Source organism: Papio anubis, chromosome 7 (genome assembly GCF_008728515.1).
Source record: "Papio anubis isolate 15944 chromosome 7, Panubis1.0, whole genome shotgun sequence".
Classification (NCBI taxonomy): domain Eukaryota; kingdom Metazoa; phylum Chordata; class Mammalia; order Primates; family Cercopithecidae; genus Papio; species Papio anubis.
In genome coordinates this window covers 132,029,054-132,173,232 of record NC_044982.1, presented here as the reverse complement: position 1 = coordinate 132,173,232, position 144,179 = coordinate 132,029,054, and the positions used below count along the sequence as shown (strand labels likewise).

The 144,179-nt window shown below is 37.6% G+C and overlaps 2 protein-coding genes across 7 annotated transcripts; one reads left to right on the top strand and one right to left on the bottom strand.

The window, feature by feature from the left end:
* The first annotated feature begins 38,937 nt into the window (after positions 1-38,937).
* On the top strand, positions 38,938-72,733 carry LOC116275967 (meiosis-specific nuclear structural protein 1). The gene is made up of 10 exons (XM_031669295.1): positions 38,938-39,096; positions 39,817-40,038; positions 47,556-47,683; positions 56,834-56,936; positions 59,100-59,329; positions 59,899-60,115; positions 60,215-60,322; positions 66,953-67,210; positions 69,926-70,051; positions 72,466-72,733. The coding sequence occupies exons 1-10, from the start codon at positions 39,094-39,096 to the stop codon at positions 72,556-72,558; spliced, it is 1,488 nt and encodes a 495-aa protein (XP_031525155.1). The 5' UTR covers positions 38,938-39,093; the 3' UTR covers positions 72,559-72,733.
* Positions 72,734-73,080: 347 nt separating this feature from the next.
* LOC116275966 (testis-expressed protein 9) lies at positions 73,081-140,435 on the bottom strand. 6 transcript variants are annotated; one of them, XM_031669289.1, is made up of 12 exons: positions 140,310-140,435; positions 140,117-140,208; positions 132,083-132,146; positions 122,536-122,615; positions 117,454-117,502; positions 116,579-116,661; positions 114,532-114,707; positions 111,726-111,808; positions 111,138-111,311; positions 93,328-93,462; positions 74,059-74,193; positions 73,081-73,392 (listed from the first exon to the last, which is right to left on the bottom strand). In XM_031669289.1, the coding sequence occupies exons 1-12, from the start codon at positions 140,334-140,336 to the stop codon at positions 73,315-73,317; spliced, it is 1,176 nt and encodes a 391-aa protein (XP_031525149.1). In that variant the 5' UTR covers positions 140,337-140,435; the 3' UTR covers positions 73,081-73,314. The 6 variants fall into 6 exon arrangements, with proteins under 6 accessions (XP_031525149.1, XP_031525152.1, XP_031525151.1 ...); XM_031669292.1 differs by lacking the exon at positions 140,310-140,435 and adding an exon at positions 137,731-137,765 and having other exon boundaries at positions 140,117-140,292; XM_031669291.1 differs by lacking the exons at positions 132,083-132,146; positions 140,310-140,435 and adding an exon at positions 137,731-137,765 and having other exon boundaries at positions 140,117-140,293.
* Between the last annotated feature and the right edge of the window lie 3,744 nt (positions 140,436-144,179).

The window sequence follows — 144,179 nt, the reverse complement described above, 5'->3', positions numbered from 1 at the left end:
AGGTTGTTAACTTGAGATCTTTCTAACTTTCTGATGTGAACATTTACTGCTATAAATTTCCATCTTAACACTGCCTTAGCTATGTCCCAGAGATTCTGGCATATTGTATCTTTGTTCTCATAGTTTCAAAGAACTTCTAGATTTCTGCCTTAATTTTACTTACCCCCAAAATCATTCAGGAGCAGGTTATTCAATTTCCATGTAGTTCTATAGTTTTGAATGAATTTTATAGTCTTGATTTCTAATTTAATTGTGCTGTGGTCTGAGAGACTGTTACGATTTTGGTTCTTTTGCATTTCCTGAGGAGTGTTTTACTTTCAATTATGTGATCAACTTTAGAGTATGTGCTATGTGGCAATGAGAATGTATATTCTGTTGTTTTGTGTGGAGAGTTTTGTAGATATCAGGGCCATTTGATGCAGTACTCAGCTCAGGTCCTGAATATCTTTGTTAATTTTCTGTCTAATATTGTCAGTAGGGTGTTAAAGTCTCCCACTATTATTGTTTGAAACTCTAAGTCTCTTTGAGGTCTCTAAGAACTTGGTTTATGAATCTAGTTGCTCCTGTGTTGGGTGAATATATATTTTGGATAGTTAGATCTTCTTGTTGAATTGAACTCTTTACCATTATGTTATGTCCTCCTTTGTCTTTTTAAAAAATATTTATTGGTTTAAAGTCTGTTTTGTCAGAAATTAGGTTTACAATCCCTGCTCTTTTCTGTTTTCCATGTACTTGGTAGATTTTTTCTTCATCCCTTTGTATTTTAACCTATCTGTGTCTTTGCATGTGAGATGGGTCACCTGAAGACAGCATACCAATCATTGGGTCTTGGTTCTTTATCCAGCTTGCCACTCTGTGTCTTTTAATTGGGATATCTAGCCTATTTATATTTAAGGTTAGTATTGATGTGTGGATTTGTTCTTTTCATCATGATGTTAGCTGGTTATTTTGTAGACATGTTTATGTAGTTGCTTTATAGTGTCACTGGTCTGTGTACCTCAGTGTGTTTTTGTAGTGGCTGGTAACGGTCTCTGTTTTCCATATTTAATGCTTCCTTGAGCACATGTCTTGTAAAGCATGTCTGGTGGTAACAAATTCTCTCAGCATTTGCTTGTCTGAGAAGAATCTTATTTCTTCTTCACTGAGGATGCTTAGTTTAGCCAGATATGAAATTCTGGGTTGGAATTTCTTTTCTTTAAGAATGTTGAATATTGGCCCCCTAATCTCTTCTGGCTTATAGGGTTTCAGCTGAGAGGTCTGCTGTTAGTCTGATGGGCTTCCCTTTGTTGGTGACCTGCCCTTTCTCTCTAGCTGCCTTTAACATTTGTTCTTTCATTTTGGCCTTGAAGAATCTGATGATTATGTGTCTTTAAAAAGATCTTCTTGTGGAGTATCTTACTGGAGTTATCTGCATTTCCTGAATTGAATATTGGCCTCTCTAGTTAGGTTGGAGAAGTTCTCATGGATGATATCTTGAAATATATTTTCCAAGTTGGTTCCATCCTCCCCATCTCTTTCAGGTACACTAATCAGTCATAGATTCAGTCTCTTTACATAATCCCATATTTCTCCAAGGTTTTCTTCATTCCTTTTCATTCTTTTTTGTCTGTTCTTGTCTGCCTGCCTTATTTCAGAAAGGCAGTCTTCATGCTCTGAGATTCTTTCCTCTGCTTGGTCTATTCTGTTATTAATATTTGTGCTTGCATTATGAAATTCTTATAGGGTGTTTTTCAGCTCTCTCAGGTTGGTTACATTCTTTATACTGACTATTTTGTCTGTCAGCTCCTGCAATATTTTATGATTTTTTAGTTTCTTTGCATTGGGTTACAATGTACTCCTGTAGTTCAATGAACTTCATTCCTATCCATATTCTGAATTCTACTTCTGTCATTTCAGCCATCTCGGCCTCAGCTTGGTTCTGAACCCTTGCTGGGGAGGTGATGTGGTCATTTGGAGGAAAGGCACTCCAGCATTTTGGGTTTTCAGCATTCTTGTGCTGATGCTTTCTCATCTTTGTGGGTTTGTCTACCTTCAGTCTTTGAGGTTGCTGTCCTTTGGATGGGTTTTTTCTTTTCTTTTATCCTATTTGATGATTTTCAGGATTTGGTTGTGGTATAAGATGGATTCAGCAAATTAGTTTTGTTTCTGGGAGATTCTAGGCAGCCAATGCTCAGCTCCCAACTCTTGGACTATGTGCTCTATCTCTGGAATCTTATATTGGGCCCCAACTTTGTTCTCTGGCTCCTCAAAGTTTGGAGTTTACTGTACTTGGGGGACCAAGGTGTGGCAGCTGCAGCAGACTGCTAACAGATGTAGGGCTGCCTGCCTCCCTGTGGATGTTCACCACAGTGGTGGAGGCAAGGTAGCTGGTGGACAGCAGGGGGCCTCTGCTGGATAGTGTGTGCACTGTTGTACTGGAGGTAGTGTTGGATTGGGGTGGGGTGTTAGTCAGCAGAGGTCTAGGTGCCTTCTCTGTGCCCTGCTAGCAGGAGTGATTGCTCAAGGTGTGGGAGGATCCCCTGTTCTCTGCATAGCATTAGGGCAAGGACAAGGCACTGGCAGGGGTGGGGATTGCTGGCTCTGTGCCCACCAAGGATCTGTCTGCAATGGTGGTCAGCGGGGTTGGTGGGGCGTACTGCACTCCTCTGTGCTGATGGAACAAGTAAAGCAAAACCTGCCCTTGTAGACATGTGCCAACAATGTGATGTGGGGAGTTTCTGTGGGCTCAGGGGAAGCTGCAGTACGAGGAGGGAACATGTGGGCTGGTGTGCAGCCATAGTGGCTGCCTCACTGGAGCTCTCCAACCAGTCAGGCATGGTCCACCTGCACAGAAGCCATTGTGTGGGCCCCCAGGCCACCAAAGACTGCCCTGTAAGTGTAACCAGGTTGGGGCCCCAGGAGAGGCCAGCAGCCCAAGGAGTACTCAAGTTGGACCAGCCCTATCTGATGTGCAAAACCGCTGATATGGCTTGGCTGTGTCCACACCCAAATCTCATGTTGAATTGTAGCTCCCATAATTCCCATGTGTTGTGGGAGGGACCCTGTGGGAGACAACTGAATCATGGGCTCAGTTTCCCTCATACTGTTCTCATTGTAGTGAATAAGTCTCATGAGATCTGATAGTTCATAAGTTTTATAAGAGGTTTTCCCTTTTGCTTAGCTCTCTTTCTCTCTTACCTGCCGCCATGTAAGATGTACCTTTTGCCTTCCACCATGATTGTGAGGCCTCCCTAGTCCATTAAACCTCTTTTTACCTATGAATTATCCAGTCTTAGGTATGTCTTTATCAGCAGCATGAAAATGGACTAATATAACTGCCCTGCAGAGATCAGGTCTGACAGTTCCCCTAGGGCTAAAGTCTCTTCTGGGAGCAACTTGAGCCTAGAGAGATGGCCTTCCCTGGCCATGCTCTGCTACAGATGTTCCTTCACTAAACCCTCTGAGCTGTATATTAGCTGGATTGCTGCCCCACCACTTTGCTTGTCTCCTGGAGGCTCCACTCCAGAGAGATGTGAGTCAGCAATCACTCAATGCTATCAGCCCAGGATGGAGGATCTATGCTGTGGGCCTAAGCCACAGGTTCCCTGTATGGTGATGAGCAGTGGAAGGTATGTGGGACCTGTGAAAGACAGTCTTGCCTCCTCTCCCTGGGTTGACTGCAGCTCACTGGAGGTGTGGATAAGGTACTTGGGATCTTTGCTCCTTCATTAGTCCAAAGGTGACAAGGACAGCTCTATTGCAGAGACAATGACAGAGAGGCTTTCAGTTGCCCCTGGAGGCCCTGTCCAGGGAGTTGATGAGTTGCTACTGGCTTGAGAGCTCTGGTGTGGGGTGGGTGGAGGCCCAGGCCTGGAGGACTTTGCCAGTGAGGAGATATGGGAATGGGCATCCATGTAACAGACTGACCACTTTTCCATAGGACTGCTGCAGTATGCTGGGAGGTCCACTCCAGTCCCTAGTTGACTCAGATTTTCCAGTACCTGGAGGTATCACTAGTAAAGGCTGCAAACAGAAAAAATGGAAGCCTGCCCCTCTCCCTGGGAGCTCTGTTCCAGGGAGGTATGGATCTACGGCTGGCCCAAACACATCTATAGGATGTGGCTGGAGACGCCCAGTGAGGATGAACAGGATAAGGGACCTGCTTTAAAAAGTAGTCTAGCCACATCTTTGTAGAGCAGCTGTGCTGTGCTAGAGGTCTGCTTCAGCCCCTGGTGATCTTGGACGCTCCAAAGCCTGAAGGCTGAAACAGCTAAGTTGCCCAAACAGCAAGGATAGTGGCCCACCTCTCCCCGCCAATCTCTGGGAGTTCCATCCCAGGGAGGCACAATGCTGCTACTGGTGGCTGGCTGGAATTCCAAGCCAGTGGGTCTTATCCTGTGAGGGACTATGAAAGTGGGGCCCAGAGACCATCACTGCACAGCCCCTAGATTCAGTCCCTTTCCTAGGGATATGTGTGGGGAACTAACCTCCCACTTTTGTGGAGCTGCAGCTACTTTTGCTGGGAAGCCCAAAAGGCTGGAGTAGCTAAGGCTCCCAGGTCTCTGCATGTGCCTGAGTGGCTGCTCTGTCAAGACTCCACATGGCTCTATGTGTCAGACTGAGGGCCCTGGTGGAGTGGGTTCACAAGTATATTTCCTGACCTGGGGATTGCAAAGACCTGTTGGAGAAGCATGGGCTCCTGGGGTTGCACATTCACACACTGTTTCCTTGGTTGAGGGAGGTTCCCTTGGCTCCATGTCACTCCCAGGTGGGCTGTCAACCTGCCTTGCTTTTCTCTGTTCTCCATGGGTCGACTTGTTTTGTTTCCTTAATTAATCCCAATGCGTGTGTTAGGTTGGTGCAAAAGTAATTGCAGTTTTTGCCATTACTTTTAATACCTGGATGTTTCAGTTGAAGATGCTGTATTTACTCACCTCTTCCATTCCTCTCCCTGAGAGTCACACACTAGCTGCTTCTAGTCAGCCATCTTGGCCACTCCCCCTTTATTTGATTTTTGTATATGATGAAAAGTAGGGGGTCTAGTTTCATTCTTCTACATATGGTCATCTAGTTTTCTCAGCACCATTTACTGAAAGACTGTCCCTACCCCACTATATGTTCTTGGTGCCTTTGTCAAAACTGGGTTAGCTGTAAATGCATGGTTTTATATCTGGGTTCTCTTTTTTATTACATTGGTCTATGTATCTGTCTTTGTGCCAGTACCACCCTGATTTGGTTACCATAGCTTTGTAGTGTAGTTTGAGGTCAGGTAGTGTGATGCTTCAGGTTTATTATTTTGGTTAGGATTGCTTTGGCTAATTTGGTATCTTTTGTGGTTCCATACAAATTTTAGGAATGTTTTTTCTACTGTGAAGAATGACATTGGTATTTAATAGCGATTGCATAGAATCTATAGATTGCTTTGGATAGAATTGTCATTTTAACAATATTAATTTTACCATCTCATGAGCATGAAATATCATTCCATATTTTGTGTATCCTCTTCAATTTCTTGCATCAAAGTTTTTTATAGTTTCCCTTGCATAAATCTTTCAATTCTTTGGTTAAATTGCTTTCTAGGTGTTTTATGTTCTTTGTAGCTATTGTAAATGGGATTGCTTTTTAAATTTCCTTTTCCAATTGTACTATTGATTTTTGTATGTTGATTTTGTAACCCGCAAACTTACAGAATTTGTTTTTCAGTTCTAACAGTTTTCTTGGTAGAGTCTTTAGGTTTTTCTAAGTATAAGATTACATTATTTGCTAACAAGGCTAATTTAACTTCTTCCTTTCAAACTAGGATGTCCTTTATTTCTTTAGACTAAATGCTCTTTCCAAGACTTCCAGTATTATGTTGAACAAAAGTGCTGACAGTGGGCATCCTTGTCTTGTTCCCTATCTTAGAGGAAAAACTTTCAGTTTTTCCCCATTCAGTACAATGTTAGCTGTTGGTATGTCATGTATGACTTTTATTATGTTGAAGTATGTTCTTTCTATACTCAATTTGGTGTAGGTTTTTATCATAATTGAATTTTATTGAATGCTTTTTCAGTGTCTATTGAAATGATCATGTGGTTTTTCTTCCTGGTTCTGTTAATGTAATATATCATGTTTATTGATTTGCATATGTTGAACCATCCTTCATCTCTGGGATGAAGTCTCACTTGATCATGGCTAATGATCTTTTAACATGTTCTTGAATTCAGTTTGCTAGTATTTCATTGAGAATTTTTGCATCTATGTTCATCAGTGTAATCGGCCTGTAGTTTTCTTTTTCTATTGTGACTTTGTCCAGTTCATTGATTTTTTTTTAAGAGATAGGTTTCACTGTGTTGCCTAGGATGCACTCAAACTCCTGGGCTCAAGAGATCCTCTCACCTTAGCCTCCTAAATAGTTGAGACCACAGGTGTGTGCTACTGTGCTCAGTTTGTCTGGTTTTGATATCAAGGTGACGATGGCCTTGTAGAATGAGTTTGGGAGTGTTATCCCCTCTTCAATGATTTTTAAGGAGTTTCAGTAGGTCGGTATTAATTCTTCTTTATATGTTTGACAGAATTCAGCACTGAAACCATTAGATTCTGGGCTTCTCTTTAATGGAGAACTTTTTATTATGGCTTTGATCTTGTTACTTGTTATTGGTTTGTTGAAGGTTTATACTTCTTCCTGATTTAATCGTGGTGGTTGTATGTCTCCAAGGATTTATCTATTTCCTCTAGGGTTTCCAATTTGTTGGTGTATAGTTGTTCAGAATAATCTCCAATTATTTGTATTTCTGTGATCTCAGTTATATCTCCTTCACTTCTGATTTTATTGATTTGGGTCTTCTCCCTTTTTTTCTTTGGTAATCTAGGTAAAGATTTATTGAGTTTGTTGGCCTTTGAAAATCCAACTTTTTGTTTCACTGATACTCTGTATTTTTAGTCTTAATCTTATTTAGATTTTGGTATATTATATGTCCATTTTCATTCATTTCAAGAAATTTTTCAATTTCCTTCTTAATTTCTTCATTGACCCAATGGTTGTTCAGCACCATATTGTTTAATTTCCATGTGTTTGTGTATTTTTCAAGGTTCCTCTTGTTATTGATTTCTAGTTTTATTCCATTGTGTTCAGAAAAGATACTTGTTATAATTTCTATGTTTTTGAATTTAAGATTTGTTTTGAACCCTAAGGTATAATCTAGTCTAGCAAACGTTCCATATGCTGATGAAAATATTGTGCATTCTGTAGAAGTTGGGGGAAATGTTCTAAAACTGTCAGTTAGGCCTAACTGATGTTTCTTTGTTCATTTTCTCTCTAGATGATCCGTTCATTACTGAGAGGAGGGTGTTGAAGTCCCCTACTATTATTGTATTGCAGTGTATCTCTCCCTTTAGATCTATTAATGCTTGCTTTATGTACCTGGGAGCTCTGGTGTTGAGTGCCTAGATATTTATAATTGTTATATCCTCTTGCTAAATTGACCCCTTTATCATTTTATAGTGACCTTATTTGTCTCTTTTTCAAGTCTATGATTTGTGGTTTATTTCATCTGATAGATATTATAGCCACACCTGCTCTTTTATAGTTTTCAGTTGCATGGAACATCTTTTTCTACCCCTTTACTTTCAGTCTATGTGTCTCTTTATAGGTGAGTTTTTTGTGGGCAGCATATAGTGGGTCTTGTTTCTTTATCCATTCAACCATTGTATGGCTTTTAATTGGAGAACTGAGTCCATTTATGTTCAATGTTATTATTGATAAATAAGGACATACTACTGCCACCTTGTTGTTTGTTTCTGGTTATTTTGTAGCTCCTATTTTTCTTTTTTTCTTACTGTTTTCCTTTGTGGTTAAGTAATTTTCTATGGTAGTATGTTTTAATTTGTTGCTTTTTATTTTTAGTAAATTGATAATAGGTTCTTGCTTTGTGATTTCCATGAGGCTTACAAAAAACATCTTATAGGTATCACAAGTTATTTGAAAGAGATGCCAACTTATCTTAGATCATGAAGAAAGTAATATAAACAAATAAAGAAATAATGAAAAATGTCCTCTATACTTTATTCTCCCCTGACCATTTTGACTTTACGTTCTATCAATTTACATATTTTTATTTTGTCTGTCTCTTATCAGATTGCTGTAGGTATTATTGTTTTGGATAGACTTGTCTTTTAGACTTTACACTAGAGTTAGGAGTGGATTGTACACCATAATTACAGTATTAGAGTCTTCTGGGTTAGTTCATGTACTTAATTTTACCAGTGGGTTTTATACCGTCAGATAGTTTCTTTTTGCACATTAGTGTTTTTTTTCTTCTTCTTCCAGATTGAAGAACTCCTTTTAGCATTTCTTGTTAGACAGATCTAGTGTTGGTGAATTTTGTCAGCTTTTGTTTGGGCAATACTTTATCACTTCTTCATATTTGAAGGATAGCTTTTCTGGATACAATATTCTTGGATGGCAGATTTTTCTTTCAGCGTTTAAAAAATGTCATCCCTCTTCTCACTGGCCTGTATGGTTTCTATTGAGAAGTCTGTTGGCAGATGAATTGAAGCCCCTTTGTATGTTATTTGGTTAAGTTTTATTTTTTTCTCAATTTTCTTAAGATAGCTATTCTGAATTCTTGGTCAGAGTTCACATATTGTCATCTTGTTAGGGTCAGTCATTCATTCCTTGCTTTGCCTATCTGAGGAGGTTGTGATTCCCATTTTGCCATTGTTTCTTGTGCATGTATATCTATGTCTTATAATTGAAGAATTATTTATTGCCATCTTCTCTGTCTGGCTGTTTTCTTTTTTAATGGATACGTTTGCTTAGAGAGTCTTTGTAATTTACTTGTTGGTTTTGTTTTTAAATTTTTGTTCCTGCTGGGTGGCTGCTTCTTTTTCAGTACTAGATCGAGCCTTAAGCCTCGGTTTGCTTTGGTTCTAGGAAACATTCAGAGTACCACACATCTAAGATAAGGGAGGTCCCAAAGGGGACATCCTAGTAGTGTGGGAAGGCTGACTTTTGCACAGAGGACCTGTGGAATGGAGTTCCTACAGCACGGTACTGCTGAACAGCCTCTCTGACTTGGCATCTCCTTTGGTTGAGTTACAAAGAAGTTTCCAGGGCTGAGAATGGTAGTCCCTCTTCCCCCTTTGTCTCTGGCTGTCCTGGGGGATAGTTCTCCCTTCAGGTACTCAGTGCTTCCTGTGAGTTGAGGCAAGGATTGGTCTCCTGCCTGAGAACCCAAAATGGTGGAGAAGCTGATTGTTCACCTCAATCTGACTTTTTTTTCAGTGAGAAATTTTTGAATCAGGGAGAAATTTTTTTGTGCACTTAGTGCTGCGGGGCGGGGAGCAGCATAAGAGGTGCTATAGATATGGAAGCCTGATTCTCTTACCATCTTCTCATAGATTTTTCATTTCTTTATGGCCCTGGGAACTGTCTCATCCTCATATTTGAGTTCTGGAATTTTGTTGGTGATAATCTTGGCACTGTATATTTGATTTTGGTTTTCTGAGGGGGACAAGGAAATGGAGTGAAACTAGCTTGTTTTGATGCTACATTTGAAACCAGAAGTCCTCTTGGTTTTTTTTTTTTTTTTTTCTCTCCCTGAACAGAAGTTGGCCATTTGGACTTAAAGTATCTTAATCCAGAGTTGAGTAAGTGTCAATGAATCAAGATTGGCCATAAGGCTGGATGAAGGTGGAAGGAGTTCTTTTTGTTGTTGTTTTTAACCTTCTGTATCCAGTTTGAAGTACGCTGAGAACGTATCCTTTATAGAGGCGTGTGTTTTATTTACAGTCGTTGTGAGAAGAGTAGAAGTGGAGAAGGAAGTAAGTGAGGCTTGGCTGAACGCTTCTTCACAATGGATGATGAGTTAAAGAAAGCGGTTTCAATTTAGGTTCTGTGGGTGGTATATAGCTTGGAGAAAGGCAATGTGTATATGTGAATGTGCAAGTGTGTGTGTGTACATGTGTACCTTTCGTGAACTGGAACACTAGGACATCAAACTGCCTTACTTTGGGACATCTTAGACATTGAGAAACACAAAGAGAGGGAATACTTTGTTATCACCTCCAGACTGCTACTGCCTAGATAAAATGAGAAAGCTCTGTGCTTTGGTTGGCAGAAGTGGCTATTTAAATTGGAACCACCTTTTTTTCATAGTTTGTGCTTTGTGTGAACTAATGTAAAATTTACCAGAAATGTAAATAAAGGCTACACATTAATGGGTGGTTGAGCCTGTAACTAATATTTTTTTAATGCATGTGAGCATTCCTGGGGCTCTCAGAAATATTTTGGGATGTGAACTTTTTAAAAAACCAGATAAACAGAAGAGGGACTTAGGGCCATTCTAGTTTGGCTATTAAATGTTAATACGACTTGGGTTGTACTCATGGGATGGTGACATACTTGTTTTTGCTTTGTTAAAAACGGGCCTTTGCTCTGTTGCCCAAGATGTGGTACAGTGGTAATAATAGTTCACTGCAGCCTTGAACTCCTGAGCTAAATTGATCCTCCCATCTCAGCTTCCTGAGTGAGCTGGGACTACAGGCATGCACCACCATGCCAGCCAATTTTTGTATTTTTTTTTTTTTTTTTTTTTGTAGAGACAGTATCTCACTATGTTGTCCAGGCTGATCTTGAACTCCTGGCCTCAAGTAACCCTCCCACCTCGGTCTCCCAAACCTGACATACTGGTTTTTAAGTGTGTGTGCATTACCACATTATATGTATTTGGAAAATAAATATATAACATATATATCACTTTTATTCACAATAGCATACTGCTGTGTTAATCTGCTTCATTTATCAATATGCCATTGATATAGTCTAACAGTCAATGAAAATTTCTAATAATAATCAGAAAGAATTAATACATTCGAAATGTTTAGGTATTCACCCACTACTAGTCTGTCTGATGAGGCCCAATTTCCTTAGCAGGGAAGTTTCCAAACATTTAAATATGCAAATGTATAAAGCCAAATGAGACATCGTTTAATTTGTTTATTGTCTTACAGTGAAAGAGAGCAAATGAGCAAGTTGATGGCTTTATGCCAATTATTTTTAGTATGATTTCTTTTGTGCTAAGGTATAGCTGAAGGCAAACCTCAAATTCTAGCATGAACATGCAGCAGCAATAACATGAATATTTTAGGGGCTATACAATTCTTTTTGTGGGTTATGGTTGGAAATAAAATTTTAAGTTACAACTCCTTTGGCAAATAAGTAATAAACTACTGGGACTAAGTCAGAATGTGTTTAAGGCCTCAGCCTCAGACCTGTTTCTATGAGACCCAAGTCCTAGGTGTCCAACATTTTCCGTGTGATCCTCTTTCCTATTACTCTTTTACCATTCACCCCACTTAATTCAACCCTAACTCCCTCTAGTCATATGAACTTACCTGAACAGGACATGCATTTTCATAGTTAAGGAATGTGACCAACTGACTATCTTAAAATACCAGGGCCAGCAAACCTGCAGTACAACGGCGGCAGCACTGACAAACTCAGCGTGACTGGCTGTGCTCAAGTGCAGTGGCCCACACGACTTGGTCACGGGTTTGATCCATACCATGGAAGCTCCATTTCTTCTGTTCTTTTCTACCAGACTTCACGCTTAACTTCACCTAGTCATCGGTAGAATGGTTCTGTTGGTCAGAACGGGGTTTGCATAAAAGCCCTGCCTTCAGCCAACTTCAAAGCCCTGTTCCAATGACAGCTGGTCTGGAACAGTCATGGAAATTCAAAGGGAGATGTTATTATTCTTGAGGAGAACTAACCAATCATGGTACTAAACCTATTTAATGATGTTTTCACCCTTCAAAAAAAGAAAACAAAGTACAGAATTTCTGTGTTTAAGGCATTTCAAGAATTAATGAGCCTCATTCTCTTTTTCTTACCCAAGGCACATCGCTGCTTAAAACCACAAAGTGCTGACCTAGCCAGTGGTTCCAGAACCCAGGGCCTCAGCACAGCATTTTAAAGCCTCATCCTTATAATAAATTACTATTTTAATGATAGTCCTGGTAACATATGGCAAACAGAAAACACTTTCTGTAGATTACGCAACATAGTTTTCATTAATGGTTTACTATACTTGAGACCTTAAAGAGATTTAACTAATTGTTCATTTGGTACAGTTGCTGCTGAATTATTTAAAACACCTCCTTCCTGCTTTAACTTTGAATTTGCATTAGAAAGCATAATACCAATTAAGACTCCTCCATTGCCTCAAATGATCTAAAAATAATTGCAAATGAAATCCTAATCACAAATACATTTCTTTCCCTGTGACCTCTCGGTTATTGTAAGTTTAAGCGAAATAAACAAACAATACATGGAATTTACAGACGAGACAGCCAGAAGGTTAGGAAATTGCTTATTAAGGTAACCAAAAATTAAAGACTAGCGGATGGCTTTTGGAAGTGCTGGAGACATGCGGTTCAGAGTTCTACATTTAGGTGGAAAACTCAGTGTTTCCATTTGACTAAGAGATGTTGAATTATCTCCAGAATTACATAATGTAAAATATAAATGTAACCACTACACTTCTGTACAACCCCAATGGTGGCTCAGTTGGCTGATTTGAGTTTTCTTTACTATGATAAATAATCAAAAGTGAAAATTGGATGCCAGGCATAACTTTGGCTGACCATGTCTTGTTTGCTTATTTTTGGTAAGCTTGTGTTTCTCTTGCCCCCTCTTCACTTTCTCCTCATGATATGAAGCTTAAATATTGACTTTAAGCCTGTCTCAGATGACTTCCTCAAGGTAGACCCAAACTGTTTCACATTCCTCATACCTGCTTCTCTGGTTACCTTCCTAAAGGCCACTTCTACCTAGAATATCTGCTTCTTGCTGCCACATGTTCCTTCCATTCCATTCCATGAGGTCTACTTAATGAGCCCCTTCAGTAGAGAAGTTCTCAACGAATCCTTTCTGGATCCAGGCATTCTGATTACTGTATTATGCCTGTGTACTCGACCCATGTACATGTCGGCTTTCCTAAAACAATCTGCAAATCTTGTTTTAACTTACTTTTGTGTTACTACACATTTTCACTTGAGTACATGCCGGCAGATTAGTATAGTTTGCTTACCATTACTACCGAACAGACGATACTGCTGGACAACAGGGAGCTTAGAATATCAGTCTGAATCAGAGTGCCATCTACTGGCACAAATGCTACAACACTATCAACAGGATTACATGATGCTCCCTAAGCGTTCAATATGTTCACGCTCACACATACACATGCATTGTTCTCACAGTTTGATTAAATAATAAAGAATATGCTATATACCTATATATAAAATGAATACTTTGCTATCACCTTAGTAATATCTATGTTTTTGAAAAAGATACAACGATGACGTGAGAAAATACTTCCATTTGGATCCTCTAAACAAAACTGTCATCTCCAAAAGATGAGTGTGAATTCTGGATTATTCCCTCTGGTTATTTTGTAACTTAGATTTTTAAATATTTATTGAAAATCATATTTGAAATAAGGAACTGAAACAATGTACAATGAAATTCTAAATGCCATTAAGTTCCTAGACAAGTAGCATTGTGTTGTGAAGAAGACTAGTTTTTGTCTTTATTTAAATCCAGGAACTTAGTTCTTTTATAAGGCGAGCCACCTCTATGGGACTGACTACACCTTCATGTCACGAATGGCTGAGAAAGCACGATTTCTCAGCACAAAGGAATGTGGAAGGACTGTATAAAAGATCAATATTAAAAGCATTTAATCTCTGCTTGTCAGGGTAACATCTTAGCCTGTTAAATATTTTCTCAAACCCTTTAATAAATCCAATATTTTTACTCATTCTAAATACAATTTCCTTGTGGGTAGATTTAAATAAAAGGCACAGAAGTACGTCTGTCAATTAAGAGAAAACTTGTCTGTGCTCACGTAGAGGCTGATTTGGATAGCATGGAATCATTGGCAGCAAAACAGATACCCTCATCTATAGGCCAGAGACAGCTCTCAGCTGTACGGAGAACATTTCATTTCCAACAGAGAGGTGAACTTAGAACTTGTCACTGATTTTTGCACCCTCTTAATCTTCCTGTTTATTCTGTGCTTCATTAAAGTCAATCTCCACAGGGCAGACTGTCATCCGAGCCCGGCCTGTCCTGCTGTCTGCTCTCTCCAGAGAGCATCCTTCATCCTGATAAACAGGCAGCGAGCTGGGCACGTGACTAAGCTCCTTAAGGTAAATAGATTACAGAGAGTTGTTCCTTCCACGCTGGCTCAACAGAATTTGATAAGCGGAATCATTGACGTGGGCATCATCGTGGAGACAATGCTTTTCCAAAAGATGGGGTTTCAAAGTTAACTGTTGTAAAATGAGATAGAGGATATTTATGTTTATCTTTGTGTCACACCATGCCTTTAAAGGCTGTATTAGCTAGTGTCATTCATCTGCCAAGTGGCTCCCTCAGGATTCTGCATCATTTATAGGATGTCTTTGCATGCCAGTTCTGGGCTAGGCACTGAAGATGTAAAGACTTACATGGGGAGGGAAAATGGTGGCCATGGTAGGAAACATAGCAAATCTCTCTTGGGAAGCCATAAAGCATGCCTTATTAACAATGCCAGCCTGTGTGCTGAGTGTAGGGTATGCCTGTTTGTTGGACTCGCAGATCACATTATTCCAGAGCAATTGTTTTAACTGGATGAAAGGGCAAAACTGGGGCCCCAGACTGGTTCACTCTGTCTCATGTTGACAGGGGTAAGCAAAAACTTACCCCTGAGGGTCCATGGCTTTCTGTCTCACCTATTAAACCAGACCTCGACCAGACTCTGGAGAATGAAAGTCTAATCTCTCAGGTAGAGGGGCTTAGAGAAATCTTACATACCTGAACTGAGGACAGTTAAGTTTCCATGGCCACCAGCTGAGTACTGGAATTACTTTTCCAATAGCTGGATGATGGGAACTCTGAACAAGATACCCCAAGTGTCATGGCAAGGGTAAAGCCTCAGATTGTGGGTGGCCCCATAAGAAGTGGGAAGGTTTCATCCTGGTAGATCAGGGCAAGGAAGGTCTGTGTTTGACAAGTGGAAAGCATTGTAGTGAGACTTGTTCCTACTTAACTGAGAAGGAGGGTGAAGTCAAGGAGGACTCTCAGCCAGCCCAGCCCAGTTTTCTCAGTTTATGAGGAACAAAAATCCAAAAAGTGTCCTGATGGTTGTCCCTTCTCAACAACTCCTGCAATTTCTGCTTGGGAGGCATAACCCACAACAAGAAAACCAGGACAGCTCAAGGAGATGGGTCACTCCAGGCTCCAGGCCCGGGGCAGGGCATCAAGGGCAAGGGCTGCAACATCAGTAGGGCTGTCAAACCTGTGCAAATCTGACCCATCTTCAAAGCTTAGTGTAACCAACTACTCTCCCTTTCAGATCTCCCTTCCCTCCCTGGACCACACGCAGCTCTCCTGCTTCTGATCTCCTCTTACAATGTGGTACAATTAAGCTTTTTATTATATTAGTCTCGTAGTCTAATTGTTCCTTCTATGTTGTGTTACCACAATGAGATCACAATTGTGTCTTTCATTTCTTTGAAATCAGAAACACACAAGGTCAGATATGTGGGAGGTATTTAATACTTAATCTAAATTAGAGAATCAGAAAATTGACTTTGGGGAAACATTTATATAGCTTCTGCCTTTAATACAATAGAAAACAGATCCAGAGAATTGCTGCTCTATTTGTTCTACAAGCATCTAGTGAAACTTCCAAGCCACTGTGCTGGGTGCTGTGGGGGAGACAGAGAGCCCAAGAAATGAGCATAGCCTCACAGACCTTTCAGTGAGGTGTGAGAAAGAGTACGTGTGCACCAGTTATCAAAGATGGAAACCCATATGGAAGGTGAAAACAAGGCTGTGGAATCTCAGGTGAGGGAGGTAGCGGGTCAGCTGAGAGACTCAGATGATTTTATTGAGACAGTGGCACCTGAACCCAACCTTGAAGGATTTGATATGTGGGGTTTGGGGAAGAGTACCCAAGTGTGAATGCATTTTGGCTTTTACCAAGCTTTAAGTCCAATTCAAAACCAGACCACAGAGTCATATGTGACAACTGTGATTGTGGCGACAATTCACACTGAGTGCTGTCGTTTGAATGTCCGTCCCCGACCCACCAAGGTTTGTGTGTTGAAAGCTTGATTCCCAAAGCAATGGTGTTGAGTGATGAGGCCTAATGGGAGGTGTTTGGATCATGGGGTCTCTTCTCTCATGAATGAATTAATGCAGTTATGGCAGGAGCATGTTCCTTATAAAAAGAAAAAATGAGTTTGGTCCCCCTCTCTCTGTCCTTCTACCATGTTATGACACAGAAAGAAGGCCCTGGTCAGATGCTAACACCTTGATCTTGGACTTGCCAGCCTCTAGGAACACGAGACATAAATTTCTGTTTTTAGCCACTCTTCTTGGGTATGTTATGTTATAGCAGCACAAAACAGACTAAAACACTGAGCCTCCAGGGGGTTTACTGGAAGAACACTTTGATCTGCCTGAATTGGAGCTCCTCTTGATGTGGCCAACCCCAGCTCCCCCACAGAAAAAAAGTTGTCTCTCTTCTTGTTTCTCAATTCCACTTGTCCCTTCTTACCCACACCCCACAAGCGCAGGGAAGTTTCCAGTCCCACTCTCCTTTGGCAGAGTCAGGCAGAGACGGGGCACTGACCCCACCTGCTCTTGCCCCAGCACATTAGACCGTGTGTTTACTCTACCTGCTGCAGTCCTGGCCCCCGCTCTGTTTTATGTAGGGTTCAAACTGTGCTCCCAGAGTCTGGGCAGGAGTGCTGGCCACTTCTCTCTCAGCTCAGCCCACACTCTGCCTCCAGAATTTGCACTTGATCTGGAGGGAAGCCAGGTGGAGCCTATTTCGGAGAAAAGCCACAGTGGTTGAGCAGCTCAGACAGCACAGACAGAAGCTACCTAGCCCTTTGCAGCTCAGACCTCTCCTCTTAATCCCTCACTCTTCCTTGGGGTTGGCTTTCCACAGTCCTCCAGCCTGCACAGCAGGTTCCAGACAAGTCAGGACACCCTTGTTTCTTCTCCCTGATGCTGCCTGGAACTCTTTCTGTCCTGCCCCACCTCCAGGAGTAGCAGCTCCAGCCTTGTTCTTGATTCTGCTCATCTGGCTCACCCTCACTGGGCATCTCTGGTGGCCAAAGCAAGTCTCTGCACAATATCCTTTTTTTTTTTATTTTCTGCTTGCTTGCTTTTATCTCCCTTTTCTTATTCCCTTAGGATTTAGAGGGAGAGGAAAAGCATGAGGATGCCAGGACAGCAGTATGGGGTCACAGAGGAGTACTGGATAATGCACTGCTTTTTGCAAACTCAACTTAGAAGACTGCGCCCACAATTTGCTCTTCTATCTTTCTTCCAGACAGAAGTCTTCAGTCTCCTGCCCTCAACTTAGCTGGAAGCTGGATGACAGCACATTAAGAGGCTTTCTGGAAGTGGCTTTTTGATGAAAAGGGGGCCTCTTAGGTACTCCACTCTCACCTTGCAGGCCCTGCAGCAGCTGGTCTATCTGGTGGCACTTGGAGTAGGTGGTATGGGAGACCCCTCCATGCCGGGGTCCCCTGGAGTGTCTTCCTCGTAGCATGAGGGTTCTTCTCAGGGATACTCAGGATAATTCACAATGGCTTTATAGTCACAATATCCTTTTTTTATTTCTTAAGTTCCTGTGTCCCAAATTTTAGTACAAATAAACATTTATACATGGCAAGAAAATATCCAGTGCTATATTCTTTAGTAAATATGTGATTTCATGTAATTTCACCTTGTCTAGTGTCACCCTCTTTGAGGCAGGGTAGTCAATCAGGATATTAGCCAATTTACTTTCCCTCACCTTCCAGCTACTCCTTACTCTTATCACCTGACTGTGAATGGGAGCCTCACTCCTTTACCCTGAGCTATCCATCAAGACCCAATACCAGGGCCAGGTCTGGTGATGGTGATCAGACTGAGCTCACACAGCTGCCCCAGAATATCCAGGTACTTTAAAACACTACTTGCTTGGGGCTTTCTGTAGGTTTGGACCGAGTGAAAAGGCTAGAGGTGGGTGGCCATAATTGGTCCCACAGGCTTGGTATTTGAAAATATGGGTAGTAACCTCTAGACCCCGGCCTGATGGTATGAGAGCCTCAAGCTCTGAGAACTGGTGGGTCCAGGACAGCCCAGCTCCCGGCCAGTCTGATTAGGTGGGAGGGGAATAGAACAGGATCCCACCTGATCCTTCTCTACCTCCATCCCTAGAAACCCCATTAGGGGTTGTTAAATATCTTAGATTAGCTCACCAATAAGTCTCAGGATATAGTCACTGGCAAAAATGGCATGAAATGCACAGACATTAAGTTCTTAATATTAATCTTCTCCAAAGAGGTTTAACACTATTAAAAACTGAAAATAAACTCAACATAGCTTGCATTTTAGAAATGGTCCTCTAGATGCATTCAAATGTGTGATAAAGATGATCCTTTTCAATCTGCTAAGCAAATGTTTTAGAATATGTGAACTCAAGGCTAATTCAGCCGAAGCACGTTCTGCAGATTGCAAGCCTTGGCTCCCTCTAGTGGCCCTGACTTAGCCTTTGTTTTAGGCTTATAATGTTCAGGACTTAACTGTATAGGGATTTCAAAGCCCAGTTCAGCTAGCACCTCTTCCTTGTAATGCTCTGGTGACTCTTGACTACATGTATCTCCTCCCACTATAAGCAACTTCGTTATTTTCTGTTGCTAACAACTAGCATTTTAAAATATTCAGTTTATAGGTGAATTGTTTCTTGTGTATTGTCTTTCCCCCAAAAAAATCACAATCGTGTCTTTGAAATGGAAAACACAGTATCAGGCATGCAATACTATCGAATACTTTAAATTTAGGAATTATATTATTAGAGTTAGTAGAAATCTTTGTATGTTAAGAAAGCTGCTCCTTTCACAAAATGAAAAACAGATCCAGAGAATCGCTGCTCTATTCATTCCACAAGTGTCTGTCAAGTGAAACCTCCAAGTCACTATGCTGAGTACCATGGAGGAGACAGAGACATCCAGGAGATAAGCCCAGATCTCATGGACCTTTCAGTGAGGCATGAAAAAAAGGACAGGTGCACCAATCATCAAATGTAGAAACCCCTAAGGAACGTAAAAGTAAAGCCTGAGGGATCTCAGGTGAGGGAGGTAATGAGTCAGCTAAGGGACTCAGCATAGTGTTATGGAGATGGTGGACCTTGACCTTGGCCTTGAAGGGTGTGTAAGATTTGATTATATGGAATAAGGGGAAAGTGTGATGGTGTGAAAGCACATCCCGGAAAGGTAATGTAAAGGGAGATTATCAGAAACTAGGACATGAGTGCCTTAGGGTCAAACTACAGAAGGTCTTTTTATTTTTTATTTTATTTTTATTTAACATAGGATCTCACTCTGTTGCCCAGGCTGGAGTGCAGTGTCGTGATCATGGCTCACTGCAGCCTCAAACTCCCCAGGCTCAGGTGACCCTCCCACCTCAGCCTCCTGAGTAGCTACAGGTGCACACCGCCACGACAGGCTAATTTTTATATCTATTGTAGAGATGAAGTGTCACCATGTTGCCCAGGCTCTTCTCAAACTCCTGGGTTCAAGTGATTCTCCTGCCTCAGCTTCTCATTTACTTTAGTTTTTTAAGAGACAGGATCTTGCTGTGTCACCCAGGCTGCAGTGCAGTAGCATGATCGTGAGTCACTGGAGTCTTGACTCCTGGGCTCAAGCAATCCTCCAACCGCAGCCTCCCAAGTAGCTGGGACCACAGGAGCATGCCACAATGCCCCGCTAATTTTTATTTTATTTTATTTTATTTTATTTTAGAGACAAGATCTCACTGTGTTGTCCAGGTTGGTCTCAAACTCTTGGGCTCAAGCGATCCTCCCACCTTGGCCTCTCAAAATACTGAGATTATGGGCTTGAACCACTATGCCTGGCCTACAGAAGGTCTTGAATGGCAATGAAGAAGCTTGTACTCCGTTGAGCAGGAAGAGGGACTGAAGGAAGAACTTGTAAAAATTCCAGCTTCTAGAATATGTATTTGGCTCCTTTAAAAAAATGGATTCTCCATCCAGCTGTCCATTTATCATTTATAAAGAGATTCATATAGGAGATTCAGGTATGGACTAGATATCTGCTAAGTTTACTTCTTTTTTTTTTTTTTTGAGACGGAGTCTCGCTCTGTCGCCCAGGCTGGAGTGCAGTGGCGTGATCTCAGCTCACTGCAAGCTCCGCCTCCCGGGTTTACCCCATTCTCTTGCCTCAGCCTCCTGAGTAGCTGAGACTACAGGCGCCCGCCACTTCGCCCAGCTAGTTTTTTGTATTTTTAGTAGAGACGGGGTTTCACCGTGTTAACCAGGGTGGTCTCAATCTCCTGACCTCATGATCCGCCCGCCTCGGCCTCACATGCTAAGTTTACTTCTAATCGATATTACGTGATTGAGATTTTTGAACCATAAATTGACCCTAGATTATAGGAGGGAAGACCTTGCATTTCTTTTTGTACTTAGTAGGTGCTCAATGAATGCTTCCTCAATTAACAGATAACATGAACAGGGCTGTGTTTTAGAAAGAGGAATTTGCCAGCAAGGTTTAAACTAGATTGGCAAGAAGGGAGAAACTGGATACAGGAAGGCTGCTGAGGACATTATTATTCATTTTCATTACCTAAACTAGATGAGTGGAAATGAGAGTAGAAAGAAGAGTAGAATCAATATTGCTATTTTGTTGTGATTATTTGTGACCCTCTTCCTCAGTGAACTGACAATGTCATGAGAGCAAGAACTCTTACTTGGCACTGTATCCCCACTACCTAACAATAACTAGCACATGTAAGTGCTGAGTATGTATTCAGTGAGCTGTGGAATAAATGTTGACTGGCTTTTTGAATAAGTAATTGAGATAGTGTTATTTGAGGGGCATTGGCCATCCAAGCCCCTGAACAAGGAGCAGCCAGAGATGCTGGATGTGAGCCTAGGATTTGGGTGACCCTGGCCCAGGGCAGAAGGGACACAGCACACAGCAGCAATCCCCACCTTCTCAATATCCACTCCCTTTAGCCTGTGCTGGGCAGGCCTTCATCCCTACATCCTATAAAAACTTCACGTTTGGGTCACCCACACCCTCATGTCCTTCTCTCCTCTCTCATTTAATGTGTCATTAGCATTTGTCACAGTTGACCATTCCATACTTGCAACAGTCTCTTCACTTAATTTCCAGGATACTGCTGTCCTGGTTTTCTTCCTACCTCGCTTATGGCTCTTTTCATTCGAGTAATTCCAGCTTAGCCTTCTCTTCCCATTTTTTTTTTTTTAAGAGTTGGGATCTTGCTCTGTCACTTAGGCTGGAGTGCAAGGTATGAACATAGCTTACTGTAGCCTTGACCTCCTGGGCTTACGTGATTCTCCCCACTCAGCCTGTCAGACAGCTGCTATTAACAATTTGTAATCAGTGGTTTTCACCTTAGCTACGCATTAGAATCACTGAGTTTTAAAATTTCTTGATATTCAAACTGAACCCCAGACCAGTCCAATCAGATCTGTGAAGGATGGGTGGAGATTCAACATTTTAAAAAATTCTAGTAATTTCAATGTGCATGAAGTGTTGTAAACCACTTCTGTAAATATTGAAGTGGTCTGTAAATATTAGGAGGACTAGCAACCTCCTAATTTCTTGAAGTTCCTCAAGGCTCAGTCCTTGATCTCTTATACCTTTGATCTCCTTGATATGCCTAGTCTCATGGGTTTCAAAAGCATCCTTATCAGTTGATGTGTAGAACTACACTTCTAGCCCCAGCTTCTCTTCTGAACTATAGATTTATATATACAAGTGTCCTATTTAAGATCTTCAGTGAGATGTAGACATCTCAAATTTAACATGTCCAAACACAACTCTTTACTTTTCCCTGGCCTCCAAGTCTACTCCGGTGTTCTCCATCCCAATCGATAATACTATCATTCATTCAGTTATGCCAGCAAGGACACCTGGGAGATATATTTGAGTCATCTCTTTGTCATTCTTTATACCTAATCCATTGCCAAGTCCTGTTGGTTTTATTTCTAAAATCCATTCTGAACCTAGTACTTCCCATAACCTCTACCACCACTATGCTCAACCTCACCCGCTCTGTAACTCTACCTTTCCAACTGACTTCACTGTCATTCCCTTACAGCCCTCTCCTCAAGCAGCCGTTGGAGGGATCTCTGCAAATTTAGATCACATCAAATGTCTCATTCTTTACAAAAAATCCTTCAGTGACTTCTGTAATTATTTAGAACAAAATCCAAATTATTTGATCTGACCCCTGCCTACTGCTCCAACCCATCTGTCATTCTCCCCTTTGTTTGCTGTGCTCCTAGTACAGCCTTTGCCTGGGATGCTCTTCTGCCTAAATCTTCACGACTTGATGTTCACCATTCAGGTGTCTGTTCACATGTCACCTGTTCAGAAAGGTCTTCATTGACCTCACTTGTCACAGCTAAAATGGTCACCTGGTTGTCCTCTAACTTAACCTTGCTTTATTCTTGTCTTAGCCCTTCTTGCTATCTGCAACAATGATATTTGTTTATCTGTTTGTTTATTTGTCTTCCTCCAGTAGAAGGCAGGGACCTTGTCTTGATTGTTTACTACTGTATCTCTGGCACCTGGTAGGTTCTCAGTAATTACTTATTGAATGAATTGTCAAATTCAGAGTTGAAGTTCAAACTGATAGTGAGGCAAACTGTATGACCAAGGTGTCAGTGTGGGGTGGATGAGTAATCACAGCACAAGGCACAATTAATCAAAGGCTCTATTAAAGGTGTTTGGAAAGATTATCTGGCTCAACACTGGGTAGACTGTCTCCCCTAAATTACCATTTCTGCTCTTAGTTATAGTATCTGAAACTCTCATTGGCAATTCAGATTCACGCGAATATTTGAAAGATTATACCTTCTTTTGAATTCTCTTCTAAAATTCAAATATCCTCTGCATACTTCCATTGGCTAATAAAATATTAGGGGGAAAAGATGTTCTGAGAGACCAACAGCAGAGGGGACTAAGAACAGAGAGAAGGCAGATGATGGCTACACGAAGTCATCTTCACTATGCTGTAATGCCTTTGACAGAGCCCTTTGTGGGAATCTGTCCTAGCCTTCAAGAAGCTGTATAGCTAGAGGCCTTAACAACAACAACAAAAACTTTGTGTGGATCCCACTGGGACTAGCAACCTCCTAATTTCTCTGCCCTCTACGTAAACTCCAATGCCATTTCCCAATTCCCAGTATGGTTTCTTAAGTATGGAGACTTAACAATTTTGTAGCCTACTTTAAATGCCCTTCACACTCCTGATTGTTTTTCCATCACAGCAAATCAACCAGCCCTACTTGTTTCCAGAGGAAAGTGGTTCTGTGGCAGGTAATTTTAACATATCCAAACAATAGCATATTTTTAAATGATTATTAAAAATGTGTACATCTTTAATGTAAAGCAATACATTTTAATAACATTAGAAACAAGAAATTTGATTACATTGGTATTGCAACTTGGGTTCCCTGAGAAACAGTCTTAGAGATGGATATTTGCATGCAGAATACGTATTAGGGACTCTATTAGTCCATTCTCACGTTGCTATGAGGAAATACCTGTGACTGGGTAATTTATAAAGGAAAGAGGTTTAATTGACTCACAGTTCAATATGGCTGGGGAGGCCTCAGGAAACTTACAATCGTACTGGAAGGGGAAGTAAACACATCCTTCTTTGCATGGCAGTGGAAAGAGAAGTGCCTAGCAAAAGGGAGAAAATCCCCTTATAAAACCATCAGATCTCATAAGAACTCACTCACTATCACGAGAACAGCATGAGGGAAACTGCCCCCATGATTCAATTATCTCCCACTGGGTCCCTCTCTTGACATATCGGGTTTATGGGAACTACAATTGAAGATGAGATCTGAGTGGGAACACAGCCAAACCATATCAATCCACCCCTGGCCCCTTCTGAATCTCATGTCCTCACATTTCAAAACATAATCATGCCCTTCTAACAGTCCCCCAAAGTCTTAACTCATTCCAGCATTAACTAAAAAGTCCAAGTCCAAAGTCTCATCTGAGACAAGGTAAGTCCTTTCCACCTATGAGCCTGTAAAATCAAAAGCCCTCTTCTCACAGCACCACTAGGCAGTGCCCCAGTGGGGACTCTGTGTGGGGGCTGTGACCCCACATTTCTCTCTCACACTGCCTTAGCAGAGGTTTTCCATGAGGGCTATGCCCCTGCAGCAAACTTCTGGACATCCAGGCATTTCCATACATCCTCTGAAATCTAGGTGGAGGTTCCTAAACCTTAATTCTTGACTTCTGTACACTTGCAGGCCCAATACCACATGTAAGCTTCTAAGGCTTGGGGCTTGCACCCTCTGAAGCAATGGCCTGAGCTGTACATTGGCTCGTTTTAGCCCCAGCTGGAGCTGAATCCACTGGGATGCAGAGCACTATGTCCCGAGGCTGCATAGAACTGGGGGTGCCTGAACCCGGCCCATGAAACCATTTTTCCCTCCTAGGCCTTCAGGCCTGTGATGCAGGGGGCTGCTGTGAAGGTCTCTGACATGCCTTGGAGACATTTTCCCCATTGTCTTGGTGATTAACATTCAGCTCCTCGTTATTTATGCAAATTTCTGCAGCTGGCTTGAATTTCTCCTCAGAAAATGGGGTTTTCTTTGCTATCGCATTGTCAGGCTGCAAATTTTCCAAACCTTTTTGCTCTGCTTCCTCTTGAACACTTTGCCACTTAGAAATTTCTTCTGCCAGTTACCCTGAAATCATCTCTCTCAAGTTCAAAGTTTCACAGATCTCTAGGGCAAGCGCAAAATGCCACCAGTCTCTTTGAATAGCAAGAGTCACCTTTATTCCAGTTTGCAAGAAGTTCCTCATCTCCATCTGAGACCTCCTCAGCCTGGACTTCATTATCCATATCACTATCAGCATTTTGGTCAAAATCATTCAACAACTCTCTAGGAAGTTCCAAACTTTCCCACATTTTCTTGTCTTCGGAGCCCTCCAAACTGTTCCCACCTCTGCCTGCTACCCAGTTCCAAAGTCACTTCCACATTTTTGGGTGTCTTCATAGAAGCACACCACCCTCTACAGTACCAACTTGCTGTATTAGTTACTCTTTCACATGGCAGCAGGAAGGAGAAGGGGGAAGCCCCTTATAAAACCGTCAGATCTTGTGAGAACTTAATATCACGAGAATAGCATGGGGGAAACTGCTCCCATGATTCAGTTACCTCCCACAGGGTCCCTCCCACCACACGTGGGGATTTTGGGAACTGCAACTCAAGATGATATTGGGGTGAGAGCATAGCCAAACCATATCAGAGACTGCTCAAAGGATCAACATTTGTGGAAGGGAAGGAGGCAGGTCTGGAGTGAAAGAAAAGCTGAGCTTACTGCAGTCTCAACAAAGGCCTCAGCTATTCCCTCAGGAGCTGTAAAGCTAGATGACCCTTCAGGGTTGACTCCCCTCACAGTGAGAAGGCTAGGCGTTCATGGATGCAAGCTGATACTGGGTGAGAGTGGTCTACAACCAAGGATAATTTCTGGAGAGGGCTGACAGCTAGGGCTGTCTACTGGCAGCACTCCCAGAATCTGGGAAAATAAGTCCTCAGACCTGGAGACAGCATCCATTAAACCTAGTGTTTTCAAATTGATGTCATTTTTTGGTTGCTATTAATAACATTATTCTGAGTATCCATTGCGAGGCAGTTGGATAAAATGATGTACTAAGAGTCTCTAGTGAGCTGGCTTTGCTGCAGAGGACTCTTTTCTTGTTAGTGTTGTACTTCTTTTTTTTTTTTTTTTTTTTTAGAGCAGAGTCTCGCTTTGTCACCCAGGCTGGAGTGCAGTGGTGTGATCTACGGCTCACTGCAAGCTCCGCCTCTCGGATTCACACCATTCTCCTGCCTCAGCCTCCCGAGTAGCTGGGGGACTACAGGCACGTGCCACCACACCCTGCTGATTTTTTTTGTATTTTTAGTAGAGACGGGGTTTTACTGTGTTAGCCAGGATGGTCTCGATCTCCTGACCTCATGATCCACCTGCCTTGGCCTCTCAAAGTGCTGGGATTACAGGCGTGAGCCACTGTACCCGGCCTGTACTTCTAAAATACTTTCACTTTCCTATCTCTGATAGGTGTTGCCATATGTAGATAACAGTGTTGTTTTGTTGTTACTGACATTATTGTTGTTAGTTGACATCCTGTGAGGGATTTACATTATGCACCAGGTCCTGGGATTGTGTCTTAACCATCTGCAGTGGTCATTCTGCTTCGTAAGAAAGATGAGACTCGACTCATTAATTCTACAGATTCATTTGAATCCAATTCCCAGGACTTTTCTTTAAAATAAACAAACCATATTAACTCCTCAGGTTGGATGGTGTTGGAAGAACTAATGATTTGTGCTTCCCGTTACAGTTTTGTCCACATAAGGACTACAGATTGCAGCACTGAGTAAGCGTAATTGAGAATTAATGTGTTCTGTGGCTCAGAGGCGGAAAATAAAACTGAGGCAGCCCATACGAGGAAAAAGTGGATTCTTGTCATGTAAGTGAGGTCACGAGGACACATGACTGTGGCCTTTATTGCTGTGGCCTTTATTGCTCAGGCCTGCCCAGTGGATACTAGGAAAAGGACCCTCTTTTCAGTATGTTTTTTCACCCTGGCAAGTTTAGTCTCTGAAATAAAACTAAATTATACCTTAGCTCCTTCATCTTTCTGCAAAAATATGGCCATGAAAGGGCAAGGATGTTATAATTAGTAAATTCGGCATATGTCTGAGCGAGCATTTGGCAAATCATAGATTCTTATTAGATATGTTCTACTAGTCTGAAATTATAATTTTGGGGCTTGTAGTTGGTACCAGGTGTTTCTCAAACCCAACTCCCTCTCACTGCACTACTCCCAGCATCTGGGAATGGTGAGAGGAGAGTTTATCTGATTGTTCACGGCTTCAGTTTATTGCTGAGGAGGCTCTCAGTGTTTGCCTGGATGGTAACATGGTTCAGTGGTTCAGCATGTGGATTCTCAAATCCTGGCCTCATCACTTCATAGCTGAATTATCTTAGGCAACCAAGATTAGCTGTTCAGGTTCTTTCTCTTTTCCTCTCTAAAATAGCAGTACTCATAGTACTTATGCCTGGAGTTGTTAAAAGGGTGAAAGTAGATAACAGATGCGAAGTGCTTATAGTACATAATAAAACAAGTACATATTAGGTATTATTATTTGCTAGGATTCAGTTTACAGCTATAAGGATCACTTGGACAATTTCTAGGGCAAAGAGTAGAGCATCCAGGTCTGGTTAAGCGGAAAATACTTTGAATGCATAAAATTAAGTAAATAGAATACTAATAAAGAAGAAGAGTTTTCATGCAAGAAGAGTTTTCATGCAGAGTTGAAATCAATGAGATAATTCCCTCATTAAAGTTAGATGTAACTGTGGGCACAGGATTAGACAGCTTACTGGTAGCAAAAGCAGTATTAAATGTTAAATTGGGAGCAGCTATTGCTGTCAATAATATTCCAGGGATACGACTGGGCGCGGTGGCTCATGCCTGTAATCTCAGCACTTTGGGAGGCTCAGGTGGGTGGATCATGAGTTCAGGAGATTGATACCATCCTGGCTAACACTACGAAACCCCATCTCTACTGAAAATACAAAAAATTAGCCTGGTGTGGTGGCACACACCTGTAGTCCCAGCTACTTGGGAGGCTGAAGCAGGTGAATCACTTGAATTTGGGAGGTGGAGGTTGCAGTGAACCGAGATTGCACCACTGCATTCCAGCCTGGGCAACACAGTGAGACTCCATCTCAAAAAAAAAAAAAAAAAAAAAAGTCCAGGGATAGCTATTTTTATCAATCATAGAACATAGGAGTCACTTAAGGAATTGGCTTTTCTACACCAGAAAGCCTTCCCCAGCTGAGCAGAACAAAATGTCAACTCACTAAACTCATAACCTACTTTTCTCATAAGAGAGCATTAATTATATAAGTAATATTTTACTTATTTGTTAAACCCTGAAACACACTTTCAGATTTTGATTTGCTAGCCATAAGTCCCTATTCTTCTAAGCTATAATTAACTGGACAGGAGGAATTGGTCTTTCTGAAGCCTAATACATTTCTAGTCCTCCTTTTCCATGTTCTAGGCGCTTTATTTGGGTATATTAGATTTCTATGTTAGAAATGACTGTTTTTTTTTTTATTTTAGGGAAGTGTTTCTTACACATAATACTGCTTTTCCTAATAGAATTTGCTCCGTATTTATTCATTCAACAAGTATTTATTGAATGCCCACTATGTGCCAGTTAATAGTAGATAGGTGTTCTGAGTGGAGGCAAAAGGAAAACGATTTTTAAAAGAAGGCTAATAGTCAAATATATTTTAAAATCTTTTTTTTTTCATTTTATATTTATAAATCCGCATAAACTCAACTCTATGCTACCTTAGCCTTGGGACCACATCTCCATGGTGTTTTGGTAAAATTTCCATGGTCTCTGATATCGTATCATGTATCTACTTGACACATTTCTTGATTGATGCTAAAATATTGTCATAATACAGTGGAGACAATGACTCCAAGGGCAATGTGATTACTAGTAAGATAATTTCTCTTGTAAGAAGAAAGAACATTTAGAACACTAGAAAAGTGCCTTCTCCCCTTTCCCTTAGGCTCAGGAGTAGTAATATTTCCCCAAAGTTACTGGCTCCTGAGTACTGTACAATTCCTGTTTATCTCCTTAAACCTTGTCTGCATCTTTTTAAATGACTCAATTTGAGGGTACTGTTTCCTGTTTCGACCCCAAATAATATAGATATTATTTATGACAGCAACAAATAATTTAAAATACCTAGGAATAAATCTAACAAAAAAGCATGAAATCTTTATAGAGAAAATTATAAAACTTAAAAGACATTTTTAAAGAGACATAATAAAGATGCACCATGTACATGAATAGAACTTAAATTGTTTGGCTTTTAAAAAATTGATCCATAAATTCAATTAAATTCCAATAAAGTTCTCAACAGTTTTTTTCCATGAAACTTGACAAGGAATATCAAAATTTATATCGAAGAACAGAGGGCAAAGAAGAGCCAAAAATGTTCTGAAGAACAAATTAAGACCTTGCTCTACAAGGTAGCAAGTATTATCATAAACAGATCATAATTAAAACAGTATGAAATCAGTACATTATAGATTAATAGGGAGAGATAGTGGTGCGGGGACAACTTGTTATCCCTATGGACAAAAGAGTAATAAAATTGGACACCTACCTCACATTATCCAAAAAAAATCCCAAGTGAATTAAAGGTGTATTGTGAAAAGCTTTATGATCTCAGATTAGTAAATGACTACTGAAGGCAAAAATCACAAAACATAAAGAAAATGATAAGCTTGACTATATTAAATTTAAAGTTTCTGTGCATTAATAGACATTTCAGAGAAAGTAGAAATATAAGTCATAGCTTGTCAAAGATAAAGTAGATGTAAATATACTACAGTGGAATATTCTCACAAACATGGTGTCTAATTTAAAGAGATTTGCAGAAATATGACTCAATCTTATTAGACATGCAAAATAGTATCACATATCTCTTTCAAGTTGAAAGTATAAAGTATAAAGGCATGCACAAGAATGATTAACACTATTAAATACAGTACAATGATATCTCTGGGTGGAAGAAATGGGACAGAAAGAGGTGCACTGATGGCATAGAGCCAGGTTCCACAGTTTTTCATGTGTCAGATTATGGATACCTGTGTGTTTATATTATTCTTCCTGCCTTTCTGTATGTCAGAGATATTATTGGTGCAAATAAACATGACACAGAAGTAGAAACTGGATATTGGAAATCAAAGTTCAATAAACTAAAAGTTGTGAGATTTAATTTTTAAATCTAAAGTAGATATGAGCTATAATATTTAAGAGAAAAATAGAAAATATCAGTACTGCTTAAATACATAAGCATTAAAAGGAGTATATGGGCTGGGCACGGTGGCTCATGCCTGTAATCCCAGCACTTTGGGAGGCCGAGGCAGGCAGATCACTTGAGGTAAGGAGTTCGTGACCAGCCTGGCCAACATGGTGAAACCCCATCTCTACCAAAAAATACAAAAATTAGCTGGGCATGGTGGCAGGTGCCTGTAGTCCCAGCAACTCAGGAGGCTGAGGCAGGAGAATCACTTGACCTGGGAGGTGGAGGTTGCAGTGAGCCTACATCACACTACTGCACTCCAGCCTGGGCGAGAACTCCAACCCAAAAAAAGAAAAACACCCACACACAAAAGGGAGGATATGATGAGATACTTCTCTATTAACTGGAAACCCAAACTGATTTTTTTTTTTGCTAGAAAATAAACCAACATGTTTTTCTGTTAATAATTCAATGTTGACTCAAGTACAGGTAAAGGCAAGGGAAGGGAAGGCAGGCAGAAAGCCAAAGAAAAGTAAAAAGAACATAATGGAATTAGATAAAGTAGATGTGGGCAGAATTAAAGTCCCTGATCACAGATATCCTTGAGAATTTCAGAAATTGGTGAAGAACTTCATAAAACCACTTTCATTTCATAAAACTGTAGCGGAGTGCCTGCTGAGCTTCTGAATACTAGGGGGGCATGGGGCGGGGGTAGGGAAGTCAGTACAACTTTTTGTAAATAGAAAAGAATGGTTTAAGTATTACAATGTGTCTATCAGGTCAAATTTCTTGACCTGAAAGCTTTTGAACCTTTTGTGAAAGCATTAATTTGCAATCTTAAAAAATAATGTTGGACTTAAAATCAACATGAGTTGGTGAAGATTAAAATCTGTCAGTTGAATCTAATTTTCTTCTGTGATGGGTCTGGTAAAGGGCAGCGACAGTGTAATTAATTGCTTGAGGCTCAGAAACCCAATTAATCTCTAAGTTGACTTTTATTTCATAGAATGTTAGTGCTAGATGAGGCCTCAAGGATATTCTACCCTACCCTCTTCATTTTATAGAAGAGGAAATAGACATCAGGGAGGTTAAATGACTTGTTCAAGGTCAAAGATACTGTCTATTCTTGCCGCCATACCCTATAAATTGATTCAGTATTGCATCCTTAAAGCTTGTATGAGTTTCTGTGTTTCTGATCATGACATATTATTTGAACACAGATGGTTCTTTTGTTATAGCCTTTTATAAAATACCTGGACATTCATCTCACGAATGTTTTCTTGTAAGGGTTTTCAAGCCTCAGTTTTAAAATTTTGAAACCTTTTCCATACTCTTTAGGCAGTAACAGTTGTAAAAGAGGAGTGGGGAAGAACTGTGTCCTAATTTGCGTACTTAGCCGGTAAACTCTGGGAAGGAGATGCAGTGGGTGTTTTGCCTTAAGTGGGAGGTTGGGAAACAGGCATTGCAGTTCGACCATGTGAGTGATGTCTAATCCAGGTGGTACTTGCAGGCCATGCCATCCCTCAGGGATTCTATGTGTCTGATTCCAAGATGTGGGCAGAAAATCTAGCATGTAGAGTAATTTTAGAGAAGAGTTCAGTGAAGCAGCAATAATAATAAATACGATGTATGAAACGATTGGAGGAAATGAGAGCCACTATAAATGTGGGAAGCGTGGTAGCATGCCATATGTCAGTGTGGCAGTCGTGGAAGTGCCCTGCTCAAAATTGTTCTTAAAGGAACCTACTGCAAGGAAAGTGCTCTTCCACAAACCTCCAGATGCTACCACTCAGATTTGCTGCTGCGTCCATGCTGAGACCATGCTATCCCCTGAGTACTCCTGGCCAATGCCAGGATATGAGAGCCAGGGCTTTTGATACAACATGGGACATATCTATTGGGAAGTCTTTGCTTGGAGATTTCCCATTAGCCTAGTAGAAACTCTCTCAGAATTGTGCTGCTGCTTAACACTCCTTTTTCTTTTCCTCTCTGCCTTTATGGGTTAGATCTGTATTATGGTCTATCTCTTTTTCCCCTCCCTCTTTATCTTTCTTAGGACTTTCCCCAAATAAACCTCTTGACCATCCAATTCTATCTCGGCATTTGCATCTCAGAGGACTCTAACTGATGCAGAGTGTAGCGATTGCCCTGGTTGATGCCAAGGAGGGATAAAAATGTATATAACTTGAGTAGTGATTAGGATCTTACTGTGCTGGTGGGGACTGAATAGCAATGGTTTCTCTTTGGTTGTTGTAGTTACCATTATTGCAGTTCCTCATTTACGATCTCTTAGGATGGCATGGCATTAGGATAAATGCATTATAGTAAAATTTACTTCCAGAGAGAAAAAAAAATCCATGTTTTCACAGATTCTAAGACTTTTTTTCTTTGCATTCTAACCTTTCTGAAATTGGGATATCTTAAAATAGATGATTTGCTACAATTTAATTAGTAGGATTGTTTTCTTCTTTACTGATGAATAAAATAATGGTGCATATCATTGATGATGTCATAGATTTGATCAAATTTATCAGATCAGTTCAGGTCACCAGATGCCAGGTACTATAATAGATTCTAAACCACTAAGGGGCTGGATTAGGTTTTGTGAATTATTATTTGACTATTTCTTAGGTATATCCACCAGGAAAGAAAGAAAAACCCTAAGGAACAGAATTATATGGTGGAGAGGTACACAGTTGGTAATTGTTGCTCTGAATACATTAGTATAGAAATAGCCAAAGAAGCATAAAAAATTAATAGGAAGCAAGAACATCTCTCATCACTTAGGGTGCTATTCACTCTTTTACTCTTCCCATTTTCTTTCTTTCTTTCTTTCTTTTTTTTTTTTTTTTTTTTTTTGCTACTTTTATGACTGATGCTGCCTTAGAGGCCACTATTACCTTGTTCTGGTTATTCTGTAATCCTCACAGCAATATCTTATAAAACAAGAGACCTATGATAGGGTAGGTTTTCACTCTATATATTGAACTCTTCATTGATATGTGGACAGAAATCACCAAGTAGAGGACCAAGGAAACTAATTAAGTTTATACACCATCTCCAGTGGGATGGGTCAGATGGAAGGATCTGTTTCCTTGATTCCCGTCACATGGACCTGTTGATCTAATTGGATCCCTTGGCACTACCTGCTTATAAAATTAATATTGAAACCGTTGTTTCCATTCTCTCCAGATGCTACCTTTATGCCTGCATCAGTTTTCTCTAGCATTCCCCACACTTCCAAATTAGAAAGTCTCTGCTTCTACAAAAATATCACTGTTATTACTGATCTGGACACAAATCAGCAAGTACTGGATACCCAATAAAATTTAGTAATTGTCATTATTGTTCTATAAATACTATGTAGAACATATATTGTATAATATTCTATGAGCACATCACATTTCATTATGTATAAATTGTTATATCATCTATGATATTGTTAACATGATGTCTTTTATTATAGTCAGAGTAATTAATTGTAATACAAAGTAGGGTTTGCCTAGGAAAGAGTAAACGAGGAATCACTTTGGGTTACTACTCTATAATCATTGGAAGGATTGGTACAACTTGTTGAAAATACTTCAAATATGTCGGATTCAGTGATTCTTTGAAAAAATTATTTGGAGTGGAGTGATGCCCTCGACATTGTGGGAAAAATTCTTAAAATGTGAAATGTACTATAATTCAAAGAAGCATCTTCCTAAGATTTAGAAAGAGAGGCAATATGGTCTAACTCATTTTCAAACCTTTTTGACCTTCACCCTTAGTAAGATACATATTTTACATCGTGATCCAATGTATACATTCTATCTATCGATAGGTCAATCTATCATCTATCTAGAACTAAAAATTGTCACAAAACAATACCTAGTTAACTAGATTTGATATACTTTATATTTTCTGGACTATTCTATTCCATTTCTTTTTAAATACTGTTTGTGATCCATAGTTTGAAAAATGCTAGATTCATGAAAAGAGCTATAGAGACAGACTTCGTACAAATCTCTGTCCCACTATTACCCCTTTCTACAAGCTTGCCTAGTTAATTCTTTCCTTTGAATCTTGTTTTCTTCATATATAAAGTGAATGGGGTTGTTCTACTAAGTAAAGACAATTATATGTGAAGTGATTGGCATGTAGGAGGCACTCAATAAATCAATAAATGATAAGGTAGCAGATAATGTTTTCTAATATTAATCAAGTGTTTTCCACTGCACTTCCTTATGCGCTTTGTCATCTATTATTGAGGCAAGGTTGTTACAGAACTGCTGGACTGTTCTTATCTGTTTCATCTTTCAGTTAATTGATTCAGTGTCTCTTTCTCTTTCTCTTTCTCTGTCTCTCTTCCTCTCTCCGTCCATCTCAGACATCTATCAGTAGTCCAACAGTCCAAGGAGGGTGGGTCCAAGGACAATGTAGACAGCCCTGGGCCTCTGCCTTACTTCCTGTGCTCACAGCAAGCTTAGCCTCTTTGGCTCTTCCTCCTTGGTGACCACATTCTTTATCTGCTGTTCCCCATGGAGGGCAGCTGTGTTCCTCTTTTTCCCTAGGACCTTAGAGTCAGTGCCCAGCTTCTGAGTGCCCAGTTATTCTCCTTTCCCAAGATGCTGCTGCTCAGGCTTTCCACAGTTTGTGTCTTCTGGGCTGGCCCCTCTGGCCCTCCAGACACACTTCTCTAGGTACATAGCTGATATGCCACAATTTAATTAGCCATGGGTGATCTTAGCACTGCATGTTTAGATCACCCATTTTTGTGGGTTTTTTTTTTTTTTTTTTTGCTAAATTAGAAAATTTTGCAGTAAATAAAAAATCATGTATTTAGTTGTTTTAAATTTTTGGTCTGGTTTTCACTAGAAAAATTGCCATAAATATATCAAATTTCATCAAATTTGGTACCTTTTTAAAGTTAAGAAATGAAAACAATCCATATACACGTAGTTTACACATGTATATAGCTCTATATAAATATAGGTATATACATATACTTTTCTTTTTACCAATAAGAGCTTATATAATTCAGAAGGGGATTCCTCCACTCTTCACGATGAATTTAATGTGGTCATCTTTACTTCACCACTAGCCAAATTACAGTCTCTATGCATCATATAACAAATTCCTAATGACATCACAAGTTATTTGACATCACAGTTCTATATTCTGTTCCTATATATATAATATGTAGATGCCAGTCTTCTATTTTACTACTCATTTACAAAAAGTGGCTTTTAAATAAAATTACCCAGGTAAATTTCTATTCATATCTACAATGAATAAGCATCCTTTCTCTGTGTTGTTCTCAACCCTGGAAATCAAGATATAACAATTCTGTAGTTCTTTCTCAGTGTTATTCTAGAATTCATGAAGTCAGCAATCTCCTATTCCTGTAGACATGACGAAGACAGATGCAAGAGCAAAAGTGAAAGTGAGAGAACAGGAACAAAAGACATCCACTAAGCCTGGTTTCAATGAGGTCACCAACCATTTCATCGTGTCTCTTTACCCCTAAGAATTATTTAGCACTTGATCACATCATCACACAGTCCATATGATTCCCAGATTATGATGGCTAAAATATCCAGAAACAGATTTTATTGTCTTAATGAAACAATCAAATTCAACATATGGAAGTTAGCCTATTCTGCATCGACTAGAAAGTAGTCACTTTCTAACTACATGACAGACAGAAAAAGTACTAAAGGAAGTTGTATACAATGAAACCATTAAATGCAGATTTGCCACAAGGCAAGATGGTAATACTTGAACATTATGAAGTGCAAAAACTGCACGAGCACATTATATTTTAAACACTTCATCCATTTAACAAACTATGTACCCTCTTCAGCTAAATAAGATGAATTGAGATTCAAGAGGCAGCACCATACTGGCAAATCTCATCCTAAAGGCATCCATTAATATAAATCAACAGCAGCAATTTGGTTTGATCATTTATTTGCAAGAATCATTAAGGTTTATTAGCATAATTGTTCCCTCTGGGATTTCATGTCGAGAAAATGAAGAATGGCATTATCAATATTTAAAAGATAAGTGTGTGATGTTCAGAGTACTTCAACAGTCATCTGCAGGTGGTGTCCAGCTGCAGCAAATTAGATTAGATTTGAGCATTTTTCTGAACGAAAGAAAAATTGTTTTGTTCTAATTGCTTTATTTTATAAAGCAATACCATTTTGTAAATAATTTTTACTGTATAGTTACATGTAACAGTGCACATCTATTAACATGCTTTATTTCAGATCAGTAACTGTTAACTTCAACCCCGTTATGTTGTAACTATTGGGGGACATTAATCAGTATAATTCATCATTTATTATAAGGAAAAGTTCCTTCCCCTCAGTACTCTAGACCTTTCAGTCTAGACCTGTAGGTAAAAAGCTATTTTCTAGAGGGAAATGAACAAGAAGACTTCCTTGTAATGTTGGGAAGGCATAAATCCTCCCTTAACAATGAAGTATCATTTATGATAGTAATAATTTAGTACTAGAAACAATATTTAAATGTAATAATTGTTTTTTAATAATGACATGCAATGGAATGTTATGTAGTGATAAAAATAAATGAGCTATCAAGTCACATAAAGATTTGCAGGAACCTTTAAATGATTGTTGCTAAGGGAAAGATGCCTGTCTGAAAAGGCTACGTACTGTATGATTCCAATGATATGGCATTCTGGAAAAGGCAAATCTATAGAAACAATAGAAAGATTAGTGGTTTCCAGGGGTTTGTGAGGAAGGAGTGAGGGAGAAATGAATAGGTAAAACACAGCGACCTTTTAGGCAATAAAACTATTCTGTATGATACTGTAATGATAGATACATGACAATATGTCTCAATTTTCTGACCTCAAGCAATCTTCTTGCCTCAGTCTCCCAAGTAACTAGGATTACAGGTGCAAGCCACCACTCCTGGCCAGATACATGACATGATGTATTTCTCAAAACTCGCCTGGGAGCAGTGGCTCATGCCTATACTCCCAGCACTTTGGGAGGCCAAGGTGGGCGTATCACTTGAGATCAGGAGTTCAAGACCAGCCTGGCCAAACTGGCGAAAATCCGTCTGTACTAAAAATACAAAAATTCGCCTGTAGTCTCAGCTACTTGGGAGGCTGAGGCAGGAGAATCACTTGAACCTGGAGGGCGGAGGTTTCAGTGAGCCGAGATCATGCCACTGCACTCCAGACTGGGTGACAGAGTCAGACTCCATCTCAGAAAACAAAACAAAGCAAATCCTCATAGACCTATACAAAACAAAAAGTGAACCCTAATGTAGATTATGAACTTAATCATATTAATATTGGTTCGTCAAGTGTAACAAATGTACTACACTAATGTGTAATGCTAAAAGTAGGGGAAATTGTATGGGTGTGGTGGGGAGGAGAGGTGAGATGGGGAATTCTCTGTATTCTGTAAATTTTTCTGTAAATCTAAAACTGCTTCGAAAAAAGAGCAAAGTCTATTAAAAATGTAATAATTGTTAGGCTAATGTTTTTACAGGTTAAAATCAGCTAATTGTTACAATTGATTAAATTTGTCTTGGATTTAGGTCAATATTCTGGCCAAAAATCTTTTTCACAGATTACCTATTAAATTATATGAATCCTTCTACCATATCCAAGGGTATACTGGAAATGAGGAATTATAACTGAAGTTCCCTTTAGAAACAAAAGTCCTCAATTCGAGAAGCAAACAAAAAACATACATGTTTGCTGAAATACTTTGCAATGTCACTATTTCACTATTAGGAATTAACAAATTAAAACCCACATTCTATTGACACGCTATTGAATGTGTTATACCCTGTTCAACCCTGAACCCATGCCTGACTTCTATCCCTTCTATAGAGGGCCCAACCCCTTGCGGAGATGGATATGCTAAGAAGAGAAATTTATAGCAGGCTGCCTGCTTTGCTCCATTCCAGATCAATTTACACAGAACACCCAGGGGGCAGGTTTACGCCTTCTCTCCATTCCTCTCAAACAGTGATGGCAATGAGTGGAGTAGCAGTGACAACATAGATATGCAACCACGTGATAAATGACCAAAGGACAGAGAGAGGAGCGACCTCAGTTGTATGATGGAGCCAAGAGAAGTCGCTGATTTTTAGTTGTTTTTTTTCTGGTTGTAAGGATGGGGTGACAACTTCCAAGCTTTTACACGTCAGCACTGAAACTGGAAGTCCTATTTGTTATTAATCTTTAAGCAGACATATTGCTACAGAAGATAGACTTCAAATTAGAATAACACAAAGTTATACCACTAATCGCCTTTTAAAAATATTTTAGTGTTGACAAGATTTCTCTGAATGTATCATTTCTAAAATCAGTATCTAATTTCTCTGATCCATTATCGTTCTTAAACTCTCCCATTTAAAATGGACTTTAGTGTCTAACCTGCCTATGAAATGAACCAGATCAACATCCTGCCATCATGTAACGTGCTCTCTCTTAGTACCTGGACCACATAGCAGAGTAAGATTCATATGGCTCATACATTTTAGTCCCAAAAATTACCAGCAGCTTCTGCAGGGTGTGAAGTGAAGGCTGCTGGAAGCTCATGCTACCTCAGTGCCTCGCAACCCAGCAAAGGCGACAGCGACCTGGACTCCCACAGCTGAGGATTAAACCAGTCATCGTCCCTAGCAGAGCCTGGCTGACTAGGCATTTAGTGTGCAGGATGCTCCATGCGTGGAAATTGCCTTTGGCTCCAGGTATTAGGCAGTAGTTTGTGTATTTCTCTGTGCACAGTTTCCACAGGCCTGATCTTCGCTCCCAAACCCACTCAAACCACAGTTCGGCCGCTGGAGGGAAATCGAGCTTCCCTAGCCCACTGCAAAGTCCTTGGGGTCAGGCCACAATCTGAACGTCCCGCTTTTCTAGTTTAGACCTATAGAAGTAGCCCTCCTGCCCGTTCCTAAGAAGCTCAATGCCGATTGGATCTTTCCGCGCCCAATGGGAGGCCACGCCCTGCGTGGGTCAGTCTTGGTCGAGCGGAGGGCGGGCAGCTCCACCGTTGCCAGGACGCCGCGTAAACACCCGAGCGCTCGCAGCCAGGTGCGCTCCTTGGGGCTGCTGGCTGCTGCGTTTGCGGCGGGAGGTGGTGGCCGCGGTCCCACGAGAGGGGATATTTTTCGTCAGCCAAGATGGTGAGCCAGTTGGGGGACTCGAAACTACTTGTTTATTTGTTGATTTAAGTCTAGTTTGGCGCTCATTTGCTTCTAAAAAAGGATTTTAAGTGCTTAATCTGGGCATTAATTGGGGAACTTGTATTTGCTTTCGGAGGCCTCAGGTCCTATTAGAAGGGACGCTCGCGGTGATTTCCAGCCTTTTTGGCTCTTTTCGGATAGTATATTAAATACATCTTTAAATCTGCCCAGTAGAACCTCTGAAGAAATAAGTAGAAATAAAGGTGTAGGAGAAAGCGAATGGATAAATAGCAGCAGCGAGTTGACCTGTTACACTTATATTAGGAAAACCTGAGCAGCTTCTGAACAGCAGTTTATGGCCCTGTGATGGTAGTCGTGGTGGTGGTGGTGGGTGGAATGAAGGGAGGAGAAATTCCCGGGTGGTAGTAAAGATATGGGTCCGTAGGGTGCGATTAATCCTAGCACAGCTATTTTTTAGCTGCAGAAACTTGGGTAAAGTTACTTTTCATGTCTCATCCATAAAATAGGAAATAATAGCAATACCTATTTGATCGATATGTGAACATATTTATCTACCACGTTTACTTTTTATTCGGTATACTCCTTTGAATTTAGGAAGGAAGCCAGGCTCTTTGTGTCCTTTGTTACTAAGGTTTATATCAATATATTTTTTTAGATTTTGGAATATCAAAATATGCATCTTTTTTTCTTCCATCGTAGGCTTCCAAAAGGAGAAATATGAGCTGTAGTGAAAGGCATCAGAAATTAGTAGATGAAAACTACTGCAAGAAATTACATGTCCAAGCGCTAAAAAACATCAACAGTCAAATCAGGAATCGAATGGTGCAGAATGAAAATGATGACCGTGTTGAGCGCAAGCAGTTTCTCAGATTATTACAAAATGAACAATTTGAGTTGGATATGGAAGAGGCCATTCAAAAGGTAAGTTTTTCTATTCATTGTTACATTTTGTTTTCTCCATTTTGCACCTTGGAAATGATGAAAGCGAGCTGCTAATGCTGGAAATGAGTAGATAAACAGCAGCAGCAGGTAAGGGATGCCGGATTGTGCCTCAGCTCATTGTAATCGGAAAGAGCTGGGTTTCTGGAGCCGGCCTGTCTTTGAATCCTACTACTGCTATACCTTAGCCACGGACCCCTGAGTAAGTTGCTTTTACTTTTTTTTTTTTTTTTTCTTTTTTTTTGAGACGGAGTATCGCTCTGTCACCCAGGTTGCAGTGCAGTGGCACGATCTTGGCTCACTGCAACCTCCGCCTCCGGGGTTTAAGCGATTCTTCTGCCTCAGCCTCCCGAGTAGCTGGGACTACAAGCGCCTGCCACCTGGCCTGGCTAATTTTTTAATTTTTAGTAGAGACGGCATTTCACCATAATTGACCAGGCTGGTCTGAAACTCCTGACCTCGTGATCCGCCTGCCTCGGCCTCCCAAAGTGCTGGGATTATAGGGGTGAGCCACCACGCCCGGCCTGCTTTTTTATGCTTTTTCTATAAAATGGGGAATAATAATAGTACCTCCTACTTAGGATTGTTTTAATAATGAGTTAATACATGCAAGGCCCTTGGAATAATGCCTGATATAGAATAAGCACTCAGATTTTTTTTAACATAAATATGAACTCAGTCATTACTACAAGTTTTGTTCATGTAAGTACAATTGTGTTGCCTTTCATAAATTTCTAAAAACAAAAGTTTAAGGGTGCCTTTAAAAAATTTACTGAAATTAACGTGTACATTATTAAGTGGTAGAAAATGAACACTTTGGTATATCTCAACATTTTAAGGGATTAAGGTGGTAGAAAAGGGAAACTAATAAGAATCGAGACATGACAGAAGTGAATTCTTATAAATACATGAAAGGTATTCTGCTATGTCAGTAGTTTTTGAGTACCTGCTGTATGTTAAACATTTTGGAGGATTTTGTGGAGAATAACAAAAGCAAATTTAAAAAATGGTATCCACCCTTCTGTGTTCCAAATTCAAAAGCTTAGATACGATTTTTTTTTTTTTTAACTCTGCGAAAGCAGATCTTAGGGGTTGGATATTTTTCCTATTCTTTTTATTATTTTTTTCTTTAATTTGAAAGAAAATCCCAGGTATCAACACCAACTCTTTCCTACATACTTAAGAATACATCTAACAAAATATGGATGTTTTCTTATATGGAGTACCATACTATTATCTCGCCCATTCCATAAACACATTTCTGTGATTGTGTCAAAAATCTGCTTTTACAGTTGGTTTGTTTTAACCAAGATCCAAGCAAGGTTCATACGCTGTATTTGGTGGTTATGTCTGTTTAAGTCCCTCTTAATTGAAAACAGCCCCTCCTTCACCTTTTTTTTTTTTTTTTGACTTCATGTTTTTAGCTTGTTAAACTAAGCCAGTTGTTTTATCCAGTAGCCCACATTCTGAATATATATGTTTGCTTCCTCATGGTCCTTTAATTTATTTCCCTATCTGTTATATTTCCTCTAAATAGAACCTAGCCATAAAGACGCAGTTAGATTGCGGTCCACCTTTTTTGGTGAGAATACTCCATAGGTGAGGCTGTCCTTGTCATTGTGTCACAACAGGGAGCACATGAGGTCTGGTTGTTCCACTTTTAGTGATACCAGTATTGATCAGTGGGTTTAGGGAGACAGTCTGGTTTTTCCACTGTAAAGGTTCCCATAAACTTTCATCTGTGGTTTCACAAAAGAATTTTTTCTTTCATTAGTGGTTACAAAAACTGATTTTCTGATTCTTTTACTCCTTTCACATTTAATTAGCTGAAATTCCTTTGTAAAGAACGTTACCTCGGGCCAGTGCAACTGCTCACTCCTATAATTCTAGCACTTTGGGAGGCCAAGATGGAAGGATCGCTTGAGCCCAGGAGTTCAAGGCTGCAGTGAGCTATGATCTTGCCACTGCACTCCAGCCTGGATGACAGACACCCTGTTCCCCTGCCCCTGCCCCACAAAAAAAAAAAAAAAAAAAAAGGAAAAAGAAAAAGAACTTGTATTATTGACTAGGGTTATTTATTCTTACTGAAAAAGGAAACAGTTAATTTTCAGAGTAAAGAGTTGGTGTCCTATTTTCTTCCATTGGTGTCTACCTATCTTGTGGTTGTTTTATAAAATTTTGTTTTTAGTTTTTGATTTTGTCTCTTTTTAAAAATACCTTTATGGACTAATAGATATTTATGTACTTAATTGCATTTATTATTTTTGATGCTCAAATTATTTCATCCTTGGCCATTGGATGCCCTTTTACATTGCCTCTGTGTTTTTTTTTTTTTTTTTTTTTTTTGAGACAGAGTCTTCATCTGTCTTCCAGGCTGGAGTGCAGCCGCACCATCTTGGCTAACTGCAACCTCTGCCTTCTGGGTTCAAGAGATTCTCCTCCCTCAGCCTCCCAAGTAGCTGGGATTACAGGCCTGCACTACCATGCTAGGCTAATTTTTGTATTTTTAGTAGAGATGGGATTTCACCATATTGGCCAGGCTGGTCTTGAACTCCTGACTTCAAGTGATCCGCCTGCCTCGGCCTCCCAAAGTGCTTTGATTATATGTGTCAGGCACTGTGCCTAGCCCTCTGTGCCCTTTTGACAATATTTCCTTAATCTTTGATACCTTCCTTGCTTTCTGTCAAAACAAAATGTTCTAGGCTTCTGATAATTTTATGTGTCAACTTGACTGGGCCTTCGGGTTTCTAGGTATTTGATAAAACATCATTCTGGGTGTTTCTGTAGGTTGTTTTGGATGAGATTAGCATTTAAATCTGTAAACTGAGTATAAAGCACATTGCCCTCCCTAATATAGGTGGGCCTCATCCGATCAGTTGAAGGCCTGAATAGAACAAAAAGATTGACCTTCCTTTGAATAAGACAGAATTCTTCATGCCTGATTGCCTTTCAGCTGGGACATTTGCTTTTTTTTTTCTTGTCATTGAATTGAAACTAAAACATTGGCTCTTTCTGGGTCTTGAGCCTGCTGGTTCTCAGGCTTTAGGACTCAAATGAGAACAAAACCATTAGTTCTTCAGCTTGCCAGCTCACCTTGCAGATCTTAGAACTTGCCTGCCTTCATAATCACTCACTCTAGAGAACCCGGACAAATACAAAGCTTATCTCTTGTATTTCTTGTCCTACACCTGGAATCAGCCATTGTGCTAGGAAGCCCTGTTATCATTTAGTGGAAATAATATTTCAAGAAAACTTGGGTGCTAGGTTTACTCATAATTCTTGGGTTATAATTGCTTCCAGGTCTTTTCAGTGAACAATCTTGGAAATATGCATATTTTTAACTTTTTATTTTGAGATAAGTTTAGATTTATAGGAGAGTTGCAAAAATAGTGTAGAGAATTTGCATATACCCTTCACCTGACTACTTCTTAACATCTTACATAGATGAAAATCATAAAAAAGTTATCAAAATAGAGAATTTACCTTTGATAGAATACTGTTAACTATGAGATTTATTCCGATTTCATCAGTTTGTCCACTAATGTCTTTTTTTGCTAGTTGAGGACCACAGATTGCATTTAGTTGTCATGTCTCCTTAGTTTTTAGCCTTGAGAGGAATATGACTATGTCCTGAGTCACATAGCATGCTGCTACAACTTCTGCTTTTCCAATTACAGATTAAATCCTCCTTATTCTTGTTCTGTAAATGATTAGGAAAGACACCAGAGATAAGACCCCTCAAGATCATTACCCTTTCTCATGGAATGTTCCTTGGAATGCAACTAATTAAATTGCTATAATATATACACTGACCTTATATGGAAAATGTTGCAACCCTGTTAAGCTTCTCTATCTCTACCTATATAAGTGAAACCTTAACTTCCCCACGTTGGAACAATGACCCATTATTTTGCAGTTTGTGTTTCCTGAGTGGCTATCCTCAAGCTTTGCACTTGAATAAACTATAGTCATATATATGTACACACACACACACACACACACACACACATATATATTTTTTTGAGGCAGAGTGCTCTTGTTGCCCGGGCTGGAGTGCAATGGCGCAATCTTGGCTCACTGCAACCTCTGCCTCCTGGGTTCAAGTGATTCTCCTGCCTCAGCCTTCCAAGTAGCTGGGATTATAGGCATGCGCCACCACGCCCGGCTAATTCTGTATTTTTAGTAGAGACGGGGTTTCTCCATGTTGGTCAGGCTGGTCTCCAACTCCCAACCTGAGATGATCTGTCCTCCTCCACCTCTCAAAGTGCTGGGATTACAGACATGAGCCACTGTGCCCGGCCAGTCATTGTTTCTCCTCCATTCTTTGTCTCCTCTAGTTTGTAAGAATTCTTCACTTTTTCCTGTCTTTCATGACCTTGACAATTTTGAAGAGTACACGTTAGTTGCTGTAGTAATTTTCAATTGCTAAATAACAAATTACCACAAACTTAGCAGCTTAAAACAACACCCATTTATTATCTCAGTTTCTGCAAGTCAGAAATCTAGGTGTGGTGTAGCTGGGTTCTAAATATACTCCTGAGAGATAATTGGAGGCATATATCTACATAAAACTCATACATGAGTGTATATAGTAGCATTATTCATAACGCCCAAAAAGTAGAAACAACCCAGATGCCAATCAGCTGATAAATGGATAAACAAAATGTGTTACATCTGTACAACGGAATATTACACAGCCATAAAAAGGAAAGAATTACTGATACATGCTACAACATGTTAAAAACATTATGCTGATTGAAATAAACCAGATACAAAAGGCCACATATTGTGTGAATTCATTATATGAAATATCCAGAATATGCAAATCCATAGAGACAAAAAATAGATTAGTGGGTGACAGGGATTGGGGGAAAAGGTGAGAGGAATAGTGAGTGACTGCTAGTAGGTTACAGGTTTCTTTTGGGGTGATGTAAACATTCTGGAGTGTTGACATTTTATGCCACACACAAATGTAGACATGGATGTGCTATATATTGTGCGTACACACAATCATCTATATAGATCTATGGCATTTATAAAAATATATTTATAACATGGCAGCTTTATAGCTGCCGTTAGCACAGATGTTTATAATATATAGCAGAATTATTCATAAATGTCAAAATTTAGAAGCAACCAAGATGTCCTTCAATAGATAATGGATAAACTGTGATACATCCAGATAATGGAATATTATTCAGTGCCAAAATGAAATGAGCTATGAAGCCATGAAAAGATGTGGAGGAATTTTAAGTGCACATTACTAATGAAAGAAGCCAGTCCAAAAAAGGCTCCATTCTGTATAATTCCAACTATGTGACATTCTGGGAAAGGCAAAACTACGGAAACAGTAAAAATGTAAGTTGTTTTTTTAGGATTTTAGGTGAGGAAGGTTTGAATAGACAGACCACAGAGGATTTTTAGGGTAGTGAAATGATTGTGTACAATACTATTATGGTAAATACATATGATTATGCATTGCCAAAACCCATAGAACGTGTACCACCAAGAATGAACCTTAATGTAAACTATGGACTTTGGGTGACAATGATGCATAGGTTTAAGTAACGTAAATACAGGTTTATTGAGTGTAACAAATGTACCAGTCTAATGGAGGAGGTTGATAGTAGGGGAGGCTGAGCATGTGTGGGGACAGGGAGTATATGGGAACTCTGTGTACTTTCTGCTCAATTTTGTTGTGAACCCAAAACTTCAAAGTCTATTTCTTTTAAGGATCTGGAACGAAATAGTGGTTACAGACACACAATATTGTGAATATACAAAATCACTGAATTGTGAATTGTAAAAGGTGAATTTTATGCTATATGAATTATATTTCAATTATTAAAAAATAACATGTACTAAGAATATTACATAAATAGCATCAAACTGTATGTAATCTTTTGGAATTAGCTTTTTTCACTTAGCGTAATTCCTGGAGATTCATCCAAGTTTTGCTTGCATTCTTTTTTATTGCTTCATTTCTTTTTATTGCTGAGTACTATCCCATTGTATGGATGTACCACAGTTTATTTGACCATTCACAGGATGAAGGATGTCTTGAGTATTTTCAGTATTGGCTATTATGAATAAATCTGCTGTAAACATTTGTATACAGGTTTTTAAATAAAAAGTTTTCATTTCCCCGGGGTAAATGGTTAAGAGGTACAATTGTTGAGTTGTATGATAATTGCATGGAGGCTTTTTTTTTTTAAAGAGACAGGGTTTGCTCTGTTGCCCAGCTGGAGTGCAGTGGCGTGATCGTGGCTTACTGCAGCCTTGAACTCCTGGTCTGAGGTGGTCCTCCCACCTCAACCTCCTGATGTAACTAGAACTACAGATTTGTGCCACCACACCTGGCTAATTTTCTGTAAAGACGGCATCTCTCTACGTTGCCCAGGCTGGTTTCAAACTCCTGGCCTTAAGGATCCTCCTGCCTTAGCCTCCCAAAGTACTGGGATTACAGGTGTAAGCCACAGCACTCAGCTGCATGTTAGTTTTATATCAAACTATCAAGCTGATTTTCAGAATGCCTGTATCATTTTACATTCCCAGGCAGCAATATATGAGTAATAGTTTCATGCCAGCATCTGGGGTTGGCACTGTTTTTTGTTTTGGCCATTCCAATAGGTACGTACTAATATCTCATTGTAATTTTAATTTGCATTTCTTGATGGCTAATGATGTTGAACATCTTTTCATGTGTTTTCATTAGATACTGAATTTAATCAAGCCTCAAGATCTTTCTGCCATTTTACAGGAAATATAAAAGAGAAATAAGTTCAGTGATATATTCTGGGGAAGCAATCAGTCAGATGCAAAATGTGGAACATTCTACGGGATGTATGTCCTAATTTCTATAATAAATCAGTGGCTTCGGGGAAAAATGTATGTAGAGAGGTGATTGTTACAGAATATATAAGAGACTTAAGAAAAATAATAATTAGATGCAATATGTGGATCTTGTTTGGATTTTGATTTGAGCAAACCAACTAGAAAAGTATCTTGAAACAACTGGGGAAGCTTGAATATGGACATGGTATTAGACATTAAGGAATTATTGTTAATTAGACATGTTGATGACATGATTGTTTTAAAAAATTCTGATCAGGTAGATATTTGTACTGAATTATTTACATGGTAAATGACATGATGTCTAGGATTGTTTTAAAACACCCTAGCAGAAAAAGAATAAGGGAAAAAAGAGTGAAATGGAAGGTAGAGAAAAAAGATTAGCAGAATGTTGACAGTTTTTGAAAACATGGGTGGTGGGTACCTGAGAGTGTACTTTAATATTCTTCTTGCTATTGGCAATACTTGAAATTTTCCATGATAAAATCTTTTGAAAAAGTCTTTATTAAAACAACATTTTGTATTTTAAAATAAAACATCAATTGTTGGCCTTAAGGAATTTAGTTTTCTGTTATAAAACAAATTCAACCTTGATGAAAAAAATCTGATTCTAGAGCACAAACAACAAAGTTACATTTTTCATTCAGGCAGAAGAAAACAAGAGATTGAAAGAACTCCAGCTCAAACAAGAAGAAAAACTGGCTATGGAATTGGCAAAACTAAAACATGAAAGTCTAAAGGACGAAAAGATGAGGCAACAAGTAAGAGAAAACAGGTATCTTGGTTTCTCTAAATTTCATTTATTTAGTCTTTATCTTTAAACTCTTACGTAATTCTTAGCACCTGAAAGTGAAGTTTCTTTGTTTATATCTTTTCACTTAGTTAATATTTTGCCTGGAAATACTTATTGCTTTAAGTTCTATAAATATTTATTTGAGAAAATAAGTTGTATTCATGGAAGTGCGAATATTTACAGTGAAAAATAAATATCAGTCCCCCTGCTCTTTCCTTTATGCATAAATTTTAAAATGACCTCTTATAAAAAACGAATTCCTAATCTTAAGAGAAACCTTAGGTAATAACTAGTTTAATTTTATACCTCTACATACATTTCCTACAGTATTTTTGGAATGACTCTTGAGCCTGTGTTTCAGTACCTCTAGTAACTGCAGTAGGAACTTTTTAAAAGTTTAATGTTAAATAATCTTTCCCCCCCTATTGTTTTAAAATTAATTTCTCTGAAATTCATGCATCTATCTTCTTTAGGATGTCCTTTCATACATTTGAACACACTAAATGTTTTCTTCTATAAGTTAACTATCCCTTGCTCCTTCAGTTGTTTCTTATATAACCTGGCTTTAAGTTTATTCATCATCCTGGTTTCTTCTCTGATTACAGTTTAAATTATTAGTGTTCCTTAGTGGTCCCCACCCTTCTGTATAATACTCGAGGAAAGACTGCCAGCTACTCCAGATGACAGGACATTATTCTAGAATGTTTCTTGATCCTGCCTAAGGTCGAATTACTTTTTAGGAACAGCCTTGTCACAGTGTTAATCAAAACTCAGGGCCAAGTAAATGCTAATCATATACTTATGTAATTGAATATATTGGAAATTTACTTTGATAGTTATTACATTTTATCTTAATTGAGCAGGATGTCTACAGAATATTACAGGAACCATGGATGAGCTTCAGGGATTTTTGAACCTTGTTAAATTATATTAATATGTTTGGCAAATGTATCCATGTGCATTTTTCTGGCTCCACAACTCTAATCAGATTCTCTAAGAGATTACTGATCCTTAGAAAAGAAATTTAGAATTACTGCTAAAATCTGCATATTGTTCTAGTCTCAAACTATCTTTTTGGACCCTAATTCTCCAGTCATCATTAGCTGTTACTCATGGTTTTTTTTAATCACCTGAAGATGAAATATTTCTTATCTCTAATTCACTGAAAACAAGAATTAAATAGAAGAGCTTTTCACTTGTAGCAATTGCAGATTAGGTTATTCAGATAAGTGTTCCTCCTGAGAAAACATCTAGGAAAAGCATAAAATTAAGATCTGTGAAAGGAAGGAAACCAGAATGTGAGCTTGGCATTTGTGGTGGCATTTCCTCTAGAGGTTTCTGCTGATTCCAAAAAATGGCTGAGAGTTAAGTGAAGCAGAGCTTGGCCAATAAGCATATGGCAGTATGTTCAACAGCATTCTACAAGCTGTACACTTAAGATTTGTGCACTTTAGTGTGTGTTTTACTTCAATAATACAGAATTAGATTTTATTAGATAGACATAGATTAAGGGATAATCTGTGAAAAGGTTCTGGAAAATATTCAGAATAAAGCATGGAGAGACAAAAGGACAGAAAAATACAGATGAGAATTTAAAAGAGGTATGGACTATGGTACAAAATTCTAGCAGATGTATTAATATAATTTTAGTCCTCGTAGAGAGGTGAAAGAGGGTAATACAGAAGCATTATTTGAAGAGATGCTGGCCAGGAATTTTCAGAAAATTATAAGTAATGAAAACTATACTTTCAATTATCCTAATAAAACTTTTAAAATCCAACAGTAATAGAAAATCATTAAAAAAGCAGCCAGAACAAAAAAGATTATTACCTCCAAAGAGACAACAGTAAGAAGTATGACTTAATCCTGAATAGAAACAGTTGAAATTAAGAGAGAGCAGATTTACCTGGGTATGAAAAAAATAGAATGAACGAGTAAGACCTAGTATTTGATAGCACAACAGGGTGACTAGAGTCAATAATAATTTCACTGGACATTTAAAAATAACTGAAAGAGGATAATTGGATTATTTGTAACACGAAGGATCAATGCTTGAGGGGATGGATACCCCGTTTTCCATGATGTGATGATTATGCATTGCATGCCTACCTCAAAACATCTCATGTACCCCATAAATATACACAAATATATACTGTGTACCCACAAAAACTAAAAGGAAAAAAGTGCTTGAGTATATACAAACAAATTTACAAATCACCCAGAATTGTATACCTTGTGAAAAATGTTTTCAAACCAACTCATTCAGTTGAGTACTCTTTCACATAGAGTATGCTTCCTCTCAGCAGTGTCAGAATTGCTAAGAGTTTTTTTTATTTTGTGCAAAAGCCATACTAAAATTTTGACTGTCATGCAGAAATGGACCATATTTCAAATTGGTATATTCATGTGCAAATTGGCAGGTCTAAATTCAGGGAAATGCTCTGGTGCTTAAAATGTATCCTAATTTATTTAAAATCACCTATATTAAGATTAAGCTTTTTTAATGTAAAAGAAATTAATTTTTTAGATGCATGGCACATTTAAAAAACTTTGAAGTTTATTTTGAAAATATTTCTTTGAGCTCAGAAATGATAAGACTCCTGTTAATTGATTTTGGAACACATGGTTTTGTACTCCAAGAAAGTACTTAAAAGATAATTTAACTTTGCTGCTGTTTTTAACTGGAGTTGGGAAACTTACTGTTTATTTTTAGGAATCCTATTTTAAATTATGGCACTAAACAATTAGTAGTTATAATTAATTGCCCAATTAATTAAATGTCTTTATTACACAGTTAACACATACTGTTATGAAAGCAAAAGCAAGTACCTCATATCTCATTTATATTTAAGTTCAGCAAAAACCATTTCAAAGAAAAGACAGACACAATTTTTCCTTCTTAATACTATTACCATTACCTTGCTAATACCAGTACAATTATGTTCTGGACTGATAATCAAGCTGTTAATTCATAAAATAGATGAGATGAATTAAAAGAGCACAAAATAACATTTTCTGATAATGTTATTCTCAGAAATAACAGAAGATTGATCACCAATAGTCCTGCATTAAAGGGAATACTAGCAGTTCTTCATTAGGTATTGATAGAAGAAGAAAAATGATCCCAAGCTTAATTTTGGAACTGCAAGAGGTACATGTGTAGTAAATTTAGGTGAAATTTGAATGTATAAAACATTGTGTCTTTTGGGAATTAAAACATGTAAAGAGTTAAAAATATGACAAAAATGAGATAGGAAGTAAATGAAGTTAAAGTCAAGAATCTTGCATTGTCAAATAATAATGGATAAATTTATTCTCCTGGAAACAAACATGCTGTAATATCTGTAATAAAAATTTGGAAAAGAAAATATAACTGACTAATAGAGAATAAAACGTGATAATTGGAATTGATGATTCCAAAAAAGTCATGTGAAAAAGAGTTGACATAGCAGGCTTGAAGCTGCTATCTTAGAAAGTCCTGCTTGGAAGTTTGGTCCTTGGCTGGTGTCTGGAAACTGGGCTTTTGAGAAGTTTCTTACCACTTAACTGCTAAGAGTGACTCACTGTGCCTAAACTGTGAAAACAATATGGATTATACTGAATACCCATTTTCTTTCTGGGAGTCTGAGATTTGGTACATTTTAAGTAGAGGGTGCCTAAGTTACCACCCCCAATTAGAACCCTGGGCACTGAGTCTCTGATGAGCTCTAATGTTGTCTGGCAGACATTTCACACATCACAACTCATTGCTGGGGAATTAAGCATGTCCTGTGTGTTTCCACAGGTAGAGGCCTTTTCCACCTAGTTTTCGCTGGATTTCACCCCATGTGCCTTTTTCCTTTGCCAATTTTGCTGTGTATCTTTTCTTTAAAGTAAATCATAGCCATTGAGTATAACTATATGCTGAGTCCTGTATCCTCCTAGTGAATCATCTAACCTGATGGTGGTCTTGGGAACCCCCAACACAGAAGCAAAAGGGGAGAGAAGAGAGAACATAGGACAGGGAGGACAAGTAGAAAGAAGATACAAGCTTGTAAATGGAAACCCAATTATATTAGTAGTTATAGTAAACATATTTGAACCATTTACCAAAATTGATGAAATGTATCAGAATAAAAATAGCAACAGATTTTCAGAGGAATCCATTTATACACAGTATTTTCTCTGTCTGTAGTGGAATTAAACTAGATGTAAGCAATTAAAAAAAAAACTGGCAATCTTTATATCCTTAGGTATTTAAAAATGTGCTTCTACATTACCCTTTGGTCAAAAAGTACAGCTGCTCCTTGATGTACAATGGGTTCATGTCCCAATAAACTACATTTCCAATTTATGACAGGTTTATTGGAATGCATCCCCGTTGTAAATTGAGGAACCTACTGTGAATGCATATGGTTTTCTCACCATTGTAAAGTCAAACCATCATTAGTCAGAGACTGTCTATAATCCAAATTGAAATTAGAAAGTATTTTTAACAGAATAATAATGAAAATACCACATAGTGAAAGTGGCAGGATTAGATTGACATTAGCAAAATAGCAGAGTAGGCAGCTCCCAGCTCCCAGCCCATCCCTCCACCAGAAACATCAGAAAACAAGCAGAAACTCTCCGAACCAATTTTATAAGAACTTTGGACAGCATTCAAAGGTTTACTGCAATCAAGTGAATGCTGAAACAAGAAAAAGCCTAAAAGTGGTAGGAAAGTTTTGTGATATCTTCACTTGCCCTTTCCTCATTCCCTCCTAGCTCAGAGGCAGGTAGCCCTTGTTCCCAGTGCAGGACCCTGGTCCCTGGTTCAGGAGGAGCAGAGCGGATCTTATTCACAAATTGTTGGGCATATCTGTTCTAACCTACCTTGGGGCTACCTGAAAACCTAACACAAGGCACCTGTTTTACCTCACTCAGAACTCATTTAGGCCAGAAGGACAAATTGCATCTCTGACAAGGATTTAATATCTGAAATATATAAAGAACTCATACAATTCAATAATTTAAAAAACCCAGTACAAAAATGGACAAAGAACTTAGACGTTTCTCTAAAGAAGATGTTCAGTGAATGATAAGTACATGAAAATATGCTCAACATTATTTGTCATTAGGGAATGCAAATCAAAACCACAAGAAGAAACTTTCACATCTAATAGGCAATTTTAATAAAAGTAGTGGAAAATAATAGGTATTGCCAAGAAAGTGGAAAAATTGGAACCCTCAGAAATTGCTGGTAGAAATGTAAAATGATGGAGGTGCTATGGGAAAAAGTTAAACACAGGATTACCATATGAGCCAGCAATTCCACTCTTAGGTATAAATATACAAAAAATTCAATAGTGAGACTTAAATGGATACTTGTATACAAGCATTTGGTGCAGCATTATTTACAATAGCCAAAATGTTGAAACAACCTGAATGTCTATCAGATAAGTAGATAAACAAAGTGCAGCATATATACCCTATACAATATCCTTCAGTTATAAAAAAATAATGAAGCACTGATACATGCTAAAACGTGAGTGAACCTTGAAAACATTATGCTAAGTAAGCCAGACATAAAAGGACAAGTATTGTATAATTCCACTTCTGTGAAATATCTAGAATAGGCAAATAGACAAAATGTATATTAGGAATTAGCAGGGGTTAGGGAAAGGGAAGAATGGGGAGTTATTGTTTAAGAGGCACAGCATTTCGCTTTGAGGGGAATGAAAAAGTTTTGGAAATAGTGTTGATGATTGCAGATCACTGTGAATGTAATTAACACCACTGAGCTGTACATTTAAAAATGGCTAGGATGGCAAATTTTTGTTACATATATTTTCACACGGTAAAAAATGGTATAGAACTGAAAAAAAAAAAAAAAAAAAAAAAAAGAAACCAACTTCTGGCATATAGTTAAGGCTGTTCCTCAAGGGTAGGTCTTAATCTGAAATAACTATATTAGAAAGGAAGACTCCGTCTGGAATTATTAGAAAACAAACTGCAAATTCTCTTCTGGAATGATTACAAGAAGAATGTAGGAGGAAGGCAATAATAAAGATAAGAGCAGAAACGAGTGAGTTAGAATATAAACATAGAGTAGAATAAATAAAGCCAAGAATTGTGCCATAAAAAGGTGAATAAAATTGATGACCCCTTGGTAGGAATGATAGAGTGAAAGAGAATGCACAAATAACCAGTTTTTGGAATGGATAATGGGATATCACTATAGATCATACAAACACTTAATGGACCAAAGCAGGATATTGCAAACAATTTTATGAAAATAAATTTGAAAACGTAGATGAAATAGATAAATTCTTAGCACATTTTACCAAACTGATTGGCACAAGAAGAAATAGCTAAATGTTCCTATAACTTTTAAAGATATTGCATCTGTAATTTAACCTTGTCCACAAATAAACCTGCAGGGCTATGTGAATTTTACCAAACATTCAGGACATAGTAACACCAGTGTTACATAGTTCTGTAGAACAGAGAAAGAGGAAGCACTTCCCAATTTGTTTTAATCAGATCAGTACCTGAAGAGGATATTATGAGAAACCTGTAGACTAATCTCTCTCATGAATTTAACTCCTGTAATCTGAAGTATTAGTCAATATGAAATCCAGTGCTATATAAGAAAGATAAATCATCCTGACCAAATTTAATTTATTCCAGGAATGCAAAGGTGGCTTAACATTTTAAAAAATCAGTAAATGTAATTCATTTTATTAAAAATTATATGATTAGAAAAAGCCCATTGATATGAATCATCATTCTATGATTTAAAAAAAAAAAAAGAGTGTAGCAAACTAGGGATAAAGAGAATTTACAGCAATATTACCCTTAATAGCAAAATGTTAAACACTTTTCTTCTGACATTGAAAAGAAGACAGGGATGCCTGCTCTGACAACTTCTAGTCATCTTTGTATTATACATACTAATCAGTGCAGTAGGGCAAGAAAAAGCAAAGACAGGTGCCAGGATTGGCATTAAAGGAATAAAACTTTTAATTATTCACAGATGATATGATTATATGTGTAGAAAATCCTAAAGCATCTATAAATAGCCAGATGGCTCATACCGGTAGTCCCAGCACTTTGCAAGGCCAAGGCGGGTGGATCACCTGAGGTCAGGAGTTTGAAACCAGCCTAGCCAACATGGTGTAACTCCATCTGTACTCAAAACACAAAAAATTAACTGGGCGTGGTGGCACACAACTGTAGTCCCGAGCTGAGACAGGAGAATCGCGTGAACCTGGGTGGCGGAGCTTGCAGTGAGCTGAGATCACACCACTGCACTCCAGCCTGAGTGACAGAGCAAGACACTGTCTCCACACACACACAAAAAGAAAGAATCTAAAAATAAGTAAGAATGAATAAATCATTCTACCAAAAAACCATATGCACTTATATGTTTACTGCTGTGCTATTCATAATAGCAAAGACATGGAATCAATCCAGTTGCCCATCAGTGGGAAATTGGATGAAGAAAATGTGGTACATATATACCATGGAATACTCTACAACCATAAAAAGAATGAAATTATGTCCCTTGCAGAAACATGGAAGGAGCTGGAGGCCATTATCCTAAGCAAATTAATGAAGTAACAGAAAACCAAATACTGCATATTCTCACTTATAGGTGGGAGCTAAACATTGATTACACATAGACATATATGGGAACAACAGACACTGTGGACTATGAGAGGGTGGAGGAGGAGTGGGGTAAAAAACAACCCATTTGATTCTGTGCTCACTACCTGGGTGACAGGAGCTGTACTCCAAACCTCAGTATCACACAATATTCCCATGTAACAAATCTGCACATGTACCCCCAGTATCTAAAAGTTGAAATAAAAACTTAAAAACCACTTTAGTAGACAGTTTGGCAGCTTCTTAAAAAGCTGAACATGCATCTACTGTATGACCTGATCATTCCACCCCTAGGTATTTATCCAAGAGAAATGAAAGCCTATGACCACAAATAATTGGTACTCAGATTTCCATAGCAGCTTTATTTGCAATATCCACATACTTGAAAGAACTCAAATGTCTGTCAGCATGCGAATAGATAAGCATGTGAGTGGATATCGATAATCTAAAATAATATCCTGCAATAAAAAGGAGTAAGCAATTACTATATACAATAAATGGATGTATTTGAAAATACTGAGTGAAAGAAGCCAGAGAAAAAAATGGTACCTGCAGTATGATTCCATTTATATGAATTCTAGAAAATTCATAATGCCTAAAGTGACAGCAAATTAGCTTGCCTCAGGATAAGTACAAACATAAAGGGGTAGAAGAGAGGTACCACAGGTTTATAAGGAAATGATTGGAATGTGTTCATGATCTTGATTGTGGTGATGGTTTCACAGGTGCATACATATGTCAAAATTTAACAAACTGTATCCTTTAAACATGTTCAGTTTATTGAATACTGTACATCAATAAAACTGAAAACTAAAAAATAAATTCAGTGATGTTGGGTATAAAGTTAGTATATAAACATTGTATTTCTGTAAATTATCAACAATTAGAAAATGAGATTTGAAAAATCTGTACAAGAATATGAAAAATACCTAATGAAAAGTATAAAACTACCAAAATAAAACACAGATATAAAACATTGATAGACTTTTAAAAAATCCAATTAATTAGAAGGATACACTATGTTTATTGAAGACTCAGTAATGTAAAGATATTAGTACTTTCCAAATCAATTTATGAATTCAGTACAGTCACAGCCAGTTTTGTTTATTGTGAAGTCTGACAAGCTGATTCTAAAATGTATATGGAAATGAAAGTATCAAGAATGGCTAAAACAGTCTTTAAGAAGATGACAAAAATTGGCGACTTATCCAGGATATGAAGAAGTATTATAATTTACGGTAGTTGAGATAGTGTGGTATTGACACAGGATAAGCAAACAGATAAATGTAGTAGAACACAGCAGTCCTTTTCAACCAGAAAATGTAAGCCCTAATGCCCTAACGACGTCCATTAAATATAATGAATTATCTCTCCTATGGATGTAAAATAATAACCCGCTGTATTCCCTCCAAGTAAATTAAAAATACAGTCACTCAGTTTTCTGTGAGGTTTTCATTCTCTTATGGTCCTAACATTTAAATTTGTTTTTGTTTTTTTAAACAGCATTGAGCTCAGAGAATTGGAGAAGAAATTAAAAGCAGCTTACATGAATAAAGAAAGGGCAGCTCAGATTGCTGAAAAGGATGCCATTAAATATGAACAAATGGTAATCAGGTTTCTGGTCATTGTTTTTAGCTTCATTTAGAAAATAAAAATTAGACTTGTTTCTTAAAAAATTGTCATATTGTATAAAGAATTTACATTGCTAGATTTCTTAAATATTTGTAAATTTTCAGATCCTTAAGATGTAGAAAATCCTGGGTGATTTCATTTTTAGTATTAGAGCCTTTTGGAAACATAGGTTGCTGCTTAGAATAATCAGCTATATTCAGTAACTCCCAGCATTCTTTACAGTCTCTGATTATTCATTGACAAACTAGTATGGTACAGATTGTTAGCATGATAAGTATATTTTAGAATGTTATGAAATTTTTAATTTTTTAAATGTGTTTAAGAGTAAACTACTTGATAATTTTATGTAGGAAACTTTCCTGTTTTATAAAAGCCGTCTCTTTTTCTTGTGTTTCTCTTTGCTTTTATCCCCTTTTCTAACTCCTGATAGGGTACCAAGTTGAAGATAAGAGTTACTCTTGGACAAAGGAATTTCAGGCTTACTCACTAGGAGTGTTACGCTGTATGAATATAAAATAGGGTTTACTGAATTAACAGTTAATTAAAAGGGTCCACATCATCCCTTGAGCTCTCATTATCAAACAGAAGGGCCAGACAATTATATATGAATGTATATATATACATACATATCTATCGTGTATGTCCACATAAACATATGTACACACACAAAGACACTCTTACGGGGTGATATCAAAATACTTAACCAGTGCAGTGCAATATGGGTATCAATTAAGAATAGATGCCATAAATGACACATATATGTGTGTGGTGTGTGTGTACAATTGTGTTAGTATAGAAAATGTCTAGCGGGTACACAGCATGCTGTTAACAGCAATACCTTTAGGTGTGGCAGGTGATAAGAGAAGGTGGAGAGACTTCATTTGCTAAGACATATAGTTCTGTCCTTTGAAAAAGAAAGTAGCACAAACAATATCCTGTTTGTCCAGTGGTTTGCAGTTTTAATTATCCTGATAGTTGAGGTTATTCAAGTACTTGTAGACGTTTTAATCTGACTCCTAAGAGAATTGTTGCTATTTTCCAAATAAAGATTGATCCACAAAATCAAAGTCCAATACTGCTAGGACTTGATGAGGTGTCATGCAAGTACTAGTTTTGGCTTTTTCTCTGAGCCTTAGTTTTCTTATCTGTAAAATGAGAACATTGTTTTCTGTAAGTGTGTGGTAATCTACACATAAATGTTATTGTCATCTCGTTTTTTCAGAAAGAATTTAGTAGAGCATGTACAAAGAAGATAATCAGAAAAATTTTTGGTCCAGTCATACTATCAGAGTATATGTTAAAGGCTTCAGTCATGTCAGGAATGACATTCAGTATTCATATTTTAATCTGTTTACTCTTTATGTTTGATGCTGCTGACCATTCCATCATTTGGGATGTGATCATAAAAGTAAAGCATAGTTTAAAAAATTGCCTCAATATATTTCATTTAAAACTTATTTTATTAAACGATTTGAAAAATGCTCAAAAGAAATAAGGGGTTTAACCCATCCAAGAAGAAAGACTGTCTCTTGACAATGGGAATGGTCTTGAGTGAATCAAAAGCTGCAGAAAACAGGCATAATAGCATCTGTGATTCTTTTCAGATAAAGGGCCTTTAATAAATCAGAAAGGGGAAACATCAAGGGCCAATGGCAGGAAAGAAAGTTTAGGCTAGGAGAAACTTAAGAGCTGCTCAAAGCCATTTAATAGCAGACCTGTAAGAAAGAGGTAGTACCATCTTTAAATAGCAGCTGATAAACAATGAAGCTAAAAATGATGAAAATTGCCTAGCTCAGTTTATAAATAGAATAATAAGATAATGACTGCTTTAGCAGCTAAACAGTTATTAAGAAAGTACTTATAATTTTATTCATTGTTTTTTGAATGTGGAGTTATTAATAATCCTTATCAGGTATTGTCCTGGGAGAGCTACTTGAAAGGAGAGGAAAGCTTCTTTAGGGTCTGACTCATTATTCACACTCTTCAGATAATAATAACTTACTTTTGCTTTTTAACCTAGACAGATGAAAAAATTTATGTAAAAGACTTTATAATATTCAATAACATTGGTGTAAATTATACTATCATACTATGTTCAAATTTGAAAATGGAAAGATCAATTTTGTTTGAATAACAGAAACGTGATGCTGAAATAGCCAAAACCATGATGGAAGAACACAAGAGAATAATAAAGGAAGAGAATGCTGCAGAAGACAAACGAAACAAAGTGAAAGCACAATACTATCTTGACTTAGAGAAACAACTTGAAGAACAAGAAAAAAAAAAGCAGGAAGCTTATGAGCAGTTGCTAAAAGAGAAACTCATGATTGATGAAATTGTTAGGAAGATCTATGAAGAAGATCGGTTGTAAGTTTATCCTAACTTTCTTACATGCCTAAATGTTCACTTTAGATTGATCGTAGGTTTGTTGTGAGGAACTGAAACACCTAATACATAGTAAGTGCTCAATAAATATTAGTTATGAACACATAAATTGGGACCAACTCCTTGTCATCTCTGTTAGCATAATTAATAAATGAATTATCTGATGATTAATAAATGCTTGTGATTGAATGACCTAAACCTTTTTTTTTCTTATATATGCCCATATCATATGTCAGAGGACATGTATTCTGATGAATTTTTTTGGTAGACAGCTTAAATATAGAGTGCTGCAAAGCTAATGTTTGTAGCATTTATGAAATAAGATGCATAAAACTTCATTAATAGGTTAGAGGAGACTATCACAGTATTTTACCCAAAGAAAAATTCATACCTGGCATTATATTTAGCACATAGTAAGCATTCAAAATGTTTGTTGCATGCACGAATGAAAAAAACTGTAGTGTTTTTCTGTACATTATTATGAACAAAATGAAATTACTTTTTCATATTTTATTATTTATGTTAAATCCGTACTTGTAACTGCTTTTCAGGGAAAAACAACAAAAGTTAGAAAAAATGAATGCAATGCGAAGGTATATAGAAGAGTTTCAGAAAGAGCAGGCTCTCTGGAGAAAAAAGAAACGTGAGGAGATGGAAGAAGAAAACAGAAAAATCATAGAGTTTGCTAACATGCAGCAGCAAAGAGAAGAAGATCGGATGGCAAAAGTTCAAGAAAATGAGGAGAAAAGGCTGCAGCTTCAGAATGCGGTATTAAAATAACCACTTCTTTAACACTACTGAATTCTGAAATATTAGTTACAGAATTTGGGTCCTATAAATATTTATGTTTTTTAAAAAATTTAATAGTTGACACAAAAATTAGAAGAAATGCTGCGGCAACGTGAAGATTTGGAACAAGTGCGACAAGAATTATACCAGGAAGAACAAGCTGAAATATATAAGAGGAAGCTAAAAGTAAGTTTCAGAAATGGAAAGAATGATTAACATAAAGAAGAATATAATTTTGAGATGAAGCAGAAGAGAAATAGTACATTTAAATCCAACCATACTGGTAATTACATTATATGTAAATGGTATACTACAGTTAAAAGACAGAAATTTTCAAGCTGGCTAAAAAGATAGACTCAGGCATCAATTCATAAACTATTATAAAAAGCATGATGCAACTATGTTGTCTGTAATCATAACTTAAATATGAAGACACATAGTTTAAAAGCAAAAGGGTGGTGAAAGATATATAACACAGACACTAGTCAAAAGCAGGTTGTAGTTGCTATGTTAATATGAGACAAAGTCAACTTCAGGACAAGCTATTCATGATAATACAGTAAATTCATCTAGAAGATGTAATAGTCCTAAAGGCGTGTGAACCTAAATAATAAAGCTTCACAATACATGAAGAAAAACTGAAAGGAGAAATAGGCAAATACACAATCAGATTCCAATATTTTTTTTTCTTTTTTTCTTTCCAACTTTTACTTTAGGTTCAGGAGGTACATGTGCTGGTTTGTTACAGGGATAAATTTGTGTGTCATGGGGGTTTGGTGTAACATTATTTTGTCACCCAAGTAATGAGCATAGTACTTGATAGGTAGTTTATTGATCCTCATCCTCTTCCCATCTCCACCGTCAAGTAGGCCCCAGTGTCTGTTTTCCTTCTTTGTGTCCATGTGTACTCAATATTTAGCTCCTACTTATATGTGAAGACATATAGTATTTGGTTTTCTATCCTTGCATTAATAAGCATAGGCTAGTGGCCTCCAGCTCCATCCATGTTGATGCAAAGGATGTGATTTTGTTCTTTTTTATGGCTGTGTAGTATTCTGTGGTGTATATGTACATTTTCTTTATCCAGTCCACCATTGATGGGTATCTAGGTGGATTCCATATCTTTGCTATTGTGACTAGTGCTGCTATAAATACACACATGCATGTGTCATTATGGTAGAATGATTTATATTCCTTTGGGTATATACCCAGCAATGGGATTGCTGGGTCAAATGTTAATTGTTTCCATTATTTGAGGAGTCGCCACACTGCTTTTTACAGTGGTTGAATTAGTTTACATTCCCACCAACAATATATAAGCATTCCTTTTTCTCCACAACCTTGCCAGCATCCATTATTTTGTGACTTTTTAATAGCCATTCTGACTGATGTGAGATAGTATCTCATTGTGGTTTTGGTTTGCATTTCTCTAATGATTAGTGATATTAAGCACTTTTTCATATGCTTGTTGGCTACATATATATCATCTTTTGAGAGGTGTCTGTTCATGTCCTTAGCCTATTCTTTATTTATTTATTTATTTATTTATTTATTTATTTTAGACAGAGTCTCGCTCTGTGGCCCAGATTGGAGTGCAGTGGCGTGATCTCGGCTCACTGCAAGCTCCGCCTCCCGCGTTCATGCCATTCCTGGGACTACGGGCACCCACCACCGTGCCCAGCTAATTTTTTCTTTTGTATTTTCAGTAGAGATGGCATTTCACCATGTTAGCCAGGATGGTCTCAATCTCCTGACCTCATGATCCACCTGCCTCGGCCTCCCAAAGTGCTGGGATAACAGGTGGGAGCCACCACACCTGGCCAGCCTATTTTTTAAATAGGGTAGTTAATTTGTTTACATTCCTTAGAGATTATGGATATTAGACCTTTGTCAGATGCATAGTTTACAAATATTTTCTCCCATTCTGTAGGTTGTATGTTTAGTCTGTTGATAACTTTATTTCCTGTGAAGAAACTCTTTAGTTTAACTAGGTCCCACTTGTCAGTTTTTGTTTTTGTTACAATTGCTTTTCGAGTCTTCATCATGAAATCTTTGCCAGATCCTATGTCCAGAATAGTATTTCAATGCATAGTTCTCATTAATCTATAGACTAAGTAGTCAGAACCGCAGGATATAGTGTTGAAAGCAGTGTCAATAAATTTGACCTGACATTTAGAGAATACTCCACCCAACAACAGCAGAATACAAATTCCATTCAAACATGGAACATTCACCAAGATAGATCATATTCTAGGACATAAAGGAAGTCTCAATAAATTTTCAAGGTTTTACATAATACTAGATATGTTTTCTGACAACAGTGGAATGAAATTAAAAATCAGTAATGAAAATACACCTGCAGAATCTTTAAGTATATTATAATTAAACAATATATTTCTAAATAAGCAATAAGAAAAGGGGAATAAATCATATTGGAAATTAGAAAAATATTTCAAACTAAATTATTTAAAAAACAGCATATCAAAATATGTGACGTGCAGTTAATGCAGTGCTTAGAGGAAAGTTTCTATCTTTAAATGCATGTATTAGAAAAAACAATGGTTAAAAATTAATAAGCCTATGTCTACCCACTTACACAGAAATGTTTATGCAGCATTATTCATAATAGTCTAAAAGTAGAAATAACCCAAAAGTAGAAATAACCCAAATGTCTGATGAATGGATAAACAAAATATAGTATATCCATGTAATAAAATGTTATTCAGCTATTAAAAGAATGACAGACTGATCATGCTAAAACATGGATAAGCCTTTAATTATAAAAAGTATGTGCCTCAAGAATGTTATATAAATGATATCAAACAGTATGTAACTTTTTCAAGTTGGCATTTTTATTCAGCATAATTTCCTGGAAATTCATCCAAGTTGCTTGTATTGATCATTTGTTACTTTTTATTGCTGAGTAACATTCCATTGGTATGTATGTACCATTTTATTTGACCGTTTGCCCATTAAAGGGCATTTGGAATGCTTCCAGTATTTAGCTCTGATGAGTAAATCTGCTGTGAACATTCAGGTAAAGGTTTTTGTATAAACATCAACTTTCATTTCTCTGCAATAAATGCTCAAGAATGTATTAGCTGGGTTTTGTGGTAATTGCATGTCAGCTGTGTAACAGACTACCAAAGTGATTTCCAGAACAGCTGTAGCATTTAACATTCCCATCAGAAATGTGTGAGTTAGCAGTCTGTCTGCATTCTCACCAGCATTCGGTGTTGCCACCGTTTATTTTTTAATTTTTTTTCTCCTCTGTCCTCAGAAGCTCAACAATTTTTTATTACAGCCACTTTTAAATATCCATGTAGTGATATCTTGTAGTTTTATTTTGCATTTCCCTGATGGCTAATGATGCTGAACATCTTTTCACGGGCTTATGTGCCATCCTCTTCGGTGTAAGATCCCCTTTGGTGAAATAATTCTTTGTGTCTTTTGCTGATTCTCTAATTGGGTTGTTTGTCCATTTATTGTTGGGTTTTGAGAGTTCTTCATATATTCTAGATACTAGTCCTTTGTCAGGTGGGTGGTTTGCATATATTTTCTCCTACTCTGTAGCTTTGTCTTCTCATCCTTTTAACCTGATCTTAGAGCATGGTTTTTCTTAGAGCAAATGTTTTCCATTTCTATGAAGTTCACTTTATCAGTTTTTCTTTTTATGGATCATGCCTTTGGTGTCAACTCTAGAAACTCTTTGCCTAGTTCTTGAAGAATTTCTCTGTCTTTTTTCTAAAAGTTTTTTTGTTTGTTTTTGTTTTTGTGTTTTGTTGTGTGTGTGTGTGTGTGTGTGTGTGTGTGTTTGCTTTTCCATTTTACATTTCAGTCTGTGATCTGTTTTAATTTTTGGTACAAACTATGAGACTTAAGTCAAATATGGTTTTTGCCATTGGATTTAGTCCAATTGTTCCACACCATTTGTTGAAGTGGCTGTTTCTCCAACGTTGAATTGCTTTTGCACCTTTCTTAAAACACAGCTGGCATGTTTGTATGGGTCTATTCCTGTGGTCTCTATTTTGTTCTGTTGGTCCTATGTATTCATCCCTCCACCAATACTACACAGTTCTGAATACTGCAGCTATACGGCAAGTCTTAAAATTTTTTTTGTGGCTCAAGCCTGTAATCCCAGCACTTTGGGAGGCCGAGACGGGCGGATCACGAGGTCAGGAGATCGAGATCATCCTGGCTAACACGGTGAAACCCAGTCTCTACTAAAAAATACAAAAAAAAACTAGCCGGGCAAGGTGGCGGGCGCCTGTAGTCCCAGCTACTCGGGAGGCTGAGGCCGGAGAATGGCGTGAACCCGGGAGGCGGAGCTTGCAGTGAGCTGAGATCCGGCCACTGCACTCCAGCCTGGGCGACAGAGCGAGACTCCGTCTCAAAAAAAAAAATAAAAAATAAAAAAATAATAAAAAAAAAATAAAAAAATTTTTTTCGCTATTCTAGTTCCTTTGCCTTTCCATATGAATTTTTGAAGAATCTCTATAAATAATTTTTGCTGGGATTTTGATAGGAATTGAATTAAATATGAGTATCAGTTTGGGGAGAATTGATAAATTCACTATATTAAATTCATGAACACAATTTGGCTCTCCCTTTATTTAGATCTTTGAATTTTTTCATCAGGATTCTCTAGTTTCAGCATACAAATCCTGTATGCATTTGGTCACATCTGAGTATTTCATTTTTTGAGCGATTATAAATGGAACTTTTACTTTGGTGTCCGTGTACTCATTGCTAGTGAATTGATATTTTTGTGTTTATCTTGTATCTTACAACCTTGCTGAATTCACTTGTTAACTGTAGGAATTTTTTTCCCTACATAGTCAGGCCTGTCTTCTGCCCAGAGGTACAGGCTGTTTCTTCCTTTCTGATCTGTATATTTTTATTTCCTTTCCTTACCTCACATGCTGGCTAAAATTTCCAGCACCACTGGCTAGAGCTATGTTGAAGAAGAGTGATGAGAGTAGACATCACCTTTCCTTGTTGCTGATCTTAGGGGGAAGCATTAAGTTTTTAACCATTAAGTATAATGTTAATTATAGGTTTTTTGTAGGTGTTCTTTATCAAGTTGAGGAAGTTCTCTTCTATACCTATTTCTCTGAGGGCTTCTTATCATGAAGCAGTGTTAAATTTTGTTAAATGTTTTTTTCTACTGATACAATTATGTACTTTTTCTTCTTTAACCTAGTATGTTACATTGATTGATTTTTGAGTATTGAACCAGCCTTGTATCCCTGTAATAAACACTACTTGGTCATGGTGAATAATTCTTTTAATGTATGATCTATTTTCTAATATTGGGTTAAGGATTTGTGCATCCATATTCATGAGGAATATTGGTCTGTAATTTTTTATATTGGTAGCAGGGTAATACTATCTTCATAAAATGAATGGGGAAATGTTTCCTCCTCTTCAGTTTTCTGGAAGAGATTGTGTAGAATTGGTGTTAAACATTTGATAGAATTTTCCAGTGAAACCATCCTGACTTGGGGTTTTATTTTGGGGGAATTTCAAGTTATTAATTCAATCTCCTTAATAGTGATAGGACTATTCAAATTACCTTATTTCACATTTGGTGAGTTTTGGTAGCTTGTGTTTCTCAAGGAAGTGATCCATTTCGTCTAAGTTGTCAAATTTATGTGTGTATAATAATTTGTAGTATTCCTGTATTATCCTTTTGTTGTCTGTAGGGTCTCTAGTGATATCCTATGTTTTATTCCTGATATTGGTAATTTGTTTATTCATTAATTTTTTTTTTCTTGGTCAGCCTTGTTAAAGGTCTGTCCATTTCACTGATTTTTTTAAGAACCAGCCTTTTGTTTCACTGATAATTGTCTATTTTCTATTTTTAATTCCATTGATTTCTACAGTTTTCTTTATTATTTTCTTCCTTCTGCTTATTTTCGGTTTACTTTACAGTTCTTTTTATAGGTTCTTGAAGTGGGGGCTTAGATTATTGATTTGAGACTTTTCCTACATACATGCATTTAGTGCTACATATACCTTTTCCTAAATGTATGCATTTAGTGCTATAAATGTCTCTCAGAACTGCTTTAGCAGCATCTCACAAATTTTGCTATCTCATTTTTATTAACTACAATGTATTTATTTTCCTTGGCATTCCCTCTTTGGCCCATGAATTATTTAGAAGTGAGTGACCATTGTAAAATTATATTTTTTAGTATGTATGAAATTTTTCATAATAAAATGTTCAGAAAATAAAAGCTCATAGGAAAGGACTTAACTGCTCCAACTATATTTGAATTTCCCTAAAGAAGTACTGACTGTCATTGATAGATAATTGTTTTTAAATTTTAGAGAATTTTGGAGAATGAAGGGAATATTAGAAAACTAGAGATGGGTAAGTGCAGTTTTGATTTTGAGGAGGAAGTTGGAAACTGAAAAATACTTATAGGTGGTTTGGACAGCTTTTGTAATCAAGAATCTAGAATGATTCATAGTTACCATAGATTTCAGATGAATAAACTCAAGTGTGCAAAAAAAGCTTCTGTAACAGCTCTTTTCAAAGCAGTTATGTGTTAAAACTGAGTACAGAAACAAGATGGTAAATATAAAATTTATTCATGAGTAGCAGAAAACAATCCAAAGGTAAACATATTCTTTATCCAGCTAGTTTTAAAGGGATGCACAATGTGTTATCATGAAAAGCCTTATAACTTTCTCAGTTTGTAATACTAAATTTAACCAATACTAATTTAACCAAACTCTATCACTCTTCCCTTATAAATCTGGTGTAAGCAAATAGTTACTAAATTAACTTTTAGCTGTATTGTTGTTTAGGAAGAAGCAGAAAAGAAACTGAGAAAGCAAAAAGAGATGAAGCAAGATTTTGAAGAACAAATGGCCTTGAAGGAATTAGTACTACAGGCTGCAAAAGAGGAAGAGGAGAACTTTAGAAAAACTATGCTAGCTAAATTTGCTGAGGATGATCGGATAGAATTAATGAATGCTCAGAAACAAAGAATGAAGCAGCTGGAACACAGGAGAGCTGTGGAAAAACTTATTGAAGAACGTCGCCAACAATTCCTTGCAGACAAAGTAAGAAAAAGTTGTGGGGTTTTTTTGGTCGTTATCATTAAACAGCAATTAGCTCATGTATCATCCACTAAACATTTACTGAGAAGCTTTATATGCCAGACAATGTTAGTATGTTTACTAATATATATATAAATTTTCTGACCATTTTTGCTTCTAGAAAATATTTATTGATGCTTTCTATGTGCTAAACACTGGTTGGTATTGAGAACATGAAAGGTAAATAAAACTAAGTCCATGTCACCCATGAATTTATGGTCTTGGTTAAGAAAAATATATAAAAAGTAATTATAAATATGTCATGTACATGTGATAATAGGTTACAGAGCTATGGATGTTTTGGTATGGCAGAGAGAGAAACAGATCATGAACACCCTGCATGCTATTTTAAGAAGGTGGGCTTTTCTAAGGGAAGCCACGGAAGATTGGAAAGCTGTATGTTAAGATCTGCACTTTGAAAGACAATTCAAGTGAGAGCATTGAAGGTAGATAAGAGATGAGTAAGCTTGGAGATAGGAAGATCAGTAAGTAAGTTATTATAATAATCCCAGTGACAACTGGTGAAACCCATGCAAATGGAGAGGGGATCCACCCAAGAGATATTAAGGATATAGAATTGATGGGGCTTGGTGACCAGTGAGATCTAGAGAGGTGAGAGAAGACTTAAGGATACTACTAATAAATAATACTGTCATTCCATCTTTTTAATTATTTTTGATTATTTTTATTTTAAGTTCCAGGATGCATGTGCAGAACATGCAGGTTTGTTACACAGGTATATACGTGCCATGGTGGTTTGCTGCACCTGTCAACCTGTCATCTAGGTTTTAAGCCTTGCATGCATTAGGTATTTGTCCTAATGCTCTCCCTTCCCCTTATCCTCCCCTACCCCCCGACAGGCCCACAGTGTGATGTTCCTGTCCCTGTGTCCATGTATTACTACCGTCTTTAATGGGTGACTGGGTGATATCCTAAGGAAAGAGTATAGAGGAAAAGAAATGATTTTGAGGGGGCAAATAATTCTATTTTGTCCACCCAGAATGATTTGCGTGGCCCAGGGGAAGATTACTAGTTGGAAATGCAGATTTAAGTGTTGGAGAGGGAATTAAGTTTTTGGCTTTGGACACATTGATTTATGTCTCATCCGTAAAACTAAATACTTATATTCTCTCACTGGATTTTCGTGGTTTAAGAACCAAATGGATAATATGTAGGTGTTCTGAAAACTGGTAGGAAGAGAAGAATTTACTTTTAAAAGGAAGACTCAGTGAGACTTACATGACTTCTTTTAAAACTATACAAAGTAGGAGTCAAAATAATGCAAATGTTTCAAATATGAGAAATTTATGGGAATACAAGTGCTGTTATATTTCAGATTGGAGCTCATCTGTTCTCAGAAGCTAAGCAGAATCAGGCCTGGTTAGTACTTCGGATAGGAGAAAGCTCCTGGAAAAATTAGCAAGACAACTAACTAGAAATCAGACTAAAAACTAAATGGAAATCAGATAAAGTCACCTAATGCATAGACACTTATACAAATAATTTATGTCTTAATTTTTAAAGACTTATAAATGTTCCCAATATGAAGCTGTCGGCTTAGTTTTGTCAGTTAGATTGGGCAGCATTTTTGTTCTGCCCCCAAGGCAAGGACAGATCTTCATGATGAAACTCATTAACACCATTATACAATCCTATAAGGTCTAACTATGTTTTCTGGATTTCAGAGATATTCCTAAATAGGTATCTATAATTCTGTCTACCTCTACAAAAATCATATGGTCAGACAAAATCTGAAACTTCCCAGGAGGTAGTTTCCTACCTACCACCAAAGCTATTCAGAATTTGTCCTAAATGGATACGTTGATTTCATAACTACCTAAACTATTTAATTTACTTTAAATTTTTCTTTTTAGGATAAACATTGAATGTGGCCTACCAGATCCTTCTTAGGAAATCCTGCATTAGCCCAAATTAGACTCTACCATTGGACAAAAATCTATCAAGTTTGCTTTCCCCTGTAACATTACAGAACTTTCCTGTATCTCTTCTTTATAAGGAATGGGTGAATTAAGATAGAATTAGGTTTGAATGCAAGTACAGTCTCAAATTAACAGTGGCTTAGTAGATTACTGTTCTTTCACGTAGTTCAAGTCATCTTTTCTATATGGCCCAGAATTTTGATGTGATTACGAGTATTCAAGAGCTCTTTCCCAAGAAATACTAGTGGAATTCTCATGCTTCATATCTTTTAAAATGTATATATATATATTATATATTTTTTTAAAATATATATATTTTTAAAATATATATATTTTAAATATATATTTCATATCTTTTAGATATTTCTGATCTTCTTTATTCACTTTTTGTTTTACACTGAAAACTCTTCAGCATCTGGCATATGGTAAGCATTCAGTAAATATTTACTGTATCAGGGCAGTCACTCCTTTGAATATTTTTTCCCTTGGTAATGAAGACACTTTCCTGAAAATATTTGTTTGCCTCCTTGTAATTTTAAAGGAATAATGATAGTAAAAAATGTGTACAGACTACAGATATGTGTACAGACATAAAATATATATTATCTAGAATCTTTTGAACTTAGTGTCGTAAATAGTTCATCAATTTTATCTAATTCATTGCATGAGTAGTTTTATTTGAAAACTTCGTATAAGATTAATGTACTTTGTGATAACAAAATTTGATCTGCATTTCCAGCAACATGAACTAGAAGAGTGGCAGTTGCAGCAAAGGCGGCAAGGATTTATTAATGCAATTATTGAAGAAGAAAGGCTAAAACTTCTCAAAGAGCATGCTACAAACTTACTAGGCTATCTCCCTAAAGTAAGTGAGATTTATCTCAAGTTGTAATCTTCATGACCTTTAATAATGAAAAAAACATGGTATTTGGATTTTAGAGTGCCTAGATTTTGCTCACTTCTTGCTCAGTTATGAAGCAGTGATGGGATCCTGTCCAGGCACTGAACCTCTCTGGGCCCATTTCAGTATATCTACAATGATTGGTCTTGGCACATTATTAGAGGTATGAGCTTGATTTACTGAATTTGTACTTTATTTATCACCCAGGCTGGAGTGCAGTGGCAGAATGTCAGCTTACTGCAATCTCCGCCTCCCAGGTTCAAGTGATTCTCTTGCTTCAGCCTCCTGAGTAGCTGGGATTACAGGCGTTTGCCACCACACCCAGCTAATTTTTGTATTTTTAGTAAAGACAGGGTTTCGCCATGTTGGCCAGGCTGGTCTTAAACTGTTGGCCTCAGGTGATCCATCCGCCTCGGCCTCCCAAAGTGCTGGGATTACAGGTGTGGGCCACCACACATGGCATGAGCCACCACACATGGCATGAGTTTGTATTTTAGAGGTTCTTTTCTCCCCTTTTAGTATATGAAATCTAAAGCTACCCTACAACAACTGTGGTACTTATACGCCAAAGCTGAGAATGTGTATGAAAACATTGTCATTGGTAACACCAGTAATAGGAACATGCTTGAACCGAGTCTGAGACAGATCTGCTCTATAGTAGGAAGTTGTAACTAGTTAAACTTGATTTTTAAAATTCCAGAAGATAGTGAATTTTAATGTATACCTGAGACACACTGTGACTTCAAATAAAATAGTAACTGGCTGGGCATGGTGATGCATGCCTATAATCCCAGCACTTTGGGAGGCTGAGGCAGGAGGATCACTTGAGCCCAGGAGTTCAAGACCAGTCTGGGCAACATAGGGAGATCCCATTACTACACAAAATAAAAAGTTAACTGGATGTGGTGATGCACGCCTGTAGTCCTAGCTACTCTGGAGGCTGAGGTTGGAGGATTGCTTGAGCCTGGAAAGTTGAAGCTGCAGTGACCCTTGATCTTGCCACTGCACTCCAGCCTGGGCAACAGAGTGAGACCCTGTCTTAAAAAAGTAGTAACAGTTTCATAGGACACATAAACATCTAGACTCATATAAATAAGATCACCATCTTTCAGCTATAGAAATGCCGTTTCATATTTTATTCAGTAGAATCAAGTGCATATTTTACATTCAATCTGGTGCTAAGGAAGGAAAAATATATAAAATATATAGGTAATTATTGCCTGGCCACAGGACTTTTGATAGTCTAATTGGTTACATAGGATTAAGGAATGCAAAATGATGTATTAATGATAAAATCCACATGTAATTAATAAATTTCATAAAATATAAACTATAGGAATGTCTTTGGGATGTGATATTTTTGTAGAGGAAATAATTGTGGAGGCAGCAGGAGTGATTAATAAACTTGATATCCGCCGGGCGCGGTGGCTCAAGCCTGTAATCCTAGCACTTTGGGAGGCCGAGACGGGCGGATCACAAGGTCAGGAGATCGAGACCATCCTGGCTAACACGGTGAAACCCCGTCTCTACTAAAAAGTACAAAAAACTAGCCGGGCGAGGTGGCGAGCGCCTGTAGTCCCAGCTACTCGGGAGGCTGAGCCAGGAGAATGGCGTAAACCCGGGAGGCGGAGCTTGCAGTGAGCAGAGATCCGGCCACTGCACTCCAGCCTGGGTGACAGAGCGAGACTCCGTCTCAAAAAAAAAAAAAAAAAAAAAAAAAAAAACTTGATATCCAAAAATGATCTTTATCCTTTAGATCCTAATGGCGCCAAATGACCTCAGTTATCCTTAAAATTCTTTAGATTGCAAGATAAGTAAATATTTAATTTTGTTTTAAAGAGCCCTTTGCAGTATACTATAGGGGAAAAGAAAAATAGAACAGTGAAGAATTCCAGAGGGTTTGCTTAAATGGCTTAGCTCCAAACCTGAATTCTTTTCTGCAAGACTGATTGATTGCTGATTAGCCATAGAACTGACACATGAAGAACTAATCCCATGCATGAATCTATCGAAGCTCACCCTTATATCATATTATAGAGCTATTTAAAGAAAAGGGTAGGGTACACTATAGATGAAGTGCCTTCCTATCTAGGTAATCCAAGCAGTAGAACTTGTAGAAGAGCTCAGATTCATATGACAAGCTCCTACACTAGAGCTGATAAATCAGAAAATTGGGTCAGTCTATGAATATTCAATATATATGTAAAGTCTTATTTTTTTGAAAAGTGTTGATTTTTTTTTAAAGTTTCATTAATCTATTGAACAGATTTCATTACCTTGGCGATAACTTTACTAACCTCATGTCTTTGTCAGTCTTAAAAGCATTTAGTGAAATATTCTGATATTCAAAAGTAACCCACAAAATATTTTTCTTGTAGGGAGTATTTAAAAAAGAGGATGATATTGATCTGCTTGGTGAAGAGTTTAGGAAAGTGTATCAGCAAAGGAGTGAAATTTGTGAAGACAAATGATAACATCAAAATTGGGTAAACCCTAGATTTTTCGTATGTTACCACTAGATGTCAGCATAACTTTTGTTTTACAGTTCAGTGGCAGTAGGAATCCATTGTCTATTTGGATTTTGTAAGTCATCACTGAATTTATAACTTGTAAACAATTATCAGATAAAAATTAATTTTAATCAAACTGTTATTTTTTGTACTGATAATTTGAAAATCCGATTTCTACCACACTACAGAGCATTGTTTGCATCCCCATCCTCAAGACAGTATATGTACCTTGACTAATACAGACCTCTACCCCAAAGTGAACTAACTGCCTTCTCTCTGTATTTAGGAACTTTCCTTACTCGATTTAGCCAGGGAAATAAATATTTGGAATTTTCTTTTAAAGCATCTTTTTCGGTCTACTTGAAGGGAGGAGAACTGTAAATGAAAAGAGTCAAGAATTTTATTATCTAATGTGCTTAATTGTCACGTTCAGTAAGAACCTAACAAACTCAAAAATAGCTAATAAGTCATAAGATAGCAGAATCAAAAGTTAAATTGTTGCTTTATTTTACAAAATTTTTTCTAATAGTTACTACATATTAGAATAATGCATCAGTTTTATATCTCCCAAATCTAAAAAGGGAATTCTTTGAAATTATTTTGATTTCATAATCAACTATATTACTTATGAAGAGTAAAAATAATTCAAACCATTACAATAAGTAAAATGGGTATCCACCACATACTGTCATAGAGACTAACTGAAGTAGGGATCACTTATGAATTTCCCCATTCAAGTGCTTTCATAAATTCCTCCTCAGTGAAAGACAGCATCTTGGCAGCTTCAATATGCATCTGTTAAAAAAAAAAAAATCAGTATTGTCTGATTTAGTATTAAGAGTAGGCCACCAAACAACAGGAAGTTTGTAAAAATGTGTGGATAATATATTGTCAGAATGTAAGTTCTGTTGTAGGAATGTATACTGTTAATTCCAATAAGCATGATATTTGAAATGGTAGTAATTACATTCAAGGACCAACCTATAGAATACTTTTTGTCTAACAGTAGTATTGAACCAACTTATTTTTAAGATAATAATTCTATAATATTGTAATACCTGACCTTTGCAAAGAAGGAAAGTGTCAGAACTATGAATTTTTAGATAAAGCAGCAACAGTGGTTTGGAAGCAATGTTCACTCTAAGGTTTGAAGAGGCAAACAGTCCCCTAAGATAACAGTCATTCTTTAATGTGGTACTTTCTGTAGTTGAGACATACCTGTACTGTATTTTCCAGTCCCATTTTCTACACTAATTTACTTATGTGAAAATATCCACTTGCTTAGATGACACATACATACATCTCACTATACATGTTAGATTTCATATGAATAATGCATTTTATATGAAATTCAGTGCCTAAAGATGTCAAAAATTAAACATACCTAAAGTGAAAAATGCTGAATTGTTTAGTAAGAAAGGTACAGATAATATGATGATTTAACTTTAACGACAGACTCACCTTTTGCCTTTTTAAAACATCAATTAATTTTAACTGTTTCTTGAACCCTATCATTAATTCTCCTTTTTGTTTTTCTAGCTTCTTGTTTTCTGATTTTAACACTTCAATTTTTTTATGTTCTTCATTTGCTATGTCCTACAAAAGGAAAAAAAAAGTGCCATATATTCTTTTTTAATATACAGCCTTTCAATGGACAGAATTATAGACTACCATCACAACAGTAATAAAAAGTACTTTTTAAAACTGAAATATAAATTTTTTTGTAGATAAAAATTGCTTTCCATTATCGAATTACTGGAATTTGATAGCTTTTAGTCATGCTCAGGTACTTCCCATTTTTAAAAAAGTTTTAAAAATAACTCAGTTCTAATTCTAGTAACAGCAAAGTAGCTTGTATTGAACCAACATAAACTCTGGATTTGTGAATTTTAAAAAATATATTTGAAGGCACAGATGAATAATCAATAATAAGTAGAAACTGGAAGTGGTATGATCTTTGAAAGAGCAGAAATACTGGTTTAGATCCACATTCAACTAGCTTCTCCTGAAAGCGCTTTCCAGTTCGTGGGTTCACAGAGATAAGAACTCAAGCAAAAAGTAGTAGTCTTTTTGGACTGAGGAGTCAGAGAGCAGGGCTGCCAAGGTGGTACAAATTTTTAAGTAGGAAATTCTAGAAAAAAGAGACCCCTCAAAACATGCATACGTATTTCCCTCAAATGCTTGGCAGACATCTAAATACCATTTACAGGGTAAGACACCTAGGTACCTGTGAAAGGAAATGGCTGTAGTCTTTAGCTAAGCAGAGAATTTACCCACTTCCCATGACAAGGGGGAGACCAAGTTTGTAATCTTGGTAAAAATGGACTGGATAAGGTCTTTAGCAATTTGAGCAAAGCAGAAAAAGGGTCAGTAGAAATCATTAAGTATAGGAAGATCTATACTTGAAATGTTAAAGGAAGTAATTCATACAAAAGGAAAATGATACCAGAAGGAAATCTGAATCTCTGTACACACACATAAAAAAGATGGAGAAAAAAATAGAAATAGTAATGTGGAATCTATCTATAGATATATGTGTGTGTGTGTATAGAATTTTTCTTTTCAAAAAAAAAACAAAAAAAACCCACCTCTTTAAAAGATACAGCATTAGCAAAATGGTGGATTAGGAAGCTCCAGGCCTTTGCTCACCCCATTCAAAGACTGAATATATGATACCCAGACCAAAGTAGCTTTGGGAGAGCTCTAGAAACCAGTCAGTCAGCAGAAGCAACCAAAAGAATGCCTAACTAAGAAAAGGCCATACTCAAAATAGTAGGAAATGTCATGGTGTTTTTCTTACCCTTTCCCCACATACTCCCTCGCACAGCACAGTCAGGAAGAAGCCACCCAATTCCCAGTTCCCTCCCTTGGAATGGAAGGAAAAGAGTAGACTTGCTTGCAACATTCTGGTTTTTCTGGGGCCTGCCTGAGGGACTGGTATCTGTCTTGCCTGACTCAGTACTGATGGGAACAGCTGCGTCATTTGGATATCAGGTTGGAAGCTGCAGAAACAGGTGGTTGGTACCACTGAATGTGAGAGGTGCAGTGAGTCCACAGAACTGCAGGAACCTGGTGGCAAAAAATTATGGGCAGAGGAATACAATACAGCATCTAAATCTGTGAGAAGTAGGTGAGACTTTTAGGTAATTAGGACATTTAAAAGAAGCCATGTGTATGGAAAACTGGAATAAAAACACACAGGCCCAGGAAAGACACATCCCCAGAAAAGGTTTGAGAGAACCTCAAGACTTTACACCACGCTGATTAGTGAAGGTCTTTGCTTGCATGCAGCCAGTCTGCAAGACTGAGAGAACTGACTGGTTTTTCAAACACCCATTTTTCAACGTTAAGATCACAAGACATCCAAAGAAACAGGAAAACATGGACCATATTAAAGGAACAAAATTAATATCCAGAAATTTATCCTAAAGAAACAAAGGCTTCTCACTTATTAGACAAGGACTTTAAAATAACTGCCATAAATATGCTCCATGAGCTGAAGGAGAATATTGACAACTAAATGAAATCAGGATACCTATATATTAATAAAATGAGACTATCAACAAAAATTACAAAAAAGAACAAAACAAATTCTAAAGCTGCAAAATACAGTAACTGAATTGAAAAATTCACTTGAAGGGTTCCAGCAGAACAGGTCTTATACCTGCTGAATAGGTATAAGAAAGAATGAGCGAGCTTTCAGACAGGTCATTTGAAATGAGCAGGTCAGAGAAGCCAAAAGTAAAAGAATGAAGAAGAAAAGTGAACAGCAGCTAAGGGACACCATCGAGTGGGCCAATATGTATATTAGTGTAATCTTAGGAGAGAGAGAAAAGGAGACAAATAACTTATTTTAAGAATTAATAGCTGAAAAATTGCCAAATTTAAGGAAAAATGGATATACAAATACAAAAAGCTCCATGAACTCCAAGTAGGATAAACCCAAAGAGACTCCACAGCAAGACACATTTTAATCAGTCGAATGTCAAAGAGAAAATCTTGATAGCAGCAAGACAAAATGGCTCATCACATGCAAGGGAGCATCTGTAAGATTATCAACAGATTTTTCAGCAGAAACTTTGCAGGCCAGAAGTCAGTAGGATGATATACTTAAAGTGCTGAAAGAAAAAACACCTAGAAGAATACTATATCCAGCAAAGTATCCTTCAAAAATGAAAAAGAAATAAAGACATTCCTAGATAAAAGCTGAGGAAATTCATTACCACTATATCTTCCCTACAAAATCCTAAAGAAAATCCTTCAAGTTGAAACAGAAGGATACTAGACAATAATGCAAAGCTATATGCAAATATGAAATTCTCCAGTAAATGTAAATATTTGGACAAATATAAAGGCCTGTATTATTTTAATTTTGGTTGACAACTCACTTTTCATTCTTTCATAGAATTTAAAAGACAAAAGCATAAAACATACTATAAGTCTTTGTTAACGGGTACATAACCTAAAGATCTAATTGGTGACACCAGTAAAACAAGGTAGGACAGGGGCTGAAAAGCAGTAGAGTCTTTATATACGATTGAAGTTGCATCATTACACAAAATGAACTAAACACTAAGGAAGGCAATAAGGGAGGAAATGAGAGGCTAAAAGTCCTCAAGACATACAGAAAACTGTGAACAAATAGCAACAGGCCTCCCAATAACTTTAAATGTAAATGGACAAAACTCCCTAACCAAAATAAATTGAATAGAAGAATGGATTTTTAAAAACTAAATTCCAACTTTATGCTGTCTACATGCAACTAACTTTATATCCAGAGATATGCATAGATTGAAGGTAAAAGGATGGAAAAAGATAATCTGAAATTTTGTAACCAAAAGAAAACAGGAGTGACTACAGTAATATCTGACAAAATAGACTTTAAGTCAAAACTGTTAAAACATACCAAGAAGGACATTATATAAGAACATATGAGCCAAACAAAAGGGCCAGTTCAGCAAGAAGATAGATACAATTATATATGTACCAAACATTAAAGTGCCCAAATATATGAAGCATTGACAGACTTGGAGAAAAGACCACTCTACAATAAAAGTAGACTTCAATACCCCATTTCCCATAATCGATAGAACCACTGGATAGAAGACCAATAAAGAAATAAGGGACTTGAACAACATTACAGACCAATTAGATTTAAGAGACATAAAAAACAATTCTCTAACACAAAGGCATAAGAAGGATATAATGGACTCTAGGGACTTATGGGTGAAGGGTGAGAGGGATAAAAGATTAATTGGGTTCAGTATACACTGCTCGGGTGATGGGTGTACCAAAATCTCAGAAATCACCGCTAAAGAATTTATCTGTGTAAGCAACACCACCTGTTCCCCCAAAAAGACTGAAATAATAAAGAAAAAATAGAATCATATGCCACAACAGACAAATATGGAGAGACAGGAAGTAGATTAGTGGTTGCCTAGGGCTAGCATGTGGTGCAGGGTGTTGGGGGAATATAGAATGGCTGTGAATGGGTACAGAGGTTCTTTTTGGGGTGATAAAATTGCAAAATTGATTGTGGTGATGGTTGCACAACTTTGTGACTGCAAAAAACAACTTATTTATATATTTTAAGTGGGCTGTATGGTATATGAATTATATCTCAACAAAGATGTTAATGAAAATAAATGAGGAGAATACAGTTTTCTCAAGTGCACATGGAACATTCCCCACATTTTATAAGACTGAAATCATACAAACTATATTTTCCAATCACAGTTGATTCAAACTAGAAATCAATAGCAGATGGAAAACTGGAAAATCCATAAATATGCGGGGATTGAACAAAATACTCAAACTACCAAGGGCTCAAATAAGAAATCACAATGGAAATTGGAAAATAATCATGAGACAAATTAAAACAAAGCTACAATATGCCAAAACTATAGGACAGAGTATAAACACTGCTAAGAGGGAAACCTGTAGTTGTAAATGTTTACATTAGGAAATGGAACAGAACAGAGCCCTCAGAAATAACACCACACATCTACAGCCATCTGATCTTTGACAAACCTGACGAAAACAAGAAATGGAGAAAGGATTCCCTATTTAATAAATGGTGCTGGGAAAATTGGCTAGCCATAAGTAGAAAGCTGAAACTGGATCCTTTCCTTACTCCTTATACGAAAATTAATTCAAGATGGATTAGAGACTTAAATGTTAGACCTAATACCATAAAAACCTAGAAGAAAACCTAGGTAATACTATTCAGGACTTAGGCATGGGCAAGGACTTCATGGCTAAAACACCAAAAGCAACGGTAACAAAAGCCAAAATTGACAAATGGTATCCAATTAAACTAAAGAGCTTCTGCACAGCAAAAGAAACTACCATCAGAGTGAACAGGCAACCTACAGAATGGGAGAACATTTTTGCAATCTACTCATCTGCCAAAGGGCTAATATCCAGAACCTACAAAGAACTCAAACAAATTTACAAGAAAAAAACAACCCCATCAAAAAGTGGGCAAAGGATATGAACAGACACTTCTCAAAAGAAGATATTCATACAGCCAACAGACACATGAAAAAATGCTCATCATCACTCGCCATCAGAGAAATGCAAATCAAAACCACAATGAGATACCATCTCACACCAGTTAGAATGGCAATCATTAAAAAGTCAGGAAACAACAGGTGCTGGAGAAGATGTGGAGAAACAGGAACGCTTTTACACTGTTGGTGGGACCGTAAACTAGTTCAACCATTGTAGAAAACCTTGTGACAATTCCTCGAGGATCTAGAACTAGAAATACCATTTGACCCAGCCATCCCATTACAGGGTATATACCCAAAGGATTATAAATCATAGCTATAAAGACACATGCACACGTATGTTTATTGTGGCACTATTCACAATAGCAAAGACTTGGAATCAACCCAAATGTCCATCAGTGACAGACTGGATTAAGAAAATGTGGCACATATACACCATGGAATACTATGCAGCCATAAAAAAGGATGAGTTCGTGTCCTTTGTAGGGACATGGATGCAGCTGGAAACCATCATTCTCAGCAAACTATCGCAAGAACAGAACACCAAACACCACATGTTCTCACTCATAGGTGAGAATTGAACAATGAGATCACTTGGACACAGGAAGGGGAACATCACACAATGGGGCCTACTGTGGGGAGGGGGGAGGAGGGATAGCATTAGGATATACACCTAATGTAAATGACGAGTTAATGGGTGCAGCACACCAACATGGCAAATGTATACATATGTAACAAACCTGCACATTGTGCACATGTACCCTAGAACTTAAAGTATAATAATAAAAAACTTTTTAAAATTAACAATGTAGTTTATAGATAAAACATAAGACAATAGCAGAAAGGTGGGTGGGGGGTAATGGAAGTATACTGCTAAAAGGCTCTTAAATTATTCTAAAATGCTATATTACTTGAAGTAGACAGTGATAAACATATATATATATAACAAATGCTGAAATGCATACAAACAGGTACAGATAATGAGCTAATAAAGGCGATAAAATGGAATCTTTAAAAAAGCAATTCACAAAGAAAGGAAAGAAAACATATGGGCCAAATAAAAACAATAGCTAGCTAACAGACTTAATCCCAACCATATTATTAATCATTTTAAATGTAATGGTGTAAGCACCTCAGTTAAAAAGTTAAGAGACTGTCAGATTGGATTTTGACAGTCTTTTGTTTTGACAGGATTTTGACAGATATTGAAGCAAAGTCAACTAGATGCTGCTAACGGGAAGACACAAAGGAGTTACAAGTAAAAGAACGGAAAAAGATAAGACAATGCTAACATGAGCTAAAATAAAGCTTCAGTTGCATGAATATCAAATAAAGTTAATACAGGTTGAAGTCTGAAATCCAAAATGCTCTAAAATCTAAAACTTTTTGAGTGCTGACATGATGCTCAAAGATGAAATGTCCACTGTAGCATTTCTAAAACACTTCTGGTACCAAGCATTTCAGATAAGGGATACTCAACCTGTATCAGAATGCAGGAACAAAAATAAATAAAAATAAATAATAAGAGGTCAATTCATTCAAGAGGATTTAACAATCTTCTTAAATATTGGGTATTAATACACCTAATAACCAAGTCTCAAAATACATGATGCAAAAATTGATGAGACTGAAAGGGAAAATAGACAAACTCACAGTTCTATTCAGAGTTTAGTACCCCTCTCTTTATCACTGATAGAACAAGGACACATAGAATACATAAGATACAGAAGTGTTGAACAACACTATCAAGCAATTTGACATAATTGACATTTATAGAATACTCCACCTAACAAATACAGAATGCACATTCCTATCAAGGGCACATGAAATATTTACCAATTTAAACCATATTCTGGGCCAAAAAAAGTATCCATGCATTTAGAATGATTCAAGTAAAACCAAATGCATTCTCTGTCCACAATGGAATTAAAAATCAGTAAGAATGCTATTTGGGGAAAATCCCCAAATATTTGAAAAATGAAATGACAAACTTTTAAAGTTTGTCATGGCTCAGAGGAAATAAAAAAGAAAATTAGAAAGTATTCTGAATAGAATAAAAATGAAAATACAAAAAATCAAAATTGGTGGGAAGTAGCTAAGGAAATTCATAGAGAAACATTTACAGTATTTAAAATGCTTATATTAGAAAAGATGAAAGGATACAAATCAATAGTCTCCACTTCCATTTTAAAAAATTAGAAAAAGAGGCTAGGCGCAGTGGCTCACATCTGTTTAATCCCAGCACTTTGGGAGGTCGAGGCAGGCAGATCACGAGGTCAGGAGTTTGAGACCAGCCTGGCCAACATGGTGAAACCCCCTCTCTACTAAAAATAAAAAACTAGCCAGGCATGGTGGCGGGGGCCTGTAATCCCAGCTACTCAGGAGGCTGAGGCAGAACTGCCTGAACCCGGGAGGCGGAGGTTGCAGTGAGCCAAGTTTGCGCCACTGCACTCCACCCTGGGCGACACAGCAAGACTCTGTCTAGAGGGGAAAAAAAGGAGAAATTAGAAAAAGAACAAATTGAACCCAAAAGTAAGGAGAGGGAAAGAAGAGCAGAAATCAATAAAAAAAAAAAAAACCAGTAGAGGAAAATCAATAAAACCAGAATTAGTAAACCTCTAGTGAGACTGATCAGAAAAAGTAAAAAAGACACAAATTATCAATACAAGAATGTGAGGGGGGAATGACCCACAGGAATGTAGGAGGACTATTCAAAGGAAAATAAGGAACTAGTGTAAAAAACCGTATGCCAGTAAATTTGACAACATAAATGAAATGGACAGATTCCTTGACCAGATACAAACACCCAAAACACAATAAAATATAGCCTCTATAAAGAATACTTCTGTATCTATTAAAGAAATAGAATTTGAAGTATAAAATCTTTCCACAAGAAAACCTCAAGCCCAGACGGCTTCACCTGTGAACTCTACCAGACATTCAAAGAGAAAATAATACCAACCCTACAAAAACTTCTCTGAAAGTTGAGCTTCTCCAGAAGAATGATTTGGAAGTTCATTTAATAAAGGCAGCATTAACCTGAAACCAAAACCAAAACAAACGCAAAGCAAAAACCTAAAGATGAAAACAATGTGTAAGAAAACTAAAACAAGACTACAGACTAAACAGACTAGAACTATGTTCCCATGTATACAGACATTCACAAAAATGTAACCAATAATATATAAAAGAGATAATGATACACCATCACCAAGTGGAGTATATCCCAGGAATACAAGGTTGTTTTTACATTTGAAAGACTAAAAAAGAAAAATATAATTTCAATACATCCAGAAAAAAGCATTTGACAAAATTCAACATTCATTCCTGGTAAGATCTCTCAGGAAATTGCAGTCAGTTTTTCTAAAACTTGTGAACTAAAAATGATTTATTTTGAAGGTGTTAAATAAATTTTAAAAAAGAAAACCAGTGAAGAATACACAAGGGACCATATGTAGCCCACAAAGCCAAAGCATTTACTAGTTGGTCTTTTACAGAAAAAGTCTGTAGAAAATCCTAAGGCTTCTAGAGTAAGTGAGTTCAGCAAAGTTGAAGATATAGACTCAATCTGCAAACATAAATTGTATTTCTCCATTATAGCAACAAACAATGGGAAACTGGAATTTAAAGAACATTTATAATATCAAAAATAGGAAATACCAAGAGGTAAGTTTGAAAAAAATGTGTAAAACCTGTATTCTGGAAACCATATATATATATAGTTTGAAGAAATTGAAGAAGGCTTAAATAAACAGATATTCTCTATTCATAATTTTAAAGACACTATTAAGATGTCAATTTTCCCAAAATTGATCTATAGATTCAATGCAATGCCAATCAAAACTCCAACATGTGATTCTAAAACTTACATGGAAATGCAAAAGAACTAGAATAGCCAGTTGTAATAAATGCTCATTGGATCTTTAAAAAAACAAAAGGCATTTATTGGCCATTTATTGGCTTGGTTACTTGCTCAAAGCACCATATACTTTCCACAGCATTTATTACAGTTGCAATCTTAGCTTTGATAGATTATATAAATTCAATAATTATCTAGGTTTTGCTTCATGGATTATCTAAACATTCAATTTCATTATAAGATAGGTGCACAGCTACAAGGATTACATCTTTTTTTTTTTTTTTTTTTTAATTTTTATATCTTTACCCTCCACTAAAGGTCTGGCAGATACCTAGCAGGCCCTCATAAATATTTCTAAATGAATTAATAAAGAATTAGAAATTACCTATTCCTAAATGAAGTAACATGAACTCTGGTGTCATATTTTAAATGGATTTCAAGACACCATCTAACCCAATGCCCTGTTTTTAGGTAGAATTCCAGTTAAACTATACTTCCATCATTCCTTCCTTCAGTGTGTTTCAGAGCACTCCTACAGCATCTGGTTTAAGTTTACTGACTTTTAATTTCAAAAGCTACTGTTACTTTAAAGCATAATTACTTATTTCCTAACCTCTGTGGAGAAAAAGTTTATCATTTTTTTAAAGTAGATCTTTAACTTTCTGATGATTATGAGGTAATCTTGTTCTATTTTTTGGAAACCTTACTATTTCCCTGTCATATTTTCTTAAATTTATAGACTTGAATAGTTTTAATTGCCTGTTAACTATTATATGTCTATTCAGAATGGGAAGCAAAGTACAAATAATTAAAATGGAAAAAATACACCTGCTCACAAAAGAAAATTTATATACAGATGAGACTCTCCGGAAAAAGTTATTGCATATCCCAAAAATCTCCCTCAAAGATAAAGCCTAGAAATAGGCAAAATAATTGAAAATCAAAAGTTTGAGATACATAGTTTTTCAGAAACGTAAAATAAGTTACATTTAAGAATTCTGACATCAGACTGGGCAAATGGCTCATGCTTGTAATCCTAGCACTTTGGGAGGCCGAGGCGGGTAGATCATTTGAGGTCAGGAGTTCAAGACCAGCCTGGCCAACATGGTGAAACCCCACCTCTTCCAAAAATGTAAAAATTAGCTGGGCTTGGTGGCGGGTGCCTGTAGTCCCTAGTACTTGGGAGGCTGAGGCAGGAGAATCGCTTCAACCTGGGAGATGGAGGTTGCAGTGAGCAGAGATCACGCCACTGTACTCCAGCCTGGGCGAAAGAGCAAGACTCTGACACACACAAAGAATTCTGACATCAAAAGTCTACTTTCTAGTAAATAGTGGGCTGGGCACAGTCGCTCACACCTGTAATCCCAGCACTTTCTGAGGCCAAGGTGGGAAGCTTACTTGAGCTCAGGAGTTCAAAACCAGCCTGAGCAACAAAGTGAGACCCCCGTCTCTACAAAAAATAAAATAAATTTTAAAAAAATATTTAAAATATGATAAATAGTAATGCAATATATACACAAAATGTTATCCCACTGTGTTTAAATCAATTACCCATAGTGCAGAGCTGAGGTCAGAAGTTTGTATCTTGAACACCTCTAGATTATTTTTAGTACTGATGGTTCTATTCCGAGTTGTTCACATATCAAGTCCTCATTACTTGAATTTTCAAAATGGGGGACTAACCAGGGAAACAGCTTGATCCATGGAGAATGAAGAAAAGACAGTACAACAGTCCACCCAGGAGTAACACAGAGCCAGAGGATGCTCCCCCGCCCAGGGAAGCAGTGAGTGAATGTGTGATGCCGGGAAACCACACTTCTCCCAGGGCTGTTTGTAACCGCGGGTCAGGAGATCTCTTTGTGAACTCACTCCACCAGGGCCTTCAGTCTGACTGACAGAGCTACTTGGAGTCTTGGCAGAGCAGCCACTCAGGTATGCGTGGAGACCCTGGAGCTTAGATACTGGGGCTTTCTGGCAAAAGTAGCTGCAGCTCCTGCAAAGTAGGAGGTTAGACCCACATATATACCCTTAAGAAAGAGAGGCTCAATCTACAGGGCTGAGCGATAGCCTGCAGGCCCCACTTCCACGACACCTCACAAGATAAGACCCACTGGTTTGGAACGCCAGCCAGCCACTGGTTAGCGGCATTGCACCTCCCTAAGAAGGAGCTCCAGGGGTGGAGAGGGAGCTCTTTTTTAAAGGAGGCATGGGGTGGGCTGCCATCTTTGCTGTTTGGGCAACTTAGCCATTCCAGCCCTCCGGCTTTGCAGAGTCCGAGCCAACCAGGGGCAGAAGGGCTCCCCCAGTACAGCACAGCCCCTCTCCCAAAATGTGGCCAGACTGCTTCTTTAAGCAGGTCCCTGATCCCACTCCTCCTCACCAGGCGAATTCCCCCTGGGACGGCACTCTCAGAGGCAGAGGGGCAGGACACCATCTTTGCTATTTGGGCGACTTAGCTGATCCAACCTTTGGGCCTCAGAGTGTCTGAGGTGACCAGGTACTGAAGTGGAACACAGCATAGCTACTCTACCAACATATGGCCAGGCTGCTTTTTTCAACAGGTTCCCAAATCCCCTTCCTCCTCACTGGGTGGGACCTCCCAACTGGGGTCTCCAGCGACCTCCTACAGGTCTGGCAACAAGCCCATACCTCCCTGGGATGAAGCTCCCAGAAGGAGGGACAGGCTGTAATCTGCTGCTTCACAGCCTTCACTGGTGATACCTCCAGGTTCTGGAAAATCCGAGGTCACTAGGGACTGGAGCAGGCTCCCAGCATACCATAGGAGCCCTATAGAAAAGTGGTCAGACTGTTATGTGGGTGCCCATTCCCATATCGCCTCACCAGGAGGGTACTCTAGGCCTGAGCCTCTAGCCACCCCCTACCAGAGCTATCAAGCCAGTGGCAACTTGGCAACTCCCTGGACAGAGCCTCCAAGGGCAACTGAAAGCCTCTCTGCCACTGCCTCTGCAGCTGCCCTTGCCACCCTCAAACTAATGAAGAAGCAAAGACCCTAAGTCCTTTATCCATACCTCCAACAAGCTGCAGTCAACCCAAGGAGAGGAGGCCAGTCCCTCTCCCATGGGTCTGACAACACCCCAACCCCCACTGCTCATCACCAGACAGGGAACCCCTGGCTTGGGCCTACCGCACAGACCCACCATCCTGGGCTGATTGTACTAAGCAATTGCTGACCCGCATCTCTCTGGGGTGGAGCTCCCAGTAGTCAAGCAAACAACCTCTGGTCACAACCACTACTAAGATCCCTTCCTCTGCTTCCTCCAAGTTGGGGAAGGAACATAAACACTGAGATAGCCCCAGAACTGCAGTGGGCACCCCAGGAGTGCCAAGTTGTGATCTACAGCCAGCACTCAAGCAAAGAGGAACCCACACTTTCACAGCATTAAGAAGAAACATGGCTACAACTGTGAGGAAACATAGGGGAGCCACACAACCAAGCAAGAGTCTACCAACTGACCAATAAGCCTAAGTGCCAACTACAGGATCACATTCCTCAAAGCTTTAACACCAAAAATACCTGAAACATACCCTTCTGTGAAACCAGGTACAAGAGGTCAGCTTCAAATAAAGACCCTGAACAAAGCGTCAGCCCAGTGAAAGCATCCAGAAAAGAAATGTACTGACTATATTCAATCTACACTGCAGTTAAAGTTTAGAACACCCACACACACAGATGACAAAGAACTAATGCAGAAACTCCAGTAACTCAAATGGCCAGAGTGTCATATGCCTTCCAAACAACCATACCAGTTCTTCAACAAGAGTTCTTAACCAGGCTGAACTGGCTGGAATGACAGAAATAGAATTCAGAATACGGATGGGAACAAAGATCATCGAGATTCAGGAGGATGCAAAACCCAATCCAAGGAAAATAAGAATCACAATAAAGTGGTACAAGAGCTGAAGGATGAAAGAGCCAGTATAAAAATGAACCGAATGGGTCTGACAGAGCAGAGCTGAATAACACAATTAAAGAATTTCCCAATGCAATCACAAGTATTAACAGCAGAAAAACCAAGCTGAGGAAAGAATCTCAGAACTTGAAGATTGGTTCTCTGAACTCAAACAAAAAGAAAAAAAAAATAAAAAGGAATGAACAAAACCTCCAAGAAGTATGAGATTATATAAAGAGGCCAAATCTATGAATCATTAGCATCACTGAAAGGGAGGGGAGAAAACAAACAACTTGGAAAATGTATTTCAGGATATTGTCCATGAAAACTTACCCTACTTTGCTGGAGAGGCCAACAGTCAAATACAGAGAATTCCTGCAAGATTCTACACAAGAAGATCATCCCCAAGACACATAATTGTCAGATTTTCCAAAGTTGAAATGAAAGAATGTTAAAAACAGCTAGAGAGAAAGGGCAGGTCCTCCTACAAAGGGAATCCCATAAGGCTAACAGCAGACCTCTCAGTGGAAACCCAAAAAGCCAGAAGAGATTTAGGACCTATATTCAATATTCTTTAAAAAAAAAGTCCTCAAGAATTTCATATTAAGCCAAACTAAGCTACCTAAGTGAAGGAGAAATAAGATCCTCTTCAGATAAGCAAATGTTGAGGGAACTTGTTACCACCAGATCTGCCTTACAAGAGCTCTTGAAAGAAGCATTAAACATAGAAAGCAAAGACCACTACCAGCTAAGACAAAAACACATTTAACCACACAGACCAATGTCACTGTAAAGCAATCACACAAACAAGTCAACCTGATAACCAGCTAACAGCAAAACAGCAGATCAAATCCACACACATCAATACTAACCTTGAATATAAACAGCCTAAATGCCCCCACTTAAAAGGCATGGAGTGACAAGCTGTATAAAAAAGCAAGACCCGGCCAGGCACAGTGGCTCAAGCCTGTAATCCCAGCACTTTGGGAGGCCGAGACAGGCAGATCACGAGGTCACAAGATCAAGACCATCCTGGCCACGATGGTGAAACCCCGTCTCTACCTAAAAAAAAAAAAATACAAAAAAAAAAAAAAACTAGCTGGGTGAGGTGGCGGGTGCCTGTAGTCCCAGCTACTGGGGAGGCTGAGGCAGGAGAATGGCATAAACCCGGGAGGCAGAGCTTGCAGTGAGCTGAGATCTGGCCACTGCACTCCAGCCTGGGCGATAGAGCGAGACTCCATCTCAAAAAAAAAAAAAAAGGCAAGACCCAAATGGTATGCTGTCTTCAAGAGACCCATCTGACATTTAATGACTCTCATAGGCTCAAACAGATAGAGGAAAATCTACCAGGAAAATAGAAAACAGAAAAAAGCAGGGGTTGCAATTCTAATTTCAGACAAAACAAAGATCAAAAAAGACAAAGATCAAAACCAACAAAGATTCAAACCAACAAAGATCAAACCAACAAAGATCAAAAAAGACAAAGAAAGGCATTACATAATGGTAAAGTACTGAACTCAATAAGAAGACCTAATTAGCCTAAATATACATGCACACAACACAGGAGCACCCAGATTCATAAGGCAAGTTCTTAGAAACCTACAAAGAGACATAGACTCTCACACAATAATAGTGGGAGATTTCAGCACTCCATAGTATTAGATCATTGAGGCAGAAAATTAACAAAGATATCTGGAACCTAAACTCAATGCTGGACCAAATGGATATTATAGACCTTTACAGAACTCTCCACCCAAAAACAACAGAATATACATTCTTCTTAGTGCCATATGGCACATACTCTAAAACTGACCACATAATTGGACATAAAACAATCCTCAACAAATGTAAAAGAACCAAAATCATACCAAACACACTCTTGGACCACAGCACAATAAATTGGAGTCAAGACTATGAAAATTGCTCAAAACCATGCAATTACATGGAAATTAAACAGCACACTCCTCAATGACTGTTGGGGTAAATAATGAAATTAAGTCAGAAATCAAAAAGTTGAAAATAACAACAAAGATACAACATACCAGAATCTCTGGAACACGGCTAAGGGAGAGTTAAGAGGGAAATTCATAGCAGCACTAAATGCCCACATCAAAAAGTTAGAAAGATCTCAAATTAACAATGTAACTTCAGAACTGAAAGAATTCAAGAAGCAAGAAGGTATCAACCCCAAGGCTAGCAGAAGATAGAAATAACAAAAATCAGAGCTGAAGTGAAGGAAATCAAGACATGAAAAACCAGTCAAAAGATAAATGAATCCAGGAGTTGTTTTTTTGAAAAAATTAATAAAATAGACCACTAGACTAGTAAAGAAGAGTGAAGATCCAAATAAACACAATTAGAAATGACAAAGGGAGTGTTACTACTGACCCCACAGATATAAAAACAACCATCAGAAACTACTATGAACACCTCTATGCACACAAACTAGAAAACCTAGAAGAGATGGACAAATTCCTGGACATGTACACCCTCCCAGGACTGAACGAGGAGGAAACTGAATCCCTACACAGACCAATAATGAGCTCCCAAATTGAATCAGTAATAAAAAGTCTACCAACCAAAAAAAGCCTGGGACCCAGTGGATTCACAGCCAAATTCTACCAGATGTACAAAGAAAAGCTGGTACCATTCTTACAGAAACTATTACAAAAAACTAAGGAGGGACTCCTCCCCACTCATTCTATGGAGCCAGCATCATCTTGATACCAAAACCTGGCAGAGAGACAACCAAAAAAGAAAACTTCAGGCCAATATCCTTGATGAACATTGATGCAAAAATCCTCAACAAAATATTTGCAAACCAAATCCAGGAGCACATCAAAAAGTGTATCTACCATGATCAAGTAGCATTCATTCCTGGGATGCAGGGTTGGTTCAACATACACAAATCAATAAATGCAATTTATCACATAAACAGAACTAAAGACAAAAACCACATGATTACTTCAATAGATGCAGAACAGGCTTTCAGTAAAATTCAACACCCTTCATGTTAAAAACTCTAAATAACATAGATATTGGAGGAACAGACCTCAAAATAATAAGAGCCATCTATGGCAAACCCACAGTAAACATTATACTAAATGGACAAAAGCTGGAAGCATTCCCCTTGAAAACTGTCACATGACAAGGATGCCCTCTCTCAACACTTCTCTTCAACATAGTATTGGAAGTCCTGCCAGAGCAATCAGGCAAGAGAAAGAAATAAAGGGCCTCCAAATAGTAAGTCAAACTATCTCTGTTTGCGGACGGCATAATTCTGTATCTAGAAGACCCCATAGTCTTGTCCCAAAAGCTCCTTTGGCAGATAAACAACTTCAGCAAAGTTGCAGGGTACAATATCAATGTACAAAAATTACTAGCATTCCTACACACCAACAACAGCCAAACCGAGAGCCAAATCAGAAAAGCAATCCCATTCCCACTTGCCATAAAAAGAATACCTAGGAATACAGCTAACCAGAGAGATGCAAGATCTCTACAATGAGAATTACAAAACACTGCTCAAAGAAATCAGAAAAAACACAAAGGGAAAAAACATCCCATGCTCATTGATAGGAAGATTTATTAAAATGCCTATACTGCCCAAAGCTATTTACAGATTCAATGCTATTCCTATCAAACTACCAATGACATTCTTCACAGAATTAGAAAAAACTATTTAAAAATTCACATGGAACCACAAAAGAGCCTGAATAGCCAAGGCAATACTAAGCAAAAAGAACAAAGCTGGAGGCATACTGCCTGACTTCAAACTATACTACAAGTCTACAATAACCAAAAGAGCATGGTACAAAGACAGGTACTGTTACAGAAACAGGCACATAGACCAATGGAACAGAATAGAGGGCCCATAAATAAGGCACACATCTACAACTGTCTGATCTTCAACAAACCTGACAAAAGCAACAGGAAAAGGCTCCCTCTTCAATAAATGGTGCTGGGATAACTGGCTAGCCATTTGCAGAAGATTGAAGCTGGACCTTTTCCTTCCACCTTATACAAAAACCAACACAAGATGAATTAAAGACTTAACTGGAAAACCCAAAACTATAAAAACCCTGGAAGACAACCTAGGCAATACCATCTTGGACATAGGAATGGGCAAAGATTTCATGACAAAGAGAGAAATAGAAACTGCAACAAAAGCAAAAACTGACAAGTGGGATCTACTTAAATTAAAGAGCTTCTGCACAGCAAAATAAATGATTAGCAGAGTAAATAGACAACCTATAGAATGGGAGAAAATTTTTGCAAACTATGCATCTGATAAAGGTCAATATCCAGCTTCTATAAGGAACTTAAACAAATTTACAAGAGAAAACCCCATTAAAAGGTGGGCAAAGGACAAGAACAGACACTTCTCAAAAGAAGTCATACATGTGGCCAACAAGTATGAAAAAAAGCTCAATATCACTGATCAACAGATAAATGCACATCAAAACCACAATTAAATACCACCTCACACCAGTCAGAATGGCTATTACTAAAAAGTCAAAAAGTGAAGTTGCAGAGAAAACGGAACACTTACACACTGCTGGTGGGAGTGTAAATTAGTTCAACCATTGTGCAAAGCAGTATGGTGATTCTCAAAGAGGTAAAAGCAGAACTACCATTGGACCCAGCAATCTCATTACTGGAATTATACCCAGAGGAATATAAATCATTCTACCATGAAGACACATGCACACAAATGTTCACTGCAGCACTAGTCACAATAGCAAGGACATGGAATCAAGTAATGCCCATCAATGACAGATTGGATAAAGAAAATTTGGTACATATACACCATGGAATACTATGTAGTCATAAAAAAGAACGAGATCATGTCTTTTGTGGGAACATGGATGGAGCTGGAGGCAGTTGTCTTTAGCAAACTAATGTAGGAACACAAAACCGAATACTGCTTGTTTTCACTTATAAGTGGGAGCTAAATGATAAGAACTTACAGAACACAAAGAAGGAAACAAAAGACACTGGGGTCTACTTAAAGTGGGGAAGGCAGAAAAAGGGAGAGGAGCAGAAGAGATAACTATTGAGTACTGGGCCTAATACCTAGGTGATTAAATATATGTCAACAAACCCTCATGACACCTGTTTACCTACGCAACCTTCACATGTACCCTCAAACCTAAAAAAAATTAAAACAAAACAAAATGGCTGGCTAGAATATGGAGAGTCATCTGTTTCATGAAACCATTTTCCTTCTATTTTCTTAATATGTGAACTAATACAATATAGAGATCAAATCTACAACAATTAGGAAATCCTGATACCTAGGTGGTTATTCTTCCTTTTATTTTCTTCAAAATCCCTTTAAAATGCACCAAATTGGAAATAACACTCTAATAACAGGCTAATTACTGGTAAGTCTATGAAGATGACTTCCTAACTTGTTAATTTAATAACTTCCATTAATAAATCCCAGTTATGCCATCACTGATGGCCCTTGAATATGAAAATGACCTGACCATATAACAAACTACCTCACAGATGACATCTTAAAACTCTGTAATCACTATGCCACATATTTGCCTCTCAAACATGTTAGAGGACATATCAAGGTCACTTTCAGTCTATTCCTGTTAAGTGTTACTAACTTAATCCAAAATGTATTATCCGTGTATATAATGAAAGTGGTTCCTAATTTCATTATCCAAGTCATGGTTAAATTATTAAATATTGTTCTAATTATTAAGCAGAGTCCAATGGACTATCACTTATTACCCTTTTAGGTCAATACAGAACCAAAAAGTAACCAATATTTATAGAATGTACAAAGGGCTTTCATGAACACTGGTATTTGAACTTTCACTTATTCAACAGATACTTAAGGCACCGCATGCTAATTCTATGCCAAGCATTGGCTAGACACTGGAGTTACAGTGATCCTTACAAGTTCCCAGGTAAATTTTTGTTAAAACTGCGAATTCTCAGGCCTCACTCCAGACCTATTAAATCAGAAATTCTGGGGATGGGCCCCAGCAATCTGATTTAACAAGCCCTCCCACAGATTCTGATACATGCTCAAGTTTGAGAACCACTGCCCTGTAAAATAGAGCCTTACTTTATATATTAGAAAACCGAGGTTCAGAGAATAAAAGACGAGATACGAAAGATACTTTTTTAAAACAGCTTTTTCTAAGAGCTCAGAAAAGTGTCTGACATATAATATAGGCACCTGATAAAACTGGTTGAAGAAATTAATGTTCCAAAGAGTTGTGCCATCACCCAATTATGGCGATAGACAAGCATATCATCCTAATATGTCAGAAATGCGTATACTGCTAATGAATATATTTCTTCTGAAAAGACAAATGTTCAGCATGACATCAAGAATTATAATTTAAGTATTATTTTTGACATGTTCATAAAAGTAGTAGTTACCAAAAGGGATCACTACAAAAGCTTTTCAATTTTCCCATACCTTGTTATTTTGCCTTAATTTACTTAACTCCAGTTTATACTTTTCTGCTTCTTCTAGAGCTCTATTCAAGCGAACCTCTGTGGCACTTTGACTACTTGCAGCCTGTTTTTGCAGTCTTCTTTTATTTTCTAATTCCTGTATAGTAAAAAAGATTATGGAACATTTATAAATGTATCATAGGTTCCCCCTTGATCATTTTGCAGTATCTTCCATATCCATATGCCTTGCTTTCTCTCAAACTTTATACACACACACACACACATGCATGCACGCACACGCGGGGCTAGAGGCTGAACACTAAGTGTTAGAGGTCTCAAGGAATTCTTGCCCCAAATTAGTATTAGAGAAATATATCCTAAAAAATGTACTTGTGAACTGGGCTTTCAAATTACTTTTTGTTTGGAATTTTGTCTCTCTTTATTGACTCAAGACACAGTATACCTGTCCTCTATTTTATAAACAACTCTTTATAACTGTATTTCTTCTTCTGGGAACCTCCCAAAAAGACCAATGTTAAGAGAAACTCTCCACTGTTTTTCTGTATACCTGACAAAGTAAATCATTTAAGAATATATTCATCACAACATTCTGTATAGCCCTATAGGAAAATCCCAATTCTGAGTAGAAACAACAGATCTTATAGATTATTTTCCACATCCTGGGGTGAGTTTAGTCTTATATTTCTGCAAACATCCTAGGATATTCTGTTGCAGAGAGTCAACAGGCCAACACCTGAAGAAACACGAACGTAGAGGATAAACTGTGAACTCCACCATAATCTTTCCCCTGTCAACCAGCTTCATCTCCTGCCAAAGATGTTACTTTTAGTAATACGAGCAGTAATTGGATCTCTCCCAAACAGCCATGGTGTTTCCTGCCCCAGTCTTTTGCTTGTGCTCTTCCTCCTGCCCTGATCTCTGCCCACTCATTTTCACGTAACTAGCACCTACTGACTCAGCTAGGTTTGTACTCTAGGGCATTAGCTCCCCCAAGACATATTTCCTTTCTAATCCTCACTATCCACCCAGATTATATTAAGTGCCCTCTTCAAAGCTTGTATAGCACCTTAAGACACATTTATCATCGTATCTGCTACGTGGTACTGAAACTATCCCTTAACTTTATTTCCCCCACTATAGTTTAAGCTCCTTGAAGAAAAGAACTGTCTTAATTTCTGTATACTCAGCACTTCAGTGGGATATAAAAGACACTAACACACATGTTAATTAAACTGAACTTATTTTGTAATACTAAACTCACTCTTCTTTATATCCCCTACAAAGTAACGCCTAGTCCAGAGCCTTACTCAATAAATTGAGCAGATACTCAATATATTATAGAGTTGAAATGATGCAGTTAAAAATACAGTTGTGTATTTTTTTATAATTTTTTTCTGGCTATATCACTATATTTTATTTAAAAACTAGTCTCCCTGGCTCTGAGTAATTAAGGGGAAAAACAAAACAAAACACATGCTGCTCTTTATGTAGGTTTCTAAACAAATCAAACTGTGTATGGATACCATCTGCTATCACAGCCTTCTTCACAGCTTTGTGGGTGGTAGCAACAGGAAGAGCTAGCCTGATTTATCTCACTGTTCACATAGAAAAGGCAAAGATTCTCATTAGCTACAAAGTCCACATTTCTTGCTGCCTCATTTCAGTCTTCCTTCTTAAGAATATAGAACTGAATCTTTCCTCTTGCCTGCTGATGACTCTGTAACCTATTTCACAGAAAAATGAAAACCATCCTGTACCATATGATGTCCCCTATCCCTGAACCAATACTGCCCTCTTCTTGGGAGGTGTGGGGAAAAAATGGTACCCAGAAGAATAGTAAAGTAGGAAACAAAGTTTTTCTATATGAGTAATCCACTAAACAAATTTCTAGTGTTATAAAAATTTAAGCAGTTACATGTCACTAGACAAAAATTTCATGACAAATCTGAAATCCTGAGTTGCACATTAGTTTAAAAAAAAAAAAACTAAGAAAATCAAATTTAACATTAAAATTAAAATACTGTTAGCTTCAGGAGGAAATGATGTACCACTCTCTCATGATTATTAAAGCATTCATAAAAGGCACTGGGGGAGAGTAAGAAAAGAGAGGGGCATGCATCAGCCACAGCAGAAGACAAATGTAATAAATGCTCTGGGAATAACACAAAGCACCACAGAAATTCAGATAAGAAATAATCAGATGAGGATAAATCATCAGATAAGGTTTCAGAAATAAGGGGCTAAGGTAGAAAAGAATGGACTTGGAGTCAGAAAACCTGCCAGCTGTGGTAGACTTATTTCCATATCTGAAATTGTGAGTAATATTATCTATACCTAATAGGTTTCATTCATTTATTCAACACATTTATTAAGCACTTACTACATGCAGGATACTATTCTATATCATGGGCACACAAATTAACCAAATTTCCTCCTCTCATGACGTTTGCATTCTAGAGGAAGAGACAGAAGATGAACACATATTTACACATACATATATGCAATATCTGGTAGTGGTAAGGGCTATGAAGAAAAAAAAGGGTAAAGGGACAGAACAATGAAGGGAGGGTATAACTATTTAAAATAAAGTAGTCAGGGAAGTCTTCCAAATGAAGTGAGGTAATGATTTAAGTTAAAATCTTGGGGAGGCCAGGCACGGTGACTCACGCCTGTAGTCCTAGTACTTTGGGAGGCCAATGTGGGAGGATGAACCCAGGAGTTCGAGACCAGCCTAGGCATCATAGGGAGACCTTGTCTCTACAAAAAAATTTAAAAATTAGCTGGGCATTGTGGCGTATGTATGTGGTCCTAGCTGCTTAGAAGACTGAGGCAGAAGGATTGCTTGAGCTGGGGAGGTGAAGGCTGTAGTAAGCCATGATTGCACCACTCCAGCCTGAGCAACAGAGTGAGATCCTCTCTCTAAAAAAAAATACAATAATCAAATAAGGATCTCGGGGAAAGAATTCCAGATAATAAGAACAATAAAGACAAAGATCCTGTAGTAGGAATCCACTTGATACATTAAAAAATCACCTAGAAGGTCAGTGTGGTTTCAGCTGAGTGACAGGCACAGCGTTAGGTTTTGAGGTAAGAGAAGTGGGCAGGGCAAGCCTAGGTGAACCTTGTAAGCTTTACTTATAAATTTGGATTTTATTCTGAGTGACACGGGAAGCCTTTGGAGGATTTTAAGTGTGTATGCATATGTGTATGTGTGTGATGATCTGAGTTAATTTTTTTTTTTTTTTTTTCGAGATGGAGTCTCACTCTGTCACTCAGGCTGGAGTGCAGTGGTACAATCTCTGCTCTCTGCAAGCTCCGCTTCCCGGGTTCATGCCATTCTCCTGCCTCAGCCTCCCAAGCAGCTGGGACTACAGGCACCCGCCACCATGCCGGCTAATTTTTTGTACTTTTAGTAGAGACGGGGTTTCACCAGGTTAGCCAGGATGGTCTCAATCTCCTGGCCTTGTGATCCGCCCACCTCGGCCTCCCTAAGTGCTGAGATTACAGGCGTAAGCCACCGCACCCAACTCTGACTTAAATTTTATAGGGATTGCTCTGGCCACTGTGGTATTGCCAATCTAGGAGGTTATTATAATAGTTTAAATAAAAGACAGTGGCTTGGGCTTGGGTAGAAGTAATTAATGTTTTGAGAAGTGGTTTATTCCATGGATTTTGAAGACAGAATTGACAGGATTTGTTGGTGAGCTGGATCTGGATATAGGAAAAGAGATAGATCAAGATGACTCTTCAATTTTAGACTGAACAACTGGGTGATGCCTTTTACTAAGAGAGGGAGAAGGAAGAGAAGCAGGTTTGCTAAGGGCAGGGAAGCAAGAGCTTCCTTTAGGACATGTGAACTTTAACACACAATAGAGATATCAAGTGGGCAGAAAGGAAGCGGTAAGGGCAAGAAACGGAAATGTGAGTATGAATAACATATATATATAGATGGTATATAAAGTCATGGAACTGAATGAGATCATCTAAGGATTAGATATAAAGAGACTTGAGCACTCTACTATGTAAGGCCAGGAAAATGAGGGAGAATCATGACTATGGTGCTCTAGAAGCCAAATGAATAGTGTTTCAAGGAAGAAGTAATCAACTATTTCAAATATTGCTGAGATATAAATTCATGTCAAGAATAACTGACCAAGTACAATGGACCACAACTGCAATGTGGATTATTGGTGACCTTTTTAAGAGTAGTTTCAATGGCAGAGTAGAGATGGAAGCCTAAGCAAAGTATTTTCAGGAGAAAATGGCACATGAGGTATAGAGACATTGAGTATAAACAATAATTTTGGGAAGCTTCACTATAAAGGGGAGCAATGATATAGGACTGGAGGTAGATGTAAGATCTAAAGAAGTTTTAAAATAAATAAATATATGAATGATTCTATGAAATGTTTGTACACTAATGAGTATAATCTGATAAGAGTAAATTTGATTTTGCAAGAGAAAGGACAATTGCCAGTGCGAAGTCCTTGAGGAGAAGAGAGTATATGGCATTCAGTGCACAAGTGAAGGGGCCAGCTTTAGACAGAAGAGGTACTAATTCACTGTAACTGGAGTGGGGAGTGGTATAGAGGCAGCGAGGTTGTAAATTTAGTGAAAGGATGATCTTTTGATTGTTTCCTTAATGAAAAAGGAATCTGAGTCATGAGTCAAGAATAAGGATGTTGGAAGGGGTGTTACAAAGTTGAGGAAAAAAGACCAACTGTTTAATAATCATCTCCAAAAATGGGAGAGGGAATCGACTTCTCAGAAAGTGAGGGTAGAAAATGCATTATTCTTGAGATTTGTAAATAAATTTAAAGTAGGACTGATTAAGAAAAAATGACAGAAGAGACAAATTATCAGTATCAGAAATGAAAGAGGGGCCATTATTACACATCATACAGGTATTATAAATATAATAAATATAATAAAGGAATATTATGGACAAATTTATGCCAGTAACTCTGACTTAGATGAAGTGGACAAATATCATGAAAAACATAAATTAGCAAAGCTGACTCAAAAAGCAGCAGAAAATCAGAACAGACTTGTATCCATTAAATAAACTGAATTGGTAATTGAAATCCTTCCAAAAGAAAACTCCAGTGCACGTGGCTTTCCTAATGAATTGTATCAAATGTATATATCAATATAACAGAATAGTTCAAAGAAGATCCATACATAAATACAGCCAATTCATTTCCTTCACTGGTGCCATGGTAAGCAAATGGGGAAAGAACTGAATTATTATCCATACGGAAGAAAGTGAACCCTGACCCTTATCACACACAAAATGAACTTGAAATAGAGTACAAGTCAATTTATATATGATTTTGAGGTACACACACACACACACACACACAAAATAACACTTCTAGAAGAAATCAGGAAAAAACTCTCATGACTTTGGAGTGGATAAAGATTTCTTGGATAGAATGAGGAAAAAAAGCACAAACCCCAAGAAAATAATATTTTGGGGAAAAAAGCACAAGCCACAAGAAAATAATATTTTTTAATTCATCAAAATTTAAAACTTTTGAAACACACTGTTGAGAAGATAAAGCCAAGTCAGATTGGGAGAAACTATTCAAAATATATATTCTTCTAATAAAGGAATTACATAGGGAAACAAAGAATTTGCAACTTAGTATTTTTGAATGGGCAAAAAAAATGAACAAATACATCACAAAAAGGATATATGAATGGCCAATAAACACATGAAAAGATGTTCAATATCCATTATAACTACGGATAACTAAAGGAAATACAAATTAAACCACAATGAGATACTATTTCTTCCCCTCTAGAATGGCTAAAATTAAAAAGATAATAATCCCAAGTGTTGATGATGATACAGAGTAACTCTAATTCTCATATATTGCTAGTGGGAATGTAAAATGGTACAATCACTATGGAACACAGTTTAGCAGTTGCTTAAAAAGTTAAGCATACACTTTCCATAAAATTCACAAATTCCACTCCTAAGTATTTGGTATACACAAAAACATGTGTTCACACAGAATACTTGTACATGGAAATTCACTGTGGATTTTTGATAGCCACACTCCATAAATAAATAATATGGAGCAATACAAGGAAATTAACCACAAAACATGTAACAACATTGATGAACCTTAAAAATATGCTGAAGGCCGGGCGCGGTGGCTCATGCCTGTAATCCTAGCACTTTGGGAGGCCGAGGCAGGTGGATCATGAGGTCAGGAGATCAAGACCATCCTGGCTAACACAGCGAAACCCTGTCTTTACTAAAAATACAGAAAAATTAGCCAGCCTTGGTGGCGGGCGCCTGTAGTCCCAGCTACTCAGGACTCTGAGGCAGGAGAATGGTGTGAACCTGGGAGGCAGAGCTTGCAGTGAGCCAAGATCACGCCACTGCATTCCAGCCTGGGCGACAGAGCGAGACTCCGTCTCAAAAAAAAAAAAAAAATGATGAAGAAAAATAACCAGATATACAAAAGTCCATATTCATGATTCCACTGGTATGAAATTTTAGAAAAGGAAAATGTAATTTATAGTGAAAAAATATAGCTCACTGGCTGCCTGGGGCCATGATTAGAGGTCGGAGATTTATGGGGCAGAGTACAAAGGATATTCTGGGAGGGTAATATAAATTTTCATTATCTGAATTACGGTGGTAGTTATGAGGGAATATTAATTTGTGAAAACGTATTGAATTATAAGCTAAAAACAAGTATATTTTATTGTATTTAAGTTATTCTTCAATAAAGTTGATTTTAAAGAAATCACTAACAGAAAAACAAAATCCAATGCCAAAACAAATTGGTTTCTGTTTTTGTATTTTAGAAAACTCCGTCTGTTAGCATTAGAAGCTTAAGTTATATATAACAATTTTTAAAACGGTTGACTTTTGCAGATTTATAAAAGCAAGTCCATCAAACTCAAGCTCTGGCATTTCTGTGAACTGTACACTGAGGTTTGTTTGTATAGAGATATAAAATGAGACTTAGCAAAGAATGATTCAATCTTGAGTTCTCATGGTTACATGACCCATGAGAATTATTATGCCTACCTGGCAGGGTAGATAGGGATGCAAGCTGGAAAGTTCAGAGCCAATGGAAGTTTTTATAAAAGCCTTCAGATAGCCAATATATCATAACCGCTTAGTACATTCATTGTGAAATAAAAGTTTAAAGTATTAAACTCTTAAACAGTGATAAGATTTTGAAATAGCTGGTACTTACATTCATTTAATTTTGGGGGATTCGGGAATGATATGATTTGTGGAAAAAACACAGACTGTGGTGTCAGACACAGTTTGAATCCTATTCTGCCACTACCTATATATAAACTTGGGTAATTTGCTTCACCATCAAACTCAGTTTCCCTTTGTTTTTTGTTGTTGTTGTTGTTGTTGTTGTTTTGAGATGGAGTCTCGCTCTCTTGCCCAGGCTGGAGTGCAGTGGCGCCATGTAGGCTCGCTGCAAGCTCCAACTCCCAGGTTCACGCCACGCCATTCTCCTGCCTCAGCCTCCCGAGTAGCTGAGACTACAGGCGCCCGCCAACGTGCCGGGCTAATTTTTTTGTACTTTAATGTTTTTTATTATTATAGTTTAAGTTCTAGGGTACATGTGCACAATGTGCAGGTGTGACACATGGGTACACATGTGTCATGTTGTTTGCTGCACCCAACAACTCGTCATTTACATTAGGTATTTCTCCTAATGCTATCCTTCCCCCAGCTCCCCAGCCCCCAATAGGCCCCGATGTGTGATGTTGCTGCCCTGTGTCCAAGTGGTGTCATTGTTCAATTCCCACCTATGAGTGAGAACATGCGGTGTTTGGTTTTCTGTCTTCGTGAGAGTTTGCTGAGAATGATGGTTTCCAGCTTCATCCATGTTCCTGCAAAGGACATGAACTCATCCTTTTTTATGGCTGCAGAGTATTCCATGGTGTATATATGCCACATTTTCTTAATCCAGTTTATCATTGATGGAGATGTGGGTTGGTTCCAAGTCTCTGCTATTGTGAATAGTGCTGCAATAAACATACGTGTGCATGTGTGTTTATAGGAGCATGATTTATAATGCTTTGGGTATACACCCAGTAATGGGATTGGTGGGTCAAATGGCATTTCTAGTTCTAGATCCTTGAGGAATCGCCACACTGTCTTCCACAATGGTTGAACTAATTTGCACTCTGCCAACAGTGTAAAAGCGCTCCTATTTCTCCACATCCTCTCCAGGCATCTGCTGTTTCCTGACATTTTAATGATCGCCATTCTAACTGGTGTGAGATGGTATCTCACTGTGGTTTTGATTTGCATTTCTCTGATGACGAGTGACAATGAGCATTTTTTCATGTGTCTGTTGGCTGCATAAATGTCTTCTTTTGAGTCATGTCTGTTCATATCCTTTGCCCACTTTTTGATGGGGTTGTTTTTTTCTTGTAAATTTGTTTGAGCTCTTTGTAGATTCTGATTATCAGCCCTTTGTCAGACGGGTAGATTGCAAAAAATTTTCTCCCATTCTGTAGGTTGCCTGTTCACTCTGATGGTAGTTTCTTTTGCTGTGCAGAAGCTCTTTAGTTTAATTAGATCCCAGTTGTCTATTTTGGCTTTTGTTGCCATTGCTTTTGGTGTTTTAGTCATGAAGTCCTTGCCCATGCCTATGGCCTCAATGGTATTGCCTAGGTTTTCTTCTAGGGTTTTTACAGTTTTAGGTCTAACATTTAAGTCTTTAATTCATCTTGAATTAATTTTCATATAAGGTATAAGGAAGGGATCCAGTTTCAGCTTTCTACATATGGCTAACCAGTTTTACCAGCACCATTTATTAAATAGGGAATCCTTTCTCCATTTCTTGTTTTTGTCAGGTCTGTCAAAGATCAAATGGTTGTAGATGTGTGGTTGTAGATTCTGAGGCCTCTGTTCTGTTCCATTGGTTTATATCTCTGTTTTGGTACCAGTACCATGCTGTTTTGGTTACTGGAGCCTTGTAGTATAGTTTGAAGTCAGGTAGCAAGATGCCTCCAGCTTTGTTCTTTTGGCTTAGGATTGTCCTGGCAATGCGGGCGCTTTTTTTGGTTCCATATGAACTTTAAAGTAGTTTCTTCCAATTCTGTGAAGAAAGTCACTGGCAGCTTGATGGGGATGGCATTGAATCTATAAATTACCTTGGGCAGTAGGGCCATTTTCACGATATTGATTCTTCCTATCCATGAGCACAGAATGTTCTTCCTTTGTTTGTGTCCTCTTTTATTTTGTTTAGCAGTGGTTTGTCATTCTCCTTGAAGAGGTCCTTCACATCCGTTGTAAGTTGGATTACTAGGTATTTGATTCTCTTTGTAGCAATTGTGAATGGGAGTTCATTCACGATTTGGCTGTGTGTTATTGGTGTATAGGAATGCTTGTGATTTTCGCACACTGAGTTTGCTGAAGTTGCTTATCAGCTTAAGGAGGTTTTGGGCTGAGACGATGGGGTTTTCTACATATAAAATCGTGTCATCTGCAAATAGGGACAATTTGACTTCCTCTTTTCCTAGCTGAATACCCTTTATTGCTTTCTCTTGCCTGACTGCCCTGGCCCGAACTTCCAACACCACACCATGTTGAATAGGAGTGCTAAGAGAGGGCATCCTTGTCCTGCGCCAGGTTTCAAACGGAATGCTTCCAGTTTTTGCCCATTCTGTATGATATTGGCTGTGCGTTTGTCATGAATAACTCTTATTATTTTGAGATGCATTCCATCAATACCTGGTTTATTGAGAATTTTTTGGAATGTAAGGCTGTTGAATTTTGTCGAAGGTCTTTTCTACATCTACTGAGATAATCATGTAGTTTTTGTCTTTGATTCTGTTTATGTGATGGATTATGTGTATTGATTTGCATATGTTGTACCAGCTTTGCCTCCCAGGGATGAAGCTGACTTGATCGTGATGGATAAGCTTTTTGATGTGCTGCTGCATTCAGTTTGCCAGTATTTTATTGAGGATTTTCACATAGATGTTCATCAGGGATATTGGTCTAAAATTATTTTATGTTGTGTCTCTGACAGGCTTTGGTATCAGGATGATGCTGACCTCATAAAATGAGTTAGGGAGGATTCCCTCTTTTTCTGTTGATTGAAATAGTTTCAGAAGAAATGGTATCAGCTCCCTTTGTACCTCTGGTAGAATTTGGTTGTGAATCCATCTGGTCCTGAATTTTTTTTGGTTGGTAGGCTATTAATTATTTCCTCAATTTCAGAGCCTGTTATTGGTCTAATCAGAGATTCAACTTCCTCCTCGTTTAGTCTTGGGTGGGAGTATGTGTCCAGGAATTTATCCATTTCTTCTAGATTTTCTAGTTTATTTGCATAGAGGTGTTTATAGTATTCTCTGATGGTAGTTTATATTTCTGTGAGATCCGTGGTGATATCCCTTTTATCACTTTTTATTTTGTCTATTTGATTCTTCTCTCTTTTCTTTATTAGTCTTGCTAGTGTTCTATCAATTTTGTTTTTAGACAAAATTCAAAAAGTCAGCTCCTGGATTCATTGATTTTTTTGAAGGGTTTTTCGTGTCTCTATCTCCTTCAATTCTGCTCTGATCTTAGGTTATTTCTTGCTTTCTGCTAGCTTTTGAATTTGTCTCCTCTTGCTTCTCTAGTTCTTTCAATTGTGATGCTAGGGTGTCGATTTTAGATCTTTCCTGCTTTCTCTTGTGGGCATTTAGTGCTATAAATTTCCCTATACACACTGCTTTACATGTGCCCCAGAGAGTCTGGTATGTTGTATCTTTGTTCTCATTGGTTTCAAAGAACAACTTTATTTCTGCCTTCATTTCATTATTTACCCAGTAGTCATTCAGAAGCAGGTTGTTCAGTTTCCATGTAGTTGTGTGGTTTTAAGTTAGTTTCTTAAACCTGAGTTCTAATTTGATTGCACTGTGGTCTGAGAGACAGTTTGGTGTGATTTCTGTTCTTTTACATTTGCTAAGGAGTGCTTTATTTACAATTTGTGGTCAATTTTAGAATAAGTGTGATGTGGTGCTAAGAAGAATGTATATTCTGTTGATTTGGGGTGGAGAGTTCTGTAGATGTCTATTAGGTCTGCTTGGTGCAGAGCTGAGTTCAAGTCCTGGATATCCTTGTTAACCTGTCTTGTTGATCTTTCTAATATTGACAGTGGGGTGTAAAAGTCTCCCATTATTATTGTGTGGCAGTCTAAGTCTCTTTGTAGGTCTCTAAGGACTTGCTTTATGAATCTGGTTGCTTCTGTATTGGGTGCATATATATTTAGGATAGTTAGGTCTTCTTGTTGAATTGATCCCTTTACCATTATGTAATGGCCTTCTTTGTCTCTTTTGATCTTTGTTGGTTTAAAATCTGTATATCAGAGACTAGGATTGCAACCCCTGCTGTTTTTGGCTTTCAGTTTGCTTGGTAGGTCTTCCTCCATCCCTTTATTTTGAGCCTGTGTGTGTCTCTGCACATGAGTTGGGTCTCCTGAATAAACCACACTGAAGGATCTTGACTCTTTATCCAATTTGCCAGTCTGTGTCTTTTAATTGGGGCATTCACCCATTTACATCTAAGGTTAATATTGTTATGTGTGAATTTGATCCTGTCATGAGGTTAGCTGGTTATATTAATTGATGCAGTTTCTTCATTGCATCGATGATCTTTACCATTTGGCGTGTTTTGCAGTGGTTGGTATTGGTTGTTTCTTTCCATGTTTAGTGCTTCCTTCAGGAGTTCTTGTAAGGCAGGCCTGGTGGTGACAAAATCTCTCAGCATTTGCTTGTCTGTAAATGATTTTATTTCTCCTTCACTTACGAAGCTTAGTTTGGCTGGGCATGAAATTCTGGGTTGAATATTCTTTTAAGAATGTTGAATATTGGTCCCCACTCTCTTCTGGTTTGTAGGGTTTTTGCCGTGAGATCCACTGTTAGTCTGATGGGCTTCCCTTTGTGGGTAACCCGACCTTTCTCTCTAGCTGCCCTTAACATTTTTTCCTTCATTTCAAACTTGGTGAACCTGACAGGTATGTATCTTGGTGTTGCACTTCTTGAGGAATATCTTTGTGGTGCTCTGTGTATTTCCTGAATTTGAATGTTGTCCTGTCTTGCTAGGTTGGGGAAGTTCTCCTGGGAAATATCCTGAAAAGTGTTTCCCGACTTGGTTCCATTCTCCCCATCACTTTCAGGTATACCAATCAACCGCAGATTTGGTCTTTCCACATAGTCCCGTATTTCCTGAAGGCTTTGTTCATTTCTTTTTACTCTTTTGTCTCTAAACTTCTCTTCTCACTTTATTTCATTAATTTGATCTTCAATCCCTGATACCCTTTCTTTCAATTGATTTAATCGGCTATTGAAGCTTCCGCATGCATCACAAAGTTCTCGTGCCATGGTTTTCAGCTCCATCAGGTCATTTAAGGTCTTCTCTACATTTTTTATTCTAGTTAGCCATTTGTCTAACCTTTTTTCAAGGTTTTTATTTTCCCTGCGATGGGTTTGAAAATGCTCCTTTAGCTCGGAGTTTGTTATTACCAACCTTCTGAAGCCTACTTCTGTTAACTCATCAAAGTCATTCTCCATGCAGCTTTGTTCTGTTGCTGGCAAGGAGCTACAATTCTTCGGAGAAGAGGCACTCTGGTTTTTAGAATTTTCAGCTTTTCTGCTCTGGTTTCTCCCCATCTTTGTGATTTTATCTACCTTTGGTGTTTGATGTTGGTGACCTACAGATGGGGTTTTGGTGTAGATGTCCTTTTTGTTGATGTTGATCCTATTCTTTTCTGTTTGTTAGTTTTCCTTCTAACAGGTCCCTCAGCTACAGGTCTGTTGGAGTTTGCTGGAGATCCACTCCAGACCCTGTTTGCCTGGGTATCACCAGTGGAGGCTACAGAACAGCAAATATTGCAGAACAGCAGTTATTGCTGGCTGATGCTTCCTCCGGAAGCTTCATCCCAGAAGGGCACCCGCCTACATGAGGTGTCCGTCGGCCCCTACTGGGAGGTGTCTCACAGGCTACTTTGGGGTCAGGGACCCACTTGAGGAGGCAGTCTGTCCATTCTCAAAGCTCAAATGCCGTGCTGGGACAACCACTGCTCTCTTCAGAGCTGTCAGACAGGGACATCTAAGTCTGCAGAAGTTGTCTCCTGCCTTTTGTTCAGCTATGCCCTGCCCACAGAGGTGCAGTCTATAGGGACAGTATGCCTTGCTGAGCTGCGGTTGTCTCTGCCCAGTTCAAGCTTCCTGGCCACTTTGTTTACCTACTCAAGCCTCAGCAATGGCGGACGCCCCACCACCAGCCAGGCTGCCGCCTCGCAGTTCGATCTCAGACTGCTATACTAGCAGTGAGCAAGGCTCCGTGGGCATGTGACCCGCCAAGCCAGGCACAGGAGAGAATCTCCTTGTCTGCCGGTTGCTAAGACCTTGGGAAAAGTGCAGTATTTGGGCAGCAGTGTCCTGTTTTTCCAGGTACAGTCAGTCACAACTTCCCTTGGCTAGGGAAGGGAAATCCCCCAACCCCTTCCACTTCCTGGGTGAAGCAACACCCGCTCTGCTTTGGCTCGCCCTCCATGGGCTGCACCCACTGTCCAACCAGTCCCAACGAGATGAACCAGGTACCTCAGTTGGAAATGCAGAAATCACCTGTCTTCTGCATCAATCATGCTGGGAGCTGCAAACCAGAGCTATTCCTATTTGGCCATCTTGGAATGGCATTTTTTTGTATTTTTAGTAGACACAGGGTTTCACCGTGTTAGCCAGGATGGTCTCAATCTCCTGACCTCCTGATCTGCCTGCCTTGGCCTCCCAAAGTGCTGGGATAACAGGCATGAGCCACCATGCCTGGCCACTCAGTTTCCCTTTCTATAAAATGCATTTTATCTGGCATATGGCACTCAAAAAATCATCCCCATACAAAGGGAAAAAAATTATCCCTCTACAAAGGGAAAAGTATAATCAATGTCACCCTCTGGGAACATTAACCTACTGACAAAGTACAGGATACAATGGATAAGAAATGGAAAATGGACACAAAATGGGAATTGAAAAGAAGCGATGAATGAAAAACATTTGGAAGAAATATTGCACAGGATTGGAGATGATGGCCAAGAACATGAAAAGAATCAAAAATATAACCAGTGTTTCAAGATTATGTGAGACTAGAACAGTGATGTGACCAGAACTTGGGTGCATAATGGTAAATGGTAAAGTCATGACAAATTAAAACATGGATGTTCCCCCAGACACTACAGCTTTTTCCCTTTACACCCATTATATATATTTCTTAGACCAATAGAAATAGAATACAGCATACTTATGTAATTACAAAATTTCTAGTAGCCACTTTAACAGGTGAAACAGAAACTGGTAAAATTAATTTTAGTAATGTATTTCACTTAACCTCATATATTCAAATATTATTTCAACATATAACCAATACAAAAAATATTAAGAGATTTTGATATATTTTACATTCTTCATTCTGTTTTACATGAATTTTTCAAAATCTGATTTTTACTTTACAGTTACAGCACATCACAATTTAGCCACAAATGTAAGTGGCTACCATATTGGAAACACAAGTTTAGACTATTAAATACTATAATTAAGTTTTATTACTGGATGACTGGGGAAAGAAACTGAAGTATATTCATTCAGTGTTTACACTACTCAGCAATAAAAAGAAATGGACTATAATAGGGATAAATACTGCATGTTGTATTAGTCCATTTTCATGCTGCTGATAAAGACATACCCAAGACTGTACAATTTACAAAAGAAAGAGATTTATTGCACTCACAGTTTCACGTGTCTGGGGAGACCTCACAATGATGGCAGAAGGTAAAGGCACGTCTCACATGGTGGCAGACGAGAGAGCTTGTGCAGGGAAACTCCCATTTTTAAAACCATCAGATCTCCTGAGACTTATTCACTATCATGAGAACAGCACAGGAAAGACCTGCCCCCATGATTCAATTACCTCCCACCGGGTCCTTCCTGCAACACGTGGGAATTCAAGATTAAATTTGGGTGGGGACACAGCCAAACCATATTCTACCCCAGGACCCTCCCAAATCTCATGTCCTCACATTTCAAAACCAATCATGCCTCCTAGGCCTCCGGGCCTGTGATGGGAGGGGCTGCTGTGAAGATCTCTGACATGCCTTGGGGGACATTTTCCCCATTGTCTTGGGGATTAACATTCATCTCCTCATGACTTATGCAAATTTCTGCAGCTGGCTTGAATTTCTCCTCAGAAAATGGGATTTTCTTTTCCACTGCATTGTCAGGCTGCAATTTTCCAAACTTTTGTGCTGTTTCCCTTTTAAAACTGAATGCCTTTAACAACACCAAGTCACCTCTTGAGTGCTTTGCTGCTTAGAAATTTCTTCCACCAGACACCCTAAATCATCTCTCAATTTCAAAGTCCCACAGATCTCTAGGAAAGGGGCAAAATGCTACCAGTCTCTCTACTAAAACGTAACAAGAGTCGCCTTTGCTTTAGTTCCCAACAAGTTCCTCATCTCCATCTGAGACCACCACAGCCTAGATTTCATTGTCCATATCATTATCAGTACATTGGTCAAAGCCACTCAACAAGTCCCTAGGGAGTTCCAAACTTTCCCACATTTTTCTGTATTCTTCTGAGCCCTCCAAACTTTTCCAACCTCTGCCTCTTACCCAGTTGCAAGGTCACTTCAACATTTGCATCAGCGCCCAACTCTACTGGTACCAATATACTGTATTAGTTCATTTTCATGCTGCTGATAAAGACATACCTAAGACTGGGCAATCTACAAAAGAAAGAGGTTTATTGGACTCACAGTTCCACATGGCTGAGGAGGCCTCACAATCATGTTGGAAGGTGAAAGGCATGTCTCACATGGCAGCAGACAAGAGAAGAGAATTTGTGCTGGGAAACTCCCCCTTTTAAAACCATCAGATCTCCTGAGACTTTTTCGTCATCACAAGAACAGCACAGGCAAGAGTTGCCCCCACGATTCAATTACCTCCCACTGGCTTCCTCCCACAACACGTGGGAATTCAAGATGAAATTTGGGTGGGGACACAGTCAAACCATATCAAATCTTTTATGCTAACTGAAAAAAAAAACAATCAGATTCAAAAGGCTATATCCTATGTGATTCTATTTATGTGACATTTGGGAAAAGGCCAAAATTTAAAAAGCAAACACATCAGTGGTTGCCTGGGGCTGGGATTAGGGAAGGCCTTGACTAAATTCACAGGGAATTTGGGGGGTCTGATGGAACTGTTCTATGTCTCAATTATAGTGATACTTACATTACTGCATACATTTGTCAAAACTCATAGAATTGTACACTAAAAAGTGTGAATTTACTGCCTACAAATTATATCTAAGTGAATTTGATATTAAAACTTATTACAAGATAATGCTAATTATACAAGACCAAAATGTTTAAAAAGCAGGGTTTTTAAATATGACCATACAAAAGAAAAATATAAGGGTATTAATAAAGGGGGCACATTTTCTTACTAAATCTCACGATGTGCTATATTACATAATTCTTATCACATTTTACAAAGCAATCGCAAACAGTATATTTTTATTTTCACAATGGTACACTAATATAAAATGTTTTAAGCTAGGATAGTTTACTTAAAATACATTCTCCCCTTAAATATGACACCAAAAGCATAGGCAATCAAATAAATGTTAGATAAACTGGACTTCATCAAAATTTAAAACTTTTGTGCCTCAAAGAGTACCATAAAGTGAAAGACAACCCACTGTATGGGAAAACTATTTGCAAATCATACATCTGATAAGGGACTTGTATCTAAACATATAACTTAAAAGTTCTTATTATTAATTTTTAAAAATCCAATTTAAAAAATGGGCAAAGATCTTAAGGACATTTCTCCAAAGAAAATAGACAAATGCCATTAAGCACATGAAAAGATGTTCAGCATCATTAGTTATTAGGGAAATGCAAATCAAAACCACAATGAGGTAACTCTTTTACCCTTGCAGTATGGCTATAATCAAAAAGATAATCTAGTAGATGTTGGTGAGGATGTGTAGAAATTAGGACCTTCATGCACTACTGGTAGGAATGTAAAATGGTACAGGCAGTTTGGAAAACAGCAATTCCTCAAAAGGTCAACACAAGATTTCCATATGACCCAGCAATTCCATTCCTGGCTATATAACCAAGAGAAATGAAAACATATGTGCACACAAAAACTTATACACGCATATTCAAAGTATTTAAAATTGCCAGACAGTAGAAACAACCCAAATAACCCAAAGCTACCAACTGATAAACAGGTAAATTACATGTGTTATATACAACAGAATATTACTTGCCAATAAAAAGAAATAAAGTACTGATAGGTGCTGCAACATGGATGAACCTTGAAAACATCTTAAGTAAAAGTCAGTCACAAAGACCACATATTATATGATTCCATGTATATGAAATTTCCAGAACAGACAAATTTATTGAGACATAAAATAGATTAGTGGTTGCCTAGGGCCATAAGGGATTGAGGGGAGCAGGGTCAGGGTGGGGTGGCTAAAGGGTATGAAGTGTTCTTTAGGGATTATGAAAATGGTTGTGGTGATAGTTGCACAATTCTATGAATACACCAAAAGCCACTGAATTGTATACTTTAAAAGGGTGAATTACATTACATCTCAATACAGTTGTTAAAAAATATTCTATGGCAGGGGAAAGAGTTTTCAGTAAATACTAATAAAATAACTCAAATGTCAAAATGGCATCTATACAAATGTGTAACCTTAATAATTTTATTGTATTTTTGGCATTAAGTTAGGAAAAATACTAAAATAATTACCCGTTCTACTGAAGACAACTGCTGCTGTAATCCATCACACTTTTTGTTTGCTTCTTCGAAAAGAGTCTTATATTTTTCTACTTGAGACTGCTGCATATTAATTGTTCGCTGCTGTCTCATAAAATCTTCTTCAAATTTTTTTACTTGAGACTTTAAATTCTGAATTTCATCCTCCTATAGTTATGAAATTATAGATTATGTGAAAAAATATGTAAGATTTGTTATCAGAACAAAGCAGAAAAAAAGAAGTTTCATATGTTCTTTGACATTTATACACATTTCATGAAAAACAAATTACAGTCTATTTTTACCTTCAAAAAATGGAAGTCAAATGTTTTATTTGCATTTAATAGCTTACACTACACTTGTAAGACTAATATAGAGAATACTAATTATAACAAAAATGTAAGATATTTCAGCTCTGTGAAAATTCAACATATCAGAATAAAGTTCAGTACTTAGATACAATTTTTGATTTCAAAATTTAACTATGATTTATATCTAAATAAAGTTATTCAAAATGTAATGGAAATTGCTCCTAAAATGTCTTTGAATATTGCAGCCTTTTAAGAGGTTTTTAAAGCTTACCTTTTTATTGCATTCACATACAACATTATCCAATTCCTCCTGCATAACACGGAGTTTGGCCTTTAGAAATCTGATCTGTGCTTCTGTGAATTTAAATAATTATATTTACTGTCTTTTGTTGAATCTAAGATGACATCAATTGTAAGACAGGCCATTACTTTATAAAGAAGAAAATACTCAAGATGGGGAGTCAAATAGGAGATATCTCTTAGGGGGCACTATAGGTACTAAACAGTCCTAATGAAAAGGTCAATGACAAATAAATCCAGTCAACAGAAAGAAATCACAGGTAGTATTCACATAAGTTTGCAGACTAAATTCACACTCACCAGGGTGGTCCAAACTACATCAGAGAATTTAAAGTGTTCTCAGGTCAATAATGTCCCTGAGTGTTTGGTAGAAACAAACATAAATCTTCTCTAGCAAAACTCAGCTTCTATCTAGTCATTGTGATTACAAAATGCCACTGACTGTAATGCAGATGCCAATTTCTGAGCAGTTAAAATGTAGTATATGTGTCTTTGAAGCAAAGAAATACACTAATACCTTAGTGTCTAAGCTTTCTCCCACAAACCTTCAAGATCTATCTTTGGTATTTTACTGCCAGCAAAAGTTCATTATTCAATAATATCAGCAGTAAATCTTTGAAGTTTGTAGGCCCATAAAGTAAATAAAGTGAAAACTGAATTAAGAACTCACTCATAAGTCATTCAGTCATTTGTTCAAAATGGCATAGTAGGAATATTATAAAACAATCATGAAATTTATCTTGAGGAAACACTTGGAACTGCTCTGAGAAGTCATTAGGACAAATCCACTAAGCCATACACATGTGATGTGCACAGCATAAAACATCTCCATACACACTTCTGGCTTTTTTAAGTGCCCTCAGTGTTATCATCGAGCTGATGAATTATGGGTTGGCTCTAACTCTACCTAGGTCTCTTTGGCCTCAACTCTCCTACCATGTAACTCCAGGTGAGCAGGGAATAGAGGGAAATGACAAATTAAAAAGTGTGAAGTTGACAGTAGTTGGCCTCTGAGGGAAAGAAGGAAGAAAAAATAGGAAAGCATGACTTTTCCCATTTCTTTTTCTCCCTAACTCTAACCTTAGTAACTCTACCTCAACTCTAACCCAAGGAGCAGAGTGCTCCCATGTCTGGAGGCCCACAGTACTAAACTCTGCTCCCCACTCGACCCTAGCTTTAATCTTACAAAGTAATCTGTGCTCCCAAACTACTTCTTGATCTTTTCTCCCACACATAACCAAACCATTCCAAGCAATCACCTGAAATAAGAGAAAATTCTCCCAAAGAAGAAGACACCTAGACCAGTGATACTAAAAAGGGAACACAGGGAGGCAGTTCTAACAGGGCCATGGGACCTGGGACCATGTTCCTCTACCGAGGAACAATCAACACCTGGGTATCACATCCTCAAAAGCATCTTAGAGAGACCTAAAGGCAACTTACTGCTCCACTTACATTTCCTTACCATAACTAGCCCTAGAAAGCTTGATTCGGTCAGTAAATATAGTAAGTGCAGAAGAAAATTGCTCCCTACTTATGACTAGTATATAACACAATAATTATTACATATATAAATTATGATTTCTCACAGAATCAAATAATTTTAAAGATAAACTGATATGGTTTGGATCTGTGTCCCCACCCAAATCTCATGTTGAATTGTAATCCCGTGTTGGAGGTGGGGCCTAGTAGGAGGTGAATGGATCATGGGGGTGATTTCTCATAAATGGTTTAGTATCATCCCTTTTGGTACTGTCCTCATAATAGTGACTTCTCATGAAATCTGGTTGTTTAAAAACATGTAGCACCTCCCCCCTCTATCTCTTATTCGTGATCCCACCGTGTGAGGTGTCTCACTCCCTGTTTGCCTTCCACCATGATTGGAAGTTTCCTGTGGCCTCCCCAGAAGCAGAAACTGCTATGCTTCCTGTACAGCCTGCAGTACCATGAGCCAATTAAACCTTTTCTTTATAAATTACACAGTCTTAGGTATTTCTTTATAGCAGTGCAGGAACAGACTAATACATAAACTTTATGATCATCTAATACAAACTGCTAAATTTTCAAATGAATAAACTGCTATTACAGAGGGGCTAAGTGGCTTGCCTGTAGTCACAATTAATTGTATTATAGTTCGGCAGTAACTAGTTCATATATACTCAATTGTCTTACTTTTTTGCTTCAATAGCATAGGAGGCTCCTCATAAATTTAGTAATGTTTTTAGTTGATTGAAATTTAGTATTATTCTAGTGATACGCAAAGAATGAGTTAATAAGAAAAATTATATACATTAGAAAATTCATTTATTTTACCTGATGCAATGTCAATTCATTTGTCCTTTTGCATGTGTTGATTTAACATGCAATAAATAAAATATAGTAACAGTAAATGAAAAAATTCAGAAAAACTTTTTAAATATTGTAACAATAAGCGATGGGTATTTTAACTTAAGTTGAAATGTATTCAATCAAACCAGTAAATACAGTCTTTTTTACTTTTACTTTTTATAATGGAAAATATGAAACATAAAAGTAGGCAAGTTCAATGAACCCCATTTACCCACTGCCTATCTTTAACAATGACTGACTCATGGCCAGTTTTATTTCATCTATAATCCCATTCATTCCTCCCTCCACCACATCCTACTAGATTATACTGAAACAAACCAAGACATCACAATACATTTTTTGTTTAATGTAAGAAATAGTTCCCCAAGACTTCCTCTTCTAAGTAACTGTGCTATAAAGATAAAAATAAGAAACAAAAGAAAATCTACCTGTTCCAATGTCATTACTAACACCAGAAAAAATATCATCTGTATATTCAGGTAAGCCTTCTTCCTCCAGTTGCCCTTCAATTTTGCTAATTGTTTTTGCAAGGGAAAAGTCTGAGAAATCCTCTGGAATGGCAACATCGTCGGCAGTTTGGACATCAGAGTATTTCAATTTAACACTAAAAAATAAAAATTAAATACATATGTCTGTATATACGTATATGTGAACAAAATAGAAAGGTAGAAAGGATATATGCCTTTTACCCAAATAAGCAGATCAAAATTATTATAAATTTAAATTTATGATGAAATCTGTAATTGATATTAAGGTTTATATTACAAGAGACTACTATTACACATTTGAAATTTATGATGAAATCTACATATGATACTTTCAAGGACTATATTACAAGAGACTTAGCAGATTTTTGGTCTTTATGAATCACATGACCACAGAGCTAGAGAAGGCTTTATGAGGCCAGATGGTCTAGACTTTGCCTCCATATAAGGGAATACCAAAACTAAGAGTACTGCACTTGGCCTCCTAGGTCAAATCCAGCCTGTGGCTTTGAAATTTACATGCCTCTGGAGAAAAACTGTACAAACTGACATCACCCTGGCCATAATTCTGCAAACAGCAAAGAAAAATACCTCTTGAGAAAAAATTACAGAGTGAAGAGCTAATAGCTCAAACAACATTTTTTTCCACCCAAAGAAACACATTCTTACCATGATCAATATTAACCAAAAAGTTGGATTTGATTTTTTTTTAATGAAATGGAGAAGACCGACAAAATAAAACTCATTTCTAAAGGCACTGAGGAATGGGCCAGGCCTAATTCATTGACACATCAACAAATTTATGGTTCTGAAAGGCAAATTCACTTTTAAAACATAAGCAAATGCTTCAGAATTCTTTTCTTTTCATTTTAATTTTTTGTGGGTACACAGTAGGTGTACATATTTATGAGATGTTTTGATACAGGAATGCAATGTGAAATGAGCACATTATGAAGAAGGGGGTATCCATCCCCTCAAGCATTTATTGTTTGAATTACAAACAATCTAAATACACTCTTTAAGTTATTTTAAAAATACAATTAAGTTATAATTGGCTATGGTCACCCTATTGTGCTATCAAATAGTAGGTCTTGGTCTTCAGAATTCTATTTGAAAAATCAACTTTTAAAAAAAAAAATGTGAAGTCTGAAAAGGTAACCCTTTCCAGTTATGTATGCATGTATGTGGCCTGTAAGTTCTTTTCTTCAATCTATTGTATAGTTATTTTCTGTTCCTTATCACTTTACTCTATTTTTTCCATCCCTTTTATTTAAAAAAAACAAAAACAAAAAAGTTATTTAAACAATTAAAAGACACAAAAATGAACAAAGATTTTTCCAAAATTACAATGCAGTGATCAGTTTGGGTAAGTAATAGACATCTAAATGTAATAACTGACTGAAGATGGTTGGTGCAACTCAATCCTCCACCTTTTCTAGAAAGCATCCTATCCTAGGGAGCATCTTGGGTCCCTTTTTATGCCTATAAAACTAAGAACTGTCTTGAATTCTTTCTCACCAAAAACAATAAAATGTAAATTATAATTATATTATAGTCCTATTTAGAGCATGGGAAATAATTCTGTAGCTCAATAGACAAAATAATGTATGCACTTTGTCAAATACTCAAAAACTAGACTATTGAGCCTATTTGAGAGAACTAGGCAGCGATCAAAAAACAAAACAAAACAAAACAAACCTCAGTTGCAGTCACAGTTCTAAGAGAATAAATCACTAGAAATAACATTTATAAAAATTTTAGATTTAGAATTTTTCTTGAGAACAATATAAAGTATTTGTTAACTGCTGCAAAACATTTCTGAGTAGAAAATGTTCTAAATTACTGAATATGGATAAGATATATGCAGGGTAACTTAATGTTTAGGGTATAAAAAGATCTGGAAAAACAAACAGAGCTTAAAAATTAAGAATGATGGTATTGTGAATTATACAACTAAAAAAAAAGAAATACTTTGAAAACTATACTATACCTTGAATTTGTTTTCCTTCCCTTATTTGCAGAGTGTAATTTGTTTTGAACCTTGTTTACAGGATCAATGTTTTTGGTCTTTGGCTACATTAAAAGAATTGAAAGTATTGATTAATTAGAGTCTAATCATTTGCCAAAGAAAGCAATTCTGTAACACATAGAATTGCTATTTTGCTACACAGAAAAACTGCTATTTTGATGGAATTACCAAAAATGTCTTTTCAAGAATATCACAACTGTATAGCTGGAAAAGACCTAGATAATACCAAAACCAAGAAATTCAAGGATAAGGAAAATGAGTCCTAAAGATTCAATGGTATTCAGCTAGCCAGTGGACTGTCGTGAATAAATCTGGACATTCTGACTCACAGAATTTAGTTCTCCTCAGGAACCAATTATTCCCCAGGCAGGCCTTCCGTGGCCTTCAGGTATACAGTTCCCTTGGCTTAGGTCTCCATGGATGGGAAACATAGATCCCAGTATGTTCTACACCTAGAAGAGTGATCTCTACACTATAAATATTTAAATGAACGAACAAACTTTTCAAATCACCTTCTTTGCATATGAGTATCATTCTTTTTCAGGTCTTCGCTCTACTAGATGTAAGCTTCAGAAAAAAAAAATAAGCCTCAGTTTACAAAGTCATTTCACCTAGAATTTTTTCCACTGTACCTCCAAATTATTCAGTGAAATTATGAGACAACAAAGGATTCCATTTATTATATGAGTGACATTTCATAAATGCATCCCTCTGACTATCAAGGTTTATATTGTTTCTGTTGAGTCATACCCCTTCTCTGCTTTGTCTAAGAAAAGTCTAAAAAAACCTAAGTTCTACAGAATATAATTGTATTCAGAGAAAGTTTAATTTCATACCTTAGTTTCTGAATGAAGATGAACTATCCCTTCAGATGGTAATACACCTCTACAGACCAAAAATAAACATTATACATTAATAATAGATGACATTGAGCTGAGACAATGATATTCAACAATTGTATTTGAAAGGGAAACTATTCAACTATCAAATAATCTTTGCTATAATTGTAGTTATCCACATGTTAATTTTTTCTGAATGAGTACCATAAACAAGAAAAATGCTTTGGTTAAATAATTCACCTTTAAGAAGATACACTATAATGCCAATATTCTAGTAGGGAACTAGCAAAAATTTTAATGAATGGAAATCATCAAGAGTAATTGTGGGCTATCCACAGCAATTACCCATTTTACAAACGATTCACCACAGGGCTTTTTATTATGAGCCCACTCAATGTTATCATTCTTTTAATCCACTTAAAACACTTGGTCAGTGCCTGTTTTCCTCATTATACTGTGAACTCTATGAGGGCAGAAATCATGTCTGCCTTGTTCAATATTCTATGCCTAGTCAATTTAAAAGCTTATATGCCAGGTACTACTGGCTTAAGTATTTGTTGAGTGCATGAATAAACACATCTAAAATGCAATTTATTTTTATACACAAGGTTTTCAAAATATATTTGTAGTTTAAAACAAGGAGTGTTGGCCGGGCGCAGTGGCTCACACCTGTAATCCCAGCACTTTGGGAGGCCAAGGCGGGTGGATCACAAGGTCAGGAGATCGAGACCATCCTGGCTAACACAGTGAAACCCCGTCTCTACTAAAAACACAAAAAATCAGCCAGGCGTGGTGGCGGGCACCTGTAGTCCCAGCTACTTGGGAGGCTGAAGAAGGAGAATGGCATGAACCCAGGAGGTGGAGCTTTCAGTGAGCCGAGATTGCGCCACTGCACTCCAGAGCGAAACTCCGTCTCAAACGACAACAACAAAAAAACAAGGAGTGTTTATGGAAGTCTGCAAACTATGGTCCACAGGCTGAATCCACCCACTCATTCACTTATGTCTGATCTATGGCTGTTTTCACACTACAACCTTAAAGTTAAGTAGGTACAACACAGACTAGCCCACAAATCTAAAAATATTTGCTATCTGCCCCTTTACAGAAAAAATTTGCCTAACACATTGTCTTGGGCATTGTATTTACATCTCTGAAAACATACCATGTTAGCATCCATTATTGCTATGAAAAAACTCTGTCATATCCCCTGAGAAGTCCTAACCATTGGAGAGGACATACAACTAAAATTATTTTCCATCAGATGCCTCCAACTGAGCTAGCCATGCATAAGTTTTTTCAGTATTAAATACAAAGATACACTTAGATAAATAAACCTCTTAACTATTAGAAATACCTCTGGGAAGAAAAAAAAGGCTTTCAAAATATGTTAAAAATTACAGAAACTAAAGAATCACTCTCACAAATGACATGAAAAGGTTTCCAAATATTATACAAATTTTAAGTGTCCTCTTTAATCTTCCTCATTTTAAATTAATGTTTGTCATTTCTTTAGTACATTTTCTGTACCTCTCATTCCATTCCCCAACACACATGCATACATATCAGTCAAAAGACATTAAAGGGTTATCTGTCTCCATCAGATTTTGCAATGATATTACTTTGCTAGTGTATTTCCATGAAAAATAAGCTACAATATGGTATTCTTACTTTTGTTTAACTCCATGAAATGTTTGTAATATGATGGAAATGACTGTATGGTAAACCATGCTTCAAGCAGACTGGAGGATATGTATACTACGTTATTAGGAGATTAAACTCTGGTTTCCCATCACAGTTTTTGACAGAGTCATCCTGGGTGTTGAAGACCTATTTAAATATATTCTTCCTTATTTAGGTGGAATATCATTGTTCCAACCTGAAATGAATGGTTTCTTTACAGAATTATTTCCCATATTCAGCAATTCCCAACTGATCACCAAATGCCATGTTTTACATGGTAAAAGCCATCTGTTCAAACAGTAGCATTAAAAAAAACTGATAGATAAACAGAGCGTTATCATCACAACATCATCTGTTGTTAGTATCATTTCAGTTCTTCAGTTTACTGGATAAACACCATGTTAAATCTATGTATAATCCAAATTTTGGAATTTTGATAACTTCAATATCTTTTTTTACAGAATATCAGAGTATTACAGCTAATAAAGTGGTTTCATGTTATATGTATGCATACATATGTATATCAAAATATAAAAATGTGTAATTGAGGTACTTAAAAAATACTCAAAAGCAACACATATTAACTTCTTGGAAACAAGATCAGGTCTGTTTACTCACCACTGTAATACCAGTAGCTAGACCTGGCACTAACAGTGTTCAAAAATTATTTTTTTCAGGTTTGAGATATAATTGATATATCATACAATATACTCTTTTTACATATACAGTTAAATATGTTTTAGCAAACATATATTGTCACATAACCACCACAACCACAAGACAGAGAATATTTCCATCATCTCAAAAAGTTCCCTTGTGTTCCTTGGTAGTCCCCTAACCCCTACTCAAGCCCCAGACAACCATCTTGATTTCTGTCCCTAAAGCTCTGCCTTTTCCAGAGCATCAAATAAGTGGAAACATAGATTATATATGTTTTTTAGCCTGGCTTCTTTCACTTAGCAAATATGTTGTTATTCTACTAGTAGTTCATGGCTTTTTATTGCCAAGTAGTATTCCACTGCATGGATATACCATAATTTGTTCATCCAGCCACCATTTGATAAATATTTGAATTATTTCCAGGTTTTGGTAATTATGAATAAAACTGATCTAAAAATTCACATGCAGGTTTTTTCATGGATATATGTTTATATTTCTCTTGGGTAAATATCTAGGAAAGGAAATACTGGATTGTATGCAATAATTATTTTTGAATACATGAATAATATCCCAATATTTCACATGAGCCAAATATACTGCCATGTAGGAATAAACTTCTCTTTTGTCTCTAAACCCTGTAGGGCTGTGCACCTCTTACAGCCTGCTTCTTGATCTTAGAATACTGGGAGGTGGGGTACCCATAGCTGTTTTAATATTTTAAAAGCCACAAATAATTTTAGTCCATTCTTAGAGTTTCTTTGCTGATAAAACTTTCCCCCAAACTAGTGGGTTTCTTCCCTATTTAATTTCAGTCAGTTCTACATGCCATTACATCACCTACAATTCTTTCCAAGACTAATTCTTTATTTATTTCTTCACCTGACCTCTCTTTCTCAATCTAAAAATGGGTTAAACAGTGTCAAGCTTCTAAGGAGAGACTATAACTTTAGTTAGGTCTTTGCCGTGGGTCATTTTACCCAAATGAAAAGTTTCACTATGTGCCATTTAATCTGATTCTTGCCCTGAGAAGCCTTAATCCATTGGAAAATTTTATCAGTAGTCATAAAGTCCACATGTTTAGTCTGATATTTGCCTCAAGGTTGAATTTTGATAGGCTTTTGTTCCTTATAGATTTTCTCGATTTTACCTTGTAATTCTTGAGGTCTAAAACCAGTTTACTCCACAACTTGACAGTTACAACAAGGGTAATCAAGAGTGTGCTACTGGCATAATGACAGCTATATAGATCAATGGAACAGATATGAAAGTCCAAAAATAAAACCATATGTCTACAGCCAACTGATTTTTGACAAGAGTGCTAAGAACATTCAATGGGGAAAGAATAGTCTTCTCAACAAATAATGCTGAGACAAATGGCTATCCATGTGCAAAAGAATGGAGGTTGACTCTTATACCACATACAAAAATTAACTCAAAATGGATCAAAGAACCTGAATCTAAGAGTTAAAACCATAAAGCTCTTCAAAGAAATCATGGTTGTAAATCTTTGTGAATCTGAATTAGATAATCAGGTATTCCCTTTTATTTCTGCTTGCAAATCAGCCAAATCTATCCCAAACTTGTCTCTTCAAGAGCACATACTGAGGCCGGGCGCGGTGGCTCACGCCTGTAATCCCAGCACTTTGGGAGGCCGAGGCGGGCGGATCACGAGGTCAGGAGATTGAGAACATCCTGGCGAACACGGTGAAACCCCGTCTCTACTAAAAATACAAAAAAAATTAGCCGGGCGAGGTGGCGGGCGCCTGTAGTCCCAGCTACTCGGGAGGCTGAGGCAGGAGAATGGCGTGAACCCGGGAGGCGGAGCTTGCAGTGAGCCAAGATCGGGCCACTGCACTCCAGCCTAGGCGACAGAGCGAGGCTCCGTCTCAAAAAAAAAAAAAAAAAAAGAGCATATACTGCTAATATTGTGTTTCAGCCTCTTTCCCCAGAGAACAAGTTCATTAGACACCTGTTGTGCCTCCCAATTTACCACAGATGACAGTTTTACTAAATTCATTGCCACTACATAACATTCATCCTTTATCTTTTCAGCCTCCAATATCAGTTTCCTTGCTGGTTCCCACCTAACTGCTAAGGTAATGCCACACTTCTGAGTTTTTGTTATGCAGCATTCCATTCCCAATACCAATTTCAACATTAGCAAAGATAAGCAGGCTAGTAACCTAAAAATTCCAGCAGCTTAACCCATTCAATGCAGCCATAGTGAGGAAGAAGGACCCTTTTTTCTACATGTTCCACACACGGTCACCCAGAGACCAGGCTAGGAGATTTTATCAATTGGAATTTTACTCATCTTCATGGCTAGAAAGTCAGCTGGAGGTTCACACACCAATTCTTGTCTGTTTTGGCTTGGAAAAGATTAACTAAACTTCTATTCATAGCCCACTGACAACTATAAGAGACCTGGAATGTTTGGTGATCATCATTGTGTCTGCTACAATATGATTTCATAGTTTTATTCACATCAATTATATACTTTTTCCTGTTTCCTCTCTAAAGTTTTTAAAATGAGGACAAGAATATACATTTCAAAATAATATTTTGAAAATTACATGAGATAAAGGGCTTCCACTGTGTCGGATTGGTATAAGCCCCCTATATATACATTATTCTTAAAATTATAGAATTTTCAATGTTTGCATGCAAAAAGATCTTACATAGTTAAAGATCCATGTACATCAATTTAAAAGAAGGTGCTTGAGAATTTAAGTTACTTACCTTAAACTGTAATCATCTTCATCATCACATGATTTCATTTGTTTTGAAACAGGCCTAGATCGTACTTCTTGCCGATCTCTCTTAAATGAGTAGAGAAAGGTCATATATCATACAGAAAAAAAACCAAACCACTAAGATGTACTCAAGTGCCTCTCTGAACATTCATCATTTCAGAACTGTCCTGGGTTTCCATAACATAAAGGCACAGAATTCTAAATGCTATAGTATGAAGATAAGGTCTATAACACTAGTTGCACCTTTCATTTGTTATGGGTTAAAAAATTCCATCCTAAGGGGAAAATGTAAGAATATCAAGGCCTTTACATAATATTTCTAATTCCGGCTTCCCCATCCCTTTAGAGTCTTTCAACTTACACAGCATACAACAGAAATTAGAAGTAGGCATAAGACATTTTTTTAAAAATTCACTTAATGGGTAGAAAAATTTGTCTCAAATCAGGAAAAACTTCAATGTTGAGAAGGCTGTGAAGATGCTAAAAGTGAAGTATCAGGAGTAAAAGCTTTTGACAAAGACACATCAAGAAATTAAAGTAAGGCAAGATGGTGGAATAGAAGCCTACACTATTCATACCCTCTGCAGGAACACCAAATTTTAACAACTACCTGCACATAAAAACATCATCATGAGAGCTAAAAATCAGGTGAGCAATCACAGTACCTGGTTTTAACTTCATATCATTGAAAGAGTCATTGAAGACGGTTGGAGAGACTTAAATCGCTGACACCACCCCTCCCTGACTCACTCCTGCAGTGGCTGTGCAGCCTGAAGAGTCTGTGCACTTGGGGGAGGGACAGCACAGTGAATGGGGGACTGTACACTGAACTCAGTGCTGCCCTGTCAGAGTGGAGAGCAAAGTCGTGTGGGGCTGAGACAGTACCCATGCATGGAGGAAGCATTTGGACTAGCTATATCCAGAGGAAAATCGCCCATCCCGTGGGTCAGAACTCCAGTTTGTCAGCAAGTCACCACCACTGGCCAAAGTGCTCTGGGGTCCTAGGTAAACTTGAAGGCAGTCTAGGATACAAGGACTCCAATTTCTAGGCAAACCCTAGTGCTGGGCTCGGCTCAGAGCCAGAGGACTAGGGCGGCACATAGGGAGACACCAACTGTGACCTAGGGAAACACCAACCGGGGCACTAAAGGATTGCTTCCGCCATGCCTTCCCCAACACCAGGCAGTGCAATTCGCAACAACAAAAGTGTCTCCTTCCTTCTGTTTAAGGAGAGGAGAGGAAAGAGTAAAGAGGACGTTATCTTGCATCTTGGATACCACCTTGGCCATGGAAGGCATCCAGTGGGGTGCCAGGCAGAGTCACACAGCCACCATTACAAGCCCTAGCTCCTGAATGACATTTCTAGACACACCCTGGGCCAAGAGGGAACCTGCTGCCTTGAAGGGAAGGACCTAGTTCTGACAGCGTTCATCACCTGCTGACTAAAGGGACGTTGGGCCTCAAATAACCAGCAGCAATACCAAGGTATTAATAGTAAGCCATGGCCCTTGGGCTCTGAGACATACTGACTTCAGGGGTGGCCCAGCACATTCCCAGTTATAGTGGCTACAGTGAAAGACTCCTTCTGCTTGTGAAACAGAGGGAAAAGTAAAGGGACCTTTGTCTTGCACCTTAAGTACCAGCACAGCCACAGCAGGGCAGAGCACCAAGTGGACTCTTGGGGTCCCTGATTCCAGGATTTGACTCTTAGACAGCATTTCTAGACTTGCCCAGGGCCAGAGGGGAGCCCATTCCCTTGAAGGGTGAGTCCCAGGCCTGGCAATATTCACCACAACCTGACTGAAAAGCCCTTGAGCTTTAAGTGAACACTAGCAGTGGCCTGGCAAAACCCCGCTATGGACTGGTGGTGGTGGTGACCGCAAGGAGAGGCTCTTCTGCCTGTGGAAAGGGGAAGGGCGAGCGTGAAGGACTTTATGTTGTAGTCTGAGTGCCAGCTTAGCCACAGAACACTAGAGCACCAGATAAATTCCTAAGATTTCTAACTTCAATCTCTGACTACTCGACAGCATCTCTGGACCCACCCAGGGCCTGGGGGAACTCGCCACCCTGAAGGAAAGGACACAAACCTGGCTGGCCTCATCACCTGCTGATTGTAGAGCTCTAGGGCTGTGAGTGAATATAGGTGGTAGCCAGGTAGTGTTTATAGCAGGTTGTGGGCAAGATCCAGTGCTGTTCTGGCTTCAGGTTTGACCTAGCACAATCCCAGTGGTGCTAGGTACAGGGGTGCTTGCATCACCACACCCCTAGTTTCAGACAGCTCAGCACAGACAGAAAGAGACTCCGTTTGTCTGGGAGAAAATAAAGGAAGAGAAAGAGTCTCTGTCTGGTAACCCAGAGAATTCTTCCAGATCTTATCCAAGACCACCAAGACCTCTATGAGTCAGCAAGAACCCTAGTGATATTGGGCAGGGGACCCAAGTCCCTTTAAATAACTGGAAAGCCTTCTCAAGAAAAACTGGCACAAATAAGCCCAGACTGTGAAGAGTACAATACTTAACTCTTCAATGCCTACACACTGACAAACATCTACAAGCATCAAGATCATCCAGGAAAACATGGCTTTGCCAAATGAACTAAATAAGATACCAGTGACCAATCCTGGAAAAACAGAGGCATGTGACTTTTCAGACAGCGAATTCAAAATAGCTGTTTTGAGAAAGCTCAAAGAATCTCAAATAATGGAAAAGGAGTTCAAAATTCTATCAGATAAATTTAACAAAGAGATTGAAATAATTAAAAAGAACCAAGCAGAAATTCTGGAGTTAAAAATGCAACTGACATACTGAAGACTGCATCAGAGTCTCTTAATAGCAGAACCAATCAAGCAGAAGAATTAGTCATCCTGAAGACATGCTATTTGAAAATACAGAGGAGACAAAAGAAAAAAGAATGAAGCATGCCTACAACATCTAGAAAATAGGTTCAAAGGGACAAATATAAGAGTTATTGGTCTTAAAGAAGAGGCAGAAAGAGAGATAGAGGTAGAAAGTTTATTTGAAGGGAAAATATCAGAGAACTTCCCAAACCTAGAGAAAGTTATCAATGTTCAAATAAAAGAAGATTATAGAACACCAAGCAGATTTAACACAAAAAAGACTAACTCAAGGCATTTAATAATCAAACTCCCAAAGGTCAAGGATAAAGAAAGGATCCTAAAAACAGCAAGAGAAAAGAAACAAACAACATACAAAGAAGCTCCAATACATCTAGCAGCAGACTTCTCAGTGGAAAACATACAGACCAGGAAAGAGTGGCATGACATATTTAAAGGGCTGAAGAAAAAAAAATCTTTTACCTTAGAATAGTATATCCAGCAAAAATATCCTTCAAACATTAAAGAGAATAACAGATCTTCCCAGAAAAACAAAAGCTGAGGCATTCCATCAACATTAGACCTGTCCCACAAGAAATGCTAAAGGTAGTTCTTTAATCTAAAAGAAAACGATGTTAATGAGCAAGAAGAAATCATCTGAAGGTACAAAACTCACTGGTAATAGTAAACATACAGAAAAACACAGAATATTATAACACTGTAATTGAGTGTAAACTACCTTTAAGTAGAAAGACTAAATGATGAACCAATTAAAAATAATAACTACAACTTTTTAAGACATAGACAATACAATAAGACAGAAACAGTAACGAGTTAAAAACTAGGGAGATAAAAGTGTAGAGCTTGTATTAGTTTTCTTTTTGCATGTTTGTTTATGCAATCAGTGTCAAGTTGTCATCAGCTTTAAATAATGGGTTATAAGATAGTATTTGCAAGCCTCACAGTAACCTCAAGTCAAAAAAACATACAATGACCACACAAAAAATAAAAATCAGGAAATTAAATTATACCACAAGAGAAAATCACTTTCAATAAAAGGAAGACAGGAAGGAATACCACAAGACAACTGGAAAACAAATAATGAAATGGCAGGATTAAGGCCCTTATCAGTAATAACATTGAATGTAAACAGACTAAACTCATCAGTCAAAAGACAGACTGATTTAATGGATGATAAAACAAGACCCCATGATCTGTTGCTTACAAGAAACATACTTCACTTATAAAGATATATATAGACTGAAAATTAAAAGGGTAGAAAAAGATATTCTACACCAAAAAGAAAAAAAAAGCAGGAGAACCTATACTTAGACAAAATAGATTTCAAAACAAAAACTGTAAGAAGAGACAAAGAAGGTCATTATATAATGCTAAACAGGTCAATCCAGCAACAGGATATAATGATTGTATATATATGCACACAACACTGGAGCACCCAGGTACATAAAGCAAATATTTGAGTTAAAGAGAGAGCTAGACCACAACACAATAATAGCTGGAGACTTCAGCACCCACTTTTGCCACTGGACAGATTTCCCAGAAAGAAACTCAACAAACATCAGACTTAATCTGCACTACAGAACAAGCGGGCCCAATAGACATTTACAGAACATTTCATCCAAAGGCTACAGATACACATTATTCTCCTCAGCATGAATATCATTCTCAAGTACAGACCATATGTTAGGTCACAAAACAAGCTGTAAAATATTTTAAAAACTGAAATAATATCAAGCATCTTCTCTGACCACATGGAATAAAACTAGACATTAATAACCAGAACTATGGAAACTATACAAAGACACAGAAATTAGATAACATGCACCTAAATTACCAGTGGGTAAATGAAGAAAATAAGAAGGAAATTGAGAAATTTCTTGAAACAAATGATAATGAAAACACAACATGCCAAGATCTATGGGATATAGTGAAAGCAGTACTAAGAGGGAAATTTATACAGCTGTAAGTGCCTACAACAAAAAAGAACAAAACCTTCAAATAAATGACTTAGCAATGCATCTTTTCTTTTTTCTTTTTTTTTTTTTTTTTTTTTTTTTTGTTAGTTTGAGACAGAGAGAAACTCTGATGCCCAGGCTGTAGTTCAGTGGCATGATCATGGCTCACTACAGACTGGACCTTCCTGGGCTCAACCATCCCCCCTCCTCAGCCCCCCAAGTAGTTGGAACTACAGGCGTGCACCACCACATCTGACTAATTTGTATTTTTTTCTAGAGATGGACTTTCACCATGTTGCCCAGGCTGGTCTCAAACTTCCGGGTTCAAGTTGCATGCCTTGGCCTCCCAAAGTGCTGGGATTACAGGCATCAGCCACCACATCCAGCCAGCAATGCATCTTAAAGAACCAGAAAAGCAAAAGCAAACCAAACCCAAAATTAGTAGAAGAAAAGAAATGAAGATTAGAGCATTTGAGATTACAGCATAGAGAATTTGAAATGAAGAAAAGATTGATGAAACAAAGTTTGTTTTTTTTAAGATAAGCAAAATTAACAGACTAACAAAGAAAATAAGGGAGACGACTCAAATAAATAAAATTAGAGATTAAAAAGGAGGCATTACAACAGACAATGCAGAAATTCAAAGGCTCATTAGTGGCTATTATGAGCAACTATATGTCAATAAATTGGAAAATCTAGAGGAAACAGATAAATTCCTAGACACATACATACAACCTACCAAGATTGAACCATGAAGAAATCCAAAACTTAAACAGAACAATAATAAGTAATAAGATTGAAGCCACAATAAAAAAAATTTTCCCAGTAAAGAAAAGCCCAGGACCTGATGGCTGCACTGTGAATTCTATTGAACATTTAAAGAAGAACTAATACCAAACCAACTCAAACTATTCCAATAATTGGAGGAGGAGGGACTACTTCCAAACTCATTTTATGAGGCTAGTATTACCCTGATACTAAAACCAAAGACACATCAAAAAAAGAAAACTACATGCCAATATCTCTAATGAATATTGATGTAAAAATCCTCAAAAAATACTAACAAACAGAATTCAGTAATATATTAAAAAGATCATTTGTCATGACCATGTGGGATTTACCCCAGGGATGCAAGGACAGTTCAGCATACACAAATCAATCAATGTGATACATCATATCAACAGAATGAAGGACAAAAACCATATGATCAGTTCACCTGATCCTGGAAAAGCATTTGATAAAATTCAACATCCCTTCATGGTAAACACACTTCAAAAACTGGGTATAAAAGGAACAGACCTCAATACAATAAAAGCCATACATGACAGACCCACAGCTAGTGTAATACCGAATGGGAAAAACTGACCGTCTTTCCTTTAAGATCTGGCTTACTTTCACCACCGTTATTCAACATAGGACTGAAAGTACTAACTAGAGCAATTAGACAAGATAAAGAAATAAAGGGCATCCAAATCAGAAGGAAGAAGTCAAATTATCCTCATTTGCAGATGACATGCTCTTATATTTGGAAAAACCAAAAGACTCCACCAAAAACTATTAGAAATGATAAACTCAGTAAAGTTGCAGGATACAAGATCAACATACAAAAATCAGTAGTGTTTCTGTATGTCAACAATCTGAAAAAGAAATAAAAAAGTAATCCCATTTACAACAGCCACAAATAAAATACCTAGGAGTTAATATAACCAAAGCAGTAAAAGATCTCTACAACAAAAACTATAAAACATCAATGAAAGAATTTGAAGAGGACACAAAAAAATGGAAAAATATTCCACATTCATGGATTAGAAAAATCAATATTGTTAAAATGTTCATACTACCCAAAGCAATCTACAGATTCAATGCAACCCCTTGCAAAATACCAATCACATTTTCACAGAAATAGAAAAAACAATCCTAACATTTATGTGGAACCACAACAGACTCAGAATAGCCAATGCTACCCTAAGCAAAAAGAACAAAACTGGAGAAATCACATTACCTGGCTTCAAATTATACTATGGTGCTATAATAACCCAAACATCAGAGTACTGGCATAAAAACAGACACACACACCAATGGAACAGAATAGAGAAATCCAGAAACAAATCCATACACCTACAGTGAACTCATTTTTGACAAGGTTGCCAAGAACATACACAAAGGGAAAACGGAATATCCACATGCAGAAGAATGAGACTAGACCCCTACCTCTTGCCATATACAAATATCAAATCAAAATGGATTAAATACTTAAACCTAAGATCTCAAAACAATGAAATTACTATAAGAAAACATTGAGGAAACTCTCCAGGATATTGGAGACAAAGATTTCTTGAGTAATACCCCACAAGCAAAGATCACCAAAGCAAAAATGGACAAATGGGATCAAATAAAGTTAAAAAGCTTCTGCACAGTGAAGGAAACAATAAAGAGACAGCCCACAGAATGGGAGAAAATATTTGCAAACTACGCATCGACAAGGGAATACAAGGCAGAAAATATAAGGAGATCAAACAACACTATAGGGAAAAAAATTAATAATCCAATTTAAAAATGAGCAAAAGATGTGAATAGACATTTCTCAAGAAAAACATACAAATGGCAAACAGGCATTAAAAAGGTGTTCAACATCATTGATCATCAGAGAAATGCAAATCAAAACTACAATATCATCTCAACTCTGATAAAATGGCTTATATCCAAAAGACAGGCAATAACAAGTGCTGGTGAGGATGTAGAGAAAGGGAACCCTGGTACACTGTGGGTGGGAATGTAAATTAGTACAACCACAAAGGAAATAGTTTGGAGGTTCCTCAAAAAACTAAAGTTACCATATGATCCAACAATCCCACTGCTGCGTATAGGTCCAAAAGAGGGAAATCAATATATCAAAGAAATATCTGCACTTCCATGTTTGCTGCAGCACTGTTTACAATAGCCAAGATCTGGAAGCAACCAAAGTGTCCACGAACAGATGAATGGATAACTAAAATGTAGTACATATACACAATGGAGTACTATTCAGCCACAACAAACAATGAGGCCCTGTCACTTGCAACATCATGGATGTAACTGAAGGTCATTGAGTGAAATAAGCCAGGCACAGAAAGACAAACTTCACATGTTCTCACTTATTTGTGGGATCTGAAAATCCAAACAACTTAACATATGGAGATAGAGAGTTGAAGAATGGTTATCAGAGACTGGGAAGTGTAGTGGGGGATGCAGGGGTGGGAAACAAGGATGGCTAATGGGTACAAAAAATATAGTTAGAAAGAATGAATAGTACCTAGTATTTGATAGCACATGTTTATTATAGTCAAAATAATTTAATTGTACATTTTAAATTAACTAAAAGAGTATAATTGGATTTTTTGTAACACAAAGGATAAATAGTTGAGGGGATGGATACCCCATTTTCCATGATGTGATTATTATACAATGCATGCCTGTATCAAAATATCTCATTTACCCCATAAACACTTACTATGTAATCACAAACATTAAAAAATTTAAAAAGAGAAAGTGAGTAAACAAAAATTAAATATGAGAAACCTTACATTGTTCGCTTCTGCAGGGGTAGGGATCCACTCCCCAACCCCTTTCCTAGCTTGTCCGTATTCTATTCTGTTTTTTATTTACAGGGGGAGATTTTTTTTTTTTTTTTTTTTGAGACGGAGTCTGGCTCTATCACCCAGGCTGGAGTGCAGTGGCCGGATCTCACCTCACTGCAAGCTCCACCTCCCAGGTTTATGCCATTCTCCTGCCTCAGCCTCCTGAATAGCTGGGACTACAGGCACCCGCTACCACGCCCGGCTAGTTTTTTGTATTTTTTAGTAGAGACAGGGTTTCACCGTGTTAGCCAGGATGGTCTCGATCTCCTGACCTCGTGATCCGCCCGTCTCGGCCTCCCAAAGTGCTGGGATTACAGGCGTGAGCCACCGCGCCCAGCCTGGGGGAGATTCTTTTTATGGGGCTCTCTGAGCAGAAAACGTAAGGAATCCGTCATCTACTATAACATGGGTTCCTTTTGTACAAGTATTTTCCTGCTCTTCAGACACCGGCAAAAACTAAAAAAATGAAATAAAAATATTTTTAGTAAAACATTTAATTATAAATTAGTAAAACGTAATTATGAATTTAATTATAAATATTTTTAGTAAAACATCTACTTATAAATTATAAAATACAAATCTGTAACCATTATCAAAATACATTACTTGAAATGTTATATATTATACATTTCTTATTCCTAAACTAACAAATAATTGTAGATTTGTATAAGGCATTAAGAAAAAATATTGCCTAGGTTTCCTTCCCTGCTTCCATCAACTCCACTGTGGGGGACAGGAAGGACAGAAAGTAAGAATCAAAATTAGGTAAGAACTGGTAAAAGTTTTAAAGTAGACTCTACTCCTCTAAGGAGAGTCACTCTATCCTATCAATTAATAATGAGAATTTATAATGAGAATTTAGAAGACTGGAGCATCTAAATGGAAAGTACTTTTTCAGTGGCTTTTAGAAAATGTGTGCTTACTAAAAACATATACATATACACATTCCTATATCTGTGCATATACATTCATGTTCAGTTTGTAATAATTCATTGAACTGAACACACATGCTTTGGCTAGTTTTTTGTATATATGTCATATATCAAATGAAAAAGATAAAAAAACTAGCATTTATATGGAATTATTAATAATTGTACATTTACTTACTATTATTTCCTTAGCTTGTCGAACCACATCAGCTGTTTTTGCCTGTAATTCTGCATTTAAACGCCTAAAAGCAGAAAATAATTGGGATATACTGAAGATCCTAACAAAAATAAAAATTAAACTTCAGCAGTTACACGTTATCAAGTGACCTAATCAACAAATGCCAAAATATACATATAGTATTCTTACTCTAAAATGAACACAGCCATTAAGAACTTATCCTCAACTCCCCATGATTCCTCCTTCCTTGTGGTAGGACCTCAAACACTAAGTGTTAGCCTTTCTGTGGCCCTCTACTAATTTCAAGTGACGCAACTTACCTAATATATTTGGGAAGAATAAGCTGGGTGAGTTCAACAGAGTTGTTATTAGCCTACCTGCAAAGAATACAAGTTCTAATCTTGCTTCTCCAGAGACAGGCCCTGTTCTAATTGTGGGCAGAAGTGGGCAGGGTATGGGGGAGACCTGTTCTGGTTTGGGGTGTTGCTTTAACTGAGGAGCTAAATGTGAGGTTTAGTGAGCAGCCCACCAGCTGAGGTGTGAGGTGGCTCACACCTCAGCTACACACTTTAACATCAAGCTTCCTTGGAAATAAAGGTGACTATCTTGACCTCGACCTGTCACTCCTTTTTTTTTTGAGACGGAGTCTCGCTCTGTCACCCAGGCTGGAGTGCAGTGGCCGGATCTCAGCTCACTGCAAGCTCCGCCTCCCAGGTTTACGCCATTCTCTTGCCTCAGCCTCCCGAGTAGCTGAGACTGCAGACGCCCGCCACCTCACCCGGCTAGTTTTTTGTATTTTTTAGTAGAGACGGGCACTCCTTTTTTAATTATGATTTTTCATTCTACCTGGAATCTAGCAAGAAAAGGAATACTATTTACTTGGTCCTATATTAAGACTGCAAGAATGACATTATTATTGAAAGAAATTGTTTTTAAAGGAAAAACTGCCCATAATCCTACCACCACCATCCATTTTTATTTTTAATATTCCCTTCCAATTTTCATCTATAGCATATACACAATTTTGTACTGTTTGGCCACAGCAATATAAAAGGAATATCTATCTCCACATAATATTTATAAGCATGTTAAACGGCTATGCAATTCAATAAATTGCAATGAACATAATGTACTGAACTCTGTCCCTATTGTTAAGTCCCCTTTTTCACTTTTAAAGGTTAACACCATAATAAACATACTCAAAAGCATGTAACTTTTTTCTCCTGTTGAAATGTCACATTTCTAGACCACCTAGGATCTTCTGAGGTTATGTGAAGGAGACATAAGGATTTGAAAAATTAGTTATCTTGTTTTTCTTAGACATGTGATTCACAAGTAACACAAAACACAACCTCTAGCCCAAGGGGAAAAAAAAAAGAGGGAGATCAGTACCATATCCTTTAACAGTCTGAAGCTTTAAGAAATATTTTTATATCTTAGGATTACGTGGTCAAAAGAAAAATATCTAAGAAAGACTTAAAGGTGCCTTTAAAGTGCCATTACCTGATTTTTCAAATTTCCCTAACAAGGACTAGATCACAAGGACTTAAATGGAAGTTTCCAATTAATATAGTGGACCAAGATGACTGAGAAGACTATTCTACTCTAAATCCATGGACATGCCAGATAAAATGTAATGGAGGAAATATTGCTAAGCTCAAACTCAGGCAAGGGAAATGCCCTGGCACTAAGAATAAAGCAGCAATTCAAAGTGAGAGCAACAAACAGGAACAGAAGCCAAAATAGCTTAAAAGCTAGAATCTGATGCATGTGAGTCATGAAGGGATACACCTGTGAAACACAGACTACAAAAATTCTACCCACAACCTTAGGTGAGCAGAAATGAAACTAGAACCATGGGCAGAAAAAGATTCTCTTGCGAGTAATTAAAACAAACAAGAGGGAAGTCCAAATTCATCTTATCTAGATGATACATGCCAAAACTTTAAAATAGAAGAAAGCTGATGTGGAATCAATGAAAACTTGAAACTAGCAAAGGTAAATTGAAAACCCCCCTATAGGGACATTTACTCATCTAGAATATGTAGGACTCTCTCAAAAAGCAAACTGCTAATGATGATTTCAAAAAGGTAACAAATTGCGTAAAGAAACAAGCTGCGAAAAGAAAGAATCAGCAGACGTGAGGAAAGAGAAAATTTGTACTATAAGAAGAAGAGATAATATAACAATTCAAAAAAGATTTTAAAATTAGCATTAATTTGTAAAAAAAAAATGCGTACAGAAAAAAACATTAGGCAAGAGCCAATTTTATCACAAAAAAACCGCTGAATTAGATTGAAATAATAAATTACACAAATGAAAAACACAGTCATGAACTTAAGAAGAACTCAAGGAAATTTGACGGATATGTTGAACAATATAATGGACATAGAAGGAATGAGTGAATTAGAAGGCAGATATAAAGAAATCACCTACAAGGAGATACAAAAAACAAGGGGATAAAAACACAAAAGACAGGTTAACATCCATTGAAGACAGATGTTCTGTACCTACTATAACAGAAGTTTTAGAAATCCCAGAGAGGCCCGGGCGCAGTGGCTCACATCTGTAATCCCAGCACTTTGGGAGGTGGAGGAGGGAAGATCACTTGAGGCCAGGAGACCAGCCTGGCCAACGTGGTGAAACCCCGGCTCTACTAAAAACACAAAAATTAGCCAGGTGTGGTGCTGCATGCCTGTAATCTCAGCTACTCGGGAGGATGAGGCACAAGAATCGCTTGAACCTGGGAGGCAGAGGCTGCAGTGAGCCAAGATCATGCCACTGCACTGCAGCCTGGGCAACAGAGTGAGACTCTGTCTCCAAAAAAGAAAAAAAGAAATCCCAAGAGGAGTGAATGACAGTATTTCAAGAGCTAATGCTAAGAATTTCCCAAACTGAAGACATGGATCTCATGAAGAATAAAGAAAACAAATCCACCTGTGCATACATCACAGTGAAAGTACAGAATTTTAAAGATAAAGAGAGTACTCCCTAAACTACCAAATCATTATTTTAAAAGAACAGAGAAAAAGTCTACCAGCATAATTATCTAAAAAGCTGACAGCAAATGGCTCATTAACACTTCCAACATTGTAACATTTATATTGTCTGTTGACAATATAAGGATATCTTTAATGGGCTGAGAAGGAAAAGTTGGCCATCTAGAACTATATTCAGATAAACTGTCATTGAAGAATAAGTGCAAAGTAACAATTTTCAAAAAGACTGGAGAGTTTAAGACTCAGGTTTTCACAGAAAATAACGAAGGGTCTACACTTCAGGACGGAGGAAAATGAATCTGGAAAAAAAGAATCATGAAGATATCAGAAAACATGATAAATCTAAATTAGTACAGACTATAAAAATACATTGATGATTAACTGGGTGTGGGTGTATTCAAAACAACAAAGTAAAATATTATCTAACTTAACAGAGGAAACCAAGTTAAAGAATTCTAACATCTTTCCAAACCAGTAAAAATAAAGACATAATGAAAACCCATTCAATCCAGCAGAAGACAGACAAGAACCAAAGACAAGACATAATAGAAAACATAAAAAATAAGGTGGCTAAGACAATTTCAAGTTATGTAATAACATAAATAAATTAAATTCACTTATTAACAGGCAGAAATTATCAGACTGGTTATAAAAAGAATGCTCTTACTGATAAATGACATACAAAGTTTGAAAATAGAGGGATGAAGAAAGATATAACAGACACTGCATAATAATGAAAGGAATCAAGAAGATTTCAATAAGTCAAATAAGATACTCCCAAACAAAAATGGCCACAATCATAAGGATTTTTTAAAACTATAATTATAATTGATGATTTTTAATACACTTCTAACAGAAACCAATAAAGCTGCAACAAAAAAAGGCGAGGATACCGATGTCATGAAGAACAGATATAGAACAGATTAGACAACAAATAATAAATACATTTTCTATCAAAGAACACACAGAACTTTTACAAAAAGTGAACATGCACTTGGCCACAAATAAGTCTCAATACATTTAAAAACTTAATATATCAATTCTCTAATCATAATGAAATTTAAAATAAACTAGGCTGGGCCTGTAATCCCAGCACTTTGGGAGGCCGAGGCAGGTGGATCATTTGAGTCCAGGAGTTAAACACCAGCCTGGGCAACATGGCAAAGCCCAGTCGCTACAAAAAATATGATACAAAAATAAGCTGGGCATGCTAGCACATGCCTGTAGTCCCAGCTACTCAGGAGCCTGGGAGGTGAAAGTTGCAGTGGGCTGAGATCACACCATTGCACTCCATACTGGGCAACAGAGTGAGACTCTGTCTCAAAAAAAAAAAAAAAAAAAATTACCATGGCATGGTGGCATGCACCTGTAGTCCCAGCTCCTCAGGAGGCTGGGGTGGGAGAACTCTTAAGCCCAGGAGGTCAAAGCTGCAGTGAGCCATAATCACACCACTGCACTCCAGCCTGGACATCAGAGCAAGACCTTGTCACATACATACTTAGAAAAATAAAAACTAGACAACAGTAAACAAACAACCCTATGTGCTTGCAAACTAAAAAACACACTTCTAAAAATTACTATGAAAATCATATAATATTTAGAACTAAATAACCATAAAAGAAATATACATCAAAACAAGTCCTGGAATATAGTTAACCTATAGTTGATGAGAAATTTAAAGACACAAATATATTTATTTAAAAATAAGAAAAACAATAAATGAGGTAAAGAAATTAAAAAACAAAAAATCAATCCACCTCAGTTAGAAGAGATCATTTGTCTTTATTTGTATAAAGATTAATGAAATTTTAACATCGCACAGATTAGCAAGAAAACCAAAGCTGGTTCTCTGGAAAGACCAATGAACAGATAAATCTCCCAGGAAGCTTGATAGAAAAAGAAAAAGACAAAACTAAACAATATTGGAAAGCTACCAAAAGGAGGGGTGTACATGGTTATGCATACAGGCAAGATTTCAAACGTACCACCATAGAGTCAGTTTATGCTAATATATTTTAAAACATACATGATATGAACACTTTTCTAGAACCAAAAATTATTTTAGAAATAACCAAAAACTATTCCAGAAATAGTACATCTAAATAATCATTAAAGAAGCTAAATTCATAGACAAAAAGAATCCCCTTGAAAAAAGAACACTAGACTCAGACAGTTTCACAATTTTAATCAAAGGGCAGAAAATCTGTAATTATAAAAAGCTTTCAAGAAAAGAAACAAAAAAGGAAAACTATTTGGCTTCTTTCATGTAGCCAGAATAATATTGATATCAAAAACGGAAAGGAAAAGAACTAGAAAAAAAAGTTTAACACCCATTTCACTTTTGTTCATAGATGCAAAAAACCTACATAAAATTATAGCAATCATATCTAGCAGTCTTTAAAGCAAAACAAGAAACCTGCCTTTGTAGTTCAGTATGTTAAAACATTAAAGGAGGGGGAAAGAACATACCAATACCCGAATTAATTGGGGAAAAAATAAGTTTTGATACATTTAACACTCATTCAAATTAGGAAATAAAGGGAAGAATTTTAAACATAATAAAAAGAATCTACCAAAACCCTAGGGAAAATCTCAAATGTAGTGATTATTAAAAGTGGGCTTCTCAAAATCATAAACAAGGAAGCTCACCATCACTTTTTCTGTTCCATATCGCATGGGAAGTCCTAAACAGAGAAAAAGAGAGAATGCAGGAGAATTATCAAGGGACAAAATGATCAAAATTTGCATATAATTGTCTTCATCAAAAATCCAAGGGACTTCACAGAATGAATAAAAGAGCCCAGCAGGACTGAAGATCTGTGTGTATATAAATACAGATGTAGCATCAACATCTAAAAATTCTACATTTATAACCAATTAGAAAATGTAATAGAAAAAATTCCACTTATTATATAGCAACTAATCAGTACCTTGAAGCAAATTATATATGCAAGAATTTTATGTAGTAAAATGATAAAATACTATTAAAGGTCAAATAAATCCCATAAATGGAGAAGTATCATATTCATGGAAGATTTAATAGCATAAATAACTCAGTTATCTGCAAATTAATCTGTAAATCCAATGTAACTGGGATTTATGAGGGTGCTTGCCCTACCAGTTGTCATGTTATCTTATTGTTAGCTATCTGTATTATAATACAGGAATGAAGCTTGAAAAATTTATCCACTTGAGCGATTACCATCTTCCTTAGTCTATCCTCTTAGATAGTGATTATTTCCTCCAACAGGAGCAGAATTGCAAAGGTTTTGGATTGAGGTCCCCGGGAAGTAGCATTCTAATGATTAATGCCAAGACAACAGGTGGCAAAACGGATACCATACTGTTATTTCATATTCTTGTTTACAGGGATGGCCAGACATTTTACTCTTCTGCATGACACAGAAGTACTCTAGAAGATTCAGGTAGTGTAGGGAGTTACTCTGTTCATATGCTTCAGATGTGCACAACTCAGAGTACAGATGACAGAACAAGTAACAGCTGGCCACCATATAATACTGTTTAGCTATCTCGTTTTATAAAACAACTCGTGCTAGAATAGAATAATGGTCCCTGTATATTTCTCATTTTAAGCAGGACTATATCCCTAACGATGCACCAGAACTAGGTGCAAAATACAAAATACACTCTCAAATAACTGAACAAATAAACCTAATCCAGGTATTTAATACTATATGGTTAATGATAATGAAGATAACCGTTTTGATTCAGACACAGCTGATAAAGAACTATATATAGAAAATAGATTAAGTTGCTTAAGTACACTTTTGAACTGGGATAATCTGCCCATTTCATAAGAGAGAAGATATGATTATCTTCCTACTTGCTGTGGTAAATTGGTCGGTGTATAGTTCATCTAAACACAGTATCCTTCAGTTTTAATTTCAAATATGCTTTAATTTTAAACATAGATCATATGTAGATCATATGGTAACTCTAGTTTAACTCTCTGATACAAACTGCCAACTATTTCCAATTTTAATCTAGTTATTTTATATTAAATTAAAAAGAAAGGGAGTCGTTAAAAGGCACTTTTTTATAAGGGTATGTACGATGGCAAATAAAACAGGCACGGTCTCTGCCCTTAGAACTTACAGTCCAATGGAGGAGACAGACAAAAAGGAAATTCACAAATGAATTTATTGTAACAAATTATGCTAATTAGAAAGAAAAACCAGTGAGACAATGAAAAAGACCAACAAGGAGCATACTTAGCATGCTCAAGGAAGGCCACTCACATTACAGGTTGAAGGCATGTGTGACTGCCTCTTTCCAGAGACAGAAAGAAAACCTGGGAGTTTTCGGAACTAAAAGGCCAGTGAAGCTGGAGAGTTTTAGGATGAAAAGGGGAAGAGGGAATAAGATCAAATACGGGAGGCAGGAGGAGCCACATCGATCAGAGCTTTTGAAACGCAACCGGAAACTATTGTACAATTTTAAGAAAAGGAATGATATGATCAAATTAAAAGATTACACTGACTGCTGTGTGAAAACTTGGGGATGAGGAGTGGAATGGGCCAAAAATGAAAGCACCGTTGTCAAGATAGTTGTAATTACACCGAGAACAGGTAAGAAAAGGAACATTTGAACGAGAACGGTAATTCTGATTGCAGTGGGAAGCATCCTTTCAATTTAGAAACCAACCTAAAGGAAATTTACCGAAGGTAAACTCTATGAACTTGAAATTAAGCGAAATAACCTAAACTATCAAATGAACTATTTGCGGCAATTCCTGCTACCCCAATAACTTTCAACAGTATCTTGCTGTTTACTTGAGCTACATTTCAAATTAAACAACATGTTTACTTGGGCTAAATTTTCTCCCACTTCAAATATCTTCGAATACGCAACCGAACTACTCAGATCAGAGATAAAAGGATCAACGGCAGGTGAACGAGATGACGAGAAGGGAATGCTGCAGAGTGAGTGGTCCCGAAGATCCAGCCAGTCTCCAGGAAAAAAGCCTCATTTAGATGAAAGAAAGAAGGAAAAGCTCAACCGCTGAATTTCTTACTTATATTCTTCCTCCAAGGCGAGGAGGTCGGGTCCAGGTGTAGAGGGTTGCTGAACGGGTGGCGGGAGCGGAGTCCCTGGAACGCTGCTTCTCTGTAAAAGAGCCAGAGACTTTCAGAGCCAAAGTTAAAGGAGGTTAGGCGTCCTAGTCGCCGGAGCCTAGACGCTCCCCAGAAGCCTGGAGTTGAACTGACCGTAAGACCCAGACTTCGCCCCGCCATCTTTGGCGACTGCGACGCGGTTACCGAGGCAACGACGCATCTTCCCGCGAGAGTTTCCACATCCCGGGCAGCCTCCAGCCCGGTCGGCTACGCCTTCCCACTCCCAAATTCTGTGCGGAGAGCCGGGCGAGACTCTGGCAGCCGGCCCGGCCTTTGCTCGCACCACTCGGCACTGCCCCAGTAACCCAGGAAGGCTTCTTAACTGGAAATTCGACTTACAGCCGGTGTAAATTCTCAACTTGGGGGTTGGAGGAGTTTCAGCCCAAAGAGGCAGGTCCGTTGCTGCTACTCTGTAGAAAGCAAGCTGATGAGGCAAGTTCCTCCCTGTTGTGCCCTTCAAACCGTTAGTGGCTAATCCGACCTTCACCCCTTTTGCTTAAAGTGAACTCTTCAGTGGAATTCAGAAGTTTTGATTTCTAATTTTTGTTTACAGCATGCATGGCTAAGACTCAGGCTCTCAAGTTAGTAAACCTAAATTCTTATCCTGTCACTGCCACTTACTAGTTATATGGCCTTGGGCAAATCACACTGTATCTCAGCCACTTTATTCGTCAAATGGGAGTGAGAATAGTGCCCACTTAACAGTTACGAGAAGCAGATGAATTCGTGCTTAGGATCATGCCTGAAACACGTAAGCAGTTAATTATTTCAGTTGTTTTGGAATAAAATTGACGTCCGGAAATAAACCGTGATATGTATGGTCAACTGATCAAGGGTGCAAGACCATTCAATGGGAAAAGAATCGTCTTCAACAGATGAGGAGACAACTGGATATACAAATTCAAAACAATGCAGTTAGACCCTTACCTCACAACATATACAAAAATTTAAATGTATCAAAGACATAAACTTAGGAGCTAAAACTCTAAAACTCGTCAAAGAAACTGTTGGTGTAAATCTTTATGACCTTGAATTACAATTCTTAGAATCCTTGATGGATTCTTAGATATGACACCAAAAGCATTAGCAAAAAAAAAAAAAAGGAAAGAAAAAAGAGCCTGGGCACGGAGGCTCATGCCTGTAATCCCAGCACTTTGGTAGGCGGACGCGAATGGATGACCTGAGGTTGGGAGTTCAAGACCAGCCTGACCAACATGGAGAAACCCTGCCACTACTTTAAAAAAAAAAAAAAAAAATTAGCCGGGTATGGTGGCTCATGCCTGTGATCCCAGCTACTCGGGAGGCTGAGGCAGGAGAATTGCTTGAACCTGGGAGGCAGAGGTTGCAATGAGCTGAGATCGCACTCCAACCTGGACAACAAGAGTGAAATTCTGTCTCAAGAAAAAAACAAAAAAGAAAAAAAAAAGAAAAATAGATGAACTAGACATTATCAAAACTAAAAACTTTTTGTTTCAAAAGATACCATAAATAAAGTAAGAAGACCACAGGAAGAGGGGAAATTCTTGCAAATTATATATCTGATAAATAACTTGTATCTGGACTATAGAAAAAACTATTAAAATTCAAAAATAGGTGAGTGCAATGGCTCATGCCTGTAATCTCAGCACTTTGGAGGCTAAGTCAGGAGGATCACTTGAGCCCAGGAGTTCCAGACCAGTCAAGCCAACACAGTGAGACCCCATCTCTACAAAAAAAAAGGAAACAGATAAATAAAAATTAGCTGGGTCCAGTGGTACATGCCTGTAGTCCCAACTACTAGGAGACTGAGTTGGGAGGATTGCTTGAGCCAGGGAGATCAAGGCTGCAAAGAGCCATGGTCACACCACTGCACTCTAGCCTGGGTGACAGAGTGAGACCCTGTCTCAAAAAAAAAAAATTTTAAAAAGACAACCCAAGTTAAAAATGGGCAAAGAATCTTCAATAGGGACTTCTCCAAAGAACATATACAAGTAGCCAAAAAGCACATGAAAAGATGCTCAATATTATTTGTCTTCAGGGAAATGAAAATTAAAACCAAAATGAAATGCCACTTGACACCCACTAGAATGGCTATAATCAAAAAGATGGACAGCTAGACGCAGTGGCTCCCACCTGTAATCCCAGCACTTTGGGATGCTGAGGCGGGCAGGTCACCAGAGATCAGGAGTTTGAGACCAGCCTGGCCAACATGGTGAAACTCCATCTCTACTAAAAGTACAAAAAATTAGCCAGCGGTGGTGGTGCATGCTTGTAATCCCAGGTACTCAGGAGGCTGTAGCTGGAGAATCGCTTGAACCCAGGAGGTGGAGGTTGCAGTGAGCCGAGATCGTGCCACTGCACTCCAGCCTGGGTGACAGAGGGAGACTCCGTCTCAAAAAAAAAAAAAAAAAAGGATGAACAATAACATGTGTAGAGGAGGATGTAGAGAAACTTGAACCCTCATAAACTGTTAATGGGAATGGGAAAATTGTGCAGCCACTGTGGAAAATGGTCTAGCAATTCCTCAATAGTTTATACACAGAGTTACCACACAATCCAGCAACCAGCAGCCACTGCTAGGTATACCCCACGCAAAATGAAAACACACCCACATGAAAAGTATATATACAAATGTTTATATCAGGATTTTTCATAGCAGCCAAAATGCAAAACGAACCCATAATGGTCATAAACCGATTAGTGGTTGAATAAAAAGTGGTATATTCATACAATGGAATATTATTCAGAAACAAGAAAGAATGAAGTACACATATACCACAATATGGATGAACCTTGAATATATTATGCTAAGTGAAAGAAGCCATTCACAAAAGACCAAGTATTATCTAATTTCATTAACAAAAGATCACATACTATAGGATTCTATTTCAATATGACTACATATTGTAGAAAATGTCCAGAATAGGCAAATCCATAGTGACAGAAGTAGATTAGTAGTTGTCTAGGCTTGGCAGATGATGGAGGGTTAGCTAAGGAGTTGCAGGGTTTGGGGGGTGCTAGTGAAAATATTCTAAAATCAATTGTATTGATGGTGTACATGTCTGTGAATACATTTAAAGCCAATAAGTAGTACACTTTATATGGGTAAATACAGATATGTGAAATGAATCACTCAAGCTGTTAAAACATCTTAAAAATAACAATTATTTACAACATCAAGGGATAAAGAAAGAAATACTATGCTAGCACTAATCAAAAGGAAGCTGGAGTAGCTATATTAATTTCAAACAAAGATGACATCAGAACAAGTAAAATTATCAGGGACAAAGAGGAGCATTAATGATAAGAGGTCAATTCTCCAAGGGGATAGAACAATCCTGGTGTATATGCTCCTAACAATAGTGTCAAAATGCATGAGGCAAAAACTGATAGGACTTGCAAAGAGAAATAGACAAATCCATCATTATATTTGGAAACTTCAACATTACTCCTTCAGTAATTAACAGGTTAAGCAGGCAGAAAATCAGCAAGAGTTGCTCTGGACAGCACCATCAATCAACTTGATCTCATTGACATTTATAGAATACTCATTTCAATAACAGCAGAATACACATTTTTCTCAAGGTCACATGGAACAGTCACCAAGCTAGAAAACATTGTACCCATAACACACTTTAATAAATTTAAAAGAATAGAAATTATATAGTTTAGGGTAGCTGTAACAAAGTACCACCAAGTGAGTGGCTTAAAACAACAGAAATTTATTGTTCCATGGGTCTGGAGGCTAGAAATACAAAACCACAGTATCACCAGGACTATGTTTTGCTTGAAACCTGAAGGGGAGACTCTTTCTTTGCCTCTTTCTAGCTTCTGATGGTAACTGTCACTTCTTGACATTCCTTGGCTTGCAGCTGCATCACTACAACCTCTCTTTGCCTCTAATCATGTAGCATTTCCCCTGTGTGTTTCTGTCTTTGCATGGCATTCCTGCTTTTCATTAAGACTCCAGTAGTATTGGATTTG

Coding starts and splice junctions, on each gene's coding strand:
- LOC116275967 (XM_031669295.1), top strand. Junction 59,330..59,898: donor ATCTATGAAGAAGATCGGTT/GTAAGTTTATCC, acceptor ACTGCTTTTCAG/GGAAAAACAACAAAAGTTAG. Junction 70,052..72,465: donor TACTAGGCTATCTCCCTAAA/GTAAGTGAGATT, acceptor TTTTTCTTGTAG/GGAGTATTTAAAAAAGAGGA.
- LOC116275966 (XM_031669289.1), bottom strand. CDS start 140,336: ATGGCGGGGCGAAGTCTGGGTCTTACG. Junction 132,147..140,116: donor GCCTTGGAGGAAGAATATAA/GTAAGAAATTCA, acceptor TTCTGCTTTTAG/GCGTTTAAATGCAGAATTAC. Junction 93,463..111,137: donor AGTTGTCTTCAGTAGAACGG/GTAATTATTTTA, acceptor TTTACTATACAG/GAATTAGAAAATAAAAGAAG.